Genomic DNA, 144,179 nt, shown 5'->3' on the forward strand with positions numbered 1-144,179 from the left:
AACTGTCCCCTTTCTGCCTCCGGAATGACTCCTGTTCTCTGGAGCGTGCACCCTGCAGGAGTGCTGAAACACTGGCTGAAACCGACTAGGCCTCAGGGCCTTTCTGGAAGAGTAGGGAAGGACAGAGGGGCTGCAGGGCAGTGTGGCCGATCCCACGGGAGGACACCTCTCGGCTTTGTCACCGGATGGAGCACCAGCCGTCTCTCAACCAGGGCGCTGACGCCAGAACGGGGGCTGGGGCAGCAAACATCGACCGGACCCTCCCCACATCCAAAGGGGAAGGAAAGGGGGCTGGGGCTTGGATGGACTCTCAGGAACTCTATTCAGAGGAGAGTCAAGCATCTCGCTTCTCTCGTTCCCTTTGCAAGCAATCATTCTTTCAACCTGCAGTTACAAATATTTTTAAAATCTTTCTCAGAGATGCTTCCCCGTGTCCCCCCAGGCCCCGGGGGCTCTGGAGTTGATTTTCTCTCTTACCTCCTCTCCACAAGCCCTCCCCCGGCGTCTGGTGGAAAGCAGGCCTCGCTTCCTGGAGCTGAGGGGCTCCCTTTTGCAGCCGCCCCCCAGTGAGCTCTCCAGCCAGTCTGCCCATCACCCTCCCCGAAGGCGGGCTGCCCGGAACCTGCTGCGCTGCTCACCAAGGGTTCCTGAGCGTCCTCGCTGACCCAGACCCAGACTGCCGTGACGCGTCCTCGGCCTCAGGCTCCCACTGTCTCTGGCCGGCCAGCCCAGTCATGTGTCTTCATGAGTTTTGTCCACGTGGGCAAGGAGTTGGTGGAGGGGCCACGTGAGTGGGAGTGTGACGGTCCTCAAAATAGGCGGGAGGGTGGCGAGGAGGCCCAGATTAGTCAGGAGCTTACCCCAAACCACTGCAAACGCTGCGGCTTCTCCAGGGCAGCGCTGACGCTGTGGGCCAGGAGCATCATGTGCATTTCAGCTCTGCCTGAAGGTCCCAGCACAGACCCCCAGGAAGCTGAAGCCTGTGCCCCTTTCTAATTTCCTCTGCCGGGTGCTCACATCCAAAGAACCGTCCTGCATGCAGGGAATCCACCCTGGCCAGGGCCAGAAACAGGAGGGGACTGCATGGGGTGCCTAGGAAGACCTTAGTGTGACTGGCCAGTATGACTGGCTGGATGGCCACAGGACTAGTGGGTTTTTTGAGACAGGGAGGGAGAGAGAGAGAGAGAGAGAGAGAGAGAGAATTGTGCAAGTGGGGGAGGGGCAGAGATAGAGGGACAGAGAGAGTCCCAAGCAGGCTCCATGCTGTCAAGCACGGAAAGCACTGACCTGGGGCTCGATCCCACAAACCCTGAGATCGTGACCTGAGCTGAAATTGAGTCGGATGCTTAGCCAGGCACTCCCCCTCCCCCGGCCCCTTTACAGGACTGGTGTTTTTATGTATCGCTTTATCGGCTCTCACCCCCAAACAAGCCGGACGGCCGGCAGGCACGCAGTGGGGGCTGAGAGCAGGGCTGCTGTGGTGCCAGCTCTGGGGGCACGTTCACCTCGAGGCCCGAGCAAAGCGCCTATCCGGGCCGTGCTGACCGAAGGGTGGACGCCGTCTCTTGGTGGCAGGACGTCATCAGTGTGTGGTGCTGACCAGAGTCTGGGGGCACTACGACGATGTGGGGTGGTTTCCTGCCATCCCCGGTAACCTGCTTCGGCCCCCACAGCAGCCGCTGTGGGCGAGCAGGCCGGCCGGACAAATGTGCTGAGAGATGTGGACCCAGGACTCGCCTTCCCTCCTTGTGGGGTCGCCGGGGGCCCCGATGACAGGGTCCGTGAGGCATACCTGGGCCCAGCCTCACAGGTTTTCTCAGCGGTGCCTGCGGCACTGGGGGCACAGTGCCACACCGCCACCCTCACGGTGCTCTGAGGCGGTTCGGGACCCAGCCTGCCTCGTGTTTGGGGCGTGACTGTCCTGCCCAACCTCTCCTCCCTCCCGTGGGGCCTTTGCCACCTCTGTCTTGATTCGCCGTTCCAGACCTCGGCCGGCAATCCTGTCTGCTGACCCTGGAGGGTAATTCTCACGACGGACCCCTCCCCTCACAGCCCCTCACGGCCCCTGCCATCCTGGTGTCACCTCTTGGCTAATCCCCAAATAGGATTCTGGGGTGTGACTCACTTAAAATCACATTGCTCCTGGGAGCCCGTTGACAGCAGAGTGTGGGGGGGGGCAGGTGGTCACGCTGGGGTCTCAGCGTGGAGCTACCGTCTGTTAAAGCGGAGGGCACGTGTAGCCGAGAACAGCTCGCCGGGTGCGACTCAGATTCATGCTGGACGCTCTCTCTTTGCTCTCGCCTGGACCCAGTCGAGTAGATTTTATGCATAGATTTCTTTCTGGTTTCACAGGTCAGTGAAAAGAGCATGTGGAATCAGTCTGGTTTGGGGTTGTCCGAACTCATGTGAGGTGCTCCGGTGTCGGTTGTCTTTCCCCCACGTCCCTCCTGGTGTGAGTGGGTCTGAGATGCACCTATGTGAGCACGGCAGACAGAGGAGGAGGCGCCCCACCACCCAGGCCCTCGGACACCCTCCTTCCTAAGAAAAACTTCCACAGGGCAGGAAAAACCAAAGGCTGTTAGTTCCATAAGCCAACTAATATCTTTTTATTTTTATTTTCCGTTTTCGAGAGAGAGGGAGGGAGAGAAAGTGAGAGGGGATGGGGGAGGGGGGAGGGGCAGAGGGAGAGAGAACCCCAAGCCTTCAGTGCAGAGCCCGACGTGGGGCTTGAACCCACGACCCGTGAGGTCATGACCTGAGCCGAAATCAAGAGTCAGACACTTAACCGACTGAGCCACCAGAGTGCCCCCAGACGAATCTTTTAAATGCATTCATTTTATTCTAAAAGCGCCAGAGTAACGGCATGAACACGCAGTCTCTTGTCAGCAGTGTGGGTCACTGCCGTATGGGCATCCAGGGACTCCTCTGCCGTCCCGGCGCCACCTCTTGGCTAAACCGCCCTGCCAAGGGTGTGGTTCCCCTTCTCTTTGCCTCACTGGCCCCTGCCCTCCTCCCCATCCTGCACAGGCCAGGCCAGGGCACGGATGTCCATACGGGACCCTTCCTCTCCCCCGCCCCCCCCCCCCCCCCCCCACCAATTCACCTCCCGAAACACTGCCTCAGCCGTGTCATTCCCCAGCTCAAAAGCCTTGAAAAACTCCCGGGTTTCCAAGGAGCGCCCATTTCACCCACTGTGAGCATCTGGTGATTGCCCGTCCGCCCGCCTTCCTCCGCAGAGCTGAGTAGAGCCCTTCCGCAAGCATTAGCGATGTCGGCCCTACGTTTCCTCTGTCCGTTCCATATATCCCCTCTCACCGCATTTAGGGCCTGTTTCTTCCTCAAAACCCTTCTTTCCCTTGCTGAACTGCAGGTGCTGTCTTCTGCAAGGCCGTGAGCAGTCACAGGCTCAGATACACCGACAGACAACGGACATGTGGGTAACTAGGCACAACGCAGACCCGATGTGCTCATCGGTCCGTGAGCCGCGGTTTCACTCGCAGGGAAGTGTTCTATGGGATCAAAAGCACAAAGTCCGGGGCGCCTGGTGGCTCCGTCAAGTGTCCCACTCTTGATTTCAGCTCAGGTCGTGATCTCACGGTTTGTGAGCCCCACGTTGGGCTCTGTGCTGACAGCACAGAGCTGGATTTTCTCTCTCCCTCCCTCTGCCTCCTTGCCCCACCCCAGGTAGTTCTCACTCTCTCTCTCAAAATAAATAAACTTAAAAAAAAAAAGCACAAAGTCCATGCATCTAAAGGAATTTTGAGTAGTTCACATGTTTTCTTACAGCACGGACACCATTCCTGGGCTGTGGACACCATTCCTGGTCTCCTTTTCCCTCAGTTCTTGCTCTCGGCTTGGAGCTGCTCCTGGGCTGTGTCCACCAACCCTGCCCAGACGGAGGCCTCTCTGGGCCTTCTTCTCTGCCTGCAGTTCCCCATCTCAAAGCCCCAGAGGCTGTCTGGCAAGGAGGAGCTCTCTTTGGAAGCAGGGAAGAGAAGGATGCAGGAAGCCAGCCAGAACCCTGTCCAGAGGCAACAGGGAGGCAGCATGGAAATGCATCCCGTCCCCACGGTGTGTGTGCTTCGTGCAAACATGCAAAACTGGAGTTAACTTTACGGAGACTGCGCCTTCCACACGTCCAGCTTCCATAGAGCTAATGACAGATCAGGGTTTCCACTGCAGGTTAATCGATTGGGGAGACCATAATCTACCCACACTAGGTAAAACTCTGCAGAAGCATGAGTCCCCTTGTAGCGGGCTTCAGTGTAGTGTGTTTTCAAGTCTGAAATGACTCTATTTATGTTATGATTTGAAAATAACAAAGTTTGCATATTCCAGATTCACAATTAGTTAAGCCCTAAAAGCCGTGTTTCTAAGGTGTACTGGGTTTGTGGACTGTTTCTTTGGCTTCATTACCTGCAACCTTCAGTACATGAGAGGATATGTATGATCCTAAATCTTACAAGGTCCTGTGCTAGCTCTGGGGGTCAGTGTTCACGCTCCAACCTGCCACTCAGGGCTCCGTCTGGGACACCCCTGGGCAGGCAGAGGTGGGGCTGTTTCCATGAGCGAGGAGATCACCTGCCGACCACCTCTGCCCGCTCCACTTTCCCTGTGAAACCTTTAGAGAGGATGAAGGAAGCAGGCATCTTTCTTCCCATCTTCCAAAGAACACTTTTCTGTATAAAAGATGCCCTACATCTTTTTGCAAGGTCCACAAGCCAAGCGGTGCCTCTTCAAGTACCTGGCGGTCGTGATGCAAATCTCCCACGGCCTCTGCTGTGTCTCGTCCCCGTTTCCCAGGACTAAAGAAGTTAATCTGTAAAATTTCAGCAGACCTGTGTTGAGGTGGGGCGGCCACCAGGAGGGAAAAGGAGCTGGCCATCTGACCGCAACGTCAATGGGCCAGGCTGAGGCTCTGCCTTAAATCAGGAGGAAAGAAGTGCTCACAACCCTCGTGCCTCAAGGCAGGCAGATTGGGGGCCAGGAAGAGAGGAAATGTCGTGATGCTGGGGCTCATGGGTGGGGACCACAGCCTTGGCGAGAGGGACTGCAGCTGCCCGGAGCTGACTGTGTGCCTGCGCCCGTCATTTCCTCTTCCGGGAGCTTTTGCTGTGGGAGCACGAGGGCAAACGTCCAAGCACTCGCCAAACCACCAAACGTCCGTCGGCGGGCGTGGACGGGACAAACCAATACACCCCGTGCCACGGAACAGCATGCGGTTGTTAAAAACAAGGCCCGACTGTAGGTTCACAGGCAAGATCCACACAATGTGTCTTAACCAAAGAAGAAAGTGGCAGAAGCTTCTACACAATAATATGACCTTATTTCCACGACGACCAAGAAGAAAAGGAGAGCGGGAGACAGAGGTTTGCATAAACAGAGGAAAATACCGGGAGCAATATCAATTACTCATAATATTTACCTCCAGAAGCGGGAGGGGCAGATGGGAGACGGAATTCAGAGATTTTTCACATTGTAGGTGACATTTGCCTATAATATTTGAACTTCCATAACTCCTCCGTTTAATTTCTGTAGCCTGAAAAAAGGCCACTTGAAAACTGCCTTTCGTGGTTAGAAAGGAGCGCGCACACGTTGGAGAGGCGGGATCTTCCTCGGGGCGGCCCCCAAGCACACTCAGCCCCGCCCTCTCCCCCGGTGTCCTTCCCCTCAGCGACTGGACCCTTCCATCCGCCAATAGCTCACAACATACGGATACCCGGAGGCCTGGGCCTCGGCCGGGCACCGAGCCGCCTCTCCCAAGCTGGTCCGTCTCACCTGCTTCTAGTCTGGCCTCCTGCAGGTCTGAGTTCTAGCAGTGTGTGGCAGTCCTCCTGAAGGGAGGTGTCTGGGTGAGCAGGGAGTGTGCCAGAGCTAGGTTTTATTTGCCTGTGACACACGTGAGGCTTGGGGTCAGCGTGCAGACACGCGCACACGTGCGTGCACACGTGTGTCGGCCCTGCCCCCAGTCAGCAGGTTCTCGGGTTCCTGTGTGTGTGCACTCACCCCCAGGGCTGCTGGGGCCACCGTAAGTCATGATGACCGTGGACCAGGATGCTCTAAGGAGGATGTCCTGGAAGGCGGCCTACGTGCCTTGGGGAAGGGTGGCTGTTTCCAGCGGCCGTGAAGGTGCCAATGCCTTCTCCTTTCCCTCCTCTATCAGAGCTCCGCTTTACGTGTGGATTTCCCCTGAAGGTGATGGTGCTCAGCTAAAAAGTGCAACCTCTCATCAGTGTGAGACCCGAGGACCACAGGACTTGCAGAGCGAGTCTACCAGCCTACAGATAGGAAATGGGGTTTTATTGAAGTTTCCACACGTGACTTGTGGGTGTTCCATACACATGGACAACATTTAAGACGACACATGTTGATTCTTAGACCACCAGCTCCTGCTGTTAGTAAATATTCAATTTCCGGTCCCCCTTCCCGTTCCCAGGCAGGACAGACCGGTCGACGCCTCACTGGGCCTTGGCCATGCCGGCTGAGGAGAAGGTCCCTGGATGGCCAGTGCATGTCTAACCCCGGAGCATAGCCTGCGGCCCCACATAAGCCTGGGTCTGGCTCTCCGCTGGTCACGTGGACCCGGTTACAGTAAATCATCTGAGGTGGGGGCCCTGGCTCCAGGTGGCCTCTGAACACAGCCGCTCTGCGTCCCTGTCTGTCCAGGCCTTTTACACACACCAACTTGAGCTGCGGGACCCAAGACTAGCGGCTTCCACTCTGGCCCGCCCCCGTCTGCCCCACCCCACTCCCTGGCACCGGCCATCGAGGCCGTTGGCCCTGTGGCCTCGGTCTGTGGTGCCTCAGGAAGAAGACTTAGTGGCCTCATTTTGGGGGGGCAACGGTATCATAAAAAGGGTTGAGGAACTGAGTGCAGCAGCCGGACGGGGTTTGGGCAGAACGCCCGTCTATTGGGTGTGCAGGGTTAGGGCCGGGACAGTGTGGCCTCAGTCCGCTCGCTGACTTCCTGCTCCCTCTGTGGTTGTTAAGCCACCCAGACCTCCCTCCAAGTCTGTAGACATCAAGGGAACTGGAAGCTAGGACTGCTGCTTGTCAATTCTGGACAGAAGCGCTTGACACATTTTTATATTTTGTTAGACTAATTCTCCATTTAAACAGAAATGACTTCAAGATGATTTTCATTAAGAGGAGAATAGGATTCTGCTCCCACTAAATAAAATGCCTAGTGTCTCTGTCGCCCCGATGACCAGATCCCACAAGCCCAGCCTTCTCACTGCTCTTGGGGGAAGAGGCCTGAAGTGGCCTCATGAAGAGTCTGTTTCAGTGGTTGAGGGCCCCTCACAGAGCGCAGGTGCCCTTGAGGGGTGATGTGCCACCCCTCCTGCTATCATCTGACAGCTGTCTCTGCACTTTCCTTGGGCCAGGCCGGCTGTCCTGGTGGACAAGCAGGGAGAGGAGGCCCTGGGGCAGGAGGGGAAAAGCAGGGGCGCCCAGCAGGGGCAGGTTCCACCTGGACTGGCCGGAGTCTCACAGAAATCCTCAAAGGGCTTCTGTGCATGAGTCCTGCAGACAAGAGGGCTGCCCAAGTGGGGACCGGCCAGTGGTGGGGGTCATGCAGAGGGAGGGCCCAGCCCCCAGGTCAGGCCACTGCCTCCTGCCCAGAACTGGCATCGAGATGAGAAAACCCCCTTGATTTCTTCCCATTACAGTTGGACCCGAGTTCTGGTCAGGGGCCGTCTCTGTCTCGCTGTTCTCTTTGAAAATGGGTCTATTTGGCCAGACGACATGGCCAGACGTCATGGCAAAATGACCTACCTGCTGGAGTTTAACACTAACTGGACTTAAGACCCAGTTACAGCGTAACCCAGTCCCGTGATGGGTGAGCAGAGGCCAGCCCCATCATGTTATGGAGGATTTCTCTACGGTGCTGGCTCCAGGGGAGGCCCGAGGGCTCTGGGGAGTCTGCAGCGTGGTGGCACGCTAGATGACCGAGGTCTCTGTCTGCAGGAAGGATGGGGCACAGGAGCCCCGGTGGAGCTGCAGGGCACTCTCCGAGCCGTTCCTCGAGACGGACGAGCCGTGGAACCTGTGGTCCCGGCCGCAGGGCTGGCTCGGACACCAGCCCCGCCACTTCCTCTTCAGCTCACTCTGCACCTGCGGCGGGGGCAAGGCAATGAGGAAGTGGGGGTCACACGGGGTGTGAGCTTGGAAACGTAAACTCGGGTGCCCTCGAGAGAGGCCCCCCCGGGCCGGGTCGGCCCCGACAGAAGGCGCCACCCCAACAGCGAGCTCCAGGAGGAGAGGTGACAAAACAGAAGGAACCGGGGATTTTCCTGACATCGGGTGGGGAGTCGGTACTCGGGAGCCCAGTGACAGAGGTGAAGGGTGTTTGAACTGATGGAAGGGAGAGGCATGTGGTGAGCAGGTACACAGAGCTGCAGGACAGGAAGGACGTGGGAAATGGCATTCAGCGGGCAGAGCAGGGCTCAGAGGGGCTCACGCATGGACGTTCTGATGAGATGTGGGCTGCGAACTCAGGGAGCAGGATTCTCATCTGTGTGTCCCTCCCTCCCCACTCGGCCCCATGTCCAGGGTCAAGGAGCAAGATGGTGACCGTGCAGAGTGGCAGGGTCCCTCCCAACCACCCAGCCGGAGAGCCTTCCCGAGCAGGGCCGGGGGAGGCCAGGGCGACCGGCACTGCTGGTGTGGAGAGAAGGAGGCGGCCGTGGCCATCTGGGGCACTGGGGCTGCCCGACAGCAGACCTGGACCCTCGTTCAGGTGGGGGGGGGGGGCACATGAGGAAATCCCGCACAAGCTGAATGTCACCTGCTGTGACAGGGCACGTACTTCACTGTTGAGAAAACAGTAGAGAACCGCCACCACCAGGCCCTGAAAATGAGAAAGGGTCGTCAGAGGCCACTCGCCAAGCTGGGGGGAGGGCACGGTCCCTTCCCAGGTGTACCTGAAACGATCCGATGCACAGTTCAAACAGTATCTGGTATTTGGAGGAGATGCCGATAGGAAACACGGCAAACACCATATAGTGCACTCCAAACAGGGGGATGAGCAGCAGAGTGGACTTGGTCAGCCTCCTGCACCGAAGAGAAGGGCGCGAGCTCAGGCCTGTGCCGGCACGTGCACGCAGGCCCACGGCCAGGGCCTCCCCCGTCTGGGCCTCGTATCTCACGGATTTAAGCGACACCCCCGCCCCCGCCACGGTCAGGGTGTGCCAACGTGGGGAGGAAAACGAGCACGCCCGGGCAAGTTCTGAGACGATGTCCCACGAGTTCGCCAACTGCGACGCCGGCCTGAGGGGCCTTAGTGCCCCGGGGTCGGGGCCCATCACCAGCACCTGAAGGGCAGAGTTTTACTCTGGGATCAGAAGAGCAGACTCAGCAGGGGTGCAGCTGAGCGCAACGTGTGGCAGCAGGGCGGCGACCCACGCTCTGGGTCCCACGCGTTCTGTGGAGCACGTGCAGACCCTCTGTCCGTCACATTCCCGCCCTCCCCGGTCAGGTCAGAAAGCAGATCTTCCGCTCACTGCATCACGTGCTGGGCTCGCTCTGCCCTCCCCACAGCTGCACCTGTTGTCTGTGTCCCCGTCCCCATCCCCTGAGCAAATACAGCCTCTGTCTCCAAGCCAGTGCTTCTGGAGCCTCAGCCGCACCAGAGCCACCTGGAGGGCCAGCTCCACCTTCGGGCTGCCGGCTCTGAGGTCTGGGGTGTCATCTGAGAATCCGCATTTCTATCAGATTCCCAGAGGTGCCACAGCTGCTGACTGGGAACCCTGCTTTGAGAACCACTGCTCTGAGCCGGGAACTCTCACCACTGCACGTGACCATCATGCAGGGATTCAAACAGCTCAGTCCAGCCTCCTCACTCCTATTAAATCAGGTCTCTGTGGGCAGCACTGGCCCTGGCAGTTCTGGCTGGTTCCAGCGTGTGGCCAAATTTGACCCTTGCAGCTCCAACAAGGTCTGTGTCAGGAGCATTGGGGTCAAGTCGGGGCTGGTCAAGAATGAGGGTCTTGGCCCCAGGCCAGTCAGGCCACCTGGTGATGTGCGTGCAGGTCAAGACGCCCTAATGAACACCCCGCAGCCTCATGCTGAGGGAGATGAGGGAGGAGGCCTTCCCCCCCCGACCTTCTCTAGTTCGTTGACCTTACCCAATGCTTAGAAAAAGTCATGAATTTCTTTACGTATTTTTGAGGCACATGCTTCAAAGCTAGCACCTAGAGCCTGGGATGTAAGTTCTGGAAGTTTCCATCTCTTTTGATTTCCCTCACAACAAAATACCACGTCCTGTGGCATTTACAAAAAGCAGGGTGTCTCTTATTTCATGCAATCTGCACAAACCCCAGAAGCCCGGGGTATGACCTAGGCCTCGTCGCAGAGGATGGCCCATCAGCAAGCATTGCCCCTTCACAGCCCCAGACGTCTAACCTTACAAGGTTGCTGCCCTTAACACCTCGGTTCAGCATTAGCCTGTGGACAGAAGGCGGGGCTGTGTGGGGGCCTGTGTCCTTCAGTTCACTGTGAGACGGGAGCCTGTCTGAACGCCCTCCTGTACTATGCACCTTGGCAGCTTGCTATGATGCTTGTCTCTGGAGGGACTTCCAGCGAGGCTGGTCCTGTTCTGTTACTGCTACTGTTGTAACAATAGTTACAGAGAAGAGACATCAACATACAACCAGAGGTCAGTGTCACAGACATGCTCTGCCTTTTTTGCTATCCTGGAAAAAGAACAGATTCTATCTCCCTACTTATTTTTGTTTCTAAAATACAAGCAGGTATCTATAAGACCTACCTAATGAACACTCCCAAAGAACCCGCAGAAAAGGTCAACATGGGAGCTAGACCAGACTGTCCCCAAATCAAAATTTCAGTTTCCGGGGCAACCGAGAACAGTCCCAGCCCTGAGCTGCAAGTGTGGGTGGGCTCCAGGACCTCCAGGTTTATCCTTCGTGGTTCGATGTGGGATCCCATCTCTAGGTCTGGCCTTTTATGCAGCCTCCTCTGACGGGCCGGGCAGAGAAAGCGGTTCCTTGGATTTCACGTGCCCCAGGGCACAAGCAGATGTATCTGTTTACCAGACTTCCCCACAATACTTACTAGTGCCGGGGACTAAATGTCTTTAAAATATTAACTCAGTTAATCTTCATACCTTAGTGACAATTACTATTATTTCCACTTTACAGATGAGGAAACTGAGGCAGAGAGCAGTGGAGTCACATCCCCAAGGCCTCTGGCTGGTATGTAAACCCAGCACCGGGCCTCTGACCACGAGAGATGCTGCCTGTCTGGCTTCTAGGTCCACTCCTGTTGTCTGAAGGGTGGAGAGGAAGGAGACACTGCGTGGGGCCACCCCCGGCCGCTAGTCAGATAACCTGCCCAGGTCACACAGCTCTGGGTGGCTGAGATTCCAGACCTGGTCTACCTGATCCTGAGGCTCCCACGGGCTGGACCAACCACTCCACGCCAGTGTCCACTTTATAACAGAGATGCGGGCTTTACTTTTTCTTTATAAATTCTTGATAGAAATTTATAGAAGAATCTTTACGTTCTTTTATAGTCTTCAGGCCCTCATTAATTAGCTGGATGACTGTGGGTGAGTCACTTAGCCTCTGCTCTCTTCCCCAAGATGATTACCATCTTCATGTAATTACTCAGCCAATAAACGTGAGTTACTATGAGGCCCAAGCCTGGCATTAGGTGCCAGCGTGAACCGCGTGGTCTGATGGGGAGGAAGAATTAAGCATAAAACACAAATAATGTGTGGCCAAGGAGAACAGGCAGGTTACAAAACAGAAAAGTGGGCAAATGCTTCGGTAAGCAAGCTCACTAGAGGATATCCATGCAGAAATGAAAGACGGAGGCTTGCCCCGAATAATAACCATGGCACCATGGCAACCGCCCGCCCCCCCCCCCCCCCCCCCTTAGAGAAGACACTGCTGAATTAGCCACGAGCACAGTCCTGCCCCTGAAGGGGGAGAACCTGGGCCATTTCTTGGTGCACAGACCCAGGACCCTAGTGTCTCTGCTCTCCATACATGCCCATCCTCCCCACTCTCCGTTTCCAGGCAGCTCAGCCCTTGGACCCACACACATACTCACCTATACTGTGACTGGTCATTGCCGCCGACGTCTGGGGACGTCAACTTCTGGAGTAAAATCCGTATAATACTAACAAAAAGGACAAAATTGACCTGCACAAATAGAGACAACATGTGGTATGTGAGGTGGGTGTGGCCAGGATGTGTCAGCCCCCCTGGGTCGTCTCCTCGCCTGGGACAGAGCTCCAGGCACCTGTCACAGAAGCTCAGGAGCCCAGCCCAGCCTGGGTCTCCCCCAAAGTTGCAGCCTTGTCTCTTGACTGCCTCGTGTCTCACAAGTGAATTTGAGATGTGAGATGTTAAAGGGAAAAGCAAGTGAGCCCTAACATTGTGACCTGGTGACTGTGACTCCCACAGGTCTCCTTCGCCACAGGGGAACGCGCAGCTCTCTCCGCTGCCCCGCCCTCATTGAGATCTCATCCTGAAGGGGGGCGGGTCCACCTCTGCGACTGCAGGAAGGGGCCGGGCCGCTTGTGTGTGGTTCTCCAAGACCGAGTAGAACAGGGCTATTTATATTCAGTACAGGGAAAGGGGCTCCTTCTCTGCCCAAATGTGCAACCCAAGGGATAACTCATGTTTCGATACCGGAATTACTTACTATAATAGATATTAAAATTGGTGTTCGTATAACCCACCAGGGAACACTGTGGTCATTGGTATCCCAGCAACTATTGAAAAGAGAGAGGGAAAATCATGTTACCTCTGATTCATCCACAAACCAAGCACACAAGGGTCCGTGCACTGCCTGTGGCCTCGCCCCTGACGCGTAGCTCGTGTTCATGCCAGCCAACATCAGAAAAGGGAAGTTTCTCTCCCGAAAATTAATTTCCTCTCACCTCCCAAATGTTTTGTATTTGTATCTTTCTTAAGTTTATTTATTTTTGAGAGAGAGAGAGAGAGAAATAATGATTGGAAGGGTGACAGAGAGAGGGAGACACAGAATCTGAAACAGGCTCCAGGCTCTGAGCTGTCGGCACAGAGCCCAACGTGGGGCTCGAGCTCCCCAACTGCGAGATCACGACCTGAGCCGAAGTCAGATGCTCAACTCAAGCCCCCCAGGCGCCCCTGTATTTGTATCTTGAATGAAGGGTCAAATTGCCTCTGGAACAACTGAGGCAGGCACAGCTAGGAGTGTCTGTCTAGCAGGGTGTCTCCATTCTCGGTCTTCAGCGTAAGGGTGGTCCCCAGTAGGAACTAGGATGGGGTGCTTGCAAGTGTCTCCATTATTCCGTCTGTCACCCACACCCCCACAGTGGGGCTTTGCAGCCCCTCCCAGCAAGGGCAGAGACCAATCCATGCCTCTGAATCTTAGCTGGTTTTGGCAGTAGGATGTGGAGCCCTTGGAACCTGCAGGATAGAAAGGAGCCTTCCGGCTGGTGCTGCCTCAGACTCGCCAGCTCTCGGCCAACCCGGCAGGTGCCCGTGGTGTGTGAGCAAGCCGGGTTGAGGCCAGAAGAATGCCATGTGCACAGAAACACACCATGTAAACCGTGATTATGTAAGCCACTGAGTTTCAGGGCGGTTTGTTACCGGGAGTAGATAAGTGGTAAACACTGACAACCCTTTATGAGGCACAACATTCATGGGGGGAGCTGGTGACACCTGAGTGTGGGGCCATGATCCAGCTCACTATGTATGTGAAACAGAGGAGCTTTGGGCCCTGCTCACGCTGCATTTTAGAGAACAACTATCTCAGAGAGCTGCACTCCCGCTGGCCATTTCAACCTGGTCTTCAACTGGCCACCTCTCCATACTTGGCTCCGGGCAAACAGCGCCTGCGTTTTGCTTGGTTCCCTTTTGTGAACACTGCTTCTCCTACCTGATGCTCCTCCCCTCTCTGCCTGCGTTATCCCAACCCCAGCTTCGCGCAGGACCTGGTTCAGTTCCCATCCCTCACACCCATCTTCTCCAAACACTCCCGCCCCAAACAATTCCTCCCTTGTGAAGGTCAAGGTCTTCCCCATGTTCAAATGTTCAAATGATGGCCGCGTTACTCTCCGCGTGGCTGCCACTGCAAACGCAAACCTGCCTTCCAAGCAGATAATAAGCTGCTTTCTAGTTTCCAAAGATGTAACGATGCCAGCAAGTAGCCAGCATAGCTCAATCTCACTTTAAGGGCAGAGGTATGAACACAGCACTCACCCTGTGTCTTCTAAGGAGAGCCTGGCCGCGGTCCATGCGCCTGTGCAGATGGTGGGGATGCCTGCAGAAAGACACCAGATTCCCCCCAACCCCGCGCTAGTTAGCAGCTGTGCGCCCTCCTCCACCAGAGTCGGCAAGGACAAGGGCTTTCTGACGGAAAGATCAAGCGGAAACGCTTCAGAAGCACACAGAAGTTTATGCTCATGCCATACAAAGCAGTGGCGATACACATGTGTTTGAAAGCTGGAGCTTCTCTGGGTGGAATGCGTCACGGTGCATCGTGAGTGTGGTCACTGTGGGCTGGAGTGTGGCAATGATCGCAAGAGGTGACCCTCGCTGTGAACGTGGGTGTCTCGTGGCTTCACAGCCCTTCCAGTCCCGACTAGTGGAGGCTCCTGCCACCTGGCATGTCATTGGGACCTCCTGGTAGAGGGCTTTCTCCTCCAAGGCCCTTCTTTCTGACTTTCCCACCACTGGGGGAGCCCCAGGAGTGGGAGCTTAGAATAGCTTCAAACCAGGTTCCTGATCCCCAGAAATATGCAGGTGTTGTCTCCAGGAACCTAGTCACCCGAGAAAAGCCCGTCCTAATAGGACCTGAAGAGCATCGTACAGGGGCAGGAAAGGGTTTTCTGAACTGAGAGGTCTGCGTTTATAGATGAGAGGGGCAGGAACAGAGGCCCGGAGGGTTGCTGGGTGGGAGACAGGGTGTCGGGCACACACGGGGAGGACAGTCCTTACCCCATCCGATTAGGAGATAGGCCACGAAGCGTCGGCCGGGGGAAAATATGGCCACCAGGAGGGTGTGCAGGTACAGCCCCTCCACCAGCAGCCAGTAGAAGTTCGCCATGATGCAGTACTGGAAAAGCACCAGGCTCAGCTTGCAGCCGACCTGGAAAGTCACGGACAGAGCAAGAGAACATGTTCAGGCCATGATAAGACAGCTCACGGTGGACAGAAGTGCTCCAGGGCACAAGCAGGCACACGTTTGTGTGACGAGCTGAGGACACCAGCACAGCAGTGTTAGAGTGAGGCCCCTGGCGTCCACAGCCCTGGGACCCAGAACTTGCTGGAAGAGAAACACGGGCAGGAGGCAGATGTCCACAGACGCCTCTGAAGGCAGCGAGCTGTGGGACTGTGGCAGTGAACACACCCGCCTGTGCCCCCTGCCCCCCCACCCTCTGCTCACCTACCTGCCCCGCTCGTCCTCACCACCCACTTGAGAGGAGACAGAAAAGTAAAGGGCAAAACAAGGGAATCCAGCAAGCCCTCACGTCCCCAGGCATTTTGAAAGAGGTTCACTGGGAACAAACACACAGCATATAAAATAAATGTATTTTCACCTCTCAGACCTTCACATGAACGTACGGGTGTTTTAGCCTCTTGAGCAAATATGAAATTGAGGCTTTTAGTCAGTAAGTTTGTTCAAGTGTACTAAAATGATCAGGACTTCATTTCTATTCTTCTATATCTCTGCTGCCTCCCCTCCCGAATACATATGTATCCAGGTGCGACGGAGATGCACGCATACTTCCACGTGCTTATATGTATGTGTGGGTATATTTGATATATGCGTGAGTATGCCTCTATAGATGTGGATATGCTCACATACATGTGGATATACCGAGACACGCGGATGTTCTGTAGAGGAATATGCAGGTGGACACACATGTGAGGTAGATACACGTGTGCGTATGTGGATATACTGACATGCTGACCTGTGTATTTGGGGGCTGATGTGCTTACAGGAAACTCACGGTAGCCCTTCCAAGCTGGTGCCCGGGGCTGATGGGAGCGTTAACCAGGTGGCCCACTGAAGATGCCCCTGCACTCTCTCCGGTATTCCCACCCTGACCCTGTTCCGGTCTCTCTTTCCTAAGTAGGGCAAGGCTCAGCTTATCTTTGTAAGGTGCTGCACGGAGAGTAGTTGCGGCTAGTTGAGGCTGAGGGCCAGATGCCCGCAGGGCCGGGAGCAGGGCTGGCACGTGGAAACCACCCACAGAATGTCATGACCCGGGTGCTGTGAGCGGAGAGGCGCATGTGGGGACGCAAGTACGGGAGCAGGGAAACTAACCGAAGTGAACTTGTGACTTCGTGCCACAGAAGTGCGTGTTCCGCGCCCACCAGACGGCAAAGCTCTGAAAAGCTGCACGTCATTGACCTCTGGGAAAGCCAAGCGGCAATGTTTGTTTCAGTTTTTAAATACACGTGCCCTCTGGTCCGCGGTCCCTCATGACTTCCTTCTGAGGGAAGAACACGGTGCATGAAGACACGTGTACACTGACGTCTGTGGTGCTTGTAACTGGTGGGACGATGAAATAAGGTCACGTCCACACGCTGCACTATTGTGCCACCATTCGATGTGACACACCAGGGGACTTGGAGGGTTGCCATGGTGTCCTGCCGCTTGAGGAAGAGAGACGCAGGAAAAGCCTGTTTAACTTGACTCCATTGTCTTGGTAAAACAGCGAAAACGCCGTCTCTGCCTTTCTTCTCATTTGTTCCTTGACCATCATGTACGGACAGGAGGTCTGCAGTGACAAGCTCTCTGCTGACCTCCCCTTCCTGGGTGGTGGTTTCAAACTGCATCCCTCAGGGCAGAGAGCATGGCAGGAGCGCCTCCGGGACCTGCTGCAGCCCGGACAGCACACACACACACACACACACACAGGTGCATGGGCCAAGGCCCGTCCCCTGGTCCCGGAGACTCCCACCAGTGTGCATGGCTGGAGTCAAGGGGAGCAAGCCGGGGGCTCCTGCTGAGGGTCAGCGTCCAGGCACCCACCTGGTGTTCATTGTCTCTAGACTAGACTATGCCTTTCCAGAGGCCAGACAATCGCCAGGCAAAGCCGTGCAGAGAAGGAGGCCGTGTGTGCGGAGATGGGCGGTGGTAGGGAACTGGAGGTGGGGCACTGCCCCCTGTTTGGCTTTATGATAGAACACAAGGCACTTGGCCTCGAGGCCCAACTCCCTGGAGAGAACAGGAAAAGCTGAACCCACCTCCAGGTTGTCAAAGGTAAGAGTGAGTAACACACCTCACCGTGCAGAAATGTAAGGCGTGTCCCTAGTCCCTGGGAGACTTATGGCATCTGTAGTTGTTGGTTAAAAACAACAAAAAAAGAGGCTATTTAAATGTGTGAAAACACCATGAAGCAGAGGGCTACGGGGTGAACGTGGCCCTTGGCGCATATGTGGGCCTGGCACGGCAAGCGACAGAGCTGTGTGCCTGTGGTGATGTCCCCTTGTGCAGCTTCACACGTGTCCTGTGTCACAGCAGTGCCACACTAGAGGATGTGGGGCTCCCACCGCACCACGCAAAGCCCAGACCAGCAGTCCTTTCAAGCACAGATCCGAACACGGACAGAATAAAGTCTGAAGGTACATGTGTGTTCCTGTGTGTGTGAGTCCCCCTGTGGGTGCACCCATGCTTGTGACTGTGTGTGTGCACCTGTGTCTGCACACCAGTACCTGTGTTCATGCAGGTGTGTACCTCTGTGAGCATGCATGTATATGTTTGCATGCATGTGCGTGTGCACACTCTCACTCCCTTCCTCCTGACCCCGGCCATTCTGACCTGGGCCGTGGACTGGCACAGCCACTCGGGGCCCAGGAGCCTCCATGACGTGCAGACGCTCAGCCTCCAGCCTGAGTCTGTGCCTCCCATCCTATCCTCAGCCCCCCCTGGGGCAGCAGGCAGCGGCCAGGTCAGAACTTAGCTCTGGGCTGGGTGCATCCCTGTTCAGATGTTATGGCTTCATTGCAGAGCTCATAGTTGCCATGTACGTCCCGACCCAAGCCCTCCCTGGGGCAGGCTGCACTCAGGCTCTCAGGGAGCACCTTGGAAAGCCCGAGGGTGGGTTTTTGAGAATCCTTGTCAACTACACATGCCATCTGTTCTGGTCTCAGTGCGAATAGACTGCCTGTTCCGGCCCCCTCGGCAGCCAGGAGGAGACACACTGAGCCCAGGGGTCACTGTTACGTCCAGGGTGTGTACAGAGAGGGGCCGGTGGAGGGAGAAGCCTTCTCTTGGAAGGAAACAGACTCTGTCGGGTTCCCGGTCCTGCAAATGTCTTGAGAAACAGACTCCTGGACCTATGTGGAGGAGATGTGCCCTGGGTTCGTCCTGGGAGCATAATGTTGGTTTGATCAAACCCAGCTGAGAACAAAAACGTCCACACAAATGCAACTGTAAGAAAAGATGTTTTTTCTGTGCCTCATGCTGCGGGCTGACTGCATCTCTGACTAACTTACGCAAAACCTCCAATTCTCTGGGCACAATAAGAAGGAAGACGCAGTCCTCCTTCTCTCCTGCCTTCTTTCCTCTGTTGGCACACAGCTCAGTGGCACCGTGCTGGAGGGGTGCAGCGGGGGACTGGGCAGGGGGACCCTGTCCCCGCTCCCTCCTTCTCACACTTCAGTCCTCAGACCTGGATCCTTGGGGGATCTTTAATGCCAGAGCGTGCTGTGCACCTGTGGCTTGAGCCCTGCCTGCGGCCCCATCGAGTCCCCCCGGCTGCTGGGCTTCCCTCAGCCTGTGTCCTCATTCACAAATTGCTCTCTGGAAGGTCACTGGGCACTCACCCTCAGTGTCCGTGCAAAGAGCCTTGTCCTCTAAGACTCTCGAGAAATGGCTGGGCGAGGCCCCAAGTGTTGGGAATGGCGGAGGGGTCTGTGATTCCCAGTGTAGGGGCAGGCGGGGAGCGGTGGGCAATGGCAGGGCACTTGCTCCCTCCGGTCCCCGTCACTCCCCTGCCCCTCAGGAGCCCACCAGGTCTTGTCTATGTGTCTGGGAGCACGGCCCCGGGCTGGACGCCCCACCAGGGCCCAGTCCTTTAATAAGAAGCAGAGGAAGGAGGGCTTCTTCCAGCAGAGCTTTGAGGCCCCCCAGAGAAGAGAGTGGAGGTTTCTCAGCAAGAGGAGAGCCCGGACTGGCTTTGGGGCTCACCCCTTGTCACCTACGTGGGAGATCCCATGGTGGGGCGTGAGCCCCAGGGGCCCTGATGTCCCCTCAGGGGTGGGAGTTTGCTAGGTGAAGGATCTTGTGTTAATTTTATTATTACAGCAAACTCCTTTTATTAACTCAGTCCAAGTGTGTTATGAGCTGATTATCCCCAGAAATACGTTCACCTGCAGCCTCGGAAACAGCTGATGTTCTGTGATGTTACAAAAGGCTTCACTGTCTTACAACTAATTCCAATCTGTTCAGTCCAGAGCCACAGTGCCACGCAGATGAGTCCATCTGCTTGGAACTCGCGAGGAGAGCCGGCATGCTGGCTCCTTAGGAAGACAGGGGCCAGCCTCAGAGCCTGCGGTCAAATCCAGACTGGGGCACCAGAGCCCAAGGCCCTGAGGACACTGCATTGTGCGGCCGCAGAGGAAACTCAGTGTAGGGATTTGCGTATTGGAGGGCACAGTAAATGCACCAAGCACTAAAGGCCCGCCAACACCCACCACGAACACAGCCAGGGGCGAAGAGCGGCACCAGTGGTGTGCATTTCTAGAAATCATTGGCACGGCCTCCCTTGTATCAAAGAGCTGGGCCCAGGCACACTCACAGATGCGCACTGGGCTCCTAGCAAGTGCTGCAGGAGGGAGTTCATTCACCACACAGGCGACTTCCTCCCAGCAACCCATGGAAGCATCTATGCTCATAATCTGGGAGATTTGGGGTGAAAATAATGGCGTTGTGCATCTGCATCAGGTTTTCTAGCCCAGAGCGGCTGCTGATCACTGGAGGCAGTGCCCTTGTGTTGTTCTGCCTCTGCCTGGGCTTCAGTGCTCAAGGCCCGTGACCTCCAGCCTCTGGAGGTGCCTGGGACATTGCAGGTGCCTTTGTCATTGCAGGTGAGACAAAGGTGAGTGTGCCTTTGTCTCACCTGCCCACCTGGACCTGCTCTGAGCCCCAGCCTCTTGGCCAGGCCCCTGCGCTTCTCGGGCCTGACCCCTTGCCCTCACCAGTGCCTCAGAGACCCCTGTGTGCTGGCTATGGGACAGAGACAAAGGGGTGGGGCAGTAAGGAGGCAAGGGCTCTGGGGCCGTTCACAAAGGCCACCCTCCCCTCAGTGACAGGATCCTGCTCACAGGGATAGCCTTACCCAGGAGGATGGCTGGTCAGGGCAGTGCAGCGTGCCTGAGCTGGAGTACAGAATATCGTCCTTGACCAACACTGAGATGGCTCTTAGGATGAAGGAGAGGAACAGGTTCAGGTGGATGTAGTTCCGGGTACAATGCAGCTTCCTGTGGTGGGGAAGGCAGGGATGAGGGGTGGGAGAGGCAGGGATGAGGGGTGGGGGAGGCAGGGATGAGGGGTGGGGGAGGCAGGGATGAGGGGTGGGGGAGGCAGGGATGAGGGGTGGGGGAGGCAGGGATGAGGGGTGGGGGAGGCAGGGATGAGGGGTGGGGGAGGCAGGGATGAGGGGTGGGGGAGGCAGGGATGAGGGGTGGGGGAGGCAGGGATGAGGGGTGGGAGGCAGGGATGGGTGGGGGGAGGGTTAGATAATCAAACTCGGATGTTGTGAACACATTAACAATTACCTATGTGGCTTTAATCTTAAGGTTTTCTTCTTTTTGTATGGAAGTTACTGTTCCTTACTGTATATTTGGGATGTTTTCAGTTTTGCATTATGGTAACTATTTTTCTACATCAAGCTTTTCCTTTATTTTTGATGAGCTCCTTAGGCTGGGGTTGTGAAATAGGATTTCAGGATAACACTGTAAAGCAAACGGTGCTGAGTCCGGAGCCTGCAATGGCGTGTGCCCCCTTCCAGCCGCCAAGACCCCACCTCCTCACAGCCAATTTCCTGCGAGGCCCATAGCAGTGATCTGCCTTGGAACTCAACTTTAATGATACCTTGCTTCTCTGAAAAGTGCTCGGAACATTTTGTTTCTAATTCTCTTGTACCGCTTAAATTCTGCTCTGGAGAACACTTATTTGGGCATTTGATTTGCCGTGGACTTTTAATTCAGAGCCCTCAGGAAGCAAGCTTCACACAAGCGCGCTCCCACAGTCACTACTAGATCTTTAGGGTTAAGTAAAGGTGCCATTTTTTGAAGGACATTAGAAAACACACCGCAGAAGTCTTGCACGAGAGGCTGGAAAGAAGCAGCTTATCTGACCACCTCCCCCCAGGGGGTCAGTGTGATTTCAGAAAGCCACCTGAGGACTCAGGATTGTGGCCAGAGTGGCCAGGACCTAGAGGGCCAAAACCCGGGTGAGAAGGGAGACACCGAGATGCACCCTACGTCCTCCCTCCGCCTCGGGTCTCCTCATGTGAGGCAGCTACCCACACAAGGTGTGCCGTGCTGGGTGAGAGGCCAAGGGATGAGGCCAAAGCAGTGGCTAAGGAAGTAAGGCTGGGAAGAAATGTTAGCAATCTCTCGCACTGAGCAACGGCTACTGGGATTCAGGGTCTGCAGGAACAGAGGCGCTCCTGGGCTTTAATTAGAAACCCCGGAAGAGCTATGGTCTAGGAACTATGACAAACCAGAAACAACAGACTTCCCAAAGCTTGAGACATGGTCTCAAATCAGCTCAACCCCCGAGTGGCTCAGGGTGATCTGCCCATCTTGCTAGAAAAATTAAATCCTCTCTGTAGCAAGATATCACCCAAAGCCTCTACAATTTAATTATTTGTAATTTCAAAAATGAATTACAAGGCGTGCCGGGAACAGGAGCTAATGATCAAATTCAACAAAAACCCCAGGGAATAGAAGGAGATTCAGATACTGGCATTTTAAGACATGCACTGTCTTGCTCAGATTTACATAGTCAAGAAAACTGATGAAGAGGTAGAGAATTGTATTAAAGAACGGAATTGATTATAACAATCAAATGGAACACTGAAAACTCAGAAAGAACCCTGAAATGAACAAATAGCTGAGTCTGATGTTAGATCAGACGTAGTACATGAGAATACTCTGAATTAGAAAACATATCAGTGGAGTAAGTACAGATTAAAGCAGAGACAAAATGAGGGAAAGCACAGAAAAAGTGTAGGAAATATAAGGGAAAATGGTGAAAACCCTGAACCCATGACGATACGGTTTGGGAAGAAACAGGAGACAAAAAAGGAAGAAGCAATATTTAAAGAATACTAGGTAAGAATTTTGGGAAACTAGTAAAACCCAGTAACAGATTAAAGGAATGTTATTAACCCCGAGAAGGAGAAATACCAAGGAAACTGCATTAAGTCCCATGATGGTGCAGCTGCTGAAAACCCGAGACCAAACAAAACCCTCGAGGCGTCCGGGGAAAACGACGCATCCCTTCAGTGCAGCAGCAGTGAGACTGGCAGCTGACTTTAAAAAGAAAAACGAGGCTCATGTTTAATGTGATGACAGAAAATAGTTGCCGATAAGGAATTCAACACTCTTGAAAATATTCTCAAATGAAGGCAAAATTAAGGCGATCTCAGGCAATCAAAAACCATGAGGAGTCATTGCTGGCAGGCCTGTGCTGACAGATACTGAAGGGGGTCGTCAGGCAGAAGGGGAAGGACCCCAGGTGGGGACACGAAATACAGGAAGGAACTCGGGGAAGACGAAGACGTCTCTAAATAGATACTGACTCTAAATGGCGGCAACTATAACGACCTATGGCCTTAAAATAGACGTCGGATTAAAATACAGCACAAAACACAAAAGGCATGGGTGGGGGTAAGTGGAATTAAAATGTTGTAAAGTCTCGAATTGATGGGGAAGTGGTAAAAATAGCAATTGGAGGTTAACTCCTAGGAGACAAGGATGCGTGTTGCAATTTTGGGGTGATGCCTAGAAGAAGAACAGAATGTATAACAATCTTAAAGGGAAAAACTAATAAAAATATTCAACAAATTAAAGGAAATAGGTAATGCGTGTGAAAGCCTGCTCCTCGTGGGAACAGCTCTCCTGGAAAGCGGCCTCTTTGCCCCACGTTGTCCTGTGCCCACTGCCCCTCGGGCTGGCTGCATTCACTCATCTCTCAAACCACCGTTCTCCCTTCCCTTCCCTTCCCTTCCCTTCCCTTCCCTTCCCTTCCCTTCCCTTCCCTTCCCTTCCCTTCCCTTCCCTTCCCTCCCCTCCCCTTCCTTCCCTTCCCCTCCCCTCCCTTCCCTCCCCTCCCCTTCCCTTCCCCTCCCTTCCCCTCTCTTCCCTTCCCCCTCTCCTCCCCTCCCCTCCCTTCCCTTCCCCCTCTCCTCCCCTCCCCTCCCTTCCCTTCCCCCTCCCTTCCCCTCCCCTCCCTTCCCTTCCCCTCCCTTCCCCTCTCTTCCCTTCCCCCTCTCCTCCCCTCCCCTCCCTTCCCTTCCCCCTCTCCTCCCCTCCCCTCCCTTCCCTTCCCCCTCCCTTCCCCTCCCCTCCCCTTCCCTTCCCCTCCCTTCCCCTCTCTTCCCTTCCCCCTCTCCTCCCCTCCCCTCCCTTCCCTTCCCCCTCTCCTCCCCTCCCCTCCCTTCCCTTCCCCCTCCCTTCCCCTCCCCTCCCTTCCCTTCCCTTCCCTTCCCTTCCCTTCCCTCCCCTCCCCTCCCCTTCCTTCCCTTCCCCTCCCCTCCCTTCCCTCCCCTCCCCTTCCTTCCCTTCCCCTCCCCTCCCTTCCCTCCCCTCCCCTTCCCTTCCCCTCCCTTCCCCTCTCTTCCCTTCCCCCTCTCCTCCCCTCCCCTCCCTTCCCTTCCCCCTCCCTTCCCCTCCCCTCCCTTCCCTCCCCTCCCCTTCCCTTCCCCTCCCTTCCCCTCTCTTCCCTTCCCCCTCTCCTCCCCTCCCCTCCCTTCCCTTCCCCCTCTCCTCCCCTCCCCTCCCTTCCCTTCCCCCTCTCCTCCCCTCCCCTCCCTTCCCTTCCCCCTCCCTTCCCCTCCCCTCCCTTCCCTTCCCCTCCCTTCCCTTCCCCTTCCTTCCCTTCCCTTCCCCTCCCCTCCTCTCGTTCCCTCCCCTCCCCTCCCCTTCCCTTCCCCTCCCCTCCCCCCCTTCTCTCCTTCCCTCTCCTTCCCTTCCCCTCTCCTCTCCTCTCCTCTCCTCTCCTCTCCTCTTCTTTTTTCTCCTTCTCACTCTCTCTCACCCATGACTTTCCCCTGAGTGCAGTGGGGGGGTTATCGCTGTCACTCAGAGATGAACACACACTAAATCCAAATAAATCACATTTGCTGAGTTTCTTAGCTGAGTCCTTTACCCCTCAGCGCTCAGTGTAACATTTCACTTCCGAGTATGGATCTGCACTGGATGAAGGGTGGAGCGGAGACCGTGGCCTCCAGAGAAGCCGCGCTGGAGCCCGCTAAGGCTCGGCGGCTAGAATGGAACCCCAACAACTCCCGAGGGTGGACGGAGGGGCGGGCGGTGGCGCATCTGTCCAGTTCTGCAAGCTGGGTGCTCGGCACCTCTGTGGGCTGCCCTCCTCTCGCGGGTAGGACGGGGACAGCAGTGGCACTTCCCTGCCTGAGCTAACGTAAGGACTGAGTTAATAAACACCTATAGAGTGTGTGGTGTGGTCTGTGTTAGCAACCGGCGCGGTTACTCCTGGGCTCGTGGGATTGGAGCTGCTTTGTCAAGTGCCTGGACCTCACACGCACTCAAAGATGGTGGCTGCGACGACCACCCAGCGAATCCCACGCAAAACTAGGTCGTGTGTTTGTTATTCAAGTCTATGCTACACTTTGGACCTGGCGTAGGAGATACGTCACGCCGTTTCTGTGTGTGTAAAAGAAGAACAGGTTACTTCATGCTTTCTTAGCTACGAGGCCACTATGAACAGCAAGTGTTCCACGACTGTAAGTAATTCTGTTTCCTGAGTGGTATTACTGGGTTGGAAATGGAGTTATTTTTACAGTCGGGAGTTTGAAATCGACACTTGTGGCATGGGACACATAAGCACAGCTGACAGATGGAGGCAGCAGCGTAAGCGCCTCTGAGGCCCAAGGTGGAGGCGGACCTGAGGGCTTGCACATCAGCTCTGGACACTTTTCCTGGCGGCCGTGACACTCCGAACCAGCAGCAGAATGACACCGAAGCAGACATGTCCTTTCCTAACCAAGTGTCACCAGTGGGTGACTAACGAGGTCCATGTATAAAAGACTGTTTGATACTCATGATGCCATCTGAGATTCTCTTAAGGACCCACATCCACATTTGCAAAACTTCCAAAATGCCATTAGGCTGGCTAATTCAGTATGTCATGTATCACAAATCTGAGAGAAATCGCCAATGCCACGGATACGGATTGTTCAACATGGGAACTCTTTAAACATAAGCTGAAATTCCTCTAGTTCAAGTTACCCTTATCGAGTCACCAGCTTACCTCCCTACATTTTTCCTTTCTTTTTCTTTAATCTTTAACCATTTGAAGATTTAAAAATACATAATAAAATACGAAAGATAGAACAGATATCAATGTTGCACCAGAGTTGTTCCTTTTCTTTTCAGAACTAGAATATGATGGTGACTACCCCACACGGTTCTGGATTAAAGGTACTGACGTACTCTTTCTGAGAATTACTACCCTCTAGATATGTTTGAGATGCCTGAAAAAAATAAACGACTTTATTACATTTGAAGGGATTCTCAACTGCGTTCTTCATCAGTTTTCACTTGTTTACTTCCAAGTATGGATCTCCTAATGGGCTGTCTGTTAGTTTCTAAAATATTCCATTTGTTTTATCTTTGATTTTATCTGAATACTGGCCAACGTTTGAACTAATTTGTGTGAAGATAAATAAGATTAAATCCTTGTTAAAATAAGTGGGATATCATCCAGTTTATTTAGTGCTAGTGACACTCAAGCTTTTCAAGCCAGAAGTTTCTGTTCTGAAACCAAAGCCTCTAACTCTAACCCTGACCAACCAGCTGTATACAGTGTATGTTGTTAGTTACTGAAAAGACCTACCAGCAGTTCAGGTCGGGGGGAACTCTAACCTCACCAGCATATGAATAACGCAAAATTTAGAGTGCTGACTGCATGCCACAGAGCTTCACTAGCACCCACACTTTACAGGTCATAGACAAGTTAAGTAATTTGTCCAAGGTCATACAGCTACTAAGAGACTGACCCAGGATTTGAACCCAGGCAGTCTGACCCCTGCTTTCATATTCTTGACCACAGTGTAGTGTCTCTTAATAAAGCACTGATGCCCCAAATGTAGCTGCTTTCTGAGTAGCAGGGGCGAGATCACATTGCTTCTATATTTTCAAAAGATTTGCACGATGGCTAACATTCAGTAAACAGCAGTTGAACTGAATTCTTGTCCAAAGGCAGTATTATCTCTTTATATAAGAAATGCAGAATAGTTAAATAAAAATGTAAATATTAGCATCATATTTCACACAAGCATTCCCCGAGGGAGTTTTACTGATTTAACACACAGAGAGAGGGCTTGGAGGCAGTGACCTTCTGTCCTCCTCTGATGGGCCTAGACGGCTTAAATGGACAATTTCTGGTCTCTTACTGCAGAACTGCTCATTTCTGATACTTACCTGAAGAGGCAAAGAATTATGCTTCCGGTTGTCAGGGAAATCAGGGAGACACTGTAGCCCAGCGTGTAAATGGCTTTCACCAGAACGTAAAATGCAATCTGCAAAGAAAGAAAAACACACATGTGAGCTTTTGGTGGCCAGCAGTGGACAAAGCATAGGTTCCCACATCCGGCCACATGCTTCCTTTCATGCAGGGCTCTTGGCTGCTGATGGCCGGGCACATGAGAGACAGTGTCACTTCACAGCCCACCTCCATTCTTCTTAACGCTTATTCATTTTTGAGAGACAGAGATAGAGTCCGAGTGGGGGAGGGGCAGAGGGAGAGGAAGACAGAATCTGAAGCAAGTTCCAGGCTCCGAGCTGTTAGCAGAGCCTGACGCGGGGCTTGAACCCATGAACCATGAGATCCTGACCTGAGCCGAAGTCATATGCTTACCCGACTGAGCCACTCAGGTGCCCAAGCCCACCTCCGTTCTGAACCCAGACGTTTTATTCACCTCTTTAAATGCCCACCTTTTTCCTTAAAATTCATCGTGGATGACTTTGTATGGAGCAAGGAGAAGACTGACCTGAAGGGGTTCCCAGCTTCACTGTCTGATCACTGTTCTGCTGCTGAGACCAGAGGGGTTTGGAGGGGGTGCTTCCTGTGAGAGAGCCCCAGCAACCACAGGAACTGGCTGGTTTTGCAAATGTGTTCTGACCTAACTGGGTTTACACTGCCCTGGGCCCTGGGAGTGGGGACCATGGGACATTCTGCACTGGCCCTGATTTCTCCATAGCCCGGTTCACACCAGCTTAGTTCTAAACTGTAGAGAGGGGTTGTGCCCACCAGGGACACACTGAGAAGAGCCCTCACCCTGGGGTCATTGAGCTAACTCAGGTGCAGGCTGGGGCAGGAGGGGTGGCCCGATGAGGCCTTTGCTCCTGCAGCTTCACGGGGCTCGGCCACCGCCGCAGGCCAGCGGACCCCTGTAGGCTGGCCTGCACCCACCACCCATCCCCTGTGTTGTTCTTAACATCAAGGTGATGACTTCAGCAAGGGTTTTCCCTCTCTGTTACCCTTGTTATTGCAGGCTCAATACTGAGTAATGATATATTTCAGAAGTAAACTATAATATTTGGAAAAATGAGTTTCTAGTTAAGATTTAATGAGAAAATGAAATAAATTAGTCTAGCCTCTCGAATAGTTCAGGCAATCAAGGTTAGCTTGAAGTTCGACCTGGCAAGCTAATGTATTATCTGATATCAGGAGGATTTTTCCTTGTTGAACCTTAAGACGCAAACCAAGATCCCCGTTGTAGACTTTAAGGAGTCTGCACCTGTGATGACACTGTTGGCATTCTTTTTAGCTCAAGAAGAGAGGCGAGGGCATGCTGGCATTCTGAAAGTGTCTTTGAAAACTCTAATTTTAAGTCTTTGTCCATTTTCTATTCTCTGTACTGAGTGAGGGATTGTAAATAGGACTGGTGATTTTGTTTTGTGGTCAGAGTTCACATTAAATAACGGAAAATGCAATATTTTAAACCTACCAAAAGCATAGAAAACAATATAATGTATACATATCATATAATATCTAATATATACATAACATGTAATATGTTACATACATATTAATATAATACATCTATATATCTATAATATACGTTATATGTTATATACATATAATACATCTATAATATAATACATCTATAACATACCTACCAACAATCACCAAAACCAGGACGACAACTGAGTCAGACCCCGGGGATGCCCCAGGTAACCACTTTGCTTATGCTGGGGTGCTGACCCCCATGATGCCCTCGCAGGGTGTGTGCATGTGATCAGTACCTCGTGCTATTGCTCTGATGTTTTAGTTTTATTCTGTGCACGTGCTGCATGTAACTTTTATCTCCCTGTCAACTGTGTTATTTGCTGTCCAGTATTTACTTTACCTTGTTTTTTAGTGCCTTCTGCCTAATTTTACCATTGCTTAAAATTTTTTTTTATGTTTTTAATTTTATTTTTGACAGAGAGAGAGACAGAGCGTGAGCAGGGGAGGGGCAGAGAGAGAGGAGACACAGAATCTGAAACAGGTTCCAGGCTCTGAGCTGTCAGCACAGAGCCCAATGCGGAACACGAACCCACGAGCTGTGAGATCATGACCTGAGCCAAAGTCAGACGCTTAACCAACTGAGCCCCCCAGACGTCCCTACTGTTGCTTTAAATAGTCAAGTCTTTGCTAGGCTTCCTTATCTATCTATCTATCTATCTATCTATATCTATTTATGCTTACATTATTTCTTGATTCTCAGTTCTTTCTGGCTTCATAGTCTCCCCTGAAGCACATTCCTTGGGCATTTTTAATGAGGGTTTCCTGGTTGTGGATCCTGTTGGTTTGTTTTTCTGAGATGTCTCCTTCCCTTTCATTTTTGGGTGGAAGTTCAGCTTCAGCACAGTCTGAGTGGACGGTCATCTTCTCCAGGCCCTTGGAAGGCACCTGCTGTCTGTCCTGCTGCTCTTGTGCATGCAGGGGGCCGTCTGTTCTTGGTCTCTGGCATTTTCTGGCATCGGCACCATTGCCTGGCCGTGGCCTTCTCTCTGTATTTGGGGTGATCCTGCTCTCCGCATTGGAGAACTGGTGCATCACCCGGGCTGTTAGCCATGGCATGTCCTCCTGCCAGGCCTGCCGTCAGACTGACCAGCTGTCCTCCCGAGTGGTTCCCTCTCCCTACCGCATCCGGTGCTACGTCCCTGGTGCCCACATTCCTCACTGCAGAGCCTGCCTCTGAGCTCCTATGTAATATATCTTCCTGACTTTTATTTTTAGGTCGATTTTTTCCCAGATAAGGTCTGGCTACAGCATCTTGTTTCAGGTTTATATTTTTAATTTCCACTTTTTCAAAAACATTTCAAATGCACTCATGCCTGCTCACTTCATTATTTGAAGCTTTGAGGATGTAGCCTCACTTTGGTACCTGCGGACTTGCACACACAGTGGCTCCTTCTTTGTGTAGTTTGTGCACTGGGGAGACAAGCTTGTCCTCGGACTTGGTCTGTGGGCACTTGAGGCCTGGGTGAAGATGCTTCCTTCCAGAAGCACCTGTGTACCGGAGCCGGGCACCCCCGCTGCGTCCAGTTCAGGACACTTTACATGAATGTCCCAGCTTAGGGTTTCTGTACCAGGAAGAAGACACAAATGGGAAAACCCAGCTTTCGGGGGGACACACCTGTGGTGACAGATTTTTAGATTTTCCTCCTGGAAAGCAAATGCGGGTAAGAAAATTTTCTTTGTCACCTCCGTGGTCTGATTTTTGGTCTAGCTCTCAACTCCAGCCGCCCACCACCATCTGCACTGGGAAGCCGTTCATCCCAGCTCTTCATGATGACCCAGCAGTTGCCCTGGGAACCAGCCGCCCCTGTTGCCTGGCACCTGTTCTCAGCTCTTTTATTGAGATTTTTTTTTTTTTTACTTTCTTGAAATCTCAGCTGTGCATTTTAAAGCAGCATTGTCATACCTTACTTAGTATTTTTGGGTGATTTGTAGTGGGAAGTTTTTACCCCCAATTTCTTATGTAAGATTTTTATTTCTTGCTGAACTTGTGGTATTACTGGTTAATTTAATTCATTCTGCTCAACCCATTACCGAGCACTTAATTGGAACCAGACACTGAGCAAGGTGCTTTGGGTACAGGATGAGTGAGAGAAGGGCCCCACCCACGAGGAACAGGACACAATGCATGAGCTGGACATTGAGATAGGTATGAATTAAAAAATTTTTATGTGTTCACTAAAAAAAAAGGAGTAAGAGAAAAAAAGAGGAATATACACATTTCAATTTATATTACTTTGCTTAAAGCTGGTTTAGGTTTTCCCCATCTTATGTTTTCAATCACTTAAGAAGGGTTAATTTGGTCATTTGCAAATTGCCTCTGCTAAGGCCTTTGCAAAGCAGAGCAGACCCCAGGGCCAGCTAGAGACCTCAGTGGAAGGCAGCACTGGGGAAGTCTCACAGAACAAAGCACAGAACAGCCATGTAGCAACAACTGAGAACCGTGATTACGTGCAGCGTGCAGTGCTTAGCAGACAGGAAACTTTCACACAGCCGACTTTTCAGAGAATGAGGCAAATCACAAGAAAATCAGGGGTGTCTGCAGGATGACAACTTTTGGGGTTTCTTCTGGGTGCACCCAAACTCCTGTAACACCACCTATGTGGACAGAACTGAAGAATAAAAATTAATGTTTAGAACATGAACCCTGAAGGACTGTGTGGAGTTTTCCATCTTTGATGCTAGTTTAAATTTATTTTCACTAGAAGTGGCTAAAACCAGCTAAGTGGTTTCAAGAACCGCACAGAGGGTCTACACAGGTGCTTTTGTCCCCAGGTTCCAGGGTCTTCCCAGGTCCTACCTCCCAATCCAGCTTTCTTCCCTGGAGGTCCCAAGTTAGACCCTCTGCCTCAGCCCCTGAGAGACCGCATATCCCCATTTGGGGCCTTCTGAGTAAATGCTTGTTTCCGAGAGGCTCCATGATCCTCAGTCCATCTCGTCATGAATACTGACTTACATTCTGCATGATTCCCAGCTGCTCTTAGAGTGATGTCCAGACCCATTCTCACACCCAACTTTGACCCAGGGCCCTGGACTCCCCCTTGCCCACCAAGGGAGTTCAGCCAACAAGAAGGAAACCTTAAATATTAGAAAGAGCGTTCACAAGAGAACAGATGCAAAGGCTTTATCCTTTTACTCTGGATCCAGATAAGACAAATGAAGAGTCATATGAGCTCCCAAGTGTTTCGATAAGTTGGAATTCACCGTGTATAAAAAACAGGAACAAAAGGCACAGTTATATTGCCCAGCACATTGCAGAGAATCATTAAGTATTTGTGGGATGAATGAGTGACTGCACTGTCAGAGTGGAGAACATAGGTAAATAGAACAGACACAAATAATCAGATCTATAAAATCCTGTTTTTAAAGCTCATGGGACATGCTATGTATGATCGTAAAACTGAAAAGAGCAATGCAACTAATGAATATCCAACTTTTTTCTTAAATACACCTTTTTTGATTTTTTTGTTTGTTTATTTTTGAGAGAGAGAGAGAGAGAGAGAGAGAGAGGGCATGAGCAGGGAAGGGGCAGAGAGAGAGGGAAACAGAGGATCCGAAGCAGGATCTGCGCTGACAGCAGGGAGCCCGATGCAGGGTTCGAACTCACGAGCGGTAAGATCATGACCTGAGCTGAAGTGGGACGCTTAACCGACTGAACCACCCAGGCACCCCTTAAATACACTTTTAAAGAATAAAATTAGAACTAGAAAAACAGTAATTCATTTGAAAAATTTTGAATGGGAGCATTTCATAACAAATGTGTCAAAATTATAATCAGAGGCATAATTACGGCCTTAAATGTCATTGTTAATAAATAAGAAGATAAAGCATCAACGAAAGAAGCCAGAAAAATAACAGAATGAGCCAAGTAAGACAAGAAGGAAGTAATGATAGAAACAAGTCAGAATCAGTAGGCTGGGGCTCCCCAGGAAACAAGCCCACGAGGACACAAGTTTTCGAGTGTTTATCTGACATAAGTATGAAAAGCCTAGAACAGCGAGGACTCTATAAATCGTTGACATAAGTAAGTTAGGAAATGGTCAGACTTACAACACCACAGAGTAGTTTTTTTCTGTATAGGCCAAGATGAGATATGTAGTTGCCAAGTATCTAAAGGGGAAAAATAATGAGAAACAAGTATCTAAATTGTATTTTATACACACACTCACATGTTTTAATTAAAGTACTAAACTCTGTGCTAACAAAGTCAAGATTTTACGAAAATGGATAATACTCTGGAAGCGTAAAAATTATCAGAACAGATTTAAGGAAAACCTAAAAATATCAATAACCAATGAAGAAATTTTTAAAAAGTTGATGACATACAATCTGTAAAAGTGACACTGGACCCAGCGGCTTTAACAGGTGAGTCCTTCCATATTGTCTAAGCCAAATTATCCCTGGGATGCAAAAATTGTTCCAGAGCATAATAACAAAGGAAAAGCACAACATTTTATTAATGAAACTATCATAAGTCTGGTATCAAATCCAGACAATATACTAAAACAAACAATAAAAATAAACAAAACTTACAGACTAATTTCACTTATGTCTGCAGAGGGAAAAGTCCCCCATAACTGTGCTCTCCTCGGCTACGCCTCCCTGAGCGGCCCGCGCTCCGCTCCGTGTCTCAGCCTCACGCCCTGCCCTTTGTGGCACATCTACCTCCCCTCGGGATGGATGGACCTCTGTCCACCAGCCCTTGCTGGACTCCTAGCATCATTCCCTCCTTGTCCCTCTCCTCCTTCTCCAAAGTGTTGATGGGTCCCCATGTGGCTCCTGCTCTCCCCCCTCCACACACTCTCTCTGCAGGGTCTCAGCGGCTACATGCAGTGCTGACTCAGAAACCGGAACGTCTAGGCCTGACTTCTCTGGCACTTCCAGGCATTCTGTCCTCTGGCCTTCTAGAACTTTCTACCTATGCATTTCTAGGCGTCTCACATTCAGCATGCTTGAAAACTAATGCACGAACACACCCCTCTTCTGCAGCACTTGGCCTTAAATCTGGCCCTCCTGATGCCCACCCCATTTCCCGACATCAGCACAGCAATTCAGGGTTGTCTCTGTGTGCGGTCTGTCACACACACTTTCAAGCAGTCAGCAAACCCTACCACGCAGGGGAGGGGCAGTCTGACTCTGAGCTTGCTTCCTTCCCATCCATGCAGCACACACCCTCTGTGTTCTGTCTACCCCGTGGCACTGGTCCTGTGGCCCACAGAGCAAGCTTCCACACCGGCCGTTTTCAAGCTTGGATGCAGGTGAGAACTTCCTGGCGCCCCCTCGCTGGTCTTGGTGGGGCCTAGGCTCCCAGGTGACTTTAGTGTGCATCTGGGTCTGAGAACCGTGATACCAATGGTTCTCCCAGTGTGACCCCCCAGACGAGCAGAGACAGCAGCACCCAGGAACTTGTTGAGATGCAAACTCTCTGACCCATCTGTCCCCACCTGCCCCAGAATCAGAACCCCGGAAGGTGTGGTCCTCCAGGTGAATTTGATGCAGCTCTGCTTCCGGAACCTCTGGTCTACACTGCAGATAGGGGTGAAATGTAAGTGTGACCTTCCCTGTCTCTGCTCCAAACCCCGCACAGAGGCTGCTTGTGAGCGAAGCCGTAACGAGGTCCCTACTGGCCCTCCTCAACCTTGTGCCTCCTACAAGGAGCTGGGAGCAAGTGCCAGCCACACGCTGTGTCCCTGCATTTCCATCTTTATTCTCCTACCCAGCCCTCAGCAGTTTTTATGAGGGGCCCCTCCTCTGGGAAGCCACCCTCCCTGGTCCTCTCCTGCCCTCACGAGGTCACGCTGCGGTGGCTGGAACTCCATGAGAACAGGCACAACTCCTGTCCCCTTCCCGACCCAGCCTGCAGTGGGCCCCTGGGAACCCGAGGTGCAAAGCCTTTATGGTTTTCAAATCTCTCGTTACCATGTCATCCGATCTTGAGACTGCGGGGAAACAGGCCGGGGTGACTGTCTCTGCCGAGCAGAAAGGGAACTGCAGTTCTAGGGCAGTGAATAAGTGGCGTGGGAGGGGTGGGTTTGGTCGCCCGGTGCTGACCCCCAAGTCTTGGTCCTTCCGTGGGAAGTGGGAAGGACAGCACCACGCCCTTTTTCTCAAAGACTCGGTGACTTAGCACTGGAGTGGGGAGCTTGGCCGTGGAACTGCCTGACCTCTGGGCCTTCCCTGAGGGTTTTCACAGGAGCATCTGGGCGTTACATCGGGCTGAACGCAGAGCTGATTAAGCACAGCGAACAGATAAGTGTGAAGTGACTAAATCAGAGTGGCTTCAGTGCCCACAGGAGACCAGAGCTGCCTGGGCCTCTGATGTGGCCGCCCTCTCCTTGCCTAGTGGACACGCGCTTCTTCCAGATCAAAGTTACGTCTCTCCGGGGCTTCACACGTCTCTCAGATTCTGATTCTTGCACTTCTTTCAGATTTTCCCAAGACTAAGGAGGGGTCAGGGCCGTTTGGCCACAGCTCTGCTTCCTGAAGACCTCTGTTGATGGGCACCGATGGGAGAGAAATGTGCCTCCATTTCCGCATGCAGGTGAAGTGATACATTCTGGCTGTGCCATCTGACTGTGGATTTAGCCACCAAGGGTCAATCAAGTGGGCGAACTGGCTTTGTTTTTCCCTCCAGTGAGTGGACAGAACGGATGTCCCGTTCTTAGCTGCCAGTGCCGTCCTGCCCTGAGGCAGCGCGAGAGCCGGGCTCAGGGGACCTGAGGTCGGTGTGCCAGGATGATGATGGAGGCGAGGGAGCAGGGCCCTGGCTGGCCGTCCCTGAGCACCAGTGGCCGATGACAAGGAAGCATCTCCATCTGAAGAGATCCCAACTGAAGACCTCAACGCCCGATGCTTCAGAACCTGTGATTTCACTTTCACAAACACTCGCTTTCATGTTTGCTTTGGTCTTTTTAACGTTGTCTTGTTTCCCCACAGACAGCTCCCGGGTGTGGACACAAGGGGCCTGGTGGGAAGAGCCTGGCCGGCGGAGGGAACCCAGAAATGACGTCGCAGTGTTCTCTGACACAGAAAAGGCTACAGATACTTTGGGCACTGAGTGCCACGGCACGGGGACGCCCTGCAGGCCGAGCGACCAGCGGCCATGTTTCACGCCCTCCTGCATGAGTGCCAGGATAATCCCAGGTCCCCTGCGGATGTAGAGCCATGTCTTATGATCACATATTTGGGGCTGATTTACTTGGAAAAGGTTTTCATCAGCAGCATCATCACAACATTGGGAAGTGAGACAAAACGGTCCAGGAATACTTTCCTGTCTCAATACTTCCGAGAAGCCAGAGGCTCTGGAGGAGCCTGTGGTGGGCAGTGGTGGTGACGGGACCCTCCGCTCTGAGTCACTTCTGAGTCGCGCAGGCAGGCTGTATGCTCAGCTTTCGGCTGGCGGTCCTGCCTGGGAGGCAGTGACGTCCCAGCAAGGGGCCGGGTTGGCCTTTCCCCGTCAGCCTGTCACCGGGGCTGCTCCCACAGCAGCTGTGGTGGACAAGGTGATTTCTATGTCTTCTTCTAATTTTCCACGAATGCACGTGTGCTGGTGCTACAAGGGCAGACAGGGCCCTTCTCAAAATGCAGAAGCCCAGCCAGTGTTTTGCAAACAGTGAGTCATCACGAGGGTGACCACCCACTCCGATTTGCCCCGGGGCCAGGCCTGGCTTGCATCTGGTATCCTGGAGTAATTATTAATAGCTCCTCCTTTCTCTTTCGAAGGGCCAGGTTTGGCTGACATATGATACAGTCGCCCTATTTATAACCCGTTAGTAGGTTATGTGATCCATTTAGTGGGCAGTGACCAACGTTTGATGAACAGTAGCAGAGAAAGTGTGGTCTTGTGAATGTTTGTGCTGGGTTGCAGTGTGAAATGAATTTCCAACTGTGCACTTTAATCAAAGGCATTGGAAGCCCCTTGGCTAGACCAGAGACTCGTGACTCAGCTGTCCCAGAAGCTTTCTGGTAAGAGCTGCACCCACCTCTCACCTTTCCCTTCAGCAAACTCAAGAGACGGACACTCAGCTGTGTTTTCTTCTGAACCCACTGATGCCTTCATCACACGCATCACTGTCCGGAAAGCAATGGTCTCCCAGAACCCTCTTAGTGAAGATTAACCTGCCCATCAGCAAGTACCCCTCTGCACCAGCGGCAGAAGAAACAGCTCTCAGAGAGCGTGTGTCTCAGGATGGGGCCCACACAGCTCCTGTCCTTAAGGTACACAAAGTCCTGTTGATAAACAAGACCAACACATGCCTGAAACATGAACGAGTCGCTGCTAACCTGCCTTTCTAACTCCGAATTCAGGCTGCATGGCCGAGGCTTGAGCAGGGGCAAGAAGTAGGTGGTGGGAGGCGGGGCCTTGGGTGGGGAAGGACTATGGTGCAGGTCCAGGCTGGAGGGAAGGGCAAGCTGGGGGGACGCTGGGCAGGAGGAGCAGGGATGTCCGGGCCCCAAGCGACAGCACTGGTGACACTCACTCTGCTTCTCCCTGACTCCGGGACTCGCACATTCCATTCCCCACAGGTGGCCGCAGGCAGGGGTTGAGGGCGGTGCTTGCTTCACTCTGCAGGACACCCCGGATATGCCAGCAGGTCCAGGGGCTTTCGCCTTGGGGTGGCTTCTGGGCATGAAACCCTATTTTCAGGGGGAGTGTGGTCCAAGGTTCCATTTATTTCCTGACTGAAAGGCAGAACACCAAAGCCCCTGCCCGAGACTTACACCTTGTCTCAAGATGCAGGATGAAGCCCAGGATCGCGTGTTGTAAAATGTACCAAGTTGAAGTTTTCTTCCCGCTGGTTATCGGCAAAATATCGTGTAAGACCCGCCTATTCTACTACAAGCGATTCTGCTTGGGAGGCTGAACAATATTCAGACAGTGCTGCAGCTTCTATAATCCAAAATGTAGCCCAAAGTTCATTCACTTCTCCCAGCAACTTTGGGAAGGAAGTGGACTGAGTGTTATCGCCATGTTCCCATTACACTAATGAGGAACCTGAACCCCAGGAGGGGAGAAGCCAGTTTAAGGACACAGGGCCCTCAAGCTGCAGAGGTGAGACTGGAGCCCGAGCCCCACGGCATCATCTGTCTGGGAGAGACCAGTTACCCTTCTGTCCAGATTTTTTTTCTTCAAGAGGAATTAGCTGCTTGAAGGAGCTTGGATGTTGCCACCTCACCCTGATAATGGTAAAAGTCTGAACGACGTGACAAATCAACCACTCGTCATGGATCTGCCAGGGGGGAGGACACAGGACGAAGTGCTGCCCCAGGACTAGACAGACAGACGGTCACAGGGAGTCACTGCCAGGCACAGTCACGAGACTTATGACCCACCGGTTCAGCTGCGGTAATCCAGCGGGCCTGGTGCAGCAGGAGGTCAGGCAAATGTGTCTGTGGAACAAAAGGGAGCTGGGACAGAGACCCACATAAGCGGGCACTGAAATGTGACAAAGGAGCAGAGTTGAGTGGAGGAAGGACAGTCTCTTTGCCGCATGCCACGGGAATGGCTGGACGTCTGCACGCAAAACAGGAACAGACACTCAGATCTCACACCTGCTCAAAAATTAACGCGCATAGATCACAGATTGAAATGTGAAATGTAAAACTGGGCAAGTCCTGGAAGACGTCTGAAAGAATGGAGATGCCCGGGTGTGGTGATCCTTTGGAGCCACAGCACCACAGGCATGGTCTGCGGGAGAAAGAGTTGGTACCCTGGGCTTCATTAAAGCTAAACTCCTGCTCTACAAAAGCCCACGTCCGAGAGCAAGAAGGCAGGCACAGGCTGACAAAGGACTGTCACTCCAAACAAAGAACTCCCAAAACTCAACAGGGAGAAAATAAACAACCCCATTTAAACAAAACGGGCCAAACACCTTGACAGACAGCTCACCCAAGGACATGTCTAGACGGCAAGTAAGCTCACAGAGAGACGCTCCACACAAGGGCACCGCCCATGCTCCCTGTGGAGCTGAGACCCACACCCACGGTGCACGGGGTGGCAGGCACGTTCTCCGGCTCAGGCTTACGTCCCATAAACACACGACACCGCAGGCTCGTTCCCTTCTGCTCTGCTTCCCCCCTACCCCGCCCAATCAGAAAGTGACCGCAGTGCTGTGTTTCCTGGCTTGTCTGGGAATTAAATGAGATAGTCCATGTAGAGCTTAGTAACTGCTCTTAGTAAGCGATTTATGTTATGTGGTTTGATTTTATAATGAGAACCATTTTTATAATGAAAGAGATGTTAAAAGTTATGAATGCAATGACGCAAGTCTTTGTTCAGTTGAAGAAATAGTTCTCAAACTTCCTTTGTGCATGTGCTGTGTTCACAGAAAAGGTCAGAACACGCTGGAGAGTGGTCTCCTCTTCCCCATCCAGCCCCGACTGGCATTGCTGTGGAAGGGAGGGGCAAGGCAGGGGCCCCAAGCCAGAGAATCCCTGTGGGAGATTCTGGGTGGTCAGAGGCACAACTGGAGGCCGAACAGAGGGAGTGGGAGAGCCCTGAGCTGTGACTTGGGACCTTCTCCAGTCCTTGATGTCCCACTTTCAGAGTCGAGGAGAGGTGGGCACTGATCTTGTCTGCAGACATCAGAGACATCTGGGCAGCAGGGACAGGTCCTCACTCCAGGAAGGAGTTGGGCTCCGAGGTCAGAGGGCATACGAGGGCACACAAGAGCTCAGTGCTGATGACCCAGGAGACGTGTGTGTGTGACCAGCAGGTGTCTGTCCTGGCATCTCATGCCTTCCTCTCCTCTGTGAGGTCACCGGCTCTTCTGAGGAAGGAGCAGACATCTGGAAAATGCCTCTGGAGAGCCCAAATGCCTCATGGAGGAGCGGGTGAAGTCAAAGATTGTCCGATGACTCCTACTCCGAAATAAAGGCTGATCTTCCAGAGAAACTCTGCACTGTTATTTAGCTTGGGGCCTGCGGCGATATTGGAAATGTAATTTTGCGGCTTCTTCACGCATGGCTGTGTGTTGAAATTTTAAAGAGGAGAGGCTCGGTGGGGAGGTGGTCGTGTCCCAAGGGGCTGCCACACCACTCAGCATGCAATTCCGCCCTTTACTTTAAGTAACTGCATGGAACATTCCTATGTTGGTGTGGAGGGCTGAGAGGAAAAAACGATTTTCTTTTAAATCCAAATAGGACATTTCTGAGGGAAACAGCCATAGATATTTTGGGGGCATTTTATCCCACTGAGACCTGAAAGTCACTATGAGAAACATCAGACAAATCCCAACAGACAGGCATTTACAACATCATAGGCCTATATGAAAGAGAAAGACTGAGGAATGTTCCAGATTGAAAAACACTGAAGAGTCATGATAGCCCAGTGCAACACATGACCTTGTACTGGGCACTGACTGAAATGGTGCCTTGATGGCAGATAAGATAACATTGAATTTCCTAAATTGGAGAACAGTGTTGAGGTTCTATCAGAGAACATCCTCACTTTAAAAAACCTGCCCTCACGTTTTAAGTGGTAAAAGGCGTGTGTGTGCAACCCGCTATGTGCGGCAACGGGCATGCACCCACAGCTCACCGGGACACAGCAGAGCAGATGTGGCAAGACGCTGCCTGGAGAATCGGGCTGGCGACGTGTGGGTTCCCTGCACCATTTGAACATGTAAACTACTTCCAGGTCATACCACAGGCTCGACAGAGACAACGGGACCGTCAGGCATCCTCATTGTCCCGACAAAGTCCAGGGTTAAAAAGCAAATGTAACTGAGAAATGATCTGACAAACTTGGCATAAATGTAAGTGTTTTATTTTGTTTTTGGACTAAAATTAGATTTATTTGAATACAAAAGTAATATATGTTTACTTCTGAGAAAGTAGAAAATGGAACAAAGACTTTTGAAAGGAAGAACACGGCTATTACAACGACTCCCCACTGCCAGGAGTTTCTGTCCTTTGTCAGCTGGGCCTCTGGCTCCCCGAGTGTCCAGCCACAACCTCCTCCAAGTACATCCAAGTGACTGACCATCAGTAGGTGAACTTTGGCAAAACTTCATCTTTCTTTTGCTGGCTCTTTAACGGAGCTCTGTAGTAAGCAGTAAAGCAAACACTACTGGTTTCCATCCTTTCTTCAGTTATTCCACTTGGTCCTGACATGTGTACATCAAATGAAGAAACTAGTCGGACCGTCCAGTGAGTAATCTGGCTGCTCCCCAACCAGCCAGAGGACCAGGGCCTTCCCTCCCGTCCCCACCTAAGGGCCCGGCAGGGGCAGCCAGCACCCCAGGCTTGCAGACTCCCAGATGCCTGAGCCCCAAATGCCTGTCCCCCCAGGTAGGCTGCTCACAGACAAGCCCAGTGAAAAGGGAGCATCAGGGAGGTCAGACCCTTCCCAGGAGCACCGTTCCGGGCCGAGACCAGCCTGGTGCCGCCCACCCTTCTACCAGCGCTTCAGCCCAGCTCCGTGGACACCCCCCATCCCCGCCACTGTTCTACGAGAAACAGAGGCCTCCGCTCATCAGGGCAGGGCCCTGGGCTCATGACCGAGCCTTCCCAACCCTGTGAGACTCCCTGGGTCTCCTTCCCAATGACAGGTGTTCTTTATATCCCTTCTTAACTTTTCATCCTGTTTCTCCTTTGGCCTGGGAAAGACTCATTTCTTTATTGGGCAAGCACTACACATTATTGTTACAGGTTTAGTTAGAACTAGAATAAAGATAGCTAATAACTGTGTCTGTCCCATGAATCTTGGTCAGATTTCTGCCCGGACCTGAGCAGCGGTCTCACGCGAGCTCAGGCTCCTCCCCGTGGGCAGCGGGGTGTTGTGTGCTCTGGTTATGGCATTCTGACCCAATCCTCCTGCCCCGCGGCCCCTCTGGGTCCTGTCTGAATCTCTGAGCCCGGGCTTCCCAGTGCCGGCCTCGTTGTCCAGGATCCCAGTGTCACCCACTGCTGACGAGCGGTCCACCTCAGCTGGACTCACAGTGGGAAGCTCCCTCCTGCCATCTGATGTGAACCGAGGCAGACACAGCCCTTGGAGCTTGTTCAGAAGCTGAATTAAACGGCCAACTGTAAGGGAAGCAAACACCGGGTGTAGGTGGCCCAGATCTTGGTCAGGTGGCATCCTCAAGTCTGCCACCTGTGCATACTTTGCCATGTTGGCTCCAGCTCTGGCTCCCTGTCCAGTGGACAGCTGCTCAGCACACCCCCGAGAGACTCCTCCCAAGCCGTGGGCTAGCAGCGTGCTCCTACAGGTCCTTCTGAGGACCAAGCGAAAGGCCCAAGTGCAGCTGACCTGGGGGCACCACAGACACCCGAGTGGCTGTGACCCTTGTTGTTGGGTGGGAACCCTCAGGGAGGCCACACTGGCGGTTAGGCAGAAAGAGTTACTGGTGTGTCTGAAAGCTGAGAGGAGAGTGCAACAATATTTTTAGGAATATGGCATAATATGGAAGAAATGTGTCCACTTGATGCATGGGGAGGCTGAGATGCCAGACAGTTCTCTTGGCTAAATTTAGCTTTATTTCTTCTTTATTGAAGAACTATGTAGCAAATATATAACACAGGAGACACATGGAGCACACTGCTTTGGGTGTCCACTGCTCAAAGGACGCCAGTGTGTTGCTAGGGCTGCTGTCCTTTGGCGGGATGGCCTGCACAGCTGGAGGGCAGAGTCCTGCGTGGTGACTAAAGCCCCGGGTCAGCTGCAGCCCTGGGTCCTTCAAGATTCATCAGGAAGACTCCTGATACTCAGGGAAAGGAGGTACCCTGGCCCCACAGAGACTTGTGGGTGCTAATTTCTAGGTGTTTCCATGTTTCACCAGCTCTCAGCAGTCCTGGGAGATCGGAGAGGTACAGACAATGGGCAGCAGGAAGACACTAAGTCAGGGAGCCTGGCTGAAGGAGTGTCCCCACCTGGGGCCTCAAGACAGCCTTCACCACAGGAAAAAAGCCAAGAGATTGGGATCTGGACAATGTGCTGTGGCAGGGAGCTGCCCTGGTCAGGAGAGCCCCAGGGCGGGGGATGGCCTGGAGGGTTGGATGACCAGACACATGACTCCAGGTGCAATGACGCTTACTGGAAGTCCCGCCTGAGGCTGAGAACGTGATGCCAGGACAGGAGACCCTCAGCTCCCATGGGTGCGGAACCCATGTGCCCCATAAAAGGGTGGGGGGCAGCTGAGAGGGTCTTGTGGTCTATACCTGACCCACCTTTCCCTATAACATTCCACGGGCTGGGGCATGGGAAAGGACACAGGGCAGCTGCTGGTGTGACCCCTGTGGGTCCCTGGGGGTGCTCCTTAAATCCCGTAATGTGATGAAGCCCTTTATGCAAAGACCCAAAGATAAATGGCCCAACAGGAAAATGCTCCTACGCCAGGGCACACACCGGAAGGTGGTTTTGGTGGGAGGGGGACATAGACTAGGAAGACTGCCATATGGAAACCAGGGACCCGGTGACAGAGGGAGTCTGAGCCAAGCCTGGCCAGCTTCATGATTTCACTGTGAAGACCAGAAAACCAAGGCCCAGACCATTGCCAAACCCCTTTGCGACTCATGGGCCCCCTTGGTCCAAAGTGAGAAGCAGCTTCAGCAGCATCGTTCCTGCCATTGTCTGAGAGGGTCTTTGACACTTTTTTCTTCCATGTCTTCGGACCCTCTGGGGTCTTTGGACACTCTCTTTCTCCATGGGACTCCCCCTTCCCGACTTCATTTTATTTGGTGATTCCTTTGCCATTGCAGACAAGCTTGTGGCTTTGGTGGAGGCTAACTTTTTTCTTGAACTTAATTAATTTTGAAGTCAACAAAGATTGCACACACAACACCCAGAGCAGAGCTGCTGTGTGAGAGCAGGAAATCCAATCAGAATCATAAAACCGGGAGGAGACTGAGCCACTGATGAGCCGAGGTGTGACATCAGAAGTGGAGTTCATTAGGCTCACGGCAAGGCTGTCCCCCGGCCCCCCAGTGCCCGGGGAGGCCCAGCTGGGCTCTGACCCACCAGGCCCTCTGTGCCGCTGCCCCGCCACATGCTTTCCATCTTTGACAGGATTCCTTAAACAAGCAAGTATTCAAGGTATTTGAACAGCGGAAACTGCAATCAGGGAGAAAAATTACTCACTGTGGTTTTGTGCCATCATTTTCTTCTCTTGTACACGTTAAAATATTTTGACTTTCTAATCCATTAGCAGGGAATATGCGTTCATGATATTTGTAGAATCTCCAAAATGTTTAATTAAGAAGAAAAATAGCTTTTCAAACTGGATGGAAAAGCATCAGAAAAGTAGGGATGCTCTGTGCTTCATGCAGGCAGGATTCAGTTCCAGGCTTTTCCAAGGACCAAGCGGACCCAGAAGAGTTTTCCATCAGTTTCCCTGGGAAGTGTGACCCGAGGGAAATGTAGAGAAGGAGGAGCCGCCGGCTTTGAGTTGGGAAGTTGCTAGTATTGCCTCAGATGTCAGTTAGTTCCCAGCTCCTGCTCACCCGCGACTCCAGTACAACCAGGTTGGGTTCATGGTAACTGAGGACAGACTCAGAAACTTGTGGTTCCCAAGAAATGCTTGTTTGTTGAATGGATGAATGAGGACGGGCCCATCCTCTTACAGGGACCTACAGCTGGCTCTGAATAAATGCTGCTCGGGATGTCTTGGGACATTCTGCTTCCACCCCACACAGGAGTCTGGGACGCCTGCACGCAGTAGAACGAGAGGTGTGGGTGGTCGAACTTGGGTGTAGAGCCCCCACCCCCCTGGCCACAGAGATCCAAGACTTTCCTGGTCTTTGGGACCTGTTGTCTCGCCCCTGAAATGGTCTGACAGCCGTCCACCAGGGTCACCTGGGAGGCAGGTGACACGTGACAATGCTCCTGGAGCCCTGCTCATCGTGAAGTGGGGCAGTCTCCGTTCCTGGTCAGAATTCAGGGTCTGCAGAACAGGCCCTGTGAACTCTTCTTGCTACAGACACCATCCTGACCCTGGGGGTAAATTCTGTACCAGTTCAAGTTTTATTCTTAGAAAGCCAACAAGACCGTCTCCCGGGTTGGTCATATTAAATAGCTAAACAGCAGTTGGAGACTAGTCTGGAACCGGAAATCCACACGTATCTGCCTTTGAAAACATGTTCTCAATTTAGATCCAACATGAACAGGTCAGCGACTTAGGACTATGCTCTATCAGCCGCCGGGAACATGGCACCAATCCCCCCATCTTCCAGCTGGGGCAGCTTAAACCAAATGGCTGCCACAGCTGTCGGCCACCATGTTCAGGGCTTTCTAGCACCTCACGTTTCCTGCCCGACAGGGAACTCATGAGAGGCCGACATCTCACTGGGACTTCTTGCAAAATCCAGTAAATATAAAAAGAACGATATGAAATACGTCCAAGGCTGAGCATCACTCTGGCGTGTAGCACAGCCCCCCACAATGTGCAAAGTCCGAGGTGATTAGACCCCAGGATGCGCACGACGGCTCTTACCTGGAGGCAGAGGACAGATGGGAAGCAGGCGAGAAGGAAGAACTGACAGCGCGTTCCGTGGCGTTAAATTCTGAATATGTGGGGCACCTGGGTGGCTCAGGTGGTTGAGCATCTGACTTGATTTTGGCTCAGGTCATGATCTCACGGTTTGTGGGTTAGAGCCCCACATAGAGCTCTGTGCTGACAGCGTGGAGCCTGTTTGGGATTCCTTGTCTCTCTGTCTCTGTCTCTCTCTCTCTCTCCCCTCCTCCCCCGCTTGCTCTCTCTCAGAATAAATAAACTTAAAATTTTTCTGAATACATTACATTTTAGTGACGTCCTGAGATGCTCTGTGTCTACCCTCTCTGTTCACAAGCCCGGCTGAGGGTGGAAACCACTGCTTGCATGTCTTGGCACATGCGGGAGGGACGGAGTGCACTGGTACAGTTCCCTGTGTCCCGGGTGCACACAGGTCGCCAAGCGGCTCCTGCTGGCCAGAGAGAACACAGGTGCCACAAAGGTGACTGCATGCCAAGGGGGAGTGAAATACATGTGACGCAAAAAGTCACATTTCAGTGATTGTGCACAAGAGAAACAGAGCTGGGGCCTCTGACCGTGTCCTGTTTTCTCTGAGCCTCAGTCTTTCTATCTGGAAGGTGGTCTGTCATGAAGACTAGATAAGAGGTGGGGGAAATTTGGGCAGGTTAGTCAAAGTGCACAAACTTTCAGTTATAGGATGAATGAGTTCTGTGTCTCACCAAAAAAGAAGGTAAATAGGTGATGGATAATTAGCTCGATTGAGGTATTCATTTTACAATGTATATGTACATATACCCATCAAAACATCACACGTACCGTGTACAGACATGCCTTGGGGATACAGTGGGTTTAGTTCCAGACCACCACAGTAAAGCAAATACTGCAATGAAGGGAGTCAAATGAGTTGTTCGGTCTCCCAGTGCTTATAAAAGTTATGTTTACACCACAGTGTAGTTTCTTAAATGTACAACAGCATTATGTCCAAGGAAATAATGCACACACCTCAGTTAAAAAATACTTTACTGTTAAAAAATGTTAATCATCATCTGAGCTTTCAGTGAGTCATAATCACTGATCACAGATCACCATAACAAATACAATAATAATGAAAAGGCTTGAAATATTGTCAGAATTAGCAAAACGTGACACAGAGAGACGACGTAAGCAAACGGTGCTGGAAAAACGGCCCCCAGGGACTTACTCGACACAGGTTTGCCACAGCCTTCAACTTGTGAAAGCACAGTATCCGCCACGTGCAGCAAAACGAGGTGTGCCCGGACCTTAAGTATGTACAATGTTTGTCACTGACACCTCAATGGGAAAAGACCACATGAGACAGCACTGGTAACTGACCCGGCGCCCAGTACGGCTCAACACTGTCCACTCTTCTAGCACTCCTCCCTCCCTGACTACTGGCCAGGCGTCCAATTAGTGAGAAATCGGCTAAAACGGAAGCTACTTCCTCTTCTAGAATTTAGTGATTTGGTGGGGAAAACTGGCTTTTAACCATAAACCTTAGTGAGGAGAGCAAAGACAGCCCCTCTATAAAAAAGGGGCGTGAAAGATGATCCCGCAGGAAATCGTATCTGACGGTGACATCAGTACCAGTCTCACCAGCGGCCGGATGGCAGGGCCCAGGGTTGGCGGGAGGTGCACGAGTAGCTAGGTAGGCCCTCAGGCTCTTTCAAAGGGCCTCAAGTATGTTCTTACACAGCAGACGTCTGCGGAAACACAGCACGACTTCAGGGTAAGGAGGCGTTCACCTGTCCGTATGGCGTCAGGGGTGAGTGAATGTTGCCCAAGGGGCAGGACAGCGATCTGGTTTCCTGGTGGTACACAGAGTAAGACTACAGTGGTACAACGTTGCAGAGTGAGTGTTGCGGAAAGAACAGCGACGTCAGCCCTGGGGCTGTGGGCTGAACCCACAGACAGGACCCCGAGCAGAGTTGAGCGGACTTGATTTGACACATCCTTTAAGTGATCGCATTCTCAGAAAGGGGTCATCTTGAGCACACCGCCACGGCCCCCGTACACCATCCCGACCCCCAGCGCAGCCCCCAGCGCGACTTGGGCACTTGGCCAGAGACATGCTCCCTCTCGGTTTGCAAACACCCTCTATGCCCAGTTCCGTCCCCTGCTGCTGGCTCGGGGTCACAAAACTACCGCGGGGCTACTTGACAGCCCACGTTGTGGCAAAGCCTCAAACCCATCGGGGGAACGGATGCTCGTTAAAGCTCACTTCAGGCAGGCAGTGCCGCTCAGACACACTGAAGGTAGGCGAAGAGAGCCAGGCTTTCCGCCTCCACGACGGCAGAACAAGAAATGACTCCAAGTGCCTGGCGCAGAACTGAAATAGGGCCGTTAAGAAGTAGAGGAAAGGAAACCTGCACAATTCTCGCAGGGTAGCAAATGGACGCTGTTTCGTGTGCACTTCTGGAAAAGGGGCTGAAATGTGCAGGGAACCATGCAGGGGCCCTTACCTTGCTCTCATCCTCAGGGTCATTATAGCCACACGCGTCTACGAAATCTGGAAACATCTCTGACCACCCATCACTTGTGCAGTTTTTGCTTATGTTTCCTAGAAGGTAAAGTTCAGGTGTCAGGTCTGTGGGTCCACGACCGCGGCCTTAGCAGCGACAGCGTGGGCAGTGCTTGGAGGTATGTGCATTCACCTGCCCGGGCTTCCCACCCATGAAACCTGGGTTGTGCAGGGCCTCGGTGGCTCATTCTGGAGCCCGCTATCCCAGTCCACCCTCACTCAGCTGCCCCGGGCACAGTGACCAGGGAGCACAGGTCCTCTGACCACTGATGTTGGGACCAGGGAGCAGGGACCACTGACCACTGATGTTGGAGGAAGAGACTGTGGGTGTAAGATTTAAATCACATAAGGTAAAGGCAGTTTTGATCTTACAGTACCATTTTTTTGCTCCTAATTAATGTAAATGTGTATGTTAAACTCAGGGATGCAATGTTCCCTCAGGCTACTGAAATGAAAGTGTCCTCAGCAGGTGACCACAGTCACTGAGTGGTGATGAGTGAAATCAGGGCTGGGCACTGGTGGCCTGTGATGGGGGCGGGTGGGGCTGGGGCTCACTGGGTGGGCTTTGGGAGGCTGGAGCCCGGGAGGCCCTTCCTGTCTTGGTGATCCCTACCAGCAGCTGACCCCCCAGAGGGTCCTCTGTGACTCACAGCCCCAGCAAATCTTTCCACTCACACGAGCCAAGACTGTAAGGCAGACTTGGTGGGCATGACTGCTCCCGTTTCACCTGAGAAAATGAGATTCTGAGGGTTCCGTCACACGCCCGAGGTTCTGCAACGACTGAGCCGCAGAGATAGGTTTTTGAACTCAAAAACTCCTTATTTTGTCAACCCCAGGGCAGCCTACGTGTTCACCCGCTTTGATCTATTAATCAGACAAAATTGAAAGCAAAGTGCGTTCACATGGAGGTGATAATATGTGTAAGCGATTCCTGGCATGCCGTGTGGAGGCAGGTGGGAGGGCCCAGACCCTGACCTGCTGGCAAGTGGGGATGGGGTCTCAGCAAAGCCCCCGGCAGCATCACCTGGGCTCATGCTGCCCGGTCGCTCTCCAACACCACCGTCCTGTGCATTTTTCTGACTCCAGGCCCCCAACCCTCCTCCTGCTCCAGCTCCAGAGGGTGTCCCAGGGGAGTCTGGGGGCGGCTGGAGGGCAGGGACCATAGTAGGGAGTGGAGGCAAGACAGAGTCCTGGGAGATGAGGCCCCACTGCCCTATTTTATAGATAGGGAGACAGGCCCACAGGAGATAAAGATCTGCCCAGAGTCAGGAATCAGAACAGCAGTGGGAGTGGCTGTGGCTGCATATGGCTCGCTGAGCTCCTGCTGTATGCCAGGCTTGGTGCCCAGGCCCCCATTTAACCCTGAGACTACATGAGGGCCCTTTAGTGGTCCTACATCACAGGTGGGGGACCTGAGCCGACAGGCGAGGGGCCCTGTTCCAATCCCAGGCAGTGGTCTCCTCGTCTGCACAGCACACCTGCTGTCTGGCCCTCATTGCCCAGCTCTTGGGACCTGTACCTGAGCTCTGCGGATGCGGCCAGGAGTGGGCACTGAGCCAGTCATTCCTCATTAATACACAGCAAACACTAAAGAAGACACTGAAATGTCAGATCCCACACAGGTTCTCCATTTTGCCTGGAAGACACCTGGAGGCAGAGGCAGAAGGCATACTTCCAGGAAATGCTTGAGGCAGCAATGTGTAGAGAGGGGCCTGGGAGGTGGGAGGGGGCCTGGAGGGGGGCGAGCGAGGGGCCGGGAGGTGAGAGGGAGACCAGGGAGGTGAGAGAGGGGCCGGGAGGTGGGAGGAGGCCTGGGGGGCGGGTAAGCGAGGGACCGGGAGGTGGGAGGGGGCCTGGGGGGGTGAGTGAGGGGCTGGGAGTTGGGAGGGGGCCTGGGGAGGTGAGCGAGGGGCCAAGAGGTAGGAGGGGGCCTGGGGGGGTGAGTGAGGGGCTGGGAGGTGAGAGAGAGACCAGGGAGGTGAGAGAGGGGCCCGGAGGTGGGAGGGAGCCTGGGGAGGTGAGCAAGGGGCCGGGAGGTAGGAGGGGGCCTGGGGGGTGAGTGAGGGGCTGGGAGGTGGGGAGGGTCTGGCGGGATGAGTGAGGGGCTGGGAGGTGGGAAGGAGCCTGGGGAGGTGAGCGAGGGGCCGGGAGGTGGGAGCGGGCCTGGGGGGGTGGCTGAGGGGCTGGGAGGTGAGAGAGAGACCAGGGAGGTGAGAGAGGGGCCAGGAGGTGGGAGGGAGCCTGGGGAGAAGAGAGAAAGTCCAGGGAGGTGAGAGAAAGTCCAGGGAGGTGAGAGTGGGAACATATAGGAAAAGAGGGGAAGCCACAGCTTTATGACTCAGGAGCTTGGACCTCCTTCTCCCTCCTCTTTGAGTGGACCGCTTCCCCACCCTGGCTCTGTGGGTGCCATCTGCTCAATGGGAACCTCCACCACTTTGTGAGGACCTCCCAGTCTTTGTGAACTCTTCCTGCTGTAGTCCCAAGTTTAGCAGCCATGCCTGGTGCCCTGAGCAGAGCGGTGACAAGTGTCGCTCTCGTGTGCTCCCCAAAGCTGATTATAAACTCACTGGGTGTAAGTCTGTGAGGGTCCTTGGTCGTCTGCAGAGGCAGGGAGGGTGAGTGTGCCTGCACGGGGAGCACTGTGCCTATTGGGGCGTGGGGGTCCCTGCCCTCCAGACGACCCAGTCTGATGTGAGAGCAGCTCCCAAGTGTGAGCTCTGTGTTGCAGGCACTGCGTTAGGCTCCACAGCCCTCAGGGTAAGGTCTGACCACAACCCCAATGCCTAGCTAGTTTCGGGACTCACTCTTGTCCCCCCGGGACAAGTTGGCAGAGCCAGAACTCAGAGCCAGGCTGCTTGGCTGCAGGGCCTGTGCTCTGGACCATTTTGTTGTCCATCTGTTTGGGCTTTCCCTCCGATGCAGTCACACCCACTGTCTCCCTGCCCTGGAGAAGCGCTAAGTGAGCAGGAACCACCATGCCCTAAGGGGTCAACTCTTCAGAACAAACCTTAGTCTATGAGCCTGCCTCCCTCCTTCACTTGATGGTTTGTCGCCGTCCCTTTTAAAGATTCATCCTCGGTGCTAAACTGAGTCCCCACAGCTTTCCTGTCACTCTGCTGGCCTGTGGGAGTGGATTTGCACCCCATATCCTAGCACAGCTCAGAGGGGCCTCCCACGGACCCTGGAGCTCATGCAGCATGAAGACAGCAGACAGCAAGGTGCTGGTTGCCATGACATCATCTAGAGAGCCCACCCAATTTCCCGCTACTGGAGGTAGGAGAACTCAGAAGAGAAAACAATTTTCATGAAAGCACAGATCTGTCTCTTGAACATCTGGGTCTATGGGCTGAAACAGTCACAAGTCACTCTATGATCTGGCTCTCCCCACAGGTCACTGTGGGAGCAACTATCCCATTCTAAGTGCTTTCTGCTAACTGGGAAGTAACATACAGATTCAAGCCCTACTGGTTCTTAACTGTATTTCAAGACCACACTTTATCCCTGCCAACTTTCCTATTTGAGGCCTCCACCCATTGCCATCCAATGCCTGTTGGCCCCAGCCCCAGCCCTACCCAGCCCCCAGCTCCGGATTATGTTCACGTTTCTCTAAGGCCCACACTCTGTCCAACACTCCTAGAGACGGCACTCCATGGACCACAGTTTGTCGACAGTCTGTGTAAGTGCCTCATGGTTCACATGTTTTGTGACCAGTTAAATAAGGGGATGCATATACTTTTCAGATCACCTAGCTGTTTTATACAGACTCAGGAGAATTCCCTAGTAGTAGAGATCTCCCCACAGCAGCAAGGCAGTGTCATGCTCCCTGTTTGGATAAAAAAAAGAGCATCAAGCATTTAACCCAAGGCAGACACGGAGTCTTCATTCTCCATAGCAGCACAATGACTCATAGCAGAGCCAGATTCTAGCCTGACCTGGGCTGGGTGCCCCAGGTGGCTCCCCTCTGGCAGAGGTTAGGCGCTCACAACAGGTGGCCCATTCTAGCCTGACCTGGGCTAGGTGCCCCAGATGGCTCCCCTCTGGCAGAGGTTAGGCGCTCGCAACAGGTGGCCCAGAATCAGAGCTCTCGTGCTCTCCAGTGTGCAACCCCCGGCTGCCCCCTGGAGGCATTTAGAACCCACCATCTATTAGGGGAAGCCTAAGTCTATGCCAATTCATTTGAGATTTCTGGGAGAATATTTATAGTCCAAACCATTCAGTACAAATGTTATTGATTAGATAGGATATTTTTTAGAGTTTAGATTTTCTAAAATAATTTAGTTTTTCTGACTTGAAGATGACCAATGTTGCTTATGCAGGTATGACCCCAAGTCCCCTCAAACTGCTTCATTGACTAACTCAGGAAGAGTCTCGCCTTGCAAGTCACAGGGATAAAAGGAAACCTTTCTTTTCCTCCATCCCAACCTGTGCCACAAATTTCTGCTTGAAGTGTTTCAACAATTCTACTTCTCAAGAGTTTTTACCCTGTAACGCTTGCTCAAGATGAAAATAAGTTCTCTACAGTGCTTAAAAGTATCCTGCCTTTCTGATTTCCAGATGTATCTCCTCTTTTCTATTCTTCCGGATAGATTTCTTCATGTTATAAATTCTGGATCCTTTACAAGAGAAAACAAAAACCACAGCACAGCACAGCACAACCACCTTCCTGGGAACAAGCCAAGAGATGTTGTGGCAGCGTGCGGAGAGCAAAGGCGCAGGACCGGTGGCACCCCAGCCCTGCCAGCCCCTCCGGACCCTGGAGACAGAGAGACAGTGGGTCTTCTGACCACATGGAGCCAGTTCAGAAAGTGGGAGCTGGGAGCTGAGCTCGGTCCAATGAGCAAGATGTTTCCTGTGGACAAGAGACTGCTTCTGGGCTTGAGGAAAGCCTGGCCACTCTCCCTGAGCATCAGGGCGCCTCAAAGCATCTGGAGGACGCTCTCTGATGGCTCACGGACACCCACGAGTGGCAGGGAGGCACAGGACTGCACGGATGTTTTCCTCGGCGCCTGAAGCCAGTGGCTCCTCGTCTGCATTGCCGCCCGCCCCCTTTGGGGCGCTCCCGTATCAGGCTCACTCGTCCATGCTTGTCTCGGGCCTGCTCTCCCCTGCTGTTTCCCTTGAGGTGGCTGACCTGGCAAGAAGCTTCTCATCCTCCTGCTCCTCAAACCAGCTTAGTAGATGATGGCACAGCTGTTCCCTGACTCAGTAAAGGAAACCAAGGAGCCTGCTTCCTGCTGCCTTCCATGGAGAAGCCAGCCCATAGCCTCTGCGGGGGTTTAGACACAACGCTGACAGACGGTACCTGGTTTGCTGTAAAAATTGCTGAACACTGTAGGACAGGGCACTGTGACAGTCTCGCCTACGTCCGCAGGGCGCCAGCACGTAATGTTGTCCCAGACGCCAGTGCAGGCTAGGAGGAGAGAGACAGTGTAAGAAGGACTAACCAGTGCAACGGAAGCATACACGTGGCTGCTTGGGGGATGCCTAGGTCAGCAGGAGCACATCTGTTCAAAGGCTTTGCAAGTAGATAGTCCCTTACTTAGGTAACTATCTTGCAAATTACCTTTTTGTGAAACACGTTTGCACCAACAGAATTGCTGAGAATATAGTTAGCGTCTGAGTTCGTTTTAATCAGGTTTGGAGAAATAACCAGATGTGTGGTAGAAAGTATTTGAGTAATCCAATGTGCAATGTGCACTGATGAACTTTAATAGAATCGTTACTTCTCTCCTGCTGAGGTGCTTCCCCCAGTGTGATAATATGGGTACTCTTGAAGGCTTAGGGTCCCCTGGATGAAGGCATACTTCTGCTTTTAGGGAATCTGACTTCAAGGATAATTTGCACATTTAAATATTGGATAAGATTTACTTGATTTAAAAAAATTTTTTTAACGTTTATTTATTTTTGAGACAGAGAGAGACAGAGCATGAATGGGGGAGGGGCAGAGAGCGAGGGAGACACAGAATCTGAAATAGGCTCCAGGCTCCGAGCTGTCAGCACAGAGCCCAACACGGGGCTCGAACTCATGAACCTTGAGATCATGACCTGAGCCGAAGTTGGACGCTTCACTGAATGAGCCACCCAGGTGCCCCAAGATTTACTTGATTTTAATAGTCAAGATGACATCTATGTGATGAAATCTTAGGTTACCCTCATGCAGCTATCAAATAACCTAATTTGTATAATGTTATGACTTAAGTAATTCTCCAGATCTCTTACAGGGTCTTAGCAACCACCACACCCTATGCAAGGATACAAACGTGCCAATCATCCAAGGTGAAAGGCAATGACCTCTCAACGTCACACAAACCATGACAATCCACATTTGAACCCAAGGCTTTTTACTACAAGTCCCAGGTACTGATACTGTATTAATTTCAATATTGGAGGTGCTAGCCTAGGTAAAAACAAACAAACAACAGTTCTGACATGCCATCCAGTCCTGCACAGGAACCGTACAAAAACACCAATGAAGTATTTACATTCTTGGTTCGAGCACAGGAGTGTTTTAGCTCAAGAATGCAGATGCCTCTGATAAGTTGGGTATAAATCAAGTTTTGCAGGTGAAAATACTTTCTAGAAGTTTTTAAAATAAAAATGGGGCGCCTGGGTGGCTCAGTCGGTTGAGCATCCTACTTCAGCTCAGGTCATGATCTCACTCCTCCATGAGTTTGAGGCCCGCATCGGGCTCTGTGCTGACATTATGGAGCCTGCTTGGGATTCTGTCTCTCCCTCTCTCTCTGCCCCTCCCCTGCTCATGATCTGTCTCTCTCTGTCTCAAAAATAAATAAAGACATTAAAAAATTTTTTTTAATTTTAAAAAATAAAATAAAAATGAAAATATATTCATTCTAAAAATTTAATTAGATACCAATGATTAAGTGAGTAATAAATTCATACTATATTAATGTCCTTACATATGTGAGGAAAATATTGCTCTTAAAGAAATATTCAGAATAAGTCATCAAGTACAAATGAGTCACTAGCTACTCCACGTTGTGCCTAGGCTGAACAGACCAGGGCAGGGAGTGGCCCTGCAGTGACACCACACATGACGCCTCCGGACACCGGCACAGGAGGGCAGGTGCTTGCTGAGCCTTGGATGAGGCAGGTCAGGGCCGGGGTTCCCAACAGAGCTCCAACGAGGGGGAAAGTGAGGTGTCCAGGTCTCCAGGGAAACACAGCAGTGGCCTAGCCTCTCCACCGTCGGGAAAGCAGTGTGTTCTGACCACTGGCCGTTGGTCATTGTGAAGGTTCAACTGTCCTCACCACAGAAATCACAAATTTCTGCTTAAATAATGAAATCTTAATGGAGACATATTAAATCCACGGGTTCATTTCAGTCACTTTTCCCATTATAGTAAGATTTGAGTTAAGTACCTAGAGTCTGATGGGTCAATCCCTTCAATCGCTGGCAAGCTGTCCCTTTATTTGTGCATTTACTGGACCCACGTGTAGCGGGCAGTGCAGGAATCAGAGGCTGTGGTGGCCTTCCCACCTACGGTGAGCGGGGAGAGCCGTCTGCCCGGCCCTGGGGCCGGGGCGCAGGAGGATGGCAGGCTGGTGATGAGGCATCCACACCTGTGGGGAGTCTGAGGGCCGGAGACCGCCAGTGACGCGTCCATGGCTTCTCTCTCCTGTTTCCCAATCTCACAGCAATGACACCCACAAGTGTGAAAGGGTTGCACCCAGAGATGTCGATAAACTTTGAAGATCAAAAGCATACATGTGCTAAATAATGACGCAGCACCCACAGCAGGGCGAGAAGCAAGAGGAAGGCAGTGTTTGCGCACTGGAGGGGCCCCGGACGCAGGATGCCGGGCGTGGGGTGACCGAATTCGAGAGGATCACGTCAAGTGTGACTTCTGAGCATTGAGACTTCCATCCTTCCTTCCCCCATCAGTTGTTTGTGGAGGCTGACTTTTGCCACCTAACTGGAACAGGACCACGGGAGGCCCCAGACCAGCCAGGCCAACTGGGGCAGGAGGGTGGGGGCCCAGGAGAAGAGGCTCTAAGGAAGAAATGGCACTTTATGATAACCTCATGTTATCCAATTGTCTTGAGAGTATTTTGTTGTTCTGGTACAAAGTTTGATGCCTAATAACCAATAGATACATAGAAAATGAAGGAATAGAAAAGCCAGGCACTTACTGTTCCAGGAAAAGCATAAAGTTAGACAAGAAAGGAAATATTGATTGTTACGTGGTCAGCTGTGATCATAATAATGCAAACCGACAATTGCGACGTGACCGCTGGAGGGCAGATTAGAGGAGGGACGGAAGTGTGACAGGCGGGGCCATTCCCAATAAAAGAACAGTATGAACGAAGACATTACATTTGGGAGCAGAGACTAGTCTGAACAATGATGAGCAGTGTGGATTGTCTAAGACACAGCGGCCAGGGGAGGCAGTGAGTCAGGCCTGCACGGGGAGCTTACTGTTGTCATGCACTCGTAGCAGAGTCCCTCTGAAAGGAGGAAAAGTCTGTGCATATCAAATAGACTCTGAAAGGTTATCCGACAGAAGTTAGCAACCATTCCTGATGGTCAAAAGCTCCAAATAAGAAAACGATATAGGACACTTTAATAGGACAAAGACCGTTTGTTTAAATTAGAAAGTATTATTAGAGATGGTTAAACACAGTGTGCAAAGTCAGGAACCTGGCTGGAAACTTGCTATCACCATTGTTATTTAACAAAAGCCAGCAGTTTTAGCTAAAACAATAACTAAAAGAAAATGAACCCAGCGGGTACATTGCTATAAAACTGAGAAGTCCCAGAGCTGCACTTTCCAGTATGGCAATCCCTTGCCACGTGTGACCATTTAAATTTAAATCTAAATTAGTGAAGACTAAATACAATAAAAATTCAGTTCCTCAGTCGCAGTAGCTGAATTTCAAACTGGAGTTCAGCGGCCAGGCGTGGTTTGTGGCTGTGACATCACAGCTCAGGTGGAAAACACGGCTGTCTTCACAGGAAGTTCTCTCGGAGCTCTAGTTAAAGGAAGCCACCAAACAGCCCACTAAAAGCCACTCTTCCAAACTATCAAGAAGCTTAAAGCGAAGAGAGAAAATGGAGCCCGTCATTGCTGTCTCTGTACTCTAGTGCTGAAGGTAAGCCAGTCCGGACAGGTGAGACTGTCTCCCTGTGCTGGTTTATCAGCCAAAAGTGCCCACGCACATTATCTGAAATACTCTATGAAGAAATATGTGAGACTTTTTTGGTAAAAAATGTATTTTCCACTTATCACACAAATATTTTCTGTCTTTCAAAACCCACCAAAGAGATGTGGAAGAAGCCCTCTCATTTAAGTGATGGTTAGTAGCTTGCTGAACTGAAAAGCTAGGGGAAAAAAAAAAACACCTAAAACACAGGGGTGCTGGGTGACTCAGTCGATTAAGCCTCCGACTTTGGTTCAGGTCACGATCTTGAGGTTTGGGAGTTTGAGCCCCACTTCGGGCTCTGGGCTGACAGCTCGGAGCCTGGAGCCTGCTTCGGATTCTGTGTCTCCCTCTCCCTCTGCCCCTTCCCTGCTAGTGTTCTGTCTCTCTCTGTCCCTCAAAGATAAATAAGCTTTAATAGAGAAAAAATAAAACACAAAAGTGTATGTTTATTACTTACACTTGGAACATATAGCCAAAGCCTTTCCTTTGAGCATGGGCCTGCCGACTGGGCTTTGCAGAGTCTCTCCTGCATACACATACCTGAAGTCTGTCTAGGATTCCCACTTTGAAAGTCTGGACATGGGCCGACAGACTTCTTCCAGACTAGATTTCCAAAGCTGACCCCAGCTGTCATTCTCACCTCCAACTCTACCACTGTTCGGCACCTCGCTTTTCCTAGTCTTCCCAGAGCACACACGCTAGTTTTCTCAGAGACAAGTGCTTCTGTGGCTCTCCATCAGCTTGCATGCTATTTCATGGAGCAGTAGGGTGAGTGACAGCTTTAGGGGGCACTTGTATGTTGCAAAGTGTCCCAGAGGCTGCAGGGGGGTGACAGGTGGGCAGGGAGAGCCCTCGCCAGGAGCCTGGCCAAGTTGCCTGGGGCGAACCTGCCAATTCCAAGGGAAGAGCAAGTACAGGTGCCCAACGTAAACCGCACTCTAGACTCAGCAGCTTGGAAAAACTGACCCTCCACGTGTGCGGCCTGCAGACTTTTCTTAAACCTCACAGCATTGTCAATGGGGTACACACAGGACGTTGGTGAGCAGCGTTCAGGAAAGGCTGCTGTTAGAACACGTTCACGTGGATGTGCTGGAAACACGGGCACAGAGAACCGAACTCTAAGGAGGCACCTGTAGCTCAACCTTCTTGAGATCATCTCGTCAGAGGGCAGAGTCTCACCACGTGGGGAGGAATCTGCCATGATTAAAAGGAAACTAATCCTTCTACCAAATTTTCTAAAATATTTCCAGGCAAGTCATAACTCTCACAGAAGACGGTGCCTGTGTTGCTTTGACTTCTGGATTTTTTTCTCATTATCTCAATGACATAAACACCAACGAATTTTCAGGGAAAGCACAACGTGCATCTCACTCCTGTCATGTCACACTTTCTGCAGGAAGGAGGCCTGTGAGGCTGTGCTTCGTCCACACAGCTGTGACCCACCCACTGCAGAGAAGTCCCTTCGCACCTGCACATGTGCACAGAGGGATGCCTGTCAGTGCTCCTGCAGCAAACATCAGGATTTATGTTTCAGACGAGGCTGTGACCACGGCCACACACCCCGTGAGAGGATACTGCCCTCTCTGTGTGAGGTTCCTGGGGCACTGTGGGCGGTAGCCATGCCACGACCCATCTACCTTTCGACCATGAGAGAATCCAGTCCCTTACAAATACCAACTCCTGGAGAGAGAAGCTTAGGAAACCCTGGTGGGCCCGGCTCTTAGAGATGGACTGTGAGGTTCCCACATTCACAGAGTGATGGAGGCCCATTTGCCAGCATGCACCAGGAAGCAGTGAGTAGTGATGGGGGGTGGGGTGGGGGGTACTCCGTGGCTGCAGCCCTGCCTGTGGAGGAGAGGCTGGGAGACCTGCATCGGGAGGCCTTGTCCTCTGAGTCTCCGGGCTCTAGACAGAGTGAGGGGTGGGCCGCAGGAACAGGTGAGTGGGGAGAGGAGAGAAAGAGAAAACTGTTTCTGGCTGGGCACTGGTTGGCAGTATGCCTCCCTCCACATTTAAGAGTAAACATTACCAATAACTTCCCGCATTCAAAAACTCAATGTAAGTTTAAAGTCACAGCAGCAAAGCTTCTTCCGGAATCAGACATTGCAGGGAAGCTTGGGAGGCCTGCCCAGAGCTCCCTCAGTGGGCACAACGGCTGCTGGCCAAGGAGCCTTTCTTCTTCCCTGTTAACCGGGCATTCGCCAGGTGGGAGCCCCGTGCCTCTCCAGGGGCGGTTTCTGTAGATGGACTTCTCTGCCGTCCCCACTGCCAGAATCCTGAGCAAAGTCCCGGAAGAGGAATTTCAGTGGGTTGGCTGTGGAGGCGTACTCTGCTAGGAACCATTTTACTGGCTTCCAGAAGCTGTATATGAAACGCTGTCAGCCGAGTCCAACTGCGTGAACACGCGAAAGAAATGGTTTTGATGCAGTGAGACAGAGACGGGTCCTCTGTCCTGGTCCCTGTCTCTGTCGTGCGGGTGGCTTGAGAGTTCATGCGCATGAGAAGATGGGGGCGGGGGAGACACTGAGAAGTACTTAATAACAGAGGCAGGAGGGGAAAAGGGGAAAGGCCTCCGTCTGGGATCCTCAGCCCGCAGTGGAAACACACCATCAAATCCAAGGGCTTTCATGACAGATGCTGAGTTTTCATTTACTTTTTAGTTTTTAAACCTTGCTCAAGAAAGACTAGAAAAATAGCACATCTGGTTCCGACCACAAGCACGTGCTTAACTTTTCTAAACCTCAGTTTCCCTCGCTGCAAAGTGGAGGTGATCCCTGACAGCGCCCCGGGCAGAAAATTTAGAGGCTACGAGGCAAGAGGATGCTCACCAGGCAGGGACAGTGCCTCACGTGCTCCTAAGGGTGCTGAAGTGCCCGCCCCTCCTCTGCACCTCCACAAACCCAGGAGTTGAGCCCGACAACCAGCCCCTCAGATGTGGCCACTAAGAGAAACAGACGGGGCCACAGTGTTAGTGGTGATGGTGGCAGAGCTGACAGAGAGAACACCTCCTGTGGGCGAGACACTGCCCTCAAATCTGGACACGTGAACTCATTGTGTCACCAAAACCCCAAAAGGCCAAAGGTGTATATTGCACAGAGGAAGAGGCAGGCACAAGAGCCTGAACCCCTGGCCCACACAGCCTCTGTGTGTTAGGGACTTAAGCAGGGTGGGGTGTCGACAGCCAGGGGGCCCAGTCTTGGGGGCAGCAGCCCATGAGGCAGTCCCTGGAAGTACCAGGCAGGCGGCTCTGCCCAGGGGTGTGGGGCCTCTGCAGGGGCTGCCCCGGGGGGCCGCTCCCCTGCAGCCCCTGTGGCCTGTATTTTGGTCTGGGGTGACTCAGGCCAGATTAATCACTGGACATCTCTGAATAGGGAAAAGCACTTTAAAAACAAATGTCACCTCTCACTCCATTTGTCATTGCCCTCATCGGTCCCTCAAAATAAGTACCAATGCTTTGCCAGGGACAAAAAGAAAGTAGGAAACGTGACTGTTCCGAGGGTCAGTGGGACAATCATTCTAAAAGACGCAAAATCGTGTCATCGGGAAGAGACTCACAGCTCATCTGGGAAACACTGCTGTGCGGCGGGGAGGTCCTACCTCGAGAGGCTGCGAGACTGTCTCAGGTCATGAGACCCACTGGGAACACATCCAAGCCCTCATCAAATCCCACTGCCCCAGCATCTGTCCACTGAGGACTTCTCAGTACTTAAGGTCACAGTAAAAGCACCTCACTGAAATATGTCTTTAAAATTCGACGTATTTTTCCAGGTGTGCATTCTATACCCACTGGAAGCATGTTTCCACGTCAGATGAGCCCACGAAAGAGGAGAAGGGAGACACTGTGCCCACGTCCCTCTCCTAACAGTCTAGCGTGCAGCATGCAGGGAAACTCACAATTCTCATGTTTGTTAAACCGTGTGCTGATATGCCTGTGCCAGACCTGATCTGAGAGGGCGCCGTCCCTTCGTGCCTGCCCAGTGGGAAATGCAGGCTGTGCCCCTCGAGTTTCTGATGACTGTGGGCTGAGGCACAGTCTGGTTTCCCGATCAGATATGGGCAGCCAGCGGCCTGTGGTGTGGCAGGGGCAGCGAGGGCTGGGCGGGCAAGGGGGAGATGTGCCCAGTGTGTCTGGAAGGCTGAGAGTCTCTCTTGGTGGAAACCTCCACCCCCTCCTTCCCTGTGCAGTCGGACAGGGCTTCTGTCTCTCAGCCACAGCCCCTGGTCCCTGCAGGCCGGCTCCTGGGCAGAGGACAAGGACGAATTCAGGGATGAGGCCGTGGCCTGTGCCCTCATGGGGAGTCATCCCATAGGCCCTGAAAACGCCTCCAAAGCAGCTACTCCCTTTTGCTTTCAGAGGGCTCACTCATTGCTATTGACTGAAGACAGAGCCCCGCTTTGCACTCTGTTCCTGTAGGACAAGGATGAACCAGACAAAAGCTGAGACAAGAGCCCCGCAGCACATGCGGCCTCACCATGCGGCCTGCCACCAGGAATGCCTGGGCCGTGTGAACTGTGTTCTCAGTCCCTCCCATCCGAGTGAGAACTGGAGGAGTCCCGACAGGCTTGGCTTGGCAGCCACCTAGGAGCTTTCCACAGATCCTCTGAGCTCTAAAATTCTTATATAATGGTCTCTTCCTTTTGGTCATCAAAGTCATTGATCTGTTTCCCATTTCCAGCCCCCCTCCATGCCTATTATCAATTTAAAGAACTAAAAGTTCAATGGAATGACTCACCAATTTAGTTGGAAGAAACCTTTTGTACACAGTGCTTTGTCTGTGAACACAGCCATTTGTTCTGACCTGAATCCCCAGACAAGCCGACTGCTGCCCAGCCCCTGCCTGCTGGCCCCGCAGAGCTGGCCCCAGGGCCGTGCTGCACCAGGCTCACTGAGGGGACACGAACTTTTCCTTTCCTGCTAGGTGCTCACGAAGAGGTGAACACACACGCAAGTCTCCGAGAGCCCCAGAGCCAGGAAGACTCTGTGACCAGCATTCTCCCCTCACTCTAGACGCCACATACTGGTAGGCACCCAGGATTCAAAGGACCAGATGTAGCCCCAACGGGCAGCTCTGGACCCTCTAATTTCTCCCAGTGGCGGTCAGCACATCATCAAGTAACCCTCCCACCTCGGGGCCTCAGGTCACTGTAAGATTTGTCCCATGTCCTGCAGTCAAAACTGGGCTACTTGTAATTTCTGCTCTCAGACCTAATTCTGCTTCTGGAGTCTTCAATGGGCAGAAATGGCAACAACTTAACACTCTCCTCCCTACCCAGCTTTGACTTTCTGCTCAGAGACCACCCCATACACACAGAGACCACTTCCGACACTCAAGGCAGGGTTTCCCAGGAGCCTGAGCTGAGCACACAGCACAGGAAGGACCCCAGGGAGGGTCTCTGTGTCCCGAGCTCAGGGTGCATGAGGTAGAGACACGGAAGTCCTCCCTCCAGCACTGCCAGAAGCAGAGAACACTTTGTGCTGGGCTCGTCTCAGCATTTACTGTAAACAAGGCTCCCCAGTGTGGCTGACAAAGTCCAAAGGAAGCTGCCTGGAGATGCCCAGCAGGTCCAGATTCCCAGCCCTGTGGACAGTGGACAGAATCACCGGTAAACCTGCCACTGGGTCCGGAGGCTCCAAAACACACTTCCCACTCCTAAATTTTCCCACCAGTCCTTCCCTGGGTTTCTGGTTTCCTCCTTGTATATTCTTTGCATGTTGCCAGTTGGGGGCCAATTACAAATATCCTGTTACGCTAAATCCTATAGAACCCTAGTTAATCTGAGCCCGAAAAGTGATGATCAAATCTTACTAGATGAGGGATTCCTTCTTTCTGTTGTTCTAAGGATGCATATTTACATCGTTTGTTCTTAAAATATTTACCAGTAAGATACGGCAAGATACATCCATGCATTTGCTAAGCTGGGTATGGTGCCAAATGCTGCTTTAAAAACGCTGCAATCATGGGGCGCCTGGGTGGCTCAGTCGGTTAGGTGTCTGACTTTGGCTCAGGTCATGATCTCACGGTTCATGGGTTCAAGTCCTGCGTTGGGCTCTATGCTGATGACTTGGAGCCTGGAGCCTGCTTCGAATTCTGTGTCTCCTTTCTCTCTGCCCCTCCCCTGCTCATGCTCTGTCTCTTTCAAAAGTGAATAAACATTAAAAAATGTTTTTACAATGTTGCAATCAGGAATGATGAAAATAATGCTTACTGGCAGAAGCACAGCAGAAAGGGGCCTTTTGAGGGGACGTAGCCAATGCAGTAACTCTTCAGGACTAATGAATGTGCTCTGGACATTCACAGACCATCAGTGTAGGTGAAAGACAAGCACACGCCAGAAGCGTGTTCCCGGAAGGGTCTGGAAGACAAGTTGATAGAACAAGCTTGGGGCATGGTGACAACCTAGCTGTCTGTTGTCCGTGGAGGCAGAAACGAAACAACACACTGTCCAACCAAAAGCCTGCACTTTCTTCGTGATGTAACAGGCTCGTAGCTGACATGAGCCACGCCCTCTTATCACCTGCAGTAACAAGTATTCATTTCTTCAACCCGTGTTTAGTGAGCAGCTACTATGTTCCCAAGGCTGCACTATCACGAGTTACCTCTGTCAGGAGGGCCTTGACCAAGATACAGCAGGAGAATACACCACAGAGACATCAGCTGGAGACTGGTGCTTCATCATTCCTGGGGCTTGTGCATGAGTCCACAAAGCAGGTCCCTAAGCCTTAGGTCCCTGAAAGAAACAGCTAAGCAGGCCTGGATGAGGCCCTGGGGCCATACTGCTTCTGTAGGTCACTTGTGAGACACCTCGATTTTACACATTAGAAAACCCAGGTCCCACAGCCGACCTGGACTCCAGAGACATTTAAGGTGCTACAAGGAATATTTTACAGGGAAGGTATTTTTCAGACAATGCCAGGATACCCCAATATTCTGTCTAATTAGGGTGCCGAATGAAGTAATGCTCTTCTCAGTAGCCTGGAGGCGAACTACAACTAAGGTCTGGAAATACCATTTGCTACGACGTTGCCGCTGGATGGCACTTTATAATAGATCGCTTTGAAACTTTGCATCTGGAAGCAGGAAAGTTTTATTTTGGGGTTGGTGGTGCAGGTGGATTCCATTAGTGAGAGTCATATTCTGGGACTCAAACTCACATTAAACCAAGACTCAAAACCCAGAATTAACCAAGGCTGTTAACCAAACAAAAGGATTTTTCAAAAAAGAGATCAAGTTTGAACTCACATGTTTTAAAAATATGCCAAATTTGGGGCGCCTGGGTGGCTCAGGTGGTTAAGTGTCCAACTTTATCTCAGGTCATGATCTCACGGTTCGTGGGTTCAAGCCCCGCATCAGGCTCTGTGTTGACAGTTCAGAGCCTGGAGCCCTGCCTCAGATTCTGTGTCTCCCTCTCTCTCTCTCTGCCCCTCGTCAGCTCATGCTCTGTCTCTCTCTCTCCCTCAAAAATAAATTAAAAAAAATTTTTTTTTTTTAAATTTAAAAATATGCCAAACCCAATAAATCCCAAACATCAGAATGTCCTCCAAGTTGAGCCTGAGTGAATCTGATGCCTGTGGGTGGGACCCTCCGGTCAGCACCGCTGCCCAGGGATGGGCCGCCAACACCTCAAAGGCCAGGGCAGCACCCACACCCTCCTCAGGCCGCCTTCAGAAGCCTGTGTAAGGCCCTGAAATGGTGTCGGTTTAGGGAAACTGATGTGTGTGCTAAATCGTGTCAACCAGCTTGTGCCTTTCACTCACTGAAGTGTTTGCTGTCATCGCCGTTTACAAGCAGCCTCTGTTTCCTTAAATGTCAAAAATTCTCCAAAGCCTTGCTCCCAATGTCTTCGACAAGTCGGGACCATGTGAACTCCAGGCGGGGCAGGGCACTGCTCTGCTGAGAGGCTAATATGCTGGGCCTCCTGCCATGTTATTCCCAGGATAATCCTCCACAGATTTATGATCGGGACTTGGGTGACTTCCCAGGATCGTTCCAGGACATAGATCTACCAGTGTTATGAGGAGCGTGACAAATTGTCCTCACACACATCACAGCAGGCGCACAGCAGAGTGTGACCCTGGGTGTGAGAACCAGCCCAAGCACAGACACGCCCGACCCTGCTCCTCCAAGCCAAGGGCACTCCAGCTCCCTCTGGGACCGGCCGCTGTGGGAAGTGCAGCTGTTAAGAAGGCCAGTACGACACAGCCGCCAGGGTCCCCACGAGTGTCTGCCAGTCAGTGCCCCGGGTCCAGGTCTGGTGACCTCCTCAGCCCCATCCCCCCGGGAGTGTGGGGGCCCCTGATACCTCACCCTGTCCTCCCTGCCCGCCTCTTCCTTCAGCTCTGCCCTTGAGCTCGCGTCTGCACGCAAGGCCTGCCACAGTCCCACCCGCTCAGCGGCCCTCTGCCTCTGCCTCTCTCTTCGGCTCCCACGTGGACTCAGTGGTCCCCACCCCAAGGCACCTCTTCCTCGGCCCTCAGCTCTGTCTCCGGCTCCTTTTGCACTTCTGGAGGGCAGCTGACTCACACCGTCCAGCCCCCAGGGCCTCCCGGTCGCCACCTCTCCGCAGTTGGGCTGCTGGCTGCACCATCTGTGGCAACGGCTCTTCCCCTCCTCCCCTACAGCGGACACCTTCACGTCCCGCCTGGGATGTTACTCACTTAGCAGGCTGCTCCGCTCCCAGGGCCACCCTAACGACTCCTCTCAGAAGCGTCTGCCCCAAGAGCCTGCCTGAGGTGCAGCTCACTTTCCAGAATCCCTCGGTAGGCTCTTTATTCTCAGCAATCCAGGCTGGGGGTCAAATCCGTTTTCCTTTCCCTGTTCCTAGCCCTTCCCCGGGCTGACGCCCTGCACTCCCAACGCGTGCCTCTCCCCTTCACTGTTGGTCCAAGCCCTGCCTCTCGGAGCTTGAGAACACAGCCAGCACCCGGCCCCCCAGTGGAAACACTCCCTCCTCTGAACTCCTGAGGAGCAGGCAGACGGGCTTGCGTGGATCTTTTAGTGTCTCAGGGTACTGAGCCCAGGGGCTCACGGGACAGAGCTGAAGTGCCGGGGAAGGGGCGGTAGGAAGGACGTGCTGCCCTTGTCTTTGGGGCTACGTGGGCAGGGCCCCACCAGGCATCCTGGCTGCACCCCCACTGCCCTCCCAAAGAGGCCTCTGTCCTCTCTCCGCAGGAAAGGAAGGAGCTGGGAAGAAGTCACAGATTTAAAAAGCTGTGTTAATATCTCCCTGGGATAGGAGGGAGGGAGTCTTCGGAAGTAGCTCTTGGGCTGCCAGAGCACTGCTGACTGAGTCCCAGTAAGCATGCCATCCCAGGGGGGTGCAGACGTCTGGGAATGCTCTGGGCCATGGATCTTTCATCCCGGACCTCCCGGTCTCCACCTGCAGAAAGACCACAGCAGCCGGTGACAGGCCTATGTCCACACTGAAGAGCAGAGGACTGAGGGACCCCACCAGGGGTGTGATGAGGAAACTAAGGCCAAAGACACAAGGTACCAATCAAGGTCCTGTCCCGAAACTTCAAAACCATCACTGTAGGCCAGAGAAAAGGAAATGCTGATTTCACAAATGACGGAATCCCTTATGCAAAGAGGTAGCTTCAGCTGAACATGCTGACAGTTAAAGTGAGCACTCAAGAGACTTAAGCACAGTCTCGGCTAACAGGTCGTGTAGTGTCAAAGGAATCTCCTGTCTCTTTGAAGCAGACACTAAAGAGGAAGGAAAATCCTTTTCTAAAGCATGTTCTCGCTAAGATACCAAACATGGCTTTGTAAAAACAGCATTTGACTAGGAGGCCAGGGACCTGAGCTCTGTCTGCCACCAACTTTGGACGAGACTCTCAGAATGTTCTTCCGCATTTCTATACTTCGACGCGCCTTGATCCAGATCAGGATGGAGGGCTGCCCTGACATCTGCCGTGTGCACACCTGCCTCCTTCGTCCTGAGACAGGGCCCAGCCTCTCAGGGACGCAGCATGCCTGGTGCCTCCCTCTGCCCTGCACGCTGGTGGAATTTGCACAGCCTGTGCTTCTCAGATCAATCCGTGCCAGAAAGGAAGGGTCCCTCCAGCAGAAGCCTTTGTGCCAAGAGGCTGAGGAACCCGGAGAAGGGACGCCTGCAGTACAAGAGGGCGTGTGCTCACTGTCATGACAGAAGCAATACCGAGATGCAAAAGGGCTTGGCCTGGTGGCGGGGTGTCTGGGAGCCGCCAGGTGGGAGTGAATCCATCCCAGGTCTGACACAGGACACATGACGTCACTGAACAGGAGGACTGCTGTGCATAAAGTGTGTGTAGTAAATTCGCAAAATACTGGCCGCTGATTAGCTTATTATCAAAAAGCATCAATTTTTCTTGGTAGTGTTCCCACCCACCCTCACTCTGTCTTATCTCTGAGTAAAGATGATGTAAGTCCTTAATCATTTTTCTATCACTGTCAGTTTCTGGTTCCAAGTAAACTGATGTTATTGTATGCCTACATTCTCTGGTTTCCCCTCAGAAATCCTACTGCCTTTTGACTCAAAGCCCTGTTATCCCTGCTCACCCCATGCCGCTGGGGACGTGATTTGGGGTTCCGAGGGGGGGTGATCATGTTCCGTCCAATTTCGCTTTATGCCTTCCCTCCTGGTATACACTCCATAAAAACATGCTGAAAAAATTAATGAAAGACAGACTCAGCCAATGTGTCCGCAAATGACAAGACAGCCTCATTTTCACTCATGCCATGATACAAGGCAGCCGCTCAAAACCAGAGGCTTGGCCACAGGGCATTTCAAAGCAGCTCCCCAGAATTGGTGCTTGACCCAGAAAACCCTACAAAGCCTTGCAACTGAACACCTTCAAATCTCCAAGTCCTTGTCAGGAAGGGCTGCCCAACAATCAAAACCGTGCAGGAGAAAATCCACCAAGGATCTGAGGGGGTCACGCCATAGTGATACTCGTTACCTTCCATCCTCCGAAGGCAGCACTGGGCCCGTGCCAGGACAGCCAGCGCCCGGCAGAAACCGCGGCTCTGTCTGACGTGTGTGCACAGAGCACAGGTGCGGGGGGGCTGGGGGCCTCCACAGGGCTCTCGTGCCAGGGCAAAAGACCCCAGAGACAGCAGGCTGTAGAAACTCCCGCCTGTACACACTGCACGTGACGGGTGCGCAAACGGGAAACAACAGAACATCAGTCGAATCAGAACTTGTGCTGCCAGGGTCATCTGGAGAAGAAACCCGGCTTTACAGCCCAATTCCCACCAACCAGAAGAGCAGGAGAACATGCCACTGGTCCTGTGAGAATCTGGGGGAAGGAAGAAATTTGGGCTTAGAGGGGAACACACGAAGCAAAGAGGCAGAAGCAGTGAAGGCCATCGTTGAGCCGCTGAGCTGAGCCTTGGGGTCACCAGCACCAGGGACTTGGGCCGGTCTTAGAAGGAAGGACAGGAGAAGTGACCCTGGTCTGAATCAGTGCAGTGCGAGCCCACTTCGAAGTCCCTTCCTGGGATTTAACCTCAGGTTATAGGCTTCTTCTTCCAAATGAGATCAGCGATCGCCGTGGCTTCTAGGTGTGCAGGTATCTCACTTACGAGAAACCGATTTCTTGTTTATGATTCCTGTTGTGAGTCTAAACATAAAAATTTAATTCAAGGTAGAATCTTTCTCAGTGAGATTTTTTTCCTGTAAAAAGTAAACTTAGAGTCATTACTTTCAGAAAATTCAATAAATGATTATTGATTATTTATATAACCAAGGCTACTAGCTGATTCTAAGGAGTTGAGAATTACGAGAAATCTAGTCCAGAAAAAAAAAAAAAGACCCAGTTCAATGGGAAAAAACAGATCAGGCTATTTAATCTATCGGCCCAAAGAGATATTTGGACTAGAACAAGAGCCCACCACGTCAGTGGGGAGGGGAGGGGGAAGAAGCAGGCCTCTAGCACCACACTGACATCAGAAGGGCAGCTGCATTCTCCTTGGCCGTGCCGTGAACTTCCAGAATGCCTCCCTTCAGACCCACATGAATAGAAGACGGTGGGTACTCTGTTTACGCATCTGCTCGCGTGTCTGTAAGGACCAGGGATAGAAAGCCACGAATATGGAGCTTGCTCTTCAAGGGCTCGTGCTCTGCAGGGAGAAAGACAACCACAAAGCAGATGAAGCATGTGACAGCAGGGCTCTCTGTGCACGGGCCACGCTGGCCAGAAACAGGTGCCTCGGACAGGTGGGGATCCAGGAAGAGTCTGCAGAGGAGACAGCTTCCTCACTTGATTTTCTGAAAGGTTTAGTTCCCTTTGTGATAAAAAGGTGCAAGGAAGAGATGAGACGTAAAATGGGATGTAATCACTTACATTTTATGTGATAAAACCATCACAGAAATAAGAAAGCTGCTAACAAGTTATTCAGTCACATGAGGAGAATGTTTCAATTTCATGATCAGTGGCTTGAACTCCACCGTCAAACGCTGGTGAAGTATTTTATTCACATGAACAAATGCAGGCCTTAGAGTACAGCTTGTAAGCTCCCTAAAAGCCTAGGAGCCTGGGACAGACGGATGAATAGTATGTTAGAACACTACGCATCTCTTAATAGAATATTTAAATACAGAGCGTGACCAAATACATTGCTGAAGTTAAAAACAAAAAGAAAGACTGAGTACAGACCGGAGTGTATGGGTACGTGGTGCCTGGCTCACGTCTGTACAAAAGGGAAACGGGGACGCATTACACACTGTGTGCGCACGGTCTTTAGGCGGTAAGGGAGGGGTGCTGGAGGTTTGGAGTGGGGAACATTAGCCATTAGACACGTTTTTGAATGGTATTTTTTCATGTGCATATATCACTTAATTTTTAATGTGAAAATTTTCATTAAATTGTTCAGCAAAAGCTTATTCAGTATCTTTTTAAATGCCAAGTACTGTGTAAGACCTTGGGCCGTGATGGGGATGAAATGCCCTCTCCCCCTTGAGGACAGTGTGGGGGGGACAGCGAGCTGTGGTTACAACAGTCATGCTGTGGAGAAGAAGAAGGACATTCAAGCCTACTGAGAAGCTGCTGTCCTGGGACGAGCGCTGACAGCTTTGTCCCAACTGTCTTTTTGAGAATGTCTGTGAAACAGGTTTGACAGACAGGCACAGTGCCTCCTTCTGGGCTGAACCCAGTAAATGAGAGAGCATCTTTCTCTGGAGCAAAGGCTGGGTGGGAGGGCCAGCAGCCTCCCGTGACACTGAGGGCTTCTCAGCTGTGACACAAACCGCCCGCGGGCACCGCGTCAGTCCTGTGGGATCTGGGGAAAGGGAGTATGTGAACATGACACCCCAGCTGCCTGTTTGCTGGGAGCGGTCAAGTCTGTCTCTGACCTAGGGTCCCAGGCCCGCAGGCATCTGTGAAACCATGGCAGCCCAACTGGTTAGCTTGCAAGTATGGGGACTCCAAACCCCTCACAGCTCTTGACATGTCGATCAAAATTAACGTAGTAAGCACCCTTTGTTTAAAAAAGTCAGAGAAAAGTTAAGTCTTCTAGTGGAGCCCTTCCCATGGCCCTGGTCCTAAGCTAACATTTGCCATCACGGCCATTTCAGCCCAGCACCTTCATGGTCCAGCTCAGGGGGTGGAGCTGCCAGGAAAACCCAGGTGCCACCTCTGCTCCTCTCAGACACAGTCCACACCCCTCCAGGTCTAGGCAGGAATAATACAAAGTCCCACGGAAGTTCCTGTCCGATCTGTGCACAGGCAAAGCCTGCAGGAGCTGACTCATGCCCTCCCCACGCAGGTCAGCCCGGGCCACCGCTAGGGAGCACTGCCGGACTTTAGCTGTATTTTTAGGCACCTGTGGCCTCGGAAGGCCTCATACGTCTATTAGGAGCATTAAGTTAGTCTTGTCGATGAATTAATATTAAGTGACAAAGCTCTAAATACTTCCTAAGCTTTTCTTCCTTATAAAGTGAACACTTTAAAGGGGTTTAGAATTGAAATTGTTTATTTTGTCTGGATTTATGTGTTTGTGTTTGTTTTAGATTCAGCATGTAATAAAAAGAATTCCTTGTCAGATTTATACGAATCACCTTACTATAACTGAAAGCTGGTTTTGTTTCTGTTTTCACACCAATTTCTGAATCCTACAAATTTAAAAGTAGACACTACGGACCCTTAATGTCTCCTCTCACTTTTACTTTTGCCGAAAGTGAGCAAATGTACACTTTCATCCGATCAGAATGCCTTCGCTCTGCTCCTGGCTTACCTCATGTACAGTGTCTTTATTCTGGTGACTTATTACTATCTATAACCCTGGCATTTGAGCTCTGTATATTTCAAAAAGTAAGAAAAAAAGGAATTTAGAACACAAATTGTCTCTTTTTACAGAAGCTGACGGGTGGCCAGGCCTAAAGGACTGTCACAATGCCACCTGTCTCCTGAAGGGCAGCTGGCCTGTTAGCGGGCTCTTCCTGCAGACCCAAAGGTGAAATGGGTCACACGCAGATATTTTTGCTATAGAGCTAATAGTAATAATAAAAATTTTCAATTTAAGAAAATGTCTAAGGACTCACACTTTGTCATTGCAAGAAAACCGAGGGACGTTTTTCTCTACCACTCCACACAAGGAAGATGTTTGACGGCCTCTATCTAAAACTACCATGTTCTCTCTGCTCCAGCTGATGTCAAGGTGAACTTAGTGATTTTCAAAGACTCTGCCCTTACTTAGATACTGCCGTCCAGCCATCTGGTGTGGGTCACAGACAGATCACCTCTGAGACCCTGAAGACGAAGGCAGGAAGGGCGTGTGAAGGAGACCCTAATGAATGTTGGAAACGTCCTGACCCGTCTTCGTACCGTCCCATGCAAGAATCTGACAGCTTTCAGGCAGTGTCTGTCTGCCCCAGAGTGGGTTTGCTTGTCTCCTGCCAAACTTTTTAAAAGAACTAGTTGCAAACTCTTAAGAAATTGGAATATTTTATGTATAAGTTTGCATTTCCGTGTTCTCTGAACACGGGAACTGGGAAGGCTGGCACCTGCATTTCCTCATGGTAACTGAGGGTCGTAAGGAGGAGCTGCCATCCACAGTTCCTAACATCCCCACCGTCCCATGTTGCCCCTGCCCTGCCACACGGCCATCAGCTCTCTCTTAGGCCAACACTTGAGACTCGTGAAGGGCTGGCCAGGGACTAGGGGTCAGACCCGTGCCTTTGGAACAGAGTAAAACTAAAAGGACATTGTTTTGAACTAATGAATTCCACACTCCATCTCACTATGTGAGAGTTGTCTCACTATGTGAGACAACTAGGGATAAAGAATCTTTCATATATTAAAAAAACCCTGATTGTGGATCGTAACATCCTATTTCATAATGGCAGAAAACCTAACTTCCCTGAACTAGTCTCGTTTCCCGCCACACAGCACCCATGAGGTGAGTCACTGGCACAAACTTACAGATGCCCCTTCTGTCCTGCTTTGTCCGTTATCCAGCCACCCCCTGGCCAACTGTGAGGGGATTCCTCAGAGGGAAAGTCATGAACCATATTCTAGTTTTTAAATGTTAAGTGTTCCTTGCTGCCCACTGAAACAGTGCCAGTTTTCTATTTGTTAACAAAATGTTCTTGATGAATGTGGGTAGTCAAGAGTGACAAACAAGACACACTAAGCATTCTAGGAGCTTTTCCCTAAAACATCAGTTGTGAGAGAAGCAAGGGGAGGGAAGTAGACCCCAGATGCACGCGAGGGACAGGTGTGTTGTCTGCAAACAATCTATCAACAATCATGAAATCGAGTACAACCTGTGGGCATGTGCCAGCCATGTCAAGGCAATCTTCCCTCCCCCATTTCGGGAGTGTCTGTGCGTATCCACAGCGGATGGCAGAGGGCCTGGGGAGTCTGCAGGAATTGGACGTGTTCGGCCCCATGGAGCCTGTGAATGAATGCCCTTTGAAGACTGGAAGAACTCACATGAAGAAGCAGATCTGTTCATGCTCCAGGAGAAAAATTAACGCCAGTGAGTGAACACCATTTGTGGGCAGCCTCAGAATACGTCAACAACTTGACTGTGCAATAATGGCGTGAGGGGGTAAAGTTCCCACTCTCCAGGAGTCTGTAGACGGCCCGGGGTCACCTACCGAGGATGCAGCAGACAGCATTCCATCCCCCTTCATGCAGGAGGCAGTGTGGACGGAGCTGCAGGGCCCTGGGTCCACTGGCCACTCACCAGACAATTCTTAAGTCTGTCTCTTCTCAGCATTTATTTGTCTTAAATCTCTTAATTTTCACCACAGGGAACAGACCTCAGTGGCCATGACGACTGTTTCATCTTGAGGTTCTGGCTGGCCGAACCAGTGTCTCCTCTGTCCTCACACCTGGCTCGTGGTCAGCATAGAGTTCTGCACAGGAGTGACGCCTGGTCCACATTTGCTGTGGGGCTGAGCTGCTTCATTCGCCTTTCTCTGGTCAGAGCTCTACCAGACCATTTGGAAGATGTGGCCTCAGGGCCACGTGTGCATTACCAAAATCACAGATCTTTAAGGCTGCAGGAGTCCTGGGGTCACAGACCTCATTTTTCAGCCAAGCAAGCAGAGGCTCCAGAAGGGACCAGAAAGAGCACAGGATGTCTATGTTAGTAGAGGTCTGGTGCCATACTGTCCAGCATGGGAGCCACTGGCTGTGGTGAGTACCCGAAAGGTGGCGGGTCCAAACTGTAGAGCAAAATAAATGCTGGCGTTCTAAGACTTGGTATACAAAAAATGTAGATTTCTCATCAATATTTTCTATTGATTACAAGTTGAAATGATAGATTTGGATGTATTTGGATATACAGGCTGGGTTTCTAAGACTTAGTATACAAAAAATGTAAAATTTCTCATCAGTATTTTATATTGATTACTAGTTGAAATGATAATGACTTGGATACAAGTATTAGGATAAAGTATATTAAAAATAGTCTCACATTTTTAAAACTTATTTTAATGTGGCAACTAGAATATTAAAAATTCCCTATGTGGTTCATATTCTATTTCTTCTGGGCAGTGTTGGTCTAGAACAAAGCCCGTGTCTGTAAGTCTGATCTGAAGTCCCTCTGCAGGACACTAAACTATTTGAACACATAACACAGTCTTACTTTGATTTTAATTTGAAAATGGACAGAGAAAAAGAAAGTTGAAGGACAAAAGGTTTTTGCTACTGTTATAATTTGGGTGTTGTCACAGCACCTTCTGAGTTTATAGACCTGGAGTGTGTCTAACTGGAATGTATGTGGTCCCAGCATGTGTCCTTTGACCTGGAGAAAATAAAAGGAGCAAATTCACGGTATTCACAATAGGGGTTAGACACAATAGTGTCTTTGGGAAAACACAAGTCTCATTTTCTTGTTTGATTTCTGACATTTCCACCATTCTTTTTTTTTTTTTTTTATATATTTGGTGGGTTTTTTTTTTTTACTGTTTATTTATTTATTTATTTTGAGAGAGAGAGAGTCAGAGTGTGTGTGTGTGTGTGTGTGTAGGGGAGAGGCAAAGAGACAGGGAGACAGAGAATCCCAAGCAGACTCCCCACGCAACATTCATCAAGGAGCCCAACACAGGGCTTGATTCCATGAACCATGACATCATGACCTGAGCCAAAATCAAGAGTTGCATGCTTAACTGATAGAGCCACCCATGCGCTCCTCCACCATTCTTAATTTGACAAAAATAATCTGTGATGTGACTACAGTTTTTAAAGGAAAGAAATCAGATACTCATTCGGTAGAAATGGGAGTTGCTTTTGCAAAGAAAGCATAACAATGCCCATGAAATTATTTCAGTAACTGTTGCTATTATGTTAAACGATGGATACCGTTACTATTAAGGATTACGGCTTTCTTTTAAAAGGTTTATTGTGCGAAGGATTCTGCCGCCCCTAATATTCATAGGAGTTTTACCAGCATTCATTAGAAAACAGTGGAAACAGACCTTTTCGTGAAGACGCAGGTGACCTTAAAACCTCAATGTTTAGAGTGAGGCATCAGCTATCTGCCCGTCAGGTTTTCTAGCTAGGACCGTACACTCACCCCGTGACTACCTTACCTTTGTATTTTTCTGTTTGAGTTCTTAGAAGCTCTGCACATTTTGTCTCTTCCTCCTGTATTTCCAGATGAAATCGACATTCTGGGTGAACACTGTTCACCTGGTCAAGGTTTAAAAAAATGGAAGTGACTAAAAATTCCACCGGAAGAGGAAAGTCAAACAACAGTTCTACAAAATAAAATAAAACACCCTTCGGTTCCAAAGTGCTCCCCAAATAACACTCATTTAAAAGCAGTCACCTTCATATTTCTGGCATGGTTATGAAAACAAATTCACTTTGTGAAGGAATTCTAAAACAAACATAAAATCTAATAAAATATTTTTTTTACTGAGCAGGAAAACAGCTTACTAACATCATACACTGTATGATGTTGGTACTAATCTGGCAGTAATAAAGCTCTTCGATCCTAATCATCTTTCAGTATTGGAGCCCTCCATTTCGTGGTCCTTGATTTAATTAAAGGATGTACATATCTCCTCACAGACCATTCTCAATGCCCACACGCTAGCCCAGACGCCTACACGCCTCACCTAAGGACCACAGCCTCTGCATCTCAACAGAGCTCTAATAGGATAACGTTATTCGTAGAGACTGCAGGTCACATCTGAAAGTTTGGAATTGGTGTGAAGGAGATTTTCAGGACGATCAGAGGGGTAAGCAGGGAGACAAAGCGTGGGAAGGGCTGCGTCACTGTGGTTGCCACCAAACAAGAGGTGGTTGATTTCCCCTCCCAACGGGTCGCAGGAACCAAAGGTGCAGTTAATATTGCCCATTAACGGTGAAAAGACAAAACGACACATTTCAGCCTTAGAAGAAAGTATTCTCTGATTTGCTTTCATGAAAACCCAATGTTCTGTTTTTATCCCCCCACCCCAAGTGCTCACACAGCAGGCTGCATACCCCCTCCCGTGTCTGACCAAAATTTTATTTTTACGCTGAGAGTCATGCTCTGGGTAGTATACTATGGTCATCTATACTTAATTATCCTACTATCAAAGAGGTCAGCTAGAACTCTAACCAGGAATCCAGTTTCTGAGCAGAATTAAGAGGGAAACGTTGATACTTTCGCCACATCTACCCTCATTTTAAAAAAGACACCATCTCTCTCTGTCCCAAAAATAAATAAAAAACGTTGAAAAAAAAAATTAAAAAAAAAAAAAAAAAAAAGACACCAAGCGCCTCCCTGCAGCCCACTTCGGACAACCACCAAACTGTAGAAACTCCTGGTTTCAGACAGATTGTACCTTCCTATCTGAACAAGCCAATGGTTTACATTTCAGAATTAGGAAAGTTATGTTGACTTAAAACATGTTTGTCAAGGTATAAAAAGACACTGTGGTTCCTGACATTCTTGGAACATGCAGAGCAAGGACTTACTTTGGGACATCTTAGAAATGAAAGCTGCATCAGCCAGAATAACTCCTGGTACTCCTAACTCGCTGGCTCTTTCAAAGCATTAAAACCACTAACAAAGGTCTTGTCCAACCGCCTTCCTCTGAGGGAGGAGAGGCCTGCTAAGCCTTAGCACCAGACAGGGGAGTTAGTAGGTTCTCTGCTCCCCAAGCAGTGCGATCACCACCTCCCTACATAGCCCCGCCCTCGGCCTCACCTCCTCAGGAGGGGCTGGGGCTCGGTGGGGCCGGGACCGGCTGCAATACGCACTCAACCGGCCACAACGGCCTCGCTCTACGGGGGAAGCAAGACACAAGGCTGACAATTTTGTTTAAAAGGTCTTCAAATGACAGGAATGTCCCACTAATACAGTCATTTAACAAACTGCTCTGCAGGGCATCATTTCCTGCTGTGCTCTCGTAGCGACGAAAAGGGTATTTTTCCGAGAGAAAACTTTCTTTAGCCACAGCGTGTCCCTCGGTGACACCCCGGAGCAACTACGGGAGGTGGGGGACTCCTCACCTCACTTCCCTCCTGCGGGGGAAGCCCGTGCAGGTGGCCGCAGCCCGGTCCCCTGACCCCGCTCGGGGCGCCCCGCGCCTCGGGAAGACGCGGCCGGAGCAGCTCCGCCGGGACCAGCGCCCTGGAGGAAGCTGGGTCCCGCGCCCCGCGAACCCGGGGCTGCAGACGCATCTCCCTGAGCCGCGGGGAAGGGTCCGCAGCTCCCCCAGACCCGGGGCGGGGCGCGCGCGGGCGGGCGGAGGTCTCGGGCCAGCTCCCACCCCCCACCCTCCACCGCCTGGACGCGGGAGGGCAGCGCAGCCGGGGAGCCAGGGCGCGGACCCGGGTGGCGGGGCGCACTCACCGGGGCGAGCAGCCAGCCGCAGCAGGTCAGCAGCGCGGGCGGCAGCAGCGCGGGCGCCCTCATCCCCGCGCCCCCGACGCCCGCATGGGCCGAGCCGCGGGCGCGCACCCCCGGCTCCCGCGGTCCGAGCACCGCGCGCCCTGCAGCTGCCGTGGGGCGGCCGCCTGCTTCCCCGCGGGCCCCGGCTGCTCCCCGCGCCCCGCGGCTCCGCCCCCCGCGCCCGCGGCCCCGCCCCGCGCCCCCTCCTCCCGCTCACCGCCCCACCCCCTGCCCCCGCTCGCGCCTTCAGCCGCTGGGAACGCGGAGAGGAGATGGCAGCGGGGGGGGGGGGGGGGGGGGGGGTCAGGCGCTCGCAGTGCCTGCCCGACCCCCAGTGGAGAGGTCAGGGGAAGAGCCACTGGGGAGTGACCCCCTTTGGGAACAGGCTCCAGGTGTGAACCGAGATGGGTTTGCGCCCACTTGTGTCCTCCTTGTTAAATAATAAGCGAAAAGACGCCCAGGAAAGTGTCCAGAAACCCAGTTAGGGTGCGTGTGCTACCTTCGAAGCCGGGGGAGGGGGCTAGGGGTGGGGGTGGGTTGGGGTAACTGGAAATTAAGAGGAAAATCAGAGTGCGTTTGGGTTTGGGCAGATTTCCCCCTGGTGGCAGGTCCTGCCTGCGTCCAGCGGTGAAAGCCAGAGGGGCCGGCAAGTGCAGAGGCCTGAGACAGAAATGAGCATTTCTTGAAGCATCGCGTCCGCTTTTAACTTCCCAATGGATTATTTTAGCATTACAGCTAGTTGCTGGGTAGCTAGCAATGAAGAATGAAACAGGTAATTTTGTTGTGGTTTTGACTTTTCCTTTGAAAATAATTTCAAGCTTACACAGAGGTTAGAATAAGAAAAGTTCAAAGAACACCCTTTAAAAAATTATTTTGGGGGCACCTGGGTGCTCAGTTGAGCATCAGACTTCGGCTCAGGTCACGATCTGATGGTTCGTGGGTTTGAGCCCCAAATCGGGCTCTGTGCTGACAGCTCGGAGCCTGGAACCTGCTTCAGATTCTGTGTCTCCCTGTCTCTTGGCCCCTCCCCTGCTCATGCTCTGTCTCTCTGTGTCTCTCAATAATAAATAAACGTTAAAAATTTTTTAAAAATTATTTTTAATGGTTATTTTTGAGAGAGAGGGAGAGACAGAGTGCGAACAGGGGAGGGGCAGAGAGAGAGGGAGACACAGAATCCCAAGCAGGCTCCAGGCCCTGAGCTGTCATCATTTATTTAGATTCAGCTATTAAAGTTTTACCTCATTAGCTTTTTATCATTTATGTCCTCTGACCACTCCTCACCCTCCCCGCATGCATCCATTAATACGTATCAGCCATCTGTCTATCGTCTATCTATCTGTCTGTCTGTCTATCATCTGTCCTTCTGCTGGGAACAGTAGGAGAGGCCAAGATCTGGATGCTCTACGTGTGCAGTTTGGGGTCTAGAAGCTTATTGATCCTGGGTCCAGTTTGACAAACATTTCTTTTACTCACTATTCAACCCTGAGCAAGGCAATGAACTTTGAGCTGTATGTCCATTTGTAAATGAGAATAAGGGTAACTGCCTTCCACCTCAGAGTGTGGCTGTAAGAACCAAGATCATTAATGCATGCATATATGTTTTGTTGTTGAGGGCCTACACTCTAAACATTACTACATCGGGTTCAGGGCAAGACACAAGGTGTCTTCCCGTGTCTGAGTTCATCTGACGTGAAGGAAGCGGGATGACAATGAGATACAGGCTAATGGGAGAAGGAGGAGTTGGCTTCTTGTGGGAGGGGCTCGGAGGAGTGGACACTTAAGTGTGACCGTTCAGAGGAATGGTTACAGGTGGGAGACCAAGACTGGAGAGTGGAAAGCATCTCAGATAAAGACCTTGGGCAGAAGCACAAGGAACAATGAAGGTGCTGCCAGCATCGGAGAAATCATGAAGTGTGGCCAATTTGGGAGGCTTGAGAACCTGACAGATAATCAACCCGATGGGGAGCAAAATCCATCCTGTATGAGAGCCACAATTATACACCCTGCAGATGGCACGCACAGCCAACTGTTCTTTAGTTCTGACTGTTCTTACCTTGTTCAGAATTCCCCCTGATGGTGGGATGGGTGGTGCTGTCCCTTTTGGATAAATGCCCACTCTCCCAGGAATTTTCCTACTTTCCTTGAAGAAGGGCCTATGTGTTCTCAGAGCTGGGAGAGGAGTTACTATGTGGGGGCCTGATGCGCTGCAGCACTGGCCTAGTTTTCTGGGCCTCTGGCACTGGACTTACCGACCGTGTTGTGCTGATGCCTTGCAGAAGTGTTGGTCCCTATCCTGGGCTCTGGTCACAAGGGCCCTACCTCTGCCTCCTGCTCCCCCAGGTCTTCTGACCACACCTGCCCTCGGCACCTGCACTTGCCAGCGGAGAGGGCACCCAGGAGGGGGTGGAAACTGTAGGACACATTTCAGCTGCCCTCCCCACCTGCTACCTGGACACCTCTTCTGCCAGCACTCCCTTGCCCACACAGCACACATTTTCTGGCACTGTTTTGCCTGTGGCTCCCCTGGGTTTTCCAGGCTCAGCTCTGAGTGGAGAGAACCAAATCTTTCATGGTGGAAGCTTGAGCAGATTAGAAGCCCAGAAACCTATTGATTCAGTGAGGGGAAGCCTCAGATCTTCCTGGTCAGAAGGGAGTGAAATCGCTCACAACGAAATACCAAAAGAGGAAAGTAAGCTTTGAATACACATGAGTCTGAAGTCCTTCTGGTCCCTCTGCCGAGATGAGTAATTCTGGGCACCATATCTGCTTGGGTGGAGGTCATTCCCACACCCCCCAAGGCCATTGTTAACTTGTACCTATGAGGAAATTCGCCATTTGCTATATCCCAATTTGTGTGACTTTTAAAAGCCTGGATGCTAGATTTCAAGAAAACATGTACTTCCTCTTGCCCCCTAAAAAAAGCCTGGGGTGTTGGAGAACACTTTTAGTCATTTGCCCGCTCACAAGTGTGTGTCTAGGGGGATCAGAAGGCGGTCTCAGGCAAGCCCTTCTGGGCCTAGACCCTGGCCTTGCACCCCATGGATCTCCTGTGGTTTCCAGTTCCTATAGGCACCGAGCAGCCTGGCCTCTTATGCTCTATGTACCTCAGGGTACCCTGGGGCACAGAGCTGATGCTCAGTGCATTGTGCCACATAAGATTGCATTATTTTCCCAAGCTGTGGAGTAGAATTCCTGACACGTGTGTGGCCTATTTCTCAAGATGATGGCAAAGATAAAAATCAAATATGAGCCATGCAGAGCCGATGCAAACGTTTTTAAAAGTATATGGATGTGAAGTGCGGCCTTGGGGATGTGTCCCCCTTGGCCCCACTCCTGGCTCTGGCTGCCTGGATGGACAGATACAACCCAGGCTTCAGCCCCAGGCTGGGTTAGTGGCATCTGGCTGCAAGTCTGCCCGTGCCATTTCCGGCCCTTCCTATGTTCAGCCAAAGCTGACCTATCCAGTGAGGTGGGTTCATTTAGAGTAAATTCCCTTTACGCCTGCAGCCTTGTGAGACCCTGGCAGCCCTAGGTCCTTTTCTGGTGAGGATCTCTTTTCCAGATAGTAAAGTCGCAGTGCTGTGGGGTAACAACTCTCAACTGCTTAATTTAAAAGGTCTCTCTCCCAGCAGTCCTTATCAAAATAACACCAACATTCTTCACAGAGCTAGAAAAAACAATTCTAAAATTTGTATGGAACCAGAAAAGACCCTGAATAGCCAAAGTAATGCTGATAAAGAAAACCAAAGCTGGAGGCATCACAATTCTGGACTTCAAGCTGTATTACTAAGGTGTAATCATCAAGACAGTATGTTACTGGCACAAAAACAGACGCTTAGGTCAATGGAACGGAATAGAGAACCCAGAAATGGACCTACAAATGCATGGCCAACTAATCTTTGACAAAGCAGGAAAGAATATCCAATGGAATAAAGACAGTCCCTTCAGCAAATGGTGTTGAGTAAAACTGGACAGTGGCATGTAGAAAAATGAACCTGGACCACTTTGTTAAACCATACACAAAAATAAACTCAAAATGGATGAAAGACCTAAATGTGAGAGAGGAAACCATCAAAATCCTAGAGGAGAAACCAGGCAACAACCTCTTTGACCTCAGCCACAGCAACTTTTTACTTGACATGTCTCCAGAGGCAAGGGAAACAAAAGCAAACATGAACTATTGGGACCTCATCAAGTTAAAAACTTCTGCACGGTGAAGGAAACAATCAGCAAAAGTAAAAGGCAGCCTACAGAATGGGAAAAGATATTTACAAATGATATATCAGATAAAGGGTTAGTATCCAAAATCTATGAAGAACTTATCAAACTCACCCAAAAACCCAAACAATCCAGTGAAGAAATCGGTAAAAGACATGAATAGACACTTTTCCAAAGAAGACATCCAGGTGGTTAACAGACACATGAAAAGATGCTCAACATCACTCATCATCTGGGAAATACAAATCAAAACTTCAATGAGATACCACTTTACACTTGTCAGAGTGGCTAAAATTAACAACTCAAGCAACAATAGACGTTGGTGACGATGCAGAGAAAGAGGAACCCTTTTGCCTGCTGGTGAGAATGCAAACTGGTGCAGCCATTCTGGAAAACAGTATGGAGGTTCCTCAAAAAGTTAAAAATAGAACTACCTATGACCCAGCAATAGCACTACTAGGTATTTATCCAAAGGATAATAAAAAGTTGATTCAGAGGGGGACATGCACCCCAATGTTTATAGCAGCAGTATTGACAATAGACAAAGTATGGAAAGAGCCCAAATGTCCATCAACTGATGAATGGATAAATAAGAAGTGGTTTATATATACAGTGGAATACTACTTGGCAGTGAGAAAGGATGAAATCCTGCCATTTGCAACAACATGGATGGAACTAGAGTGTATCATGCTAAGTGAAGTAAGTCAGAGAAAGAAAAATATCATATGATTTCACTCATGTATGGAATTTAAGAAACAAAACAGATGAACATAGGGGAAGGGAAGAAAAAACAAGATGAAAACAGAGAGGGAGACACACCATAGGAGACTCTTAAATACAGAACACAGACTGAGGGTTGCTGGCGGGGTGTTGGGTGGGGGGATGGGCTAAATGGGCGATGGGCACTAAGGAGGGCACTTGTTGAGATGAGCACTGGGTGTTGTTGCATGTAAGTGATGAATCACTAAATTCTATTCCTGAACTCATTATTACACTATATGATAACTAACTTGGATTTAAAATAAAAATAAAAGTAAAAAAAAAAAAATAAAAATAAAAATAAAAATAAAAATAAAAATAAAAATAAAAGGCCTCTCTCCCAGCCCAGTCCTGTGCATTGCATGGTAGGGTAGGAGCCTCCACATGACTTTACCACTGTAGCCTGGGCATCCTCTAGGCCAGAGGGAGGGTGGGAAGAGTCAGACAGCCCTACTTACTGGCACAGCACGGGTTGCTTTTTGAGTTCCTCAGGCCTCCCCTGATCCAGTAATGCTGGAGACACCTCAGCTGTAGCCCTTTCTACGTGAAGGATGCCTCTCAGGATGCCTGCAGCTCCCACAGGTTTCCCTTCTACTGGGGTTTTCTTTCCTCTCCAGTCTGTCTGCCTGAAAGGAAGAGTTTCAAGATATTCCATGGGAGTTGACAGCTGGCTAAGGAGAATAAAAACACACCCTTTGTTTTGCCAAATGGGGCAGTCTGCCAGATGTGGCCTCACCTTCAGACTCCCTGGGGGTCAGAGTGACTCCTGCTTCCTTCAGAGGACACAGGCCAAGCTCCCCAGATGGAGCTTGAGGTGCTATACTTGGTCTGAGGGAGGGGAGGTGTCCCCTCGCTCCCTTATGGGGAAGGGCGGTGTCAGTGGGGGCTGTCCTCTAAAAGTCCTGCCTTCCTGGCCTTCTTCTCCCACTCAACTTGGAGCAGAGTCTTTGGGGTCATTCCCTCGGCAACTCTTCTGTTGATGGTCTAGCACCTCACTTTGAAATGTGGGGTAATTGGTCGTACTTTTTTGGCCTTTGAGTTTAAATTCTGACATAACTGGCTGAGTCACCTTTGATGTTCTTTCACACAGCCCTGAGCTGAGCCTGGACCAGCAGCCTTCAGAAACACTGGAGAGGGGCCTGTTCCTTGCCCTCCTACCCCCTCCCCCCAGAATAAAGGAAGCATGGTGGTGGTGTGTAAGATGCATCTGGAAAGGTGTGGTTGCAGTTACTGTTCACAGTAAAATTGAGTAGAAAGGACACAGTTCTGACATCCCCTTCACATTCCACATCACTGCATTGTTTATGCATGACTGACATAAGAGTTTCCTTAACATTGTTATTTCAATACCTGAAGCTGTTCTGTTACCTCTGGGCTCTCATTCTCTCCAATTTATACAGAGAAGCCCATGCAAATAGGGAGAAGCTCAGTATTGGCTTCTCCCTCCATAACTCCCACTTCCTCCACTGCCTCCAGGACCAGAGCGTTCTCTACCATATGGTCCCCCCATATTCCTGCTGCCGCCAAAGTTTCCACTCTTCATTTGCCTGTTGTTAGAAAGTTGCTGTTTACAATTTCCAAAATCATCGTAATTCCCACCTCTGTAATTTCCTCCTCCAAGGTTGTCATAATACGCTCATGTGGGGCTCAAACTCATGACCCCAAGATTGAGTCACATGACTGAGCCAGCTGGGTGCCCCAGTTTTCTCTTTATTAACATCTTGTACTATTGTGTCACATCATTAAAACTGATTAGCCAATGTTATTATTAACTAAGGTGTGAAGTCTCCTGTTTCCATAGTTTTGCTTTGGAGAATGTCACATAGCGGAATTATACAGTGCATAGTCTTTTTAGATTGGCTTCTTTCACATGACAACATGCATTTATGGTTCCTCCATTTTTTTTCTTTTAGACTTGGTAGCTCATTTTTTTTTTTTTAGCATGGAATAGCATTCGACTGTCTGGCTGCACGTTTGTCCATCCCCTACTGAAGGACATCTTGGTTGCTTCCAATTTTAGCAATTATGAATAAAGCTGCTATACATATTCATGAGTGGGTTTTTTTGTGTAGACATAAGTTTTCAACTCATTCAGGTAAATACCTACAGGTGGAATTGTTGGATAATATGGTAAGAGTGTGTTTAGTTTTGTAAGAAACCGCCAAACTCTTCCAAAGTGGCTGCACCACTTTGCACTCCCACCAGCGATGAAGGAGAGTTTCTGTTGCCAGCTTTTGGCATTATCAGTGTTCCAGATTTTGGCCACTCTAAGAGGGGCGTAATGGTATCTTATTGTTTTACTTTGTATTTCCCTGATGACATACAATGAAGAGCATATTTTCATATGCTTATTTGCCATCTGTATATCTTCTTTGGTGAAGTGTCTGTTTCAGATCTTTTGCCAATTAAAAAAAATTGTGTTGTTTTCTTATTGTTGAGTTAAAAAAATTTTTTGTACCTTTTTTATTCTAGTCCTTTATCAGATAGGTGGTTTGCAAACATTTTCTCCCAGTCTGTGATTTGTCTTCTCAGTTTCTTAGTATTTCCTTCACAGAGAAAAATTCTTTAATTTTAATAAAGTCCCACTTACCAATTTTTTTGTTTCTTGGGTTATGCTTTGGTGTTGTATATAAAAAGTCATCGCTAAACCCAAGGTCATCTGTAGTTTCTCCTGTGTTAACTTTTAGGAGTTTTATACTTTTGCCTTTTACATTTAGGTCTGTGATTTATTTTGACTTAATTTTTGTGAAAGGTGTAAAATATGTGTCTAGAGTCACTTTTTTTTTTTTGGATGTGAATGAGTTGTTCCAGTACTATTGATGAAAAGACTATCCTTTCTTTATGAATTGCGTTTCTTCCTTTGTCGAAGACTAGTTGACTGTATTTGCTTGGTCTATTTCTGGGCCCTCTATTCTATTCAACTGATTTGTCTACTCTTTTAATTGTTTTGTCTTTTAACATATTATTTTAACACTGTCTTGATAACTATAGCTTTATAGTAAGCCTTGAAGTCTAGTACTGTTAGTCCTCTGACTTGTTTCTTCTTCAATTCTGTGTTGGCTATTCTGGATCTTTAGCCACCATATAAATGTTAGAATCAATTTGACCATACCCACAAAATAACTTTTGGGATTTTGATTGAGATTGTGTTGAATCTACAGATTAATTGGGGAAGAACTGACCTGTTGACAATATGGAGTCTTTTTATCCATGAACCTGGACTATCTCTCCATTTATTTAGTTCTCCTTTGATTTCATTAATCAGAATTTTGTACTTTTCCTCATACAGATCTTGTACACATTTCGTTTGATTTATAGCTAAGTATTTCAGGGGTTTTTTTGGTGCTAATATAAATGGTAAGTTATATTCCAATTGTTCATTACTGCTCTGTAAGAAAGAAGTTGACCTTTGTATATTAACTTTGTATCCTGCAACTTGGCTGTAGTCACTAACTGGTTGTAAGAAGTATTTTTGTGTTGATTCTTTGGGATTTTCAACATAGACAACGATATCATTTGTGAACAAAAATGGTTTTATTTCTTCAATCCCAATCTGTATACCTTTTATTTCTTTTTCTTGTCTTATTGCATTAGCTAGAACTTCCAGTATGATGTTGAATAGGAATGGTGAGATGGGACATTCATGCCTTCCTGATTTTAGGGAAGTATCTAGTCTCTCACCATTAAGTATGATATTAACTGTAGGAGTCCCCCCCCCCCCCCCCCGGATGTTCTTTTTGATTTTACCTTATTTTCCCTTTTTTATTACTATTTTTTTCTTTTTCAAATTTTTATTTAAATTTTAACAGTTAGCATATAATGTAATATTGGTTTCAGGGATAGAATTTAGTGATTTGTTGCTTACATATAGCACCCAGTGCTCCTCATAACAAGTGCCCTCCTTAATACTCATCACCCATTTAGCTGATCCTCCACTTATCTCCCTCCATCAACCCTAATTTGTTTTCTATCATTAAGAGTCTGACTGACTGACTTATTTCACTTAACATAATATACTCTAGTTCCATCCATGTTGTTGCAAATGGCAAGATTTCATCCTTTTTGATGGCATACACACACACACACACACACACACACACACACACACACTACAGCTTCTTTATCCATTCATTAGTCAATGAGCATGGGCTCTCTTCATAGTTTGGCTATGGTTGATATGAACCATATCCTGCTATAAACATCGAGGTGCATATATTCCTTCAAATTTGTATTTTTGTAGCCTTTTGGCAAGTACCTAGTAGTACAATTGCTGGGTCGTAGGATAATTCTATTTTTAACTTTTTGAGGAACCTGCACACTGTTTTCCAGAGTGGCTGCACCAGTTTGCACTCCCACCAACAGTGTAAGAGGATTTCCCTTTCTCTGCATCCTTGCCAACATCTGTTGGTTTCTGTGTTGTTAATTTTAGCCATTCTGACACGTGTGAGGGGGTATGTCATTGTGGTTTTGATTTGTATTTTCCTGATGATGAGTGATGCTGAACATTTCTTCATGTGTCTGTTAGCTGTCTGGATATTTTATTTTTTAAAAAATTTTTAATGTTTATTTATTTTTGAGAGAGAGAGAGACAGAGTGTGAGTGGGGGAGGAGCAGAGTGAGAAGGAGACACAGAATCCAAAGCAGGCTCCAGGCTCTGAGCTGTCAGCACAGAGCCCAATGCAAGGCTCGAACCCATGAACCATGAGATCATGACCTGAGCGAAAGTCGGACACTTAACTGACTGAGCCACCCAGGCACTCCTGTCTGGATGTCTTCTTTGGGAAAATGTCTATTCATGTTTTCTGCCCATTTCTTAATTGGATTATTTGTTTTTTGGGTGTTGAGTTTGATAAGTTCTTTATAGATTTTGGATACTAACCCTTTATTCGATGCGTCATTTGCAAGTGTCTTCTCCTGTTCTATATGTTACCTTTTAGTTTCGTTGTTTCCTTTGCCATGCAGAAGCTTTTTATGTTGATGAGGTTGATATGTATTTTTATGTTGATGTATCCTAATAGTTCATGTTTGCCTTTGTTTCCCTTGCCTCTAGCAATGTGTCTAGTAAGAAATTGCTGCGGTCCAGGTCAAAGGGGTTGTTGCCTGTGTTCTCCCCCAAGATTTTGATGGTTTCCTGTCTCACATTTAGGCCTTTCATCCAGTCAGAATTTATTTTTGTGTATGGTGTAAAAAAGTGGTCCATTTTCATTCTGCATGTCGCTGTCCAGTTTTCCCAGCACCACTTGTTGAAGACACTGTCTTTTTTTCCATTGGATATTCTTTTCTGCTTTGTCGAAGATTAGTTGACCATATAGTTGTGGATACATTTCTGGGTTTTTTATTCTGTTGCATTGATCTATGTGTTTGTTTTCACGACAGTACCATCCTGTCTTGATGATAACAGCTTTGTAATATAGCTTGAAGTCTGGAATCATGATGCCTCCAGCTTTTCTTTTCTTTTTCAGGATTGTTTTGGCTATTTGGGTGGATGTTCTTTTTTAAATTGAGGAAGGTCCCTTCAATTCCTACTTCATTGAGAGTTTTTATCATGCATAGGTGTTGGGTTTCGTCAAATGCTATTTCCATACCTACTTCATGCAATTATATAATTTTTCTTTTGTAGCTTGTTGATGTAATACATTACATTAATTGATTTTCAAATGTTGAACTAGTTTTGCATACCTGGAATAAATTCCACAAGTTTGTGCTGTGTGATTATTTTTATAAATTGTTGGATTTAGTTTGTTAATATTTTGTTGAATATTTTTGTATCTATGACCATGAGAGATATTGGTCTATAGTTTTCTCTACTCACAATGCCCTGGTCCAGTTTGGGTGTTAGGGTAATGCTGGCCTCGTAGAGTGATTTCAGAGTAGTCCCTCTACTTCTATCATCTGGGAGAGATTGTAGAAAATTTTTATGTTTTCTCCCTTAAATGTTAGATAAAATTCACCAGTGAACCCATCTGGGCCAGTACTTTCTGTTTGGAAAGGTTATTAAATGTTTATTTTAATTCACTTTAATAGATATAGGCTTATTCAGATTTTCTGTTTCTCTTTGTGTGAGCTTTGGCAGATTGTGTCTTTCAAGGAATTAACTCATCTTACCTAAGGTATTAAACTTTGGGGCATAGAGTTGTTCCTAACATTCCTTTATTATCCTTTTAATGTCCACAGGATCAACAGTGATGAACCCTTTTTCATTTCTGATATTAATAATTTGAGTTTTCTCTTTTTTGTTCTTAGATAACTTGCCTAGAAGTTTATTAATTTTACTAATCTTTGTAAAGAACCATTTTTGGATTCTTGACTTTCTTATTGTTTTCCATTTCATTGATTTTGCTGTAATTCTTTATTTTTTTTATTTTTGGATTTAATTTGTCCCCCCCCCCCCCCATTTCCTAAAGTGAAAGCTTAGATTACTGATTTTTTATCTTTCTTTTTCTGTAATGTATGCATTTAATGCTATAAATTTCCCTTTAAGCACTGTTTTTCCTGTATCCCACAAATTTTGATTAGTTGGATTCAAGTCCACTTTCAAATAACACTATATCATGAAAGAGGACACATCCCTGTAGAGATGTAGTGACAAGACAGTCAAAGAACAGGAAGAGAAAAAACACTGAAGTCAGCAGCTCTGGGTTTGCGTCCCAGCCGGGGACTGGCGTTGCTTCCTCTTAGGGCATAAGAGTCCCCATCTGTGAAATAAGGAAGTTGGACAAGACAATCTCTCAAGCCTTCCTCTGGTTCTAACTCTTCGAGATTTTAATATGTCTTTTGGGGAATCTGTTAATATATGGAAGTGTCCTCTTGAGTAAATTTTTCTTCACAAAGTGAAAAAAAACCCCACATTGTACCACTTTATAGGCAGAACAAGTACCTTATAACAGAGTATTCCCAATAAATCCTTCTGTCTTTTATAATTTGTCATTCATTTTATGTGTCAATAAGCTATAACTAAATGCACTATTCTATCAGTATTTTGAAAAATTTGTTATCTGTTAGATCAAGTAGAAATAAAAAAAAAACCCCAAAACCTTAAGTTATTCCTTCTCTACCAATCTTCTTTATGGAGATCCAAGTTTCTAACCTACATCATTTTTCTTTTTTTCTGAAGAATTTCTTTTCATATTTCCAGCAAGGCAGGGCTACATGCAATAAGTTCCCTCAGTCATATTTGTCTGAGAAAGTCTTTATTTCTCTTTCACTTGTGAAGGTTAATTTTCATGGATACAAAACTTTACGTTGGTAGGTTTTTCATCAGTGCTCCAAAACATTTCACTCCTTTTTTTCTTGTTTGCAGTTTTTCTGAAGAGAAGTTGACTTCAATTTTTTTTAACTCCTCTATATATAAGGTGTGTTTTTTCCCCTTCTTCTGGTTTATTTCAAGATTTTCTCTTTTCTTAATTTTCTGCAGTTTGAATATGTTATGTCTAGGTGTAGATTTTTTGGTACTTATTCTGCTTGATATTCTCTGAACTTCCTGAATCTTCAGTTCCCACCATTAATTTTGGAAAATTCTCAGTCATTATTGTTTCAAGTATTTCTTCCATTTATTTCTCTTTTTCCTTTTCTTCTTTTCCCCATTATGTGTATGTTACAGCTCCTGGAATTGTGCCACAGTTATTGGATATTTTGTTCCATTTTTTTCATTTTTCCCCTCATTATATTACAGTTCTGGAAGTCTCTATGGACATTTCTTCCAGTTCATTGATTCTGTCCTCAGAATCAATGCATGTCCTACATGCATTATATGAACCCATCACTTGTGTTCATTTCTGGTGATAGTGTTTAATTTTCTAGCGTATCCTTTTTTAAAACTTTTTAAATGCTTATTTATTTTTGAGAGAAAGAGAGAGAGACAGAGTATGAGTAGGGGAGGGGTTGAGAGAGAGGGAGACACAGAATCCGAAGCAGGCTCCAGGCTCTGAGCTGTCAGCACAGAACCCGACGTGGGGCTCGAACCCATGAACCGTGAGATCATGACCTGACCTGGAGTCGGACGCTTAACTGACTGAGCCACCCAGGAGCACCTAATTTCCTTTCTTATAATTTATTTTATTATGCATCTGTAGAAGACAAAAGTTCAGAACTGTTTTCACACCTGGAAGCAGTGAAAATAGCCGATTACTGTGTCTGGTCTTACCCTCACTGTGCAATTTTGACCTATAACTTGCAAACCAGCGTGAGTTCTTCATCTGAGAGAGAAAAGTATCGCCGTGACCATTCACTTATCCAAAGATGACCTTGCTAGGAGATCACTGCTTGGCCTATGTCGCTGGCAGGAAAGCTGGCAAATGACTCTGCTCCTCAGGGCTGGGGACTCACTCAGGTCGGTCACCTCCATTTTCACTGGGTGTGGAGCTTGGTTATCTGACTTTCTGGCGGCCAAGTTCCAAGAAGTTTAGAAACTCTGAGTCAAGTTTGCAGAAAACCATAAAAAATTAGCAGAGCAGATATTAAATTAAAACAAAAAGACACAGGAACTGAAAAGTCATGCCAGTGGGGTGTCTTTGCACGTAGATGGTGTTATCTGGTATTCACGAAGGTGTGGCTGAAGAACCAAGCAAATGCTAGGCACTTGGTACCTTTAGAAAGCTGAGAAGTGAGAACATTTTTCACAAACGGTGGTTAAGGTGGCCTCAAAGAGTAGGCTTCAGCAGGTGGGTGGGACATTTGCTCCTGTGGAGCACCCTGCTAATGGCTAAGGCGAGGCAGGTGAGGCCCAGTAGTCCTGCATAGAAAGCGAGGAATGGAGACTGCTTCTGGGCTCCAAGGGACTCAGGAGGGGCTGGCTGGCAAGATGCTGCATAGCTAAGGTCTAGGGACAGGGGCGCTTTAAATCTGTATTCGAGTTGTTGAAAACATGTTTGTATTTTACTTGTCTGTCGGCATCAAGATGCATTATGGAGATGCTTGTCACATTTGTCCTTTGCTATCAAAAACTTTAAAAACCGTCTGTAGTGCTTTCTGAACTGCTGTGTGCAGGCCTGGGCAGCCTGGGAGCCCCCGTCTCTGTGTCAGGACATTCTGTGCCCGCCTACCTCGCTGCATGCGTGCCCAGGTCAACACTTTGTTGTGCCCTTGGTTAAAGAAGGTTGGACTGATTGTCTTAATTTCCAGAGGGGGAAGAAGCCAGCTCACACGGCTTAGAGGGGTCGTTAACTGGGCATTTTGGTTTGGTGGGGGCCAGTCCTGCTACCAGGTGGACTCTGTATAATAGAGACTCGAGGCCCGGACAGGCCCTGCCTGAGTGGGCCTGTGTGAGGCTACCAGGGTCCAAAGAGCATCTTTTGGGTGTCAGACGGGTGCATATTGGTGGTCCTCAAACCGTGGATCCAGCTACTTGGGCTATTTTGATGACTTAACTGGACCTAGTTGATTCTTGTATCATTAGTTAGAAAGATGATCAGGTAAGCCATTTCTTAACCATAAACTCAAAGAGGACGTAGCAAGAACGACCCAGGACCCTACTCACCCACCATCCCTCAGTCCTTTCAGACTCCAAGGCTGCTGCCTGGAGCTTCTCGGGCAGGGTTTTGGCTTCTAGCTCAAGGCTTTGGTCAACGTTTAAATACAGAAACTGGGTGGGGAGCCAGAGCTTTACATTGGACAGTAAGGGAGGGCTGTGCAGAAAAATTGGGGAATGAGCCATGGAAGAGGGAGACAGAGGTTCTGAGGATCAATTTGTCAACTCTGACTTTAAAACTTTGTTGTGGTTTTAGTCTCGACTGAGCTACTGTTGTGATGGTCATTTTTGCATACTAAAATGCAGGGCTCTAATCTGAGTCTTTTGCATTTTTTTATATTTCTGTTTATTTTTGTTAAAGTTCCTAAACAATTACTTTATAAACACAAACAAAAGTTATTTTTGAAGTTTTTAATGGAACAATATATACCTGTAGAAACACATTTTCTTTGGTCTGTTTTTTCTCATAGTTTCTAGCTATATTAGGCTTTATAAATACTTATACATTTGTTAGTACATCTGTGCCGTGCACCAAGGCCAGGTGCGGGAAATGTGAGTCACCAGAGGTGGGTCTCTGCCTCTCAGGGGCTGGCACCTCGGGGGGGCTAACGGAGTCTTTAAGGAAAAACATGTGTGCTTGTGCTTGCACACACAGCACGCCTCATCGAGAAGATGGGTGCATTTTATCCCTCTTTTTAGTGCTGAGATTCTCATAAGATTTTGGGATGTCCCACTTCCAGCTGGAAGAGGGGCAAAGAATAAAAGTGTCAGAAGACTCATCTTCCAGGTACTTAACTGTTCCATTTGTGACAAGTTTTGAGTTTAAGGATCTTAGATGAGAAATTTCCTACACAAATGGACAGGAGAGGACCAAGACAAGCCTTCCGGGTGGCACATTTTCCAAGAACCGCGTCTGTCTCTCTGCCTTCTCCAGCTCGTACTGCCAGGTGCCAGCAAGTCTCTGTGTGCCAGGCATACACACGTTTCTGGATTCAATTAAACGGTGCACGTGTCTGTTCTTTGAAGCACCTTTCCCTCTTTCCTTTCTCCGGTTGATGTGTGTTTTACATATGGGCACACCAGTGGACCCAGAGCTGGAACATTTCCAGAAGCCAGGGGCTCCGTGGCCTCCTCCCCATCACTGTACCGTCTCACCACCCAACACGGTTGTGTCAAGGCCACAGTGAGGCAATGAGGAGAACACTGGCAGGGCCTGGCCATGCAGCACAGAGAAAATAGCAGGGCTTGGCCGTGCAGTACAGAGACCATGGCAGGGCCTGGCCGTGCAGCCCAGAGACAATGGCAGGGCTTGGCTGTGCAGTATAGAGACCGTGGCAGGGCCTGGCCGTGCAGTACAGAGACCATGGCAGGGCCTGGCCATCCAGAACAGATACTGTGACAGGGCTGTGCCACTCATTTTGATATTTAATCCCGTGTTGATCTGTGTGGCTGTCTGTTTGTTTATGGCTGTGCCACCTCTCAGCTGAGTTGTAAACTCGTCAAGTTCAGGCCATGACTCACATTTCTGTTGCCCCCTGTGGTGCCAGTTGGGGCCTCCCATATGGCCATACTTGCTGTGAATTAATCCGCAACATTCCATCACTTGCCAGCCTGTCTTCAGAGGACCACACAAGACAGAAAACCTGATTATCCAACTGACTCTTCACTAGTCAGCAAGTATTTAGTTAGCACCCAGTATGAATGAAAGACATCACTGAGAACCAGACTTGCGGCTGGGCTCGAGGGCTTGCCGTCTGCAGGGGAGACAAAGATCCGATGACTGCAGGAAAACCATGCTCTGCTCTAGCAGCTCGGCTAGCCCATTACACAGAATGAGTAACTAGATAGGTAGGTGGGGAGTAAACGAAAAAAGTTTTGAGCTTTAACTGAAATGCCTTTATGAGTCAATGTAACAGCTAAATGCATCAACTTGGACACATTGCAACTGCAGAAAAGGAAGATTTGTTAGCCCACAAATCAGCCCACATTCCTCCTGAAAATGTTCCTTCTTATAATTGAGAGCACTTTAGCTGATTACTTAAAATGTTTCATCCTTCAAACAGGTCACATCCTGCTTTAATTTTCTTTATGGAGTGTACTGTCCTTCCAGCTTGTCAAATATGGTTGAGAGGATTAAAAATAGAATGTGCGGAATCTGGAGGAGGTACCGAAAAAGCAAAATGCAGACAGGATATTACATTTCCCTTGTGTTGGTTTTCCCACACCACCCATAGGAGGCCGGCAGTTTCGGGGACGCCCATTTGTTTCCTTGCTCCGGAGGCACCGTGTGTGGGTGGCTGCAGTTGGGTTATTTGAGATTGGTGGACTCCATAAGGCCGCCACCTGTCCACGGTTCCCCCGGAATTCCTCAGCGGCGTCCCCAGGTGATCAGCCACAGGGGCCGAGGGAGGACACCCCGTGGGGACACTGGCTAGCCGGTGGGTGAGGTGTTTGCTGCAGGGCACACCTGGGCTGGTGGCTTCGAGACAGAGTTCCCTGACCCATGCTCCCTGCTCCCCTGACCATGGGGCCTGAGGCCCTGGAGGACAGTCATGACTCCAAGATTTCGTCCCCGCCACTGTCGCCATCTGTGACTGGCGGGGTGCGGCTTCTCAGAAGGCTGTGATGAAAGGATTAGAAGACCCGACCCAGGACGCTGCAGAATTACCAGTTCTGCTCCCGGCAAGAAGGGAGGGGCAGCACGGGGTGCTCAAAGCTGTAGTTCAGGGCAACTTTTGAGTCCAGCTCACCAGCTCTGGGCGAGTGCAGAGCAGGGCGGCACCTCTGTGAATCCTCCCCAGCCACCTGCTGCCTGTTCCAGGCTGCCTCCCTCGGGCCCTGGCCGGGAGCCAGAAAGTCAGGCACTGTGCACAAATACCTTATGAAACCCCATTAAACCCTATTGCGCAAATGTCATTAGTATTTCTGTTTCAGCGACAAGGAAACTGAGAAGAGAGTGAGAAACTGAGATATTAGGTGACAGAGCCTGATACAGAGTCGCAGTCACCTAATTTCAGGGACCATAACTTTAATGTCTACCTTATGTTCCCTCCTTGTTTTAAGATGTCTTTCTTCTGGGATTCAGAAGGGCAGGAGCTGGCAATCTAGCAGGAACCAGTTGAGCCTCTGCCCTCTAACAGATTGGAGTGTGGCTGGGTGCCCAGAGAGGAGCTTACCCTGGCTGCCTAAAGGCTAATTCAGCCACTTTGAGATAAATGTGGAGCAGACTAACTATGGAGGGAGCTGCCCAGCAAGGGCCAAGCCTGGGCACCTCCCTGCCAGGCCCTGGTCTCGTGTGTCCTAAGGAAGAGAGAATCCCATGACACCACAGTCAAGTCCTTGTCTGGTCATCAGAGAAGAAAACCTCACTTATCCAGGGACCATTGTTATACTTGAGAAAACATGTCATTTGTTCATCTAGAGACAAGGCCCGGCCCAACCTGCTACAAATATCATAGACCTGTTTTTGTTCCTCCTCCCCTCCCCTCCCCTCCCCTCCTTTCCTTTTTCTTTCTTTCTTTTCTTTTCCTTCCTTCCTTCCTTCCTTCCTTCCTCTCTCCTCCTCCCTCCCTCCCTCCCTCCCTCCTTTTCTTTCTTTCTTTCTTTCTTTCTGGAAGAAAAAGACTATTTTATTTTATTTATTTTATTTATTTTATTTTTTTTTATTTTTTAATATATGAAATTTACTGTCAAATTGGTTTCCATACAACACCCAGTGCTCATCCCAAAAGGTGCCCTCCTCAATACCCATCACCCACCCTGCCCTCCCTCCCACCCTGCCCTCCCTCCCACCCCCCATCAACCCTCAGTTTGTTCTCAGTTTTTAACAGTCTCTTATGCTTTGGCTCTCTCCCACTCTAACCTCTTTTTTTGAAAAAGACTATTTTAAAAAAGAGCCATTGATTTCATAGACACCCAAATGGATGGACCAGGTAGTAGCAAACTCCTTAATTTCAGGAAAGGGAATAAATGAAGGATAGATTTAGGGGATTAGAGAAGTCCATTAAACACAGGTCAAAGGTCACTACGATCTTATTACTGCAGTTTGGCTGCTTCACATTGTCTTTCTTTTGAATGAAAACTATCTCTTTCAATATTTCCAATTCCTGACAGCCCTTTATGAGCAGAAGCAGATGAGGTATACGCTGAATCCATTTGAGGAAAGACTAAGATCTCTAACATTTAACTTCTTGGATTCTTTTTAGCCAGTTGGTGGATTTTCTTCTATATTTTATACACTTCACATGACTTCAAGAGACAGTGAAAATGGTTCAAAACTGAGAGCTGATCAAAATACTCCTTGAAAATAGCAGGCACCATTTCTCAGTAGCATTGTTCTTGGCTCCATCAGGAGGAAATTTTCACATCACACACCTATGCAGCTAACACTGTTCAAGGGGTCTGACTGGGAGGTGGCCCTGAAGTGCTGGTAGGACGGCCGGGACAAGAGACAGGGAAGGGCAGGGTCATTAACAAGCAGATTGCCCGTGTGGAAGGCTGGGGCTCAGGGTCTCTGGGGGTGATACAGAACGTGCCTCAGAAGGGTTTTGCCCAGGGGATAGGATGCCAAAGCAGTCAGCCTCCAGGTCCCACATGCCCTTGGAGCCCCTGGGGCAGTAACGTTCCACCAGAGTTCCAGGTAGAGACTTGGAATCCCTTAAGGCAGGCATGCCCTGGAGAGGTGAGTGGCTTAAGCCCCGACACAATGGTGCTTCCCACCCACATGCATTCAGAATGTCAGAATTCTTTCTTTCTTTTCTTTCTTTCTTTCTTTCTTTCTTTCTTTCTTTCTTTCTTTAATTTTTAGAGAGTGTGAGTGGGGGAGGAGCAGAGAGAGGGAGACACAGAATCTGAAGCAGGCTCCAGGCTCTGAGCTGTCAGCACAGAGCCTGACACGAGCTCGAACTCATGAACTGTAAGAGCATGACCTATACTGAAGCCGGCACTTAGACTGAGCCACCCAGGCACACCAGAATTGTTTCCAAGTTACATTTTAAAATCAAAATAAATTTTTTTTTCCCTTTAGCACTTTTTCTTTTGTCACAAATCTGGTTTTAACACCATGATGAAGTGGAGACAATCACTCTGGTATTTCAGACAATATCTCCTAACTCCTGGTGTAAAAAATTAAGGGATCTTGGTCCAGATGAAATCCTTTCCTGAATGGCTCTTTTGCTGAGGGGATTAGCCTGCCTTTTTTCTCCCCTTTGGTGTCCTCATCCTTTCAGATCCCCTTCTATTTAGTACAAGGAAAACTGTTAAGACTCAGTGAAGGCGTGCTCCCAAGCTCAAGTTTCATGTATTTCCAGTAGAGAGAGGGATTTTGAATATAAATTATTTTTTTTTTCCATTTGAGCTTGCAGCCCAAACTCAGTTCAGACTCCAAATGCAAGCTGTATGTAGAACAGAGCTCTCCTTGCAATTTGTCCTGCAGGGAGAGGGGCCAAGGGGAAAAGACCAAGAAGTAGAAACAACTGTTCTGAATTCACATCTTTCAGGCCAACATCCACATAATGTTTGGGCTGCTAGACTGTGCAGGAATGTGGCCATTGGCCCCGGGAGATTTATTGTCACGACCTGGGACAAACTTTGGGGGAACATCTACTAAATGAAACCGAGGATCTGATGCTAAGCCTGGATTTGTGCTGTGCCAAATAAACTCCTTCACTTCACCCGCCTTTTGGCGTTGGCTATCACATGCGATGTCACTGAGTCATTTATAAAGATTTTTCTCTGGGAGACTATAATGTACAGAATTGGCAACAGGGAAAATCACTGAGTTTGCATTGCTTTGAGAGCAGAACATAGTTTCTGACTCAGAGCACAAACCGAGTTTATCCCAACACTGTGTTGGTCCCTGTGCGACACTTTGCTTGGGCTTCGTAACCTTTAGAAGGCAGATGAGGTCTTTAGCAGCAAAATGAAGATAATAATAGTCTCATCGACACAGGCTATTATGAAGATCAAATGAGAAGAAACACACAGAAAATCTAGAACGGGTCCAGGCAGTGCGAGCACTCAGTAGGGGTTAGCTGGTCCTGGTGGTGGTGGTGTTTCTGCTCCTGGCACTGCTCTGTTCCCCTAAAGGCTCTTTGTCTCCACCTGCTTTCTTGCCACTTTGCTCAGCATTTCCCCGTGGGCCAGTCTGTTCTTCCCTGCACTGACCTCCCCCGCCCTCTTTGGTTCCCCCCCTCCCCGGAGCCCTGTCCTGTTCCCCCAGATTCCCCTACAGGGCAAGCTTCAATCAGGATTAAGCATTAAGCTATTAATGGGTAGTCACAATTTAAAGTGGCAGGCCACGCAAGTGACCTCCTACTTCAGGCTTTTTAATTCAGCCTCCAAGGGTTTAACCCAAAGGAGTGAGTGAAACAAGGAAGCAAACAGACAAACAAATAAATAAAGCTAATGGTAAAAGTTCTTAGGGACAGAGGAGGCTAACCCTGCTAATGTGTTTTTCAATGTTCACCTTGATCTTGGTGGGCCTCTCTTACTAACCAGCCCACTTATGTTCACCACAGCCTCTACTGAACAGCAAACGTCTCATCTTGCAAGACTAAAGGGCACATGTTGTTCCTGGCTGCGTGCAGTGCTGTCTGTCCACCTCCGTCATTCTACAGACCTCTACAGAGGGACCTCGCTGGCACCTCACACCTGGGGGATCATCAGCAAGTCACTTTTGCCTCTTTGGGCCTTGATAATACAACAAGAGGTCTGAGCCTTGGCACTTTCGCTCTTCCTGAGGAGTCCCTGGAAAACACCATCATCCCCAAACCCTCCTCTACGCCAGAAGCTCCTCCACAGCAAGCCAGAGAAAATGGTTCTGAACTGCCTGTGGCTGGACTGACAAGCACAAGCAAGATTTATGACTTTATTTTCCAGACAGAAGGAAGTCTAGTTTCTTAACATGTGCAGATTTTCCATCTAAGAACCTTCGTTTATTCCCGTCAGTCATGGGCACGATTTCAAAGCAGGTCACTGCCACTTCTTGTGTTTCCTCCCTACTTTTGCATCTTGGACCCAGTGCGCACTTAACCATCTGAGGGCCCTGGATGCAAAGGCTGTTGTCCCTCACGTACAAAGGCAGTGTGAAACTACTGCCAGAGACCCAGTGACAAGAGCTCAGCTGGCGGTTTGAGTAGCTTCGTGGGATAGAATCTTGTTAGTGAAATGCCACTAGTGTGTTGATGTTGCCTTATTAGTAATTACAGAAATCATTTTGTCTCAGTAAAATCTCAGTTCCCCTGGTGACACAGGAATTCTTAGTAGACCAAAGGACTTCATTTCTGAAGACCAGTCATCAGCCCCAACACAAGTAGTCACTGCCATTCATAGGGTGCACTACTGTCCTGGAGCCCTTGCTTGCCCAGGCAGCCTGTGTTCACGTGTCTGGTGTGTTCACGGCTCTGTCGTCTCCCAACCTGGGATCATTCCGTATTCTGATGCCGCTTCCACCTGATGAGTTCGTCAGCGTGGTGCTTTTAAATTCTCTTTTTTTCTAATCATGGAAATAATTAATCTTTACTGCAGGAAACTTGGTAGTCATAAACAGAATTAAGTTTCCAAATATCTTTCAGGGATTGTTTCTGTAATGTTTTGATCTATATTTCCCCCCATCTTTTCATATCTACGTTCACTTTTTATTTATTCAATGTGCATATAATTATTAGGGGCTTATGGTGCGTAATGGGCTATCTGGAGGTGTGGGAAATACATTGAATTTCCTCAAGGGCTAAAAAATTTAGCAGAAGACATCAAATACCCATATTCTTTCATTTGACCAGCACTTATCAGTATCTTTTAATGAGTGTCCTCAAGTGGCTTAGAGTTTAGGGTGATGGTGGATACGGCAATAGGATAATGAGGGGTTGTGAGCCCACAGAAGAGACGTGCTGCACGTGGGTACAGAGTGTTGCAAGTCCGTATAAGGGGTGCGTTATAGGGGCATGCAGGGTGTCGTGAGTCCGTAGGACAGATACGTTACCAAAAGCATGTTTGAGGTGTGGCTAACAGAATCAGTCGTCGTATCCTGCGTATCCTGTTTGACACTACTCCACAGTGTCAAACAGTAGTCTAAGGCAATCATGTAAGAGATGTCACCTGGCCAAATGTTATTAACTGCCAAAAAGGTGATAAGCATACTCTTTAATTAAAACTGAGATCGAGATTTTTTACAAGGGGCTCCAGGAGTTGAAGGGGCAGAAATTGCCAAGTGAACCCCCAGCTTGGGGCCTGGAGCCTGCTTCGGATTCTGTCTTCATCTCTTTCTGTCCCTACCCCGCTCATACTCTGTCTCTCTCAAAAATAAATACATAAACAAACAGTTTTTAAAAAAATTAAAATATTTTTGACAAGCAAAACAGAAACTTTGTCATAAGAAGCATGAATTGTCTAAAGGAAATATGTAAAGTCTGCTTAAAATATTTAAGAAGGACAGTGATGCTGGATGATAGAATCTCAGAAATTCAGGGAGGAATAAAGAACAATGAAAACAGTGAATATGTGTGGTAATTCTGAGTGAACATGGATTGTATAAAATAATAACAACGATAACAGCAATAATGTCTGAAAACATTTAAAATACATATAATATGGGGCACCTGGGTGGCTCAGCTGGCTAAGCATTTGACTTCGGCTCAGTTCATGATCTCCTGATTTGTGTGTTCAAGCCCTGTGTTGGGCTCTGTGCTGACAGCTCAGAGCCTGGAGCCTACTTTGGATTCTGTCTCCCTCTGTCTCTGACCCTCTCCCACTCCCATTCTGCCTCTCTCTCTCTATCTCTCTCAAAAATAAATAAAACATTAAACATTTAATAAAAATAAAAAAATATATAAGTAGCATGATTTTTGGGGTGGCAAATGAAGTAAAGCATGTTCTAAATCCCTTGAAATTTTAAGAAAGAGATAAAACACTAATTTAAATTTGAATTTTCTAGTAAAAGATGCATGTATAGTATAACCAAAGTTATACTTTGGTATAGTATAACCAAAAAGAGAATAGTAATAGAATATATAACTACCAAGCTAATAGTTAGAAGAAAAAAAGGAAAGAACAAAAAGTCAACTAAATGGGATGTGAATAGAGAAAAAGAAGAATGTAGAACATATGAGACAAATAGAAAGCAATTAATGAGGTGACAGATTTCAGCTGAAATATATCAACAATTACGTTACATGTAAATGAAACAGATACTTAATAATAGGACCAAGATTAACCCCCAAATTTATATGCTGCTTCTAAGAGATACACATAAAATATAAAGATAAAACTGAAAGTAAAAGGATAGGAAACAAATCACTATGCGAACATAAATAAAAAGATTATGAAGCTATATATCAATGCAGACGTTAAGATAAAAAGTACAATTTACTGGAAGCTCTACTAATGCTAATTATGTATACTCCAAATAACAGTGTTAAATATATATAAAGAAAAAAGTAGGCAAAACTAAAATACAACAACAAAACCCCAAATGTCCTGCAACAACAATGGGAGAATTTCATGCACTTCTCTCAGTACTTGATAGAATAAGGAATCTAAAAATGTCAGATAAATTCGGCCTGTGTGTGGGGGGAAACTAATCCCCCAAACAGCACAATACATATTTTTTATCAAATACACATGGAACAAAAATTGGCATGCCATAGAGTACTGAGTAGATTTTGAAGAATTGAAATCAGATTAAATAGCTTTCTGATTACAGCACTGTTAAGTTAGAATAAAAGAAGGAAAAAACATAACTATAAAATTTCTTTGTGTTTAGAAATTAAAAATACACTTCTGGACTAACTGGATATTTGTTGGCTTTAATGAGTTATTCTAATTTTTAGTGTGTAATATGTAATTGTGGCTAGATTTTTAAAAGATTTCTTATAAAAGAAACATGATTAAATAATTATGAATGAAATTATTTAGTGACTGGAATATGTTTCATAATCATCCAATAGAATGTATGGGAAGATAGATAAAACAAAATTGGCCCTATATAAGATTGGCTGATAATTATTGAAATAAGGGATAGTTTTATGGAGACTATTTTCTCTTCTTTTGTATATTTCTCAAAATACCTATTACAGCAGGTAAAATAAATCTATTTTAAATAACTATGGTTCAAAAAAAGGCAAAAAATAAAAAAATATTTGGAACTGAAAAAAGTGAAAATACTATATACATCAAAACTTGTTATATGCATAACCAAATGAGCATAACAAAAACTTTGAAAAATGAATTGCTATTGTAATTACTACCTATATAAGGTGGGACAAAATTTTAGTTTGAACCTAACCAGGTTGAGTGCCTGATAGAACAAAATATCAGTGTTCTCTAGAGGGTTTAAAAAAATTTTTTTTTAATGTTCATTTATTTTTGAGAGAGAAACAGAGTGTGAGTGGGGGAGGGGTAGAGAGAGGGAGACATTGAATCTGAAGCAGGCTCCAGGCTCTGAGCTGTCAGCACAGAGCCCGACATGGGGCTTGAGCCCACAAACCACGAGATCATGACCTGGGCCAAAGTTGGACGCTTAACCAACTGATCCACCCAGGGACCCCTAGAGGATTTTAACAGCACCCTCACAATTTAATAGACTAAATGCTAAGTATACCATCCAAAATTCCTCAAAATACTGCAAACCAAAAAGTATGTCCAATTCTTAAGGGAATTGATAATAGATGCCAGCCTTGAGATGATTCAGATGTTGGAATTATGGGAAAGACTTTAAAGCAGCTATTGTAAACATGGTCTGTAAGCACTTTTGAAATCATGGACATACAGAAATTCTCAGCAGAGAAGTAGAAACTGTTACAAAAATTGGGTATTTTGGAACTGAAAAATATGTAAAATAACAACAATAATAAAATAATAATGAAAATAATAGCAAAGCACCTTATTGGATAGGTTCAATAGCAGAATGGAGATAACAAAAAAGACAGTGAACTTGAAGAAGAAGCAATGAAATTTATCTGTCTGAAGGACAGAGAGAATAATAAGGAAAAAATTTTGGCAGCCTGAGGTATCCATTGGACAATACCAAAAAGTATGATTTTTATGTTCTTGGAGTATCCTAAAAATAAAATAGACTGATGAAGAAAAAAAAAACATTTGAGGATAATATGGCTGAAAACTTGATGATTTGGTGAAAGACATATTTACAGACTGAAGAAGTTTAGTGAACTTCAACCAAGACAAACTAAAAACAAATAAACAGACAAATAAATTGCATGCAGATATACCATCATTAAATTGCTAAAAAAACAAAGATTAAGAAAAACCTTGAAAGCAGCTGAGAAAAATGACATGGCAATTTGAGTGACTGAATTTCCCATGAGAAAGCATGGAGGTGATGACAGTGAAACATTTGTAAAGTGCTGGAAAGAAGCACTGTCAATCTAGAATTCTGTATCTAGTGAAAATATACTTCAGGACTGAGGGCAATGAAAACATTTCTCAGATGAAGGAGAAGAAAATATTTTTTTATGCTGTATAGAAATGCTGAAAGACATTCTTCAGGTGGCAGGAAAATGGTAACAGAAGAAAACATGGAACTTGAAGAATGAAAGAAGAGGAACAAAAGTGGTAAATATATGGGTAAATATAAGAGACTATCTTTCTTCTCTTAAGGTCTTTTTTATTTACTTTTTTTAATGTTTATTATTTATTTTTGAGAGAGAGAGAGAGAGAGAGAGAGAGAGAGAGAGAGAGACAAAGCATAAGCAGGGGAGGGGCAGAGAGAGAGGGAGACACAGAATACAAGGCAGGTTCCAGGCTCTGAGTTGTCAGCACAGAGCCTGATGTGGGGCTTGGACCCATGAACCATGAGACTGTGACCTGAGCTGAAGTCAGACATTTAACTGACTGAGCCACCCAGACACCCCTCTTAAGGTCTTTAAAGCATACAATTGTTGAAAGCAAAAATTATTAAAAAAACTTTTTGGGGTGTCAATGCATGTAAATGTAATATATTTGGAAAGTAGAACATAAAGGCAGGAGAGTAAAAGGACTTTTAGACTGTGATGCTTCTGTTTTACTTAAAGTGGTGCATTAATTAATCTAAGTTAACACTATAAAAATGAATACAAACCATAAAAAACATGATAAAAATAATACAAAGAGCAAAAATTTAGATAAATTAAGGTGGAATACTATTTTTTTTTCAACGGTTTTTTTTTTTTTTTTTTTTTTTTTTTTTTATTTTTGGGACAGAGAGAGACAGAGCATGAACGGGGGAGGGGCAGAGAGAGAGGGAGACACAGAATCGGAAACAGGCTCCAGGCTCCGAGCCATCAGCCCAGAGCCTGACGCGGGGCTCGAACTCACGGACCGCGAGATCGTGACCTGGCTGAAGTCGGACGCTTAACCGACTGCGCCACCCAGGCGCCCCTAAGGTGGAATACTATTAATACTCAAATAGCCCTAAAGAAATCAAGAAAGGTGAAAGAGAAAAACAAAGAAGAAAAAAAATAAAATGGTAGATATAAGTCAAAATATCTCAATCCTTATATTAAATGTAAATGGTTCAAACACATCAATTAAAAGACACTATCAATTTGGATAAGTAAAGAAGACCCAACTACATGCGGTCTATAAGAAACCCATGATATACCATGCAAGCACAAGTCAGAAGTGAGCTGGTCAGTAGTGACCATATCATCAAGAGACAAAGTAGACCAGGACTAGGAAAAATAAAAGGCATAAAAATGATTTTACACAAAAGGTCAATTCATCAAGAAGACACAACAATTCTAAATGTTCATGAACCTAGCAATAGAGCTTGAAAATACGTAAAGCAAGTATTAATAGAAGTAAGATATAATCCACAATTATACTTGAAAATGTCAATACTCCTTTCTCAGTAATCAAGGGAACAAGTAGACGAAAGATATATATCAGTAAAGATATACACATCTGACAAACATTATCAAACAACTTGACCTAACAACAGAATATACACTTCAAGTGCATCTTCTCAAGTGCAGATGGAACATTAATCAAGATAGACCACACTCTGGATCATAAAGCAGTTCTTACTGAAGTTAAAAGAATTGAGACCACAATGTGTGATATCTGATTATAAAGGAATTTAATTAGAAATCAATGAAAGAGAGATAGCTGAAATTTTTCCAAATATTTGGAAATCAAAAAAAACATCTCTGGGTTATAGATGGGTCAATAAGTAAATATCAAGGGGTGCCTGGGTGGCTCAGTCGGTTGAGCGTCTGACTTCGGCTCAGGTCATGATCTCACGGTTCGTGGGTTCAAGCCCCGCATCGGGCTCTGTGCTGACAGCTCAGAGCCTGGAGCCTGTTTCAGATTCTGTGTCTCCCTCTATCTCTGCCCTTCCCCCACTCATGCTCTGTCTCCCTCTGTCTCAAAAATAAATAAACATCAAAAAAATTAAAAAAAAAGAAAAAAGTAAATATCAAGATAAATCAGAACATATTTTGAATTGAATGGAAACTAAAATGAGGCATATAATAATTTGTGGGACTTAGCTAAAGCAATGGCTAGAGGCAAATACTCTAGCATTAAATGTTTTCCTTAGGGGAAAAAAAGAAGGAACTCTACCTAAAGAAAGAGGAGAAAATTAAACACAAAGGAAGACAAAGGAAAGAAATAATAAATATAAACACAGAAATAGATAATATTGAAAACAATAAAGAAAATTAATGAACTCAAAACCTTGTACTTTGAAAAGTTCACTAAAATTGATAAACCTCTAGCCAGACTACCCCATGATGAGAGAAGACACATATTATTATTATTATCAGAACTAAATAGAGACATCACTAAAGAACCTGAAAATATTAAAGGGAATTTAAAGTACTACTACAGACAATTTTGCACCCATAAATTGATAGTTTAGATCAAATAGAACAATTTCTTAAAAGATACAAACTACCAACTCTCATTCAAGAAGAAACAGATGATCTGAATAGCTCCATATTACTAACAAATTTATAGTCAACAACCTTCCAACAGAGAAAACTTCAGGCATAGATGATTTCACTGGTAAATTCTAGAAAATATTCAAAGAAAAAAAACCCTAACTCTATACAATCTTTTCCTGAAAATAGAAGAGGATAAAAAAACTTCCCAACTCATTTTATGTGACCAGTTATCCTGATGCCAAAACCAGAAAAAAAATTACAAGAAAATAAAACTACAGACCAATATTCTTCATGAATAGTGACAGAAAAATCCTCAGCAAAATTTCAGTAAATCGGATCCATATTTAAAAAGGGCTAGGGGCGCCTGGGTGGCGCAGTCGGTTAAGCGTCCGACTTCAGCCAGGTCACGATCTCACGGTCCATGAGTTCGAGCCCCGCGTCAGGCTCTGGGCTGATGGCTCGGAGCCTGGAGCCTGTTTCCGATTCTGTGTCTCCCTCTCTCTCTGCCCCTCCCCCGTTCATGCTATGTTTCTCTCTGTCCCAAAAATAAATAAAAAACGTTGAAAAAAAATTAAAAAAAAAAAATAAAAAGGGCTAATACATAGTGACCAAATCAGGTATATCTCAGGAATACAAGGCTTGTTCAACAGTCCAAAATCAAACAATGTAAGTCACCTTCCTGCATTATAATCAAAATAATGTACCAAACAATGTAATCATCATATTACAGACAAAAAAGAGAAACTATATCATCATATCAATAGATGCTCAAAATGCATTTGATAAGTCAACATCCACTCATGATAAAAGTTCAAGATACACTAGGAATAGAAAAGAATTTTCCCAACTTGCCAAAGGATGAAAAACCGCCATGCTTAATAGTGAAAGAATGTTTTCCTTCTAATATGGAAAAGAAGACAAGCTGTTATTGTTATTGGTAATAAATCAGTAGGAAAGCTCACACCGCCTGGTCCTTCTCACAACTTCTGTAATAAATATAAGTTTCCATTAATATTTCAAGTGAAATTTTTAGTCTAAACATGATACTATCAATTATTTTAGAGAAAAATGAGCTATGTCACCAATCATTATCATAGCAATATTAATTTTTCTGTTTGGTTTTTAAATTCAAAAAAGTTATCATCTTTTTTGAGAAAAATCCTATGAAACAGGAACTCAAAAAATAATTTCCACTTCACAGACAAAACTATTGAATTTAGAGTAGTATAGCCCGTTGGCCTAAGTGAGACACTCCGTCTCATCACCCTGGGTGTTTTCTTCACGATGCTAACACAACATGCATTGTAATCATCTTGTTCAGTTTTGTTGTTTTTAAACTCAATTGTATGCCTCCCTGCCAGAATGTCAGCACTTTTGGAAACTTTCTTGGCACTTGCTTGGCATGAGATAGGTGTTCAGCCAGTTGGTTGAGGATTGAAGATCCTCCTGACGTTCAGTCTAAATGCTGTGTGTCTGGCCTTATATTGCATCCAGGAATGAGGGAGGCCAAGCCGTAGCTGGCTCTCAGATGTAAAATGCACCAGTGAGGACTGTATGGTAACATGAACAAATGCTTATGCTACAGGGCCGCCTGGGTGGCTCGGTCGGTTGAGTGTCCGACTTTGGCTCAGGTCATGATCATGCAGTTCATGGGTTCAGGCCCCGCGTCGGGCTCTGTGCTGACAGCTCAGAGCCTGGAGCCTGTTTCTGATTCTGGGTCTCCCTCTCTCTCTGCCCCTTCCCTGATCATGCTCTGTCTGTCTGTCTGTCTCTCTCTCTCAAAAATAAACAAACATTAAAAAAATTAAAAAAAATACTTATGGTATAAAGATTACTGTAAGAGCAAATTACAAGATTGTACATATACTATGATTACTTTTCTTTTTGCACAAAATATGCATATAAAAAGGAATATAAGGAAATTTATTCAATTGGTTATGTTAGCCATACTTAGTGGTAAGATTAACGATAAGAATTTTTCCCCTTTAGTTTGTTTTCAAGATTTTCTCAAATGTGATTATATTACTTTGACCAACTACCCTAATCAAAGAGGCAATACCCTGCATTACTTATTGTATTTATGAAGAGAATAAAATGCGCATGGTTTGCTTGCTCCTTGGGAGACAGTGTGGTATAAGGGGGCACGGTGGCTTGGAGTCAGCCCCACCTCTCCCAGCCCTGCCTTGGGTCTAGATGCGAGCCACACAGAGCTATGTGTGCTTTGTATGCTCTGCTCTCTGCTTCGGAAACTTCTCCAATCATCCCTCATTCATGTGTCTGGCTAACTCCTTTAGGAATCAGCTCACGGGCCCCCTCCCAGAGAAAGCTGCCCCAAGCCTCTCGTGTGGAATTAGGCCCTCCCATGGGCTTATCTTACGTTTTTGAATTACCTGTTTGCCTGTGGTTCCCCCATCTGGACTGTGTTTTGTCAGAGAACCCCATCCTGGCATGTTACAGAAGTTCAGTACACACGTGCTGGAGATGTGAATGGACAAGTAAGTGAGAGACTCTCACTGGACTGTGCTCCTTCATATGTGTCTTTGGACGAGTCTTATAGCCTAGTTAGTATGTGTCTTTGGATGAGTCTTATAGCCTATCGGTGGTGATGTGCCACCTGCAGAAGACAATGCAGAATTCCAGATGCACATTTCTCTTACCCTTTGCTCCTTCCTGTTTTTCTCTTCCCCTCCTTCCTTCATAAAATTTTGTGAGCTCCCGTCATCCACTTGCCAGAGAAGGAGACAGTCCCCAGAGGGTCAGAACAAGTGTCCCCGCTCTCTGGATGCTGAGAGTCCCCTGGCCTTGAATATGCCAGATGGACAGCTCCTTCATCCCCTTCCTTTGGAAGTGCCAATGAGCTTTTAGTCGTTTGTATTAGCCATTGGGCCTATATACTAATGAATTTGTCACTTGGGTCAACTTCAGGATCACTCTCCAGGAGGAACCCTGACGTGGGTCTGCATAACTCAAGTTCTGCTCTGAGCATGGCTGTGGACACTGGGCCTAGTGGAGAACAGGGCACCAGGCAGAGACAGGCAGGATCTTCCTGGAAGGAACTCCAGCACTCTCCTCCTGTGTGGGTGGGTCTCGCCTTCTGTCTTCATCATCTTCTTTTTTTTTTTTTTAGTTTTTTTTAATGTTTATTTATTTTTGACAGAGAGACAGAGCATCAGCGGGGGAGGGGCAGAGAGAGAGGGAGACACAGAATCCAAAGCAGGATCCAGGCTCTGAGCTGTCAGCACAGAGCCTGACGCGGGGCTCGAACTCACAGACTGTGAGATCATGACCGGAGCCAAAGTCAGACGCTCAACCTCAACCGACTGAACCACCTAGGTGCCCCATTCATCTTCTAATAGAAGTGTTTTCCCAGTGAAAGGCTGAATGATCAAGGGAAGAGGTAGGTCTCTCCTCCCCACCCCACGCCTATAAACTGAGAGGCTCGACTTGTCTGCTTTACACAGTGACTTCTATGGGTGATTTAACTTGAAAACTTAAAGAAAGGGTGTGTGTGAAAACTACTGTTCAAATAGATCTTTTCAGGGGTTTACTGTAAGGCAACCACAAAACAGGGCAGCACACAGAACTTACTGTGTCCCACCTCAATCCCACACATACACGCACATTCATGGGGTGCGCACTTGTACACACAAGAACACACCTCGCATGCTCATGTGGGCACACACTTACACACACGCATGCCCATCAGTGCTGTCCAAAACCCAATAAAATCACAGATTGAAGGACCTACCAGCCCTCTCCAGATAAGTTCCAGGAGTGGAGGGGACTTAACTCCCCAGGAGCAAGGGACTACTCGAAGTGTGGTGGCCACCCACGGACGGACGAGAGACCTTCCAGAAACCTTACAGCAGCGTAGCACTCCCGGTAACCCAAGGTGTGAGCTCCCTGCCGTCCTGGGTGGGCAGAGGCAGCCCTGGTGGTGTGGAGCTTGTATGTGCATGGGTGCTGTCGGCCACTCCTGCACAGCCGGTCTACCACATGGGTGTGGCACCTTAGGACACATTTGTCAGTCTGACAGAACAGTGACTGTGACTTTACAGAATGCACAGTTAGTACCGATTCTTGATGAGAGGTTGAGGGTACAGCTTGCTTCTCTCCAGGAGAGTTAACAGGGTTACCCTAAGCCTGCTAAAATGATGTCTTATCTTTCCTTCCAACCCATCAACAACCTGCATGCCCCAGGAACCTCGGTCAGACCGGTTTCTCTGAGCTTCTAAAGACCAAGCACGAAAACTGGTCGGTTGTACATCACCCCTGCACACAGTGTCTCTCATCTCTCCTGCTTAGATTAGATACACCAGGCAAGAAGCAGCTTCATTTGTAGCCTCCGACACTTGTTACCTCCAAGACTTGAAATGCTTTCAAAGCATGCATGTGGGCAACTGCTTTCATAAGTTTTCATGTAGCTATGACTGCAGAGTGCTGAAGAGTTATATGTGTCCCAGCATGTACAGTTCAGTGAACTACTCATGCATTTATGGTAATTTGTCCGTACTATGCTATGTTCTGGTTATATTTATTAAAGTATGATTTTATGTCTCCTAAATCTAATAAAATCCAGGACTTGCTTTTGTATGTATTTTATTATTTTTATTTTATTATTTTATTTTTTTAGATATTATCTTAACAAATTAATCCTTTTTTCTAGCATTTTTTTTACTTTCTATAATTTATTTATTTTTTATAATTCACATCCAAGTTAGTTAGCTCATGGTGCAACAATGATTTCAGGAGTAGATTCCTTAATGCCCCTTACCCATTTATCCCATCCCCCCTCCCACAACCCTCCAGCAACCCTCTGTTTGTTCTCTATATTTAAGAGTCTCTTATGTTTTGTCCCCCTCCCTGTTTTTATCTTATTTTTGCTTCCCTTCCCTTATGTTCATCTGTTTTGGATCTTAAAGTCCTCATATGAGTGAAGTCATATATTTGTCTTTCTCTGACTGACTAATTTCACTTAGCATAATACCCTCCAGTTCCATCCACGTAGTTGCAAATGGCAAGATTTCATTCTTTTTGACTGCCGAGTAATATATTACCATTGTATATATATATACCACATCTTCTTTATCCATTTGGGCTCTTTCCATACTTTGGCTACTATTGATAGCAGTGGTATAAACATTGGGGTGCAAGTGCCCCTTCGAAACAGCCCACCTGTATCCCTTGGATAAATACTTAGTAGTGCAATTTCTGGGTCGTAGGATAGTTCTATTTTTAGTTTTTTGAGGAACCTCCATACTGTTTTCCAGAGTGGCTGCACCAGCTTGCATTCCCACCAACAATGCAAAAGAGATCCCCTTTCTCCGCATCCTCGCCAACATCTGTTGTTGCCTGAGTTGTTAATGTGAGCCATTCTGACAGGTGTGAGGTGATATCTCATTGTGGTTTTGATTTGTATTTCCCTGATGATGAGTGATGTTGAGCATTTTCTCATGTGTCGGTTGGCCATCTGGATGTCTTCTTTGGAGAAGTGTCTATTCATGTCTTTTGCCCATTTCTTCACTGGATTATTTGTTTTTTGGGTGTTGGGTTTGAGACGTTCTTTATGGATTTTGCATACTAACCTTTTTTCTGATGTGTCATTTGTAAATATCTTCTCCCATTCCATTGGTTGTCTTTTAGTTTTGCTGATTGTTTCCTTTGCTGTGCAGAAGCTTTTTATTTTGATGAGGTCCCAGTAGTTCATTCTTGCTTTTGCTTCCCTTGCCTCTGGAGAAGTATTGAGTAAGAAGTTGCTGTAGTGTACGTATTTTTAAATTTTATTTTTCTGGTAATTGATTTTTCCTGTGTTTTATAGCAGTATTAGTCTGTAATGAGTTGGACATTAGAAATGTAATTTAGTCTTCTCCACAGGTGGTCTGGGAAGCACTCAGGATTCCCCATCACGAGCCCTGAGCAGCGTGAGATGCCTCTAGGCTGACAGTGCCCTGTAAAGTAACAAGTTCACACGGCAGTTTGGGGCCTCTCAATGCAAACTTGATGAACCTGGAACATATCCCTGAGGTAGCCGTAAGTGGAGCCAAGCCCAATAATTAGTGACTTAGCTATGAAACAATACAGGGACATTCTAGTTTATCAAAATTTAGCAACTCAGAACTGTACTTGACTTTTAAGAGAGAAGCAGAGGACCTGAAAATAAGCTGCTCACAGAGAGTTATTGGAGGCGTCAGGAAGAAGAGCTTCAAGCTTGGCGACCCCTGGGGGTCAGTGCAGGTTCATCGTAATTCCCCACACTTGCTACAAACAATGAGAATTGATATTCTGAGCGATGTCCCAAATCACAGCGAGACCCTCCTGTGCCTTCTGAATCATGCAGAGGGTCAAGTGTATTCAGCCAGAAAAGTGAACCAATCCATTTCAGAAAATGTTCAGTGTTAAGTGATGACCCAGAAAGTGCTCTGGTGATCCCAGAATTACCTTTAGCTCCCAGTTGTAGGGTTTGCCCTGTGTGTGGGCTTCCTGAAATTCTCTCTTCTACAGAAGCTGGGTTTCAGTGCAAGGCAGCGGGAGGTCGGTTTTCTTTCTTGCCCTGAGGCCTGGTTCAGTTTGTTCTTCCCTCATTTGGCACACATGACGTGACCCCTTGGTGCGAGGTCCTCTGCTGGGCAATGAGACACAGGTGAGGTAAGGTCCACGCACTCTGGTAGGGGATTTCTATCAGCACCCTCTGTTCCACTAATTTGACCAGAAATTCATAAAAACGTTAACTTAAAGACTAAAGTACATTCACTTTCCATTCAACTCATAGCTTGTCCTTGGACAACGTTTGCTGTCTGGAATTCTCCATGTTTTTCCTGGAATAAACCTCACCCGTAATACATCATTTATGCTGTCCACTTTTTTGTGAGAGTAAAAATGAAAAAGAATTTAAGGACTCTGAGGAAAAGCTATCTGAGAACTGCATATTCTGTTATTTTTGTGATTTAAAAAAATCTTACAGAATTTTGTGATACTGACTTAAGCAAATATTTGGCAATTTGCTTTATTAATTCTTTAATAAATTCAAAGGAATTACCATAAAACAAAAAACCTGTTTTCACTTCTCCATTCATACTTCTTCAGTTTATGTGCTATTACTTAGTGTTGTTTCTTAGTGAGTACAGGTGGCACACACTGAGGGACAGCGAGTGCCCCACTTTGCTGGTGTGAGGGAGGGTCAGAGTCACCTAGAGCCTCTGGCACGCTGCTCACCTTGGGCATCGATCGGTTTCATTAACGCAGTGACTTGGTCCTATGGGTTTTGGGTTAAACAGCTTCTACCGTAAGGAAATATGTCATAAGAATGGCCCTAGTGGAGACAAAAATGAAAAAGTAAGCAAACTCACTTGTGGACTGGGTTGAGGGGACTACCTTTGAGCTGTGTCTGTCAGGAAGAGATGGTGTTTTCTTGGCTAATGGTGGGCGTCCCGAGCAGAGCCTGGCCTGAGAAGACAGCCTGGCACCCGAGTGTCATGACTCTGAAGGAGGCCGACCTGCCCAGGTGCTCAGGGCCCCGCCCTCCAGGGATGGGAGCTGGTGGAAACATGTTGAGGCAAGGAGTGTCGGGGTCAGGTTCCATTAATAAAAATAACTCCAGGCGAAGGGTGGAGGTGGAGTCAGAGGGGTGAAAGTAAAGTCAGTAGGGAGATAGGCCCGTTAAAGGATCCAGCTCCCACAAGAGACAGCAAGGGGCTAAATCCAAACAAAAGCCACGGGATTGGAGAGCAAGGGACAGACTCCATGGATAGGAAAGAATTAAAATTCTCCAACGCCAAGGTTCGCCGGGCATGACAGTGAGGAAGAGAGCGTCCCGGTCAGTGGTTACTCCATCTGCCAGCAGAACACCGAGGTTGTGAGTAGACAGCAGGAGGAAGCAGAGGAGGAAGACATCGGCACTTAAGCCTCTGACTCGCATCGTCCCACTTGGGCATTATTAAAGCCTTTAACATATGCTTCTGCACAGACCGCTGAGGCCAGAGGCTGGGTAGCTCACCCAGGATCGCATACCCCCCTCCCCACAGCCTGGGGTCCGTATCAGGAGGAGGAACCTCAGTACTCACTTGCCTGTCTGGGAAGAGGTGTCAGGAGTGTGGGCCCAGGTTGCCGCAGTCAGAGGGCATGGTGCAGCCTCAGGGTGCAGAAGGGCCAAGAGGGAAGCAGTGCTAGGGGAAGACACAGTGTGACCGGAGGGACAGCCTGTGGGACCAGAGCAGCCGGCTGAGGTAATGCGGCATAGAGGGAAATGGACAGACACTTGAAAGGAAGAGAAATTCCTTAGCCACTGACCTAAATCCTACAAAATTTTCAAGTTCACACCACTGTGCCCATTTTTTAAGCATTACCTAATTTTATTCATAAATTTGAGCTCTGGCAGGACTGGCAATAATTTAGTCCTGCAAACAAGCACATCAAAATACAGCAAGCGATGAACAAAGTAACATCTATGCTGCAAATGAAGGCAGCCACCAGCCGAAGAGAGAGAATCCCTGTAACTGCATCGTGCACAGCCCGCCAGCCCCTTCCGCTCAATATAACCTTTCCTGCCAAATGGGCCCCCCCCACCTCCCCGGGAGCAATGCTGGGGAGCCTGGAGGGAGCTGTGATTATTTGAAGGGTTATTTCATCCCTCTTAAATGCTTGTTTTGCAGTGAACTACAAAACTGGAAAAAAGAATATGCGGCTAGAACTTCAGTAGTATCAGGATTTAGATTTGACTTTTTATATGTTTTAAGGTAACAAGGTAGAGGAATGTTAAGAAGCACATTTGATACAAGATTTTTAAAGACTTGTTCATTTTTGAGAGAGAGAGAGAGAGTGTGCAAGAGGAGAATGAGCAGAGAGAAGGGGTTACAGAAGGGGGCTCTGTGCTGACAGCAGTGACCCCGACGCCGGGCTCGAACCCACAAACCGTGAGACTGACTGAAGCTGAAGCTTAACTGACTGAGCCACCCTGGCGCCCCGACAAATCTGTTTTTTAAAAATTATCGTTGAAAAGCATTCCCCCACATCCATTTCAATGAGTTTATCAGTGGCGTTTCTCCAAGTGGTTATCTTTATAGCAACAAATTTCTCCCTTGGATGCCCTTAGAAACAGACAGCCTAGGGGCAACTCGTGCGTTATTCATCCTCAATCATCCATGAGCCAAGCGCCAGGCCTTGTGGGTACTGTGTTTATACCTGCTGACGGCTGGAGGCAGCTGGGGCTCCCAGCTTTCAGGGCCTTAAGCCAAACAAAAGCAAGGCCAGATGGACCACATTTGCACCATGAAGGCCTCTAGCTACTTACTCTGCCGAGCCTGACCGGGCAGTCCTTCTGAAGCCCTTGGCAAGGCCACCAACTTCGACACATCCACAGGACAGCGTTCGCATTTTGTTTGATATAAACACGGGATCATGTAAAAAGCCTCATGGAGAGGGCACATGGCTGACACTTGTTGTTGGTTTAAGATAAGGTTTTTTGCTTTAAGGTCCCTCTGGTCAAGCAACCATTTCAGAGGGCTCCAAGTAGCTCAGGACTTTGGGTTCTGTTCCAAGGCACTTCTCATCATTTGTTTCTTTCTTTAAGTGTTACAGGGATCCTGACATGGGGTGACTTGGCAGGGAAATCTAGAGGGAAAGATTTGCATGTCCCAGGTTTTTCAATGTTCTTATGAGTCCTGGGTTTAAAGCCTAGCTATTTATTGTTTGTTCATTTAACTGAAGTATAGTCGACACAAGATGTCACAGTCATTTCCCATGTACAACATGGTGACTCACCAAGTCTGTGGGTTACACTGCCCTCACCACAAGTGTCACCGCACAGCTCTAGCACAATCCTATTGACTGTGGCTTGCTTAATCCTCCCACTCCCCTTCACCCCTTTTGCCCACCCCCTACCCCTTCCCTCTAAAGCCTGGCTAACTAGATGCAATTTTGATTGTACGTTTAATGGGAATATACTGGTTCAGAAGCAGGTGAAACAGTTCAGCTCCAGAACTTCAGACGCAGTGGGCAGGACACACAAATCCTGAATTTTCCCAACTCCTGTGACTTGGAAAGCTTGGTTAAATGTGTGCCTTACCAGAAAAGATGTGGGTTCTGAAGGAAGCAAAGAAGGAAGCATCACAGAATCTAGTCAAGGCATCTAAAGATGATCTGGTGCGATTGCACAGACTGTCCAATCGCAGCTTAGAGACTGGCCATGCCTAGAGATGGTTGTTGCTCAGATGGAACCCGGACCATCCACGACAGAAAATTCCCACAAGCAGAAGGGAAGAGGCACGATGGGAGGGAGATCCAGCCAGCACCCCATAAATGAGTTCAGTGTGTGCATGTGAGGGAGCAGGACTCCAGACAGACCCTACACTCTGCCAGGCTCAACTCAAAGAGACACTGGGAGCACAGGACAGAAGTGCACCTGCCCAAGGCCACATTAGGCAATTACAAACATTTATATTTTTCTGTGTCTGATCCTCAAAGGGCCTCTGACACTTGAATCTACACACTACAAGTCCTGTGTGGTGGGAATACAAACACTAGCTGTGGCCTCAAAGAGCTTAGCGTTTACCAAGGAAGGTGAATAATAACCAGTATGAAGAGGCTACATCCCCAGAGCCCTGGAGTTTGAGAAAGGTCTTTTAGTGGAACCAACATTTAATCTGAGACCCAAGTGATGATAAGGACTTAGACAAGATCGTTCCAGATGGAAAAACAGTACACCCAGCGCTGAAGCCTGTAGTGGAGAAGGACGTGCATTTGAGAACTGAGGAAGGCCTCTTCCATAGGGTAGAGAGGGAGAGGGTCAGAAGAGGGCTTGCGGAATAAGATAAAGATGCAGATTCTGTCCAAAGGGCAATAGGAGGGCTTGAAAAAGGCATGCCAGACAGGAAACTGTGTAACGTGGGAGAGAAATGCTGGGGATTTGAACAGGACTGGAGGCATGGAGATGGGAAGAAATGGCAAGATTCGTGTCACAGTTAGGAGCTGGAGTCAGCAGAAGTTGGTAATGAGCTTCTATAAAGGCTATTTCTAAGTTTCTGGCATGAACAACTGGATAGATGGCAGGTTCTACTGATTATTCTCAATTCCCCTCCTTTCAGGATCCATTTCATACTCGGTTTTGCTTGGCTCTGTTCCCTGGGGGATGGCCTGACATAGAGTCTGGAGGAAAAGGAAGCTGGGAGAAGCTAAGGAGTAAGTTTCAGATATGTCTAACCTGAGGTCTAAGTGAAGATGTTAAGAAGCAAGTTATATCTACAGTTTAGGAGCCCAAGGGAGAGTCCTTTGGAAATTATTACTTTATGTGGTAGTTAAATCCAGGGGAGCTTGTGGAAGAGGAAGTAGAGTCAGGAAAGAGGCCAGGGGACACCATCACATAAGGCAGTGTTTCTCTAAGTGTGGTCCACCAGTCTCCGGTGCCAGAATCGCTGGGGACGCCCATGAAAATGCAGATTCTTGAGCCTCTGCTTCACAGCAGGAATAGATGACAAATGAGACCGTGGGGTAGCAGTCAGGGAAGTGGTTAGAATGCCCGGAATGTGTAGCATGGAAGCAATTAGAAAATGGATGTTTCCAGAGGGCAGGGCAGTCACATTTCAGTGCTGCTGAGAGATCACTCAACTTGAAGACTGAAGTGTGTCTGTCAGATTTACAGTCATCATCAACGGCGTTGGCACGGTCGGTTTCAGAGGAGTGGTACAAACACAAGGCAGGCTGGTTGGTCTGTGAAGTGTGTCCAAGGCAAAGCAAACAATGCATCTGGACAAAGGATCGGAGAAGCTTGGCTGCAAGTTCTAAGGGGAGGATCAGCAGCTGAAGGAGATATGACAAATATCAGGGTTTGGGCTTGTTTTTAAGATCAGAGACACTTAAGTCATGATGGGAAGGAGCTGATAAAGAACTAGATGTTGAAGTTGATTGGCCGATCAAAGTCCTTTAGAAGGACAAGGTCCCCCACACAGGGAGCTTAGCTTCACATAGTAGAAGAAGAGATGTTTGCATCTTATAGCAAGATCGTTTCGTGCTTACCCATACTCCTCTAGAATATACCCAAAGCCAAGAAGCACCCGAGGTCTTCACCCAAAGGCAACACAGGCTACCTCTGGACAGTTCTGACTGAGCCCAAATCCCCACCTGAATGTTCCGTCCCTTGCTCCTAATTTAACCCTTGGGAATTTAGAATAGATATAATCCCTCTTCCACATTATGGAACTTCAAATATCACGCTTCCCTGTGTCTTCTCTTTAATGTGTTAAATTCCTTTACCATCAACTTTTCTGTGCCTCTCACTGGGCCTCTTGACTCATGGTGCCCAGAACTCAATGCCGCACTACACTTCACAGGCACCTCCACCATGGAACCAATAATCCCTTTCCACTAATTTGAGAGGTGTGTTGTTTCTGCTTCTACATGTGAACTCTGAGTGCCTGTTTGCTATTTGGCCACTATAAAATAACAGAAAAAAAGGGAGAAAAATGTGGCTTCTGCTCTAGGAGTTGAATGGTATTATGGGATCTCAGTGACTCTGGGTTCACTAAGAATAAATCTTTCCAGGCTAGTTTACCTAATTCTCCACCCCCTCTCCCCCGCCCACCAATTCATGAAAATATACCCGTTAGAAAGATCTCTTATTATACAAAGAACATTTAAAAAAAACATTCAACTACCATATAAACCATTATTGAGTGTCATCAGGCCAAGTGATGGGTTTGTGTAAAATTCTGAAAGTAAATGGTGTTAGCATATACTATGTATTAGGATCTGATAGCGAAACATCGCTGATAGAAAAGCTGATTCCTAACTCTGTGTTTTCAAAGATACCAGGGTATATGATACCAGAGAAATTTTAACAGTCCATTTCTCGAGTATTTGGCATATTTCTAGGTGTTAATCCTAGAAGAAATGGTAACTTAATTTGGCCAAGCATAAGGATAATTAGCTTGGTTGAAATCTGACTATCTAACAGATGGCCAAGGGTGGGAAAATCAGGGGACTAGGAAGGGGACAAGTATCAGGGAGGTTGACCACATAGTTTATTCCTCTACCTCCGAGTCTGGAAGAAACGATTTAAGAAAAGTTATTATCTCCTTCTTCTGTGAAATCCCTGATAACCTTCCCAGACTGTGAGCTTGTGGCCCCAGCTCAAGTCAGGAGCTGGCACCCAGTGGTAAAGGGATTTGCTGTAGGAACCATTTCTCTTGTAGGCTTTCCCTTATTTCTGCCAGTCACTCTTCTTAGGATGACAGCATCCTGATTTTCTTTGGCGAACCATCTGTTCTCCACATTTTCCAGAAGCTGCCTTGACCTAGCCCTGACCATCCAAACATTACATGTCCTGGCTGCTGTGATTACTTCAGGGACTGGCACACGGCCCTTTGAGCCAATGAAACTGAACTCCTGACTTGGGACAGGATTATAGGGAAGGGAAAGTGCCTCCTTTCTGTTGGCATTACTCAGGGAAGGGCACATGAGCCATGTGGCCCGGGAAAGGAGCTGTCGGTGAGCTGAGAAGAGCAGGAAGGAGGAGAGACCAAGTCCCCACTGCATCATTGTCCACAACCCCTTATCACTCCTGGACTTCACAGCTACAGGAGTAAAAGAATTCAATTTTTGCAAACTGGTTTTAGTTTAATTTGTATCATCTGTCCCAGAAAGTGTCTTGACTCTATAGCCTGCTTTGTGTTCTTGCTTCTGTGCCTGACCTTTTGTCTCACTCATTTCCCCGAATCCCATTGGCCCTGTACTTATGGTGGCTGCTCTTCTGAAGTTAGCATTGGCTACGCCCCAAGGCTACAACGTGTACTTACCCTTGGGCTACAGCTAATTCTGGCTGCTCTGGGTAACAACCAACACAATCCAAGCTTGGCTGCTGTTTCTGCTGTGTTGCCAGGGAACCACAGGCAGACAGGGAAAGTTCACAGCCTCCTTGAGTAAAGTATCCTCAGGTCTCTCAGAACCAACAGAAATTCGTCCCAATTTTTAAACTAAGTTAGTCATGGAGAGATACATTTCAACATTAGTTAAAGGCCTTTAGACTAAACGGAGCAGGACGGTCACTTCTTCATAGTCAAGAGCCTCCCATAATTCCTGCCTCTGCTTCTTCCTTCCCAGACCCTGCCTCCTGGTCTCGTTCAGCCTACGGGAAGGAATCACGGCTGCCCTGGGCCAGGCAAGTGTCAAGAAGTTGTTTTGTCTGCATGCCCTCCTCCTGCTGGGGAATGGGCTCCCCAACAACCACCAAGTCAAGCTGAGGCTCTGCTGCCTGGTTAAGGTCCTTTACCACGGGCTCCCTGCTAAGTTTTCATCTGTTTTTCGTTGGGGACTCTCTGCTTTATTTTCCCTCCCTTTGCTCCCACTGGCCTGTGCACCATGATGCCTTTGCAACGGCTGTCAATAGCCACATTTCACCCCGAATCTTCAACGCCCAGGTGGGACTCTAACACTTCCATTCATCACAGCTCTTGGAACAATCAACCCGATTCGTCACTTATGAAGATCTACTGTGTGTGGTAGCAGCTGTGGTTTAGTGGTAAAAAAGATGAATGATACCCACTGAAAGTTTACTTCACAGTGTAAGTGGTAAGTTATATAATAAAGGCATATGCAAAATGTAAAATGTGGAGAGGGGTGAGGGAATAAATCCCTCAGCTTGGGACAGTGGACAGGCACAGTGTGCTGGTGGAACTGGGGCTCTGGAAGGGGGGTGCCTCTGCCCTTCCAAATACAGAGAAACTCAGACGGAGGGCACGTGACAAAGGGCCTGAAGCCAGGTGGCTTTGAGTGCAGCTTGGCTGGGGGCTACAAGGGCAATGCTCACAGCCCACTGCAGCATCCCTGTGCCTTCCTGAGGCTGCTCCTTCACATTGTTATGAACCAGTTACTTTTTTATTTCATTGCTAAATAATTTTTGGTCACTGCCTTATAAACTCTCCTGGGAAGAGAGTTGCTGTATACCTCTTAGCCCTGGCACAGCAACAATGACTATAAAAAAGATGCTTACTAAATACTTATTCGTTGATTTTCTTTTTAATTTACTTTTTTTAAGTTTATTTAAAATTATTAAATTAAAATTAAATTTTAAATAATTAAAATAATTATTAAAATTATAATAAAATATTATTTATTTGAGAGAGAAAGAGAGCAAGTGGGGGAGGGTCAGAGAGAGAGAGAGAGAGAGAGAATCCCAAGCAAGCTCTGTACTGTCAGCACAGAAACCGACAAGAGGCTTGAACTCACAAACTGTGAGATCATGACCTGAACAGAAATCAAGAGTCAGATGCTTAACTGACTGAGCCTCCCAGGTGCCCCTTTAATTTACTTTTTAAATAAGTTTAGGGAGAAGGTCAAATTTATGGCATATATTCGCAAAAAATCCGATCTCTGAGGAGATAGAAAATTGATTGAAAGGAAGTAAAACTTTTTTCTCAAGTGTCAGTCCTAAGGAATAACAAACAAAAATGGTTTTTAAGCGTAGGGATGACACTGCCCCAGCTGCCTCCCTTCTACCTGTACCTCTCACTCTAGCACGCACTTGAGAACTGGGTAACCACCCTGGTTTCTTTCCATTTCCTCATAATGAAGTTGGGACTTACATGAGCCTCAAAAAAAGAATCTTAAAATCCTAGTGGTGAGAAAGACCTCCCTAATTTTAAGGATCAGAAAAAGAGGCTCAGAAAGGAGAATCAGTGGCTCCAGATGATAGGGTTGGATGCCTGGGCTGGAAATCCCTGCCTTGGGAAAGTTTGTGGAAACTCTTTTTTTGTGGGAGCCAGTGGGCTAAACGGCCGGAGAGAGCCATATGGTACTGGTAGTATCAAGTATACATGGAATGCGAATTTATAGCCTGTAGATTGAGAATTGCCCAGAATGGAGTTTTTATCAGTTTGTGTGAGGCAAGTATCCTAGTGGGTATCACTTGGTGATGTGATTATAGCCCTCAAGGGCATGTGCCACTTGGGACTCAGGTCGAGCGGGAGCTAATGTTCCATATGCAACTTATAAAGTGATACTTTGTCCTAAAACCTCTCTTTCCAATCCAAAGATTAGGTTGACTTGAGGCACTTTCTTGAACCAGGTAAGAGAAAGCAAGTGTAAAGATGGCTTGAACTTACAGTATATGTCTCTTCTCTCAGTTAAGTATCTTTGCTTTAAAGGAAGCTGAATATAATTATTGATAATTAAAGAATTAATACTCTTTTTCAGACTTTTAAAAGATGTGATTCCTTGTGAACTCAATAGTCCTATGCCAGTAATGATTGCAGAAGAGCTTGAAAGTGTTTCCAATTACTAAGTCTGTGTACTTCTGAGAATAGGCTTAATTTGAAGTTAGTGTAGATTCACAAAAAGCAATTCGCTGACCTCTTAGCTGGTAATTTCAACCCTTAAATTAACCAAGGACCAATTATAGATGAATGGATAAAGAAGATATACATATACAAAATGGAATATTACTCAGCCACAGGAAAGAATGAGATCTTGTCATTTGTAATAACAAGGATGGACCCGGAAGGTATTATGCTAAGTGAAATGAATCAGAGAAAGATAAATACCATTTGATTTCACTTACATGTGGAATCTAAAAAACAAAACAAATGAATAAACAAATAAGCCGGCTCTTTTTTTTAATTTTTAATTTTATTAGAGTGAAAGCGGAGGAGAGGGGCAAAGGGAGAGACAGAGAATCTTAAGCGGGTTCATGCTCAGACAGAGCCCAATGAGGGGCTCGATCCCATGACCCTGGGATCACGACCTAGGCCAAAATCAGGATTTGGACACTCAACTGACCGAGCCACTCAGGCACCCTAAACAAACAGACTCTTGAACACAGAGAACAAACTGGTGGTTGTCAGAGGGGAGGTGGGAAGAATGGGGGATGAGCAAAATAGGTAAAGGGGATAAAGAGGTACAGACTTCCAGGTATAAAACATCTACGTCACTGAGACGAAAAGTACAGCATAGGGAATAGAGTCAGTACTACTTTAGTAAGGGTGTATGGTGACAGATGGTGACCATATTTATCATGGTGAGCCCTGGGTAATGTACAGAATTGTTGAATCAAGATGCTGTACATCTGAAATCAATATAACATTGTACATTAACTATAGTTTAATGATTTCTTTTAAAAAGTGTGACTCTTTAAAAAAAAACAAGGAGGTACATTTTTTGTAAAACATACTTCCCATAGAGAGTTTCATGTCCATGTAGACAAAGGCCCAGATATAACAGTATAGGGTCTCCAGATGTTGCACTGGGCATTTGCTCTTTGAAAGTGAGGATTGTGGGGGCGCCTGGGTGGCTTAGTCAGGTAAGTGTCTGACTTTGGCTCAGGTCATGATCTTGCGGTTTGTGAGTTCAAGCCCCTTCGGGCTCTGTGCTGGCAGCTCGGAGCCTGGAGCCTACTTTGGATTCTGTGTCTCCCTCTCTCTGCTCCTCCCTCGCTCACACTCTGTCTCTGTCTCTGTCTCTGTCTCTCAAAAATAAATAAACGTTAAAAAAATGTTAGAAAGTGAGGAGTGTGAAGTCATTGTGGATGAAGGGCAGACTGCATTCTCCAGATCACAAGCCTGACTTTTCTGAGGTGACTTTCTTGTCCACGTGTATAGCGGTATGGATGGAACGATAGTTAGGAGGGAACTGGGAAAGGTGGGCATAGGGTCTGCTGGCTGTAAAAGTAAGGAAGAGAGGACTAGTTAAATCCAGCTGTTAACGAAGGGAGGTGTGCAGCTCGTGGTGTGCAGGCCTGTGCTGTTCCTCGAGCTCTGAGCTGGGTTGGGCTATTGCTATTGGAACAGCTGTGCCGGGCCATCAACTTCCAGGGAGACAAGCAAGCTGCATGAGTCCTGGACACTGTGTACGGACCCTCTGCCCATCCCTAACATATCTGTCTTTTGAGCAGATGAGGACATGAAAGTCCACAGATTTTTATATCCTATTCTCTATTTAACCCTCAGAACGGTAATAGAGATCAATGGGTTTAAACCTTAGAAAAAATTTCATGGTCCATGCTTCTTTTTCTTTTCTTTTCTTTTTTAAGTTTATTTATTTATTTTGAGAGAGAGAGAGAAAGAGAGTGCATGTAATAGGGACAAATCTGTTATAAGATGGCCAACGGGACTGATGGGGGATTCCAGTCCCTGCCCGAAGACTCCCTGTGTTTTTCTTCCCACCCCGCTTGCTGTGCTCAAACAGACTATAAACTGTCCCCTCTGCTTTTAAGCTCAGGACTCAGACCTCTGGAGAGCAATCTCCTCTGAGCAACCCCCCACCCCCCGCAACCCCCTGTGAAATAAACCTCCTGCCTTCCAGTATCTCCGAGTGCCGCTGGTTCTTCTGCTGTGATCCTGACCAGTTTCTGAAACACACGGAGCAGGGCAGAGAGAAAGAAAGAGAGAGAGAATCCCAAGTATGCTCCACACTCAACACAGAGCCAGATGCAGGGCTCGATCTCACGAACCATGAGATCATGACCTGAACCGATATCAAGAGTCAGATGCCTAACTGACTGAACCACCCAGGCCCCCCTCATGGTCCATTGGAGAGGCTAAGAGAAAAATTACCAGGTGTACTCACAACTGCAAAGAAAAGATCCCCCTCCCCCCCCCACCCCACCGTTCCCGAAACCAGCCAGGGCGTGCCCGGTTGTAGTCTGACATAAAGGCGGGAACCAATCAAGTTCTGCTGAATGGTTTAAAATAAAGGCGGGAACCAATCGAGTTCTGCTGAGCGTTCAAATTTAAATGTTAACCAACAACAGCTCTGTAACCTCTAAAAAAGGTCCCTAACTTGTTTGTGCCGGGCTATAAAAGAAGCTGTAAGGGGCGCCTGGGTGGCGCAGTCGGTTAAGCGTCCGACTTCAGCCAGGTCACGATCTCACGGTCCGTGAGTTCGAGCCCCGCGTCAGGCTCTGGGCTGATGGCTCGGAGCCTGGAGCCTGTTTCCGATTCTGTGTCTCCCTCTCTCTCTGCCCCTCCCCCGTTCATGCTCTGTCTCTCTCTGTCCCCAAAAAAAAAAAAAATAAAAAACGTTGAAAAAAAAAAAAAAAAAAAAAAAAAAAGAAGCTGTAAGATCCTTACTCGGGGCCTCTTAGCGTCACTGGCAACGAGTGTGCGGAGGACCGGGTTCGAACCTGCAATAAACTACTGGCTTTGATTCTGGACTCTGGTGGTTTGTTTTCGGGGGGTCTCTCGAATCGGGGCATATCACATGCTTATTTTTCAAGTCATTCTGCCAGGCATCTGATATTCCTGCTGGCTAACCCCATTGGGAAACCTGCCAATTGCTCTGGAGGGACCCTGAAAGATCTGTGCTCTGAGCTCTAAGGTGCCTGTTTACTGGCCCTCACGAGAGGTTCTCACGGATTGTGCTCAACACATCCAATACTGGCTGCTTGGCAGCTGGGAAGGCACCAGGAGGCAGGACCCCCTCTGAGGTAAGCACATGGCTCCTGGTGGTTTGGGGTTACAGTTGTCTGAGACTGACACTGGAAAATAAAACCTTTGTCTCTGATCCCACATCAAGAGTGAAAATATCTCCCAGAAGTCTTCAAAGAGGTAATTTTTCCCATGGAAACACACATTATCGTTACAAAATTGGTGAGGGAGCATGGGGGAGCTGAGGACAAAGTGCAAGCTAGCACGCCCCCCCCCCCCCCAGGTGGGGTATGTGTGACATTCCTCAGGCACTTCTGGCTGCATGAAGACAAAGGAAAAGAAAGAAAATAAGCAGTTAACTGATAAGAGATCACAGTTATGCAGGACAGGAGTCTCCATCAGATTGCAAATATCTTAGTATATTAGAAGAAAAAGGCATCTTATCAATAGCCTAATCTCCAAAAACCCATAGACTCCATTTCTTGTACTCCAACATCACCCTCCAAAGTGATGTGGGGAAACAAAGGCAAGGAGGAAATGGCAGGTAAGATTACATTTCCTTATAACCTGCAGCCCATTGACAAATACTTGAGGCAAATGCACAGTACAACATTTCTCCAGGAACCCCCTGCCATCCTAATCTTAATGGTTTCCTGGAGGAAAAACAACCTTAGCTTGACAATAGCCAGGCCTCAGGTATCTTCGGAGTCCTCTTCAGCACATCCAAATCCCTCTGGAAGCCTCCCTTTTCCCTTACCTCCCCAACTCCATAGTATAAAAACAGTCACTCTTCACAACCCCAGGGCAGCTCTTCCTGCCCTTGGGTCCTGTCCCCATGCTTTAATAAAATCACCTTTTTGCACCAAAGATGTCTTCAAGAATTCTTTCTTGGCCATTGGTTCCAGATCCCACGGACCCCCCGTCACCCAAAACCTCATCAAAATCATCTGGTAATTACAGAAATTTTGTGTCCTGTCATTTCAAATCTTTTCTTTCTCTTCTTGTAGTACCTCCGTAGCCTTGACAAAATTGACCATTACTTCCACAACAGCAAAGGCTGTTGACTTGTTCAAGCCACATGAAGGCATGTGGCTTCTATTAGTTTCTGCTAGTGCATGAATGCCGGTGCCCTGAAATGGCTTTTTAATAAAGGGAGTTTATACCCTGTTGCCTGCATTTTATATTCTAGAAAATTGCGTTTTACACTACTTTCTCCCTTAAATTCTAATGCCATTGAACTAGGTAGGGTGAGCCACCTCATATTCTTGGGTGGAGAGTAAAAGGAAATCACCATAAAATATTCAAGATGGCAAGGAGATTCATGCGCGTCATTTCTATGCAATTGTGTGCTCTCTGAAATACCAACTCCTGCTAGGTCACAATTGTTCATGTGATACTTCTTATTGTGTCCCGTAGCCAACTGTATTTAGTTTTTATGCTTTTCCAAAAACAAATTCTTTGTTTTGTAAATAAACATGTAGCTAGGAAGCTATTGCAGAAGATGACATCTCAAACAAAGTTATTTAAAAATATCTTGTCAGGAAGTTTTTGCCCTAGAAAATCTTAGGAGCCAATTGCAGACACAGAAAGGGTGGTTTCTCAAACTTCAGTTTGTTCTCTTTTGGTTTACATTTTGGAATTTACTCATACTGACGAAGTTTTGGGGTGATGGGGGTTCGTGGGGTCCGGAGCTCGATAACCAAACAAGAATTCTTGAAGATGTCTTTAACAGGACCCGTGGGCAGGAAGAGCTGCCCTGGGATTGTGAAGAATGGCTCCTTCTGTACTATGAAGCTGGGGGTGGGGGGAGTAAAGTCAAAAGGGAGGCTTCCAGAGGGACTTTGATATGCTAAAGAGGACTCCTAAGTCACCTGAGGCCTGGCTATTGTCAAACTAAGGTTGTTTTTCTTCTAGTAAGCCATTAAGAGTAGGATGGTAGGGGGTTCCTGGAGAACTGTTTAACTCTGCCAGCCTCTTGTCAGTCTTACCTGTCATTTCCTTCTTGCCTTTGTTCCCCACATCACTTTGGAGGGTGATGTTGGGGTCCAGGAAATGGAGTCCACAGGTTTCTGGAGATTAGGCTATTGATAAGATTGTCTTTTTCATGTAATATACTAAGATATTTGCAAACTGATGGAGACTCCTGTCCTGCATAACTGTGATCTCTTATCAGTTAACTATTTATTTTCTTTCCTTTCCTTTGTCTTCGGGCAGCCAGGAGTGCCTGAGGAATGTCACACTTGTCCCAACTGGGGGGAGGGAGGGTGTGCTAGCTTGCACTTTGTCCTCAGTCCGCCCCATGATCTCGCATCAATACCACCTAAATATAATGAGGCTGAATCAATCTGGCAGTACAGAAGATGTGCCTCACTGAGTTCTCTAAGTGCTTCACTAAGGCAGTTCTATTATCAAACTGAAAGCTCACAAACACCAAGCTCTCAGATACTCACTCAGATTTATCCAACTAGAGTTTAGATGCAAAATATTAAAATAAATAAAAACTCACACTTTCAAAGAACCTACCAAATGAGCGCAGGAAACATTTGAAAGTTGACTAACAGGATGAAAGCTTCCTAGATAAATGACCTTGTGTTTTGATAAGTCCGAAGCATCATTTAAATAAAGAAGCTATCATTTGGGGGGTTGCTCATAGAATGCCGGCTTCTGCGTGGATGACAGAGACAAAAGTTGGATGCATTGCAGAGGATTCCATTTCCATTATCAAAAGATGCTGTTCTGGTTATCAATATATTGCCTCTCTGATTGAAATTCATCTTTCTTGGCCTTGCTTTGTGATATGAAAACTGTACACAGAGATGTCTTTTGCCAGCTGGCAATGTTAGGGTTTGTGAATACCAAGTGGAAGGTGTGGTTCTGCCATCTGCCAGTGGGTGGACATGGGGTGGTGTGGCAGGACTCACCTCCTAAGGTGAGTGCTGCATTCCGTCAGCCCCACCTTCCAACAAGGTCTTCTCAGCCCTGGCGCATTGTGGCAGCCACACCCTCTCCCAAGACACCGAGTCTGGGCTTGGGGTAGATGTGCTCATCTAAATTGAGTTTCTTTATTTTTCATTCTTCAGGCCTTCTACATTTCCTGCTTCTCTACCAATTTATTAGTCCCTAACTACTCCACATTTTAGTTGTTAACCACCTATTACTAGGTAAATATATACATTATTTAAAAATTTCCATTTTCAGATTAAACAGCCTTCCCAGAATAGTGGAGTAAGGACTGGAAAATCTATTCTTCCATAAAAGCAATGAGAAGACTGGCAAAATTGTCAAAATAAACTTTTTCAATAATCTAGAATTTAACCAAAGGCTTGCAACATCCCAAGGAATTTTTATTCAAGAAAAATGGCTGAATCTTGGTAAGATTTTTGTGGCATTTTAATTTTTCCTATGCCAACCCTTCTCCACTACTTCTGCAGTGGCACTGAAAACCAACAGAGCCACAGTCATGGTGGCTGTGACAAGTAGCCATTGGATGGAGTAGGATGGGTTTGAAGCTGCCCAAAGTCCCATGCCCAGATAATTGCCACTATTTGACATGTCTGGCAGTTCTCTGGAAACCTCCACTCAAGGACTTGTCTTTATTTGACCTGACTCAGAGCTTACTCAGTATAAACAATCTTTTCCCTGGGTCATTTATGGAAAAAAAAAAATCAGTGGCAATTGCTTAACACACTAGCTGCCTGAGGCAGCAATTACTTCTGGGTCAAACAAGAAGCTGACTGGAATAACAAAAGGGATATCTGAGGTATAACACATTCATAGGGCTTTGAAAAGCTCCAAAATATTCCTGAGAATATAAAAAGCCATGCACATGTTGCCCAGGAAAGACCTGAGAGAACCCAAATCTCTCACTTTTTGTCTGCCTTGAAGATCTCCACAAGCAGGGTATAAATGGATGATGCAGAGTTGTAAAGTACTTGCCAGAGCATTAAAGAAACACCAACTCACACACAAAGCCCCACAGCAAAGGCTAGGAGAGTTACTGGTTCAAGGCTTTTAGGGAAATGTCTGTCCAATCATTAGCTGGCCACTAAGCTAATGGAGCAGAGACTTCAGTGACCACATGTAATAGAAAATATAGACTTTACAGAATTAATTCAGGAAAGTCACAAAACAAACAGCAATGTAATAATAACAAAGACAGAACAACTACTTTGGAGCAGGGCAATGGTCTGATTCCCAGCGCTGCCACATTATATTATTTAAAATGCCCAGTTTTCAACAAAAATTATGAGATATCCAAAACAGGAAAACTTGGCTTGTAACAGAAAAAAAGTAGTCAAGAGAAACTTTTTGTAAAAAATCAGAGACATTGGACTTTATAGGCATAGGCGTTAAATCAGGTATTATAAATATGTCCTAGGTACTAATGTTAGATCTGGTTTGATGTCTAAAGAACTAAAGGAAAGTAAAAGAATGACATTTCACCAAAAAGAGAATGTTAATAAGCAGATTAAAGTATAACGTAGTATCAAAGAGAACTTCTGAAATTGAAAAATGGAATGACTAAAATGAGAAAAATTCAGTATCATAGCTAATAGCAGATTGAGCTGTCAGAAGGAAGAAACAGTAAACTCAATTGACGATAAATCAATTGAGATTTTCCAGTCTGAGAAACAAAGAAAAAGAAATACAGAAAAATGGAGACTCAGATCTGTGAACCCCATCATATGCACCAACATACACACAATGGGAGTCCCAAAGGAGAGGAGAGAAAGAATATTCTTTACCAAATTTGATGAAAAACATAATCTATGCATCTAAGAAACTCAAGCGAATTTCAAGAAGGACAAACTCAAGGAGATATACACCTAGAAAAATTAAAGTTTCAAAACACCAAGAAAGAATCTTAAAAGCAATTAGAAGAGACTTCTCATGTACAACGTATCCTTAATAGTACCAACAGCTGATTTCTCATCGGAAACCATTATAGATCAGAAGGCAATGGAAAAGTGCTAAAAAATATTAGTCAACAAAGAATTCTAAATGCAGCAAACTGCCTTTCAAAAAAGGAAAAGCAAAAATGGTAGAGTAAGGAAATCCAAAATTCTATCCCTCCATAAAATCATCAGTAAATTGACAAAAACGATTAAAATAAACTTCTTTGGAATTCTAGCTTTGATTTCACTGGGTCTTCAGATCTGAACAAGACCAAACACTGTCAAGGTAAAATTTTGAAAATTCTGAATGTGTCTCTCAGCACTTTTTATTTCTGCTATTAGCATATTATGTTTAGCTGTGAGCCTACCCTATTAAATTATATCCAGAATGCTCTTCCTCTCAAAATCCTTGAAGCTTTTTGAAAATTATAACTGTAGTTAATATTCTGACCTATAACTTAAAAAGTTTCCCAAATGTTGTTTATTTTTAAACAGTGATCATTGCAGTGTTAAACTGTGTGATTCTGTGTAACTGGTGTGAAGCGTACATCTGTCAGCTCAAAGACCTTCCATACTCAGGCCACAGTTTCAAATCCAAAGCAAGACCCAGTTTGACTTACATTTTACTGGACTACCAATGATAATGTAGTCAAGTAACAAGTATTTTTCAACCTTGAAAGTCATATTCAAAGTAGTCAAAAGAAGGGTCTTAAAAGTCCTTTAATTTTGTTAACTTTTCTATTTTTGAAATATCTCTCAGGTATTGAAGTATTAAGGTAAATACAGAATTGTAAATTAAATTACGAAATACATAATTGATGATTTATAAATAACTAGTAAGAAAAATTCAAGTGCAGTAAGCTAGCCTTTTCATAGTCAGTAGAGAATGCATTGTTAATAGGAAATGCTGGATTGAAAAAGGAATACATATTACATATGTAATTTATAAATATGAATGATAATTTCATTTTTATACGTATTCATGTACAGATATGTAGATAGAAGATTAGCTCTTAGCAGTCTTATCTTTCTGTCATTAATTGTTTAATTATAAGCACACACATAACAGGTGAATGGTATATTTCACAAAATCTCAAATAATATAAATAAAGGCAAAATCTCCTGCAATGAGAAAAAATAGTTTCTTATGATCATAAACATTCCACTCTCTGGATATTCCCTCCATTACTTATTCTTTCTTCCTCCTTCAGTGCCCAGGTACTGGGATGTGTTGGGATGTGAACTTAGATGTTAACCCATAGTTGAGGGTGACTTTGGGAGTATCAGGGACCTAGAGTCTTCACTGATTTGTTGCAGAATCACTGTGTACCCCCACCTGCTCTACTGACATGCAAGACGTGTGTTGCTGGCAAGGTTGCTCCTTTCTGTGGGCTTTGACCAAGTTCATGATGAAGGTATATCCACGATAAATCCACTGGCCAAATTATATTTAGAAAATCATTCCCAGGCCCTTCTCTAAATAGATCTACTACTGATGCACATTCTGAAATTATACCATTATTATCATTATATTACAATAAAGCATTCCTTTTGAACTTGAAGATATTTTGTATTCAAAAATTCATCTTTTGGATCCATGAACTCCAAGGAGGAATAAGCCATTTATTAGCTTCAATGTTAGAAGAATTAATTGAGAGAGAGCTAGGATGCCAAAGAATAGGAGTGGAGCTGGGACCCTAAGTACGGGTTTCAGGAAAGCAGAAGCAGCCCAGAGAAATTCCCCATGCTTTGATATTAATTAAGAACAATCCCTGATTGTAAGATTTCAGGAGAAATTGGCTGTAGGACCATAATCATAATCATAACCATGCCATCTTCCATTACAGCCTGCAAATGGCTCCACAGACCACCTCACTTCATCCTAGAATTCCAGGGCATCCCCCTTCCTGTCACATGATTCTCCTTTATAGCATTCACCAGGGGCACCTTACTGTTGTGTACTGATCTCACTAATCACTGTAACTTCAATGTCCAGTACTGTGCCAAGAACATTAATGCAATCAGTATTTGATAATTCGATTGCATGTGGTGAGATTTTCAACCTAAGGAGGCATTTGTCTTGACTATACTTGGTTTTCTATTCTTTCATATACATTAAAAATTTTTTTAAAAATCTTTATTTTTGAGAGAGAGGGAGACAAAGAATGAACGGGAAAGGGGCAGAGAGAGAGAGAGAGAGAGAGAGGCAGACAGACATAGAATTTGTAGCAGGCTCCAGGCTCCGAGTTGTCAGCACAGAGCTTAACACCGGGCTCAAACTCACGAACTGGAAGATCATGACCCGAGCCGAAATCAGATGCTTGACTGACTGAGCTGCCCCAGTGCCCCACCTTTCATATACATTTTAGAGTCAGCTTGTTAGGGTCCATCAAGGAAACCCTCTTGGAATTTTGATTGGTATTGAATTAGATTTGCGCTTTATTTTTATGGAAAATTTTAATGGTATTGTTTTCTTACCCATGAACGTGATTTCTTTCTGTTCATATCTTTTAAAATAAATTTTAATAAATTTTAACAAATTTATATCACTTTTTCCAGAAGAATCTTGCCCATAATTTGTTAGATTTCTTCCTAGATATCTCCTATTTTTATTGCTATTATAAATGTACCTGTTAGGGCGCCTGGGTGGCTCAGTAAATTAAGCATCTGGCTCTTGGTTTCGGTTCAGGTCATGATCTCACAGTTGTGAGTTCAAGCCCTGCATTGGGCTCTGTGCTGGCAGTGCTGGGGATTCTTCATTCCTCTCGATCAGTCCCTTCCCCACTCATGCTATCTCTCTCTCTCAAAATAAATAAATAAGCATTAAAAAATTTTTTTAATTAAAAAAATAAATGTACCTGTTTGTAATTGCATTTTAACTGCTGCTGGTGTTTATAAAGGCAATGAATTATATAAAGTGTAGAGTTTAAGCCTAGGGTGCATTTAAAAATCTTTATTAGGTTATTAGTCTTTCTTTTAAAGACTACCCCAATCCATCTTTCTACCCCATAAAGTAAGCACTAAAAATATCTCTCCAAATCAAAGTCCAACAGTTAATGGTGGTACATCATTCAGACCTGAAACAATGAATCTAATTTATGGCTGTGGTTTATTGAAACCTGGGGAAAGAATATAAAAGTGGAATTGTGATGGTGTTACCACATTTGTTTTCAGAGGGTTTATTCTGGGAATACAGTAGGGCCTGTGGGAAACAGCATGGGAGAAATGTCTAACATTTTTCAGTGACCTTCTCAGTTACGGTTCACTAAAGGCCAGTGAAGATCTACAGCATCATCTTATTTATTGGCATGGTAACTGCAGCAACTTTAGAAAACACAGAATAAACAGGGAAGGAAGCAACGATCTCCAGTAATTGTACCTCCATGGAGAACCACCAATGACTTCTGTGTATCCTTATCTTTTCTTCCACTCGTATTTATCGTTTGGCTGAAAGTCAGCAGGTCTAGGCTGTTTAGTTGGTTCCAAGTTACAGGTGGGGCAAGGTCTTCTTTACTTGTCTATCATCCTGCCAATGAGCTAGCTGGGCCAGCACTCTTCTGGGCAATGGCAGAAGCATGGAGAGCAAGCCCCATTTCAAATCTTTGATAACAACACACCTACTACAATCTTGTTGGCCAGTGCAAGACACTGGCCAAGACCAGCACCAATGTGGGAGGAAATAAACTCGCCTCTAATGGAAGAAACTGCCAAGTTACATGGTGTAGAGCTTGCATGCAGAAAGAGGTGATAATTTGTGGCCAATAGTTCAGTCTATCATAGTTCTATTCCAATAACAGAATGCTGTTACACCTGCTGTTAGTTTGAACACTTATATAGTATCATCATTTGAGTGTTTTACTGATGGACAGAAAAATAACATGGATTCACTTTTAAAATTCCATTTGCACATAAAAGGTGCTTATTTTGCCAGACCCATGACTTCCTAAGCCCTGTAATGTTCTACAAATGTTTGTGAGTCGTTCTTGGTAGAGAGAGAATAACCATCTTGAAAATTTTTAGATATTGATATTAAAAAAAGTAGTATACTCAGGGCAAATCTCTAAGCCCTAAGCCACTAACACCCTAGCAATAAGAAGTAGTGTATGAGGTGCTGACCGCAGCTCTAGAGGGAAAGTTGGCATGGGGGATTGGGCTCCTACACCTCTGGCTTGTGCTGCCGGACTTGTTCTGCTTCATCTTACACAAGCACAAGCTTCTTTGGAGACCTACTGTCTCTTCTATGCAAAAACCAATAAGCCAATAATAAGAATTTAGGGCTTAAGGAATAATTGTGGATTCTTAATTGAGGACACGTGTAAAGAGTGGCAAGGTCATCTGGATGGAACTTTATCTTGTGGATCCCACTGCAGAGAAGGTGCAGGGGTCCTGTCTTGCCCAAGTGCTATTGTGAGTTGCACCACCAGGTAATCCTTCCTTTGACTTTTCCATTCTCTGATGATAATAAAAGGAGCAGGATGATTTGAAATATCAGGAGCATTTTTGAGAAATCACCTACACACTAACCAGGTAATATCATCTCAAAACTATTACAGATGGAAAACCATAGAAGTCAGAGGATTTTCAAGCTCATTGGAAGAACTGAATCTTGCCAGATGTTAAAAAGTGATTAATAAATAAAGCAAATCTGATTAAGTCCAGGCTGTGACTGAAGAATTGGTAATTTGGCAGAGAATCTGGTTTCACATTATCACTTATAAATGTGATTTTTAAAGTAATCTTGGACAACACTTATGAGTTAGGCAGCTGTTTATTCCCTTAAAAATGTTGCCCTTTTCTTAGCTGCCAGTAAATGTGTATGTGAGAAGGGGATGGAACTTGGGGGTGGTAGTGGAAGGGGGAAGGGAGGGGATCGAAGGAGCAGATGTGAATCATAACAATTCTGAAAGCAAGGGAAAGAGGGAGACAGAGACTCTTTCTCCCAAATAAATACAACACACTCTAAAATTTGTCTGCCCCCAAATAAATATAACACATTCTAAAATTATCTTTTTAAGTGATTGTGTCTCCCACTAAATTTTAAACTCCATTTCTTTTGGTCAGTATTGTATTCTCACAGCCTGGCACAGTTCCTGGGATACAATAACTTCTCAACAAACATGTTTTAAAGAGCGTTTGGACATACATAAGGGCTGCCCAAGCCACAATGCCCAGATGGAAGAGTTTGCTATGACAGAAAAAATGAAGCAGGAAGAGGTCCTTCACAGTTTCTCATGTTCCCCTTCGATTGCGTCTTTCCTAAACAGGTGCAAGACTGGGGCAAATAACATCATGGAAATCCAGTTAAAATAAGAAAAGGGAACCCTCTTGCACTATTGGTGGGCATGCAAACTGGTGCAGACACTCTGGAAAACAGTATGGAGGTTCCTCAAAAAGTTACAAAGAGAACTATCCTATGATCAAGCAATCACATTACTGGGTATTTACCTCCAAAATACAAAAACACTAAATCAAAGGTATACATGCACCTCTGTTTTGATAGCAGCAGCATTATTTACGACAGCCAAATTATGGAAATAGCCCAAGTGTCCATCCACTGATGAATGGATAAAGAAGATGTGGTATGTACAATAGAATATTACTTGTCGATCAGAAAGAATGAAATCTTGCCATGTGCAACCATGTAGATGGACCTAGAGAGTATTATGCTAAGTGAAATAAGTCAGTCAGAGAAGGACAAATACCATATGATTTCACTCATATGTGGAATTTAATAAATAAAACAAATAGGCAAAGGGGGAAAAAAGAGAGAGGGGGACAAACCAGAAACAGACTCTTAACTATAGAGAAGAGACTGATGGGTTACTAGAGGTGAGGTGGAGGGGAGGGTATGGGTTCAATAGGTGATGGGGATTAAGGATACACCTGTGATGAGCACCAGGTGATGTATGGGATTGTTGAATCACTATATTGTACACCTGAAACTAATGCAACACTGTATGTTGCTATACTGGAATTTAAATAAAAACTAACAAAATAAGCAACGGAATAAGCTTGGTCTGAGGGGATGGGCTAGGAGGTCTGGAAGGGTGCTGTTGGAAGGCAAATGTACAAAGGCCACAGCCTTGGGAAATGAGTGTGGCACCTTCTCTCTCCAGGCCGATGGACTCTTTGAATTACTTCCAGAAGTGTTCCTTACCACATCTTATGACCCTGACTCAGTCCTTCACCTCTGAGGTCACCCCAAGCCACCCAGATTACAGATCAACATGGTGTAATCACACCCACAATCCAAGTCAGAAGGATTGGAAGGAGCTCTTGGTTTAATGCAGGGAACTCAGAAAGCTTTTTCAGTTCAACCAAAACCTTAAAATATTTACTTGACTGCTACTCTGTCTTAGTTAATAAAGTATAATGTATCTAAATTTTCGTTTGCTTTTTGAGCAAAAGATTGTTTTATTCACTGAAGAGAATGTTTACAATGCTTTTAGCATAAGAACATTTGTACAAAGCACATACTTCCACTCAGTGTTTCTCAACTTTTAAAACTGTAACCCACTTTGTCAAACGCCACTATTTATGAGCTCTCTTAATGTTCTAAATTTCCAAATAAATAGCACAACTGAAACCAAGTCAAAGCAGGAGTCAAAGCACCCTATTTCCTCCCAAACATTCTCTCTTACTCATTTGGGAAGTCTCTACAGTATACAATTTAACCTGCATACTAAACCTGTAAAGTAAGTTGAAGATATGTTAGCATTTCCATGTTTCAGAGAAAGAGCAGGAAGAAAGAACTTGAACTGACCAAAGACCCACCACCAAGGTGCTACCTGGGAGTAGGACCTAAGTTTATAAATTCCTGGTCCAGACTATTGTGGTTTCTTAAATTATTTTTTTACATTTATTTATTTTTGAGAGAGTGAGACAGAGCACAAGTGGGGGAAGAGACACAGGATCCAAAGCAGGCTCCAGGCTCTGAACAAGAGTTCAGCACAGAGCCTGATGCGGGTCTTGAACCGATGAACCGTGAGATCATGACGTGAACTGAAGTTGGTCATTTAACCGACTGAGCCACCCAGGCATCCCAAGACTGCTATGGTTTCTAACTGAAGTTTAATGTCAAGGGATTGAATGATTCCCTCCTACTGAAATTATGAGGTCAATACTGAGACATCTTCTGGAAACATCTCTTTACTTTTAAAATAAAAAATTCCTACATTGCCTTTTTTCTTATATTCTTTATTTCTCACAAACTATTCAGGTTAATGAAAGAACATGAGAATTTACATTTTCTATTGTGTGTAATTAAAAAACACTCTTTTCAAAAGAAAAGAATTAATCCTTTGTGTTCATAGCCAACAGTTAAATCTATGAATACAAGAATAAGTTACCTTAAAGAAATGTTTTTTCCTTTCCCAAAACAATGTTTAAGAATATAGAGAAAAATTTATAAACAAAATTGTTTAAGTAGCTCAAGCAGCTGAGACTCATGACGATGACCACATACATGGAAAGCAGTCCAAGATCCCTTAAGAGGTATTGTTTAGGAGTCGAATCCTTGTCCCTATTCCTGAGAAGCAGAAAGGACGGTGAACCCCCAAATTAGAAGGGATCTCGAAAGAATCTACAGCCTCCTGCTAAATAGCAGAGCCATGTTCTCTGACCTCTTGTGGGGATTATGTTCTGTTTCTACTTGGTGTGAATGGAGTCCCCTGGGGTTGCTGGAGACACCAGTTCTCACATCACACAACATCCTGTGCGAACATTCTAGAGCCACAGGTGACAAAATGTGAATATATTTGCTGAGGGGAGGGAAAAGGAAGAGGTGGGTAGAAAATGAGGATGGAAATATGTTGATTATTGAAAAAATCATGGAGTTAAAAGTGGAAGAAAATTTTCCAACATCAACCAGGAAAAGTGTCAGAGGAGAGGAAACTTAGATTCTCTTTCAGCTTTTCTGCCACTGTGTCTAACTGCATAGTCTTCCAAAGAGATCATAGAAGACCCCAGTTCATAGAGACATTAGCATTCCCATGACTTTTCCTTGCTTGCATGAAGGGAGAGCAATGAATACTGTTGAGTAATAATACAAAAGTGCTGGGTAATATTTTTGGGGCACTTACTATTTGATACATACTATACCAGACACTTTTCCTGCATCACCGATCTCATTTAATTCCTGTAATAATTACGAGACGTAGGCACCATTATCCCTACTTTACAGACAGATAATAAGAAGCATGTCTGGAATTCAGACCCTGGCTTGTCTGACTCCAAAGTTCATTGTTTTCTCTTCACATGTATGCTTCTCCAACTGTTGTGTAGGTGGCCAGGAGCAAGCAGTGATGCATAGGGCTTAGGCAATGAGAACATGCTCCTGAAGGATTTAGTTGAAAAGTTTTGAAGTTTTGAACATTTAAAAAGTTTTGTCAAACAAATTCACAAAAAGTCTCACCTTTATACATTACTCAATCACATTTTATCTGGTATGACCTGGATAATTGAAAATTTTATGTGCAGTGATTATAGAATTGACTAATTTATGATTTTAGTAAATTCAGTGATAGCTGTGCTAAGAACATGCGTCTGGGGTGAGAATGGCTAGTTGCAGGGTTAGCCTACTGAAATAAATGAGCATAAACTAAAATCTTTGGCAAGTTTGGCCAGAATCAAGTGCCTGGATTTTTGAGGCATTCAGTTTGTCCTCTTGCAGAGGAATGTGATTCTATTCTTTTATTCCACATTGGCTTCCCACTAGAACATAACCTCCCTGCAAACATGGATTTTGCCTGCTCTGTTTCACTAGTCTATCCTCAGAATCATTTCCCAGCATGTAATACACAACACAGTTGTTCAATGGAGTAAACGAATTGACATTACACAAAATGTTAACAGTTCAACTTTCTGCCACAACTGTATTCCACCAAATGCTTTGTCTATAAACAAAAGATTAGGCCTAAAGTCACTTTTCTTTGCAAGGAGTTTCCTGATAACAAAAGACTAAAAGTGTTGAAGTGGGAACTTTACCATTCATCTCTATTTACCTTTTATAGTTGAACTTTTAAATTGGCTAAATAGATCAATGTTTGAAGGTAGGAAATTTGAATGTGAGCTTGAAGTTGATGAAAATATACAACATAACGAGATAAGTTCAGAGGAACCCAACAACACAGGGAAAGAAGTTATAAATATAGATGTAGATAGACAGAACATTATCCCTTAGACTCCCCACAATGAATCTGATAGCCCTCGATACCCCAGTTACAACTAGTTAATAAGGTAATGAACAGCAATAGTAAATCTAAAACTTGTGTGACATATTGGCACAGGAAGTTGGGAACATTACCATTTTTAAACATAAGCTATTTGACCAGGGTACTTAAGACCATTTAATTGTGAAAAGATACTTTTTTCAATAAGCAGCTTTGGGAAGACTTAATATTCACATGAAAAAAAAAAAAAAAGAAAGAAAGAAAAAAGAGAAAAGAAGTTGGATTCCCTACCTCACACAGTATAAAAAATTAACTCAGGATGGATCAAAGACTTAAACACAAAAGCTAAAACTATAAAAATCTTAGAAGAAAACATGAGGGGAAAGATTCATGGCATTGGATTTAACAATGATTTCTTCAATACTAAAGGCACAAGAAACAAAAGAAAAAAATAGACAAATTGGACTTCATCAAAATTAAAACTTTTGTATATCAAAGAACATCAACAGATTAAAAGGACAGCCCATAAAAATAGGAGAAAATATTCGCAAAACAATTTTCTAAAAAAGGATTGCTATCCAGAGTACATAAAGAACTCTTATAACCCAACAACAACAAACAAACAAAAAGCTTAAAAAATAGGCAAAAGAGCCAGTACCAGATTGTTTTGATGATTACAGCTTTATAACATAGCTGGGAGTCTGGAATTGTGATGCCTCCAGCTTTGTTTTTCTTTTTCAGGATTGCTTTGACTATTTAGGGTCTTTTCTGGTTCCATACAAATTTTAGGATTGTTTGTTCTAGCTCTGTGACGAATGCTGGTGTTAATTTGATAGGGATTACATTGAATATGTAGATTGCTTTGGGTAGTATTAACATTTTAATGGCATTCCATGAGCATGGAATGTTTTTCCATTTTTTTGTGTGTTTTCTTCCATTTTTTTCCATAAGCTGTCTATAGTTTTCAGCATACAAATCTTTTACCTCTTTGGTTAAGTTTATTCCTAGGTATTTTATGGTTCTCTGTGCAATTGTAAACAGGATCCATTTCTTGATTTCTCTTTCTGCTGCTTCATTATTAGTGTATAGAATTGCAACCAATTTCTGTGCATTGATTTTGTATTCTGCAACTTGGCTGAACTCATTTATCAGTTCTAGCTGCAGTTTTTTGTGGAGTCTTTTCAGTTTTCCACATAGAGTATCATGTCATCTGTAAAGAGTGAAAGTTTGGCTTCTTCCTTGCCAATTTGGATGCCTTTTATTTTATTTTGTGGTCTGATTGCTGAGGCTAGGGCTTCCAACACTATGGTGAACAATGGTGGTGAGAGTGGACATCACTGTTGTGTTCCTGACCTTAGAGGGGGAAAGCTCTCAGTTTTTCCCCATTGAGGATGATATTAGCTGTGGGTCTTTCATATATGGTCTTTATGATGTTGAGGTATGTTCCTTCTATCCCTACTTTCTTGAGAGTTTTTATCAAGAAAGGATACTGTATTTTGTCAAATGCTTTTTCTGCATCTATTAACAGGATCATATGGTTCTTACCCTTTCTTTTAGTAATGTTATCTATCACGTTGCTTGATTTGAGGATGTTGAACCACCCCTGTAGCCCAGGAGTAAATCCCACTTGATTGTGGTGAATCATTCTTTCAGTGTATTATTGGATTCAGTTTGCTAGTATCTTGTTGAAAATTTTTGATTCCATGTTTATCTGGGAGATTGGTCTGCAATTCTCCTTTTTAGTGGGGTTTTGGTCTGGTTTTAGAATCAAGGTAATTCTGGCCACATAGAATGAATTTGGAAGGTTTCCTTCCATTTATATTTTTTGGAACAGCTTCTAAAGAATAGGTATTAACTCTTCTTTAAATGTTTGGCACAATTTCCCTGGAAAGCCTCTGGCCCTGGACTCTTGTTTCTTGGGAGATTTTTGATTACTGAATCAATGTCTTTACTTGTTATGTACCTGGTGAAATTTTCTACTTCTTCAGTTTTGGTAGTTTATATGTTTCTAGAAATTTGTGTATTTCTTCCAGATTGCCCAATTTGTTGGCATATAAATGGACCCACAAATGTATGGACAATTAATCTTCGGCAAAGCAGGAAAGAATATCCAATGGAAAAAAGTCTTTTCAACAAATGGAGCCTGGAAAACTGGATAGCGACATGCCAAAGAATGAACATGGACCACTTTCTTACACCATACACAAAAATAAACTCAAAACGGAGGAAAGACCTAAATGTAAGACAGGAAACAATCAAAATCCTTGAGGAGAAAACAGGCAGCAATCTCTTTGACTCGGTTGCAGCAATATCTTACTAGACATGTCTCTGGAGACAAGAAAAACAAAAGAAAAAATGAACTATTGGGACCTCATGAAGATAAAAAGCTTCTGCACAGCAAAGGAAATAATCAACAAAACTAAAAGGCAACCAATGGGATGGGAGAAGATATTTGCAAATGGGATATCAAATAAAAGGTTAGTATCCAAAATCTATAAAGAGCTTATCAAACTCAACACCCCAAAACAAATAATCCAGTGAAGAAATGGGCAAAAGGCATGAACAGACCCTTTTCCAAAGAAGACATCCAGATGGCTAACAGGCACATAAAAGATGCTCAACATCACTCATCATCAGGGAAATACAAATCAAAACCACAATGAGATATGGCCTCACACCTGTCAGAATGGCTAACATTAACAACTCAGGCAACAACAGATGTTAGCCAGGATGCAGAGAAAGGGGAACACTATTGTGCTGCTGGTGGTAATGCAAACTGATAAACCTTTTTGGAAAACAGTGTGGAGGTTCATCAAAAAATTAAAAATAGAGCTACCCTATAATCCAGCATTTGCACTACTATATATTTGTCCAAAGGATATAAAAATGCTGGTTTGAAAGGGCACATGCACCCCAATGTTTATAGCAGCACTATCGACAATAGCCAAAGTATGGAAAGTGCCCAAATGTCCATTGACTGATGAATGGTTAAAGAAGATGGTTAAAGAAGATGTATATATATATATATATATATATATATATATATATATATATATATAATGGAATACTACTTGGTGATCAAAAAGAATGAAACCTTGCCATTTGCAACAGTGTGGATAGAACTAGAATGTATTATGCTAAGCAAAATAAGTCAGTCAGAGAAAGATAAATATCATGATTTCACTCATATGTGGAATTTAAGAAACAAAACAGATGAGCATAGGGGAAGGGAAGGCAAAATAAGATAAAAACAGAGAGGGAGGCAAACCATAAGAGACTCCTAATATAGAGAACAAACTGAGAGTTTCTGGTGGGGAGGTGGGTGGGAGGATGGGTTAAATGGGTGATGGGCATTGAGGAAGGCATTTGTTGACATGAGCACTGGGTGTTGTCATATGTAAGTGATCAATCAGTAAATTCTACCCCTGAAATCAATACTATACTATATGTTAACTAACTCTGATTTAAATAAAATAAAACACAGAAATAGGCATAGAATTTGAGTAAAAATTTCTCCAGAGAAAATAGACAAATGGCCAAGAAACACAAGAGGAAGATGCTCGATATCACTAGTTCCTGGAGAAATGAAAATCAAAACCACAAGAGATACTTCCTTAAAACCCAGAAAATACAAGTGTTGGCAAGAATATGGGGAAATTCAAACTCTAGAGGGACGTAAAATGGTGTAGGTGCTGTGAGAAGTGGTATGGCAATTCCTCAAAACATTAAATATAGAATTACCATATGACTCAGCAATTCCACTTCCGGTTGCATAGCTTAAAGAAGTGGAAGCCTGGACTTGAGCAGATATTTGCACACACCTGTTTGTAGCTGCACTATTCACAATAGCCAAAAGGTGGAAGCAACTCATGTGTTCATCAATGGATGAAAGAATAAACATGTAAGATATGCATATGATGGAATATTTTCAGGCTTTAAAAGGAAAGACAATCTGTCACATTGATTGTCGCCTCGAAGACATTATGCTAAATGAAATGAGGCAGTCAGAAAAGAATAATTATTGTGTGATCCATCTAACATGTTCCTAGAGGCCTCAAATTCATAAAGACAAAAATGATGGTTTATAAGAGCTGGGGAAGGAAATGGGAGTTTTATAATGGGGACAGATTCTCAGCTGGGGAAAATGAAAAGCATTTGGGAGATGGACAGTAGTGATGGTTGTACAAAAATGTGAATATTTTTAATACAACAGAACATCTACATATGAAAATGGTTAAGATGGTTGGCACAAAAACGGACACATGGATCAATGGAACAGAATAGAGAACTCAGAAATGGACCCACAAACCTATGGCCAACTAATCTTTTTTTTTTTTAATATGAAATTTGTTGTCAAATTGGTTTCCATACAACACCCAGTGCTCATCCCAAAAGGTGCCCTCCTCAATACCCATCACCCACCCTCCCCTCCCTCCCACCCCCATCAACCCTCAGTTTGTTCTCAGTTTTTAAGAGTCTCTTATGCTTTTGCTCTCTCCCTTTCCAACCTCTTTTTATTTTTTTTCTTCCCCTCCCCCATGGACTTCTGTTAAGTTTCCTAGGATCCACATAAGAGTGAAAACATATGGTATCTGTCTTTCTCTGTATGGCTTATTTCACTTAGCATAACACTCTCCAGTTCCATCCACATTGCTACAAAGGGCCATATTTCATTCTTTCTCATTGCCATGTAGTACTCCATTGTGTATATAAACCACAATTTCTTTATCCATTCATCAGTTGTTGGACATTTAGGCTCTTTCCATAATATGGCTATTGTTGAGAGTGCTGCCGTAAACATTGGGGTACAAGTGCCCCTATGCATCAGTACTCCTGTATCCCTTGGGTAAATTCCTAGCAGTGCTATTGCTGGGTCATAGGGTAGGTCTATTTTTAATTTTCTGAGGAACCTCCACACTGTTTTCCAGAGCAGCTGCACCAGTTTGCATTCCCACCAACAGTGCAAGAGGGTTCCCGTTTCTCCACATCCTCTCCAGCATCTATAATCTCCTGATTTGTTCATTTTGGCCACTCTGACTGGCAAGAGATGATATCTGAGTGTGGTTTTGATTTGTATTTCCCTGATGAGGAGCGACGTTGAGCATCTTTTCATGTACCTGTTGGCCATCTGGATGTCTTCTTTAGAGAAGTGTCTATTCGTGTTTTCTGCCCATTTCTTCACTGGATTATTTGTTTTTTGGGTGTGGAGTTTGGTGAGCTCTTTATAGATTTTGGATACTAGCCCTTTGTCCGATATGTCATTTGCAAATACCTTTTCCCATTCCGTTGGTTGCCTTTTAGTTTTATTGATTGTTTCCTTTGCTGTGCAGAAGCGTTTTATCTTGATGAGGTCCCAACAGTTCATTTTTGCTTTTAATTCCCTTGCCTTTGGGGATGTGTCAAGTAAGAATTTGCTGCGGCTGAGGTCAGAGAGGTCTTTTCCTGCTTTCTCCTCTAGGGTTTTGATGGTTTCCTATCTCACATTCAGGTCCTTCATCCATTTTGAGTTAATTTTTGTGAATGGTGTAAGAAAGTGGTCTAGTTTCATTCTTCTGCATGTTGCTGTCCAGTTCTCCCAGCACCATTTGTTAAAGAGACTGTCTTTTTTCCATTGGATATTCTTTCCTGCTTTGTCAAAGATTAGTTGGCCATACTTTTGTGGGTCTAGTCCTGGGGTTTCTCTTCTATTCCATTGGTCTATGTGTCTGTTTTTGTGCTAATACCATGCTGTCTTGATGATTACAGCTT

General features: G+C 47.1%; 1 protein-coding gene across 3 annotated transcripts; it reads right to left on the reverse strand.

Annotated features, from left to right (window-relative positions):
- Nucleotides 1-6,283: 6,283 nt before the first annotated feature.
- VIPR2 (vasoactive intestinal peptide receptor 2) lies at nt 6,284-76,847 on the reverse strand. Of its 3 annotated transcripts, none has more exons than XM_078436910.2 (13): nt 76,659-76,847; nt 74,401-74,500; nt 52,520-52,627; nt 47,159-47,256; nt 26,643-26,740; nt 20,309-20,450; nt 14,955-15,105; nt 14,217-14,277; nt 12,673-12,742; nt 12,076-12,167; nt 8,925-9,054; nt 8,810-8,851; nt 6,284-8,115 (listed from the first exon to the last, which is right to left on the reverse strand). In XM_078436910.2, exons 1-13 carry the CDS (start codon nt 76,719-76,721, stop codon nt 7,942-7,944), a joined length of 1,329 nt encoding a protein of 442 aa, XP_078293036.1. In that variant the 5' UTR covers nt 76,722-76,847; the 3' UTR covers nt 6,284-7,941. The 3 variants fall into 3 exon arrangements, with proteins under 3 accessions (XP_078293036.1, XP_078293031.1, XP_078293037.1); XM_078436905.2 differs by having other exon boundaries at nt 8,789-8,851; XM_078436911.2 differs by lacking the exon at nt 52,520-52,627 and having other exon boundaries at nt 8,789-8,851.
- Nucleotides 76,848-144,179: the final 67,332 nt, after the last annotated feature.

The sequence above is a fragment of the Panthera onca genome, chromosome A2 (genome assembly GCF_046562875.1).
Source record: "Panthera onca isolate mPanOnc1 chromosome A2, mPanOnc1 haplotype 2, whole genome shotgun sequence".
Lineage (NCBI taxonomy): Eukaryota > Metazoa > Chordata > Mammalia > Carnivora > Felidae > Panthera > Panthera onca.

Excerpts from the sequence above, each read along its gene's own strand:
- VIPR2 (XM_078436905.2), bottom strand. The coding sequence starts at position 76,721 with ATGAGGGCGCCCGCGCTGCTGCCGCCCGCGCTGCTGACCTGCTGCGGC. Across the intron at positions 47,257-52,519 it reads CAATTTTTACAGCAAACCAG|GAAACATAAGCAAAAACTGC; the intron begins GTACCGTCTGTC and ends TTTACCTTCTAG. Across the intron at positions 8,852-8,924 it reads TGTGCATCGGATCGTTTCAG|GGCCTGGTGGTGGCGGTTCT; the intron begins GTACACCTGGGA and ends TCTCATTTTCAG.